Source organism: Marmota marmota, unplaced genomic scaffold (genome assembly GCF_001458135.2).
Source record: "Marmota marmota marmota unplaced genomic scaffold, marMar, whole genome shotgun sequence".
Classification (NCBI taxonomy): domain Eukaryota; kingdom Metazoa; phylum Chordata; class Mammalia; order Rodentia; family Sciuridae; genus Marmota; species Marmota marmota.
The window spans coordinates 15,913,544-16,057,246 of NW_025999869.1; the positions used below are offsets into that span (position 1 = coordinate 15,913,544).

General features: G+C 43.8%; 2 protein-coding genes, 1 long non-coding RNA gene and 1 pseudogene across 5 annotated transcripts; 1 reads left to right on the forward strand and 3 right to left on the reverse strand.

The window, feature by feature from the left end:
- Window positions 1-16,797: 16,797 nt before the first annotated feature.
- Adam19 (ADAM metallopeptidase domain 19) lies at window positions 16,798-102,130 on the forward strand. 3 transcript variants are annotated; one of them, XM_015492670.2, is made up of 23 exons: window positions 16,798-17,056; window positions 21,145-21,230; window positions 25,816-25,886; window positions 53,389-53,467; window positions 60,109-60,185; window positions 68,905-69,097; window positions 69,767-69,832; window positions 74,608-74,679; window positions 78,484-78,650; window positions 80,506-80,590; window positions 81,900-82,039; window positions 84,059-84,236; window positions 85,538-85,627; window positions 87,242-87,437; window positions 88,748-88,856; window positions 90,593-90,797; window positions 91,798-91,875; window positions 91,971-92,079; window positions 93,077-93,221; window positions 94,047-94,131; window positions 94,438-94,662; window positions 97,837-97,989; window positions 98,599-102,130. In XM_015492670.2, exons 1-23 carry the CDS (start codon window positions 16,960-16,962, stop codon window positions 98,650-98,652), a joined length of 2,760 nt encoding a protein of 919 aa, XP_015348156.1. In that variant the 5' UTR covers window positions 16,798-16,959; the 3' UTR covers window positions 98,653-102,130. The 3 variants fall into 3 exon arrangements, with proteins under 3 accessions (XP_015348156.1, XP_048638670.1, XP_048638675.1); XM_048782713.1 differs by lacking the exon at window positions 16,798-17,056 and adding an exon at window positions 17,157-18,243; XM_048782718.1 differs by lacking the exons at window positions 16,798-17,056; window positions 21,145-21,230; window positions 25,816-25,886; ... (1 more) ...; window positions 60,109-60,185; window positions 68,905-69,097 and having other exon boundaries at window positions 74,608-74,689.
- Window positions 33,582-34,433, reverse strand: LOC107147933 (annotated as a pseudogene).
- On the reverse strand, window positions 95,212-98,500 carry LOC125610393. Its single transcript, XR_007340418.1, has 3 exons — window positions 98,335-98,500; window positions 95,867-95,917; window positions 95,212-95,429 (listed from the first exon to the last, which is right to left on the reverse strand). It is a non-coding gene; the product is annotated as an uncharacterized LOC125610393 (long non-coding RNA).
- A 3,700-nt stretch (window positions 102,131-105,830) lies between the features above and the next one.
- Window positions 105,831-117,904, reverse strand: Nipal4 (NIPA like domain containing 4). Its single transcript, XM_015492671.2, has 6 exons — window positions 117,579-117,904; window positions 114,007-114,246; window positions 110,768-110,824; window positions 109,504-109,594; window positions 106,990-107,150; window positions 105,831-106,541 (listed from the first exon to the last, which is right to left on the reverse strand). Exons 1-6 carry the CDS (start codon window positions 117,613-117,615, stop codon window positions 105,913-105,915), a joined length of 1,215 nt encoding a protein of 404 aa, XP_015348157.1. The 5' UTR covers window positions 117,616-117,904; the 3' UTR covers window positions 105,831-105,912.
- Window positions 117,905-143,703: the final 25,799 nt, after the last annotated feature.

Consider the following 143,703-nt stretch of genomic DNA (forward strand, 5'->3'; position numbering starts at 1 on the left):
GAGAGAGAGAGGGGGGGGGAGGGGCAAGAAGCCAAGGATAAGATATAATCCCAACTTGCCTACAGTTACCATCCATTCGAATTATTAACCCATCAAATGGATTAATTCACCTATGTGGTCTCTCACTATTGCCTAAAAAAGCCATAACTCTGAACCTTTCTACATCTGGGATGGTGCTTCCAAAACATAAGCTTTTCAGGACACATTTCTAGACCCAAGTCGTGACAACAATTACTAGGCTGGGGAGTTTAATGGAAAAAAGTAGGCAACATGCAAATACAGATAAAAATGTAAGCAGAGAGATGGAAATCCAGAGAAAGAATCAAAAAGAAATGCTAGACGTGAGAAACCTAACAGAAGTGAAAAATATCACCAGGTACAGTAGTGCACACCTGTAACTCAGCAACTTAACGAGGCCCTCAGCAACTTAGCAAGACCCTGTCTTAAAAAAAAAAAAAAAAAAAAAGACCTTTAGTAAACTGAACCCAGATGAGGAAGAATCACTGAGCTTGAGAGTATAACTATAGAAACTTCCAAGCCTGAAGAAAAAAAAAAGAGTGTGTGGGGGAAACCTCCCCCCCCAAAAAAACTAAGCAACAGAACAGAATACCCCCAAACTATGGGACAACTATAAAATATATAAATACATGAAATAAGAATACCAGAAGGAGAAGAGAAGAATAGAAGAAGAAATATTTGAAGCAATTGCCGGGTTTCTGTTCTCGCAACTAAAAGGCTCAGGGGTCACTCCAGTTAAACTGGGCTAACTGGGCTGCACGAAATTACCCCACAAGAGACACAAATACCTTTTTCTTTGGGATCACTGTGACAGCTCCTCTGACCTTAAGTGTCCGCAGAAAGAGAGAGAGAGCTCCAGAGCATGCACTGACCCCTTTTATTGAGGAGAAGCTATTCAAGTGAGGCAAGGGGTCAGGTTTCAGGGGGCTGAGTCTATCTTCATGATGTCCACTGTCAGCAGGTTGACTGACACCTGGGTAAGCCACACCCAAGGGCACAGTAAGAGGAGGGGACACACACAAGGCACTTCCATGGAAGATTCTATCCTAAACAGGGAAAGGGGTTATATTACAAAGGAACAGGTGAGCATAGCTTCACCCATGGGGCTGTAGCAAGACACACCCATGCCCGAGACACCGACCCTCGAACCCAAGAAGCGGGGGAAAGCTCTGCCACATTTCTATGACTGAGTGCCTCAGCACCCAGCCGGGGAGTGTGACTCAGTCACGTGTAAGGTTGGTCTCCCACAAGCAATAATGATGGATAGTTGCCCTAAATTCATATCAGACATAAACCACAGGTCCAGGGAGCTTAGACAACACCAAGCAGAATAAATGCAGAAAAAAACCAAAACCCCACAGAACAACAAAACAAAAACTCACACACACAAAAATGCCTAGGCTTATAGTATGCAAATTTGTGAAAATCAAACATAAAGAAAAAATTTTGAAAGAATACAGAGGGAAAAAAAATATCACCTTACCAAAGGAAAAGCAAAGAATTAGAGCCACTTCTTTCCAGAAGCCATACAGAGTTAAAGATGGGAATATAATATTTAAAGTGTTAAGAGAAAAGTTCACCCATCCAAAATTCTGTGCTCTGTAAAATTTTGCTTCAAGAGAGTTGAAGAAATAAAAGTTTTCTCAGGCAGACAAAAACTGAGTAAACTTGTTGCCAGTAGACCTATCTTGCAGGAAACGTTAAAAAAAAAAAAAGAAAAAAGATTTTGTACAGAAGAAGAATGATAGAGGTCAGAAATTTTGATCTACATAATGAGGAACATCAGAGAATGAGTCAGTAAAAGTAAAATAAAACTTATTTTCTTATTCTTAATTGGTCTAGGTAACAGTTTGTTCAAAATAATAATAATGGCCAGGCCAGTGGTTCATGCCTGTAATCCCAGTGGCTTGGGAGGCTGATCATGAGTTCAAAGCAAGGCTCAGCAATTTAGTGAGGCCCTAGGCAACTAAATGAGACCTTTTCTCTAAATTAAAAAAAAAAAAAAAGAGCTGAGGATGTGACTCAGGAAGCGACCCTGGATTCAATCCACTGGTACTAAGTAAATAAATAAAATAGGGGCTGAGGTTGTAGCTCAGTGGTAGAGTGCTCACCTTGCATGTGGAGGGCACAGGGTTTGATCCTCAGCACCACATAAAAAAATAAAATAAAGGCATTGTGTCATCTACAACTAAAAAATAATTTAAAAAAATAAAATAATAATAACAACAGTGTATCTAAATATGCAAGCTTGTAAGCACACCCATATATTGTGCTATGCACACATTCTCCTCCAGTTCACATGGAACATTCAGCAAGATAGAGCACATTCAGAGCCATAAAACACATCATAACACATCTATGTGGCCCCACAGTATGGCCCCGCCCTCACATGGCTGGCCGAAACTGACAAGTTCCTCACCCATGAAAGGGGCACCACATCCAGAGGTTCCAGCCCTTGTGCCTTGCCCAAGGGAGTGGCATCTCAGTTGGTAGGAAAATTCAAAAACTCCTGTGGTCTAGGCCACCTGGATGCTTGCAGGTATCACCAACATTGATTACCGCTGAAGAGCTACACTGACACACCACACAAAAGACACACAACATATCCAATCTACACCCCAGGACCCATCATCCCAGAACACCTTTTACTACAGAAGCCACACTTGCAAATTGGTAGATGCAACTGACCTACAGATGCACAAACACCTATGTAGGGATACCAGTAGCATGACACAAGGTAACACGGCGCCTCTGAAGTAACACCATAACTCTGTAGCAACAGACCCAAACGAAAGGAAATCGATGAATTGCCTGAATTGAATGAATTTAAGAAAACTTAATAACATACAAAGCATACAGATAGACATTCAATAAAATTAGGAAGAATTGAAGATATGAATCAGAAGTTCATCAAAGGGAGAAAGATCCTTTTTGAAGGCTGGGTGCTGGGTGGTACAGCCCTTTACTAGCACACAAGGCCCTAGGTTTGATCCCCACCACTAGGGGAGAGAGAAAAAGAACAGGAAGAAATCTTGGCGCTAAAGAAGTCAATAAATAAAAATGAAATACATAGTTGAGAGTGTCAACAGCAGAATTATTAGGGAGGAAAAAAAAGAATTTTGAGCTTGAAAATAGGTCTTGAAATAACCTAGTCAGGTTTTTGTTTGTTTGTTTGTTTTTGTTTCTTTTAATGTTTTTAAGACCAAAGAAAGCCATTGAGACTTATGGGACATCCTTAAACAAGCAAATTTTCACATTATGGGTATTCCAGAAAGAGAAGAGAAGGGAAAAGACATTTAAAAAAAAAAGCTTAATGAATTAATTGCTAAAATCTTTCTAAATTTTGGAAAGATAGGGATACCCAGGTCCAAGAACCTCAAAGGACCTCCCTATGAGGCATGCTGTAGGCAAACTCTCAAGAATTCAAGACAAAGTATTTTAAAAACAGTAAGAGAGAAGTATCAAATCATTTATAAGGGAATTCCCATTTAGTAGCAGAAGACTTCTCAGCAGAAAGCTTACAGGCAAGGAGAGAATGGGGTGATACATTCAAAGTCCAGAAAGAAAAATATTTCCAAGCAAGAGTACTATATCAAGCAAAGCTATCCTTTGGAAAGGAAAGGGAAATAAAGACTTTTCAAGATAAAAACAAGCAAACAGGGGCCAGGGCTGCGGCTCAGCGGTAGGGCATTTGCCTGGGATGTGTGAGGCACTGGGTTTGATTCTTGGCACTGCATATAAATAAATACAGTAAAAGTCTATCAACAACTAAGAAAATATTTAAGAAACAAACAAACAAAACAACAATAACAACAACAAAAAACCCAAGCAAACAAAAAATAAAACAAACAAAAACCCTTAGGGAATTCCTTCAAGAATGGCCTGCTGAAACTGACAGGTGCCTCACCCATGCAGGGTGTACCACATCCAGAGGTGCCAGATTGGCCTTCCAACACATGTTTAAGAAAGTCCTATGCTAGAAGCAAAAGGATGGTGACTACCACCACAAAAACCCACAAAAGCATAAAACCCAATAGCAGAGCAGATACCCAGAAGAGAAAGACAGGCGAATCAAGCCCTATTGGTACAGAAAACCACAAAACCATGAAGACGAACAACAATACAGGAGGAAATTAACTAAGGTTATACACAACAACTAGAAAAACATTGACAGGATGAGGGTGTCTTGTCAATAATAATTTTGAGTATAAATGGATTAAACTTCTCAATTAAAAAATATAGATTGACTGAATGTTTTAAAAAAAGACAACTGCAACAACAAGAAACCAAAAACCAACAAAACACTGCTTACAAGAAACAGTTTTCACCCACGAAGACGTACAGATGGAAAGTGAAGGAATGGAAAAAGATATCCCATACCAAAGAAATGAAAATTGACTTTAAACAAAAAATTGTAAGAGAGACAAAGTCACTATAAAATGACAAAGGGATCAATTCAACAAGAGGGAATAACAGTTTATATGACTGGCATATATACATTATATACACTATGTGTACCTATATACCCAGTGCTCCCATTACATAAACATTATTGAATCTAAAGGGAAAGATAGACTCTAATATAACAGTAGTTAAGGACTTAAATTCCCTACTTTCATCAATAAGCAGATCATTCATAGCAAAAATCAACAAGGATACATTGGAATTAAACTGTGCTATGGATCAAATGGACCTAGTAGAACTTATAAAATATTTCATTCTATAGATTCAGAATATACACACTCTTCTAATCAGCATGTGAAGCCTCGTCCAGGATCAACCACATGTTAAGGCACAAAATAAGTCCCCAATTAAAAAAAAATGGAGTCATAGTATGTGTCTTTTTTGTCAAAAATGGAATTAAACTACAAATCAAGAAGACAAACTAGAAATTGTAGAAATACATGAAAAATTAAACAACATGCTTTTGAATGATCAGTGGGTCAGTGAAAAAAGAAATGAAAAGGGCTATTTAAAAATTTCCTGAAATAAATGAAAACACAGCATTTAAAAAGTTATGGGTTACAGCCAAAGTAATAGTAGTTTATAGAGGTAAGTGGTAAGTGCCTATGTGAAAAAGGCAGAAAGATTTTAAGTAAATGACTTAAAAGAACAACTTAAGGAACTAGAAAATCAAGAACAAATCAAACCCAAGATGAGTAAAAGGAAAGAAATAGGAAAGGACAGAGCCAAAATAAACAACACAGAGACAAAAAACAAACAGAAAAGGCTAGTAAAAAAAAAGTAGATTCTTTTTTTTTTAAGAGAAACAAAATTGGCAATCCTTTCCCTAGAGGTTTGCAGTAACATGGATGGAACTGGATGATGTTTTGTTAAGTGAAATAAGTCAGGCACAGAAAGATAGATAATGTATGTTCTCACATGTGAAGCTAAAATGTGTGTCAAAGAAGTAGAAAATAGAATAATGGTTACCAGAGCCTGGGAAGGAGGTGGGGAAGGGCAGATGGAGAGAGGATGGTTGATGGGTACAGAGATATAGTTGGACAGGAAGAATAACTTCTAATGCTCTATAGTGCAGTAGTTATTCTACTATGGCTGACAACCATTAGTTAGATATTTCAAAAGAGCTAGTACAGAGAGTTTTGTATGTTCCCAACACACAAATATATATATATATATATATATATATATATATATATATATANTATATATATATATATATATATATATATATATATGGTGATAGATATGCCAATTGCTCTGGTCTGACCACTGTGCATTGTCACATGTATTCAAATATCACACTGTACTCTATTGTTATAGTTTGGGCCTCAAATATCCTCTAATGGCCCATGTATTAAAGGCATGGTTGTGGAACTTTTAAGAGGTAGGAAGTTAGGTCATTCAGGACACGCCCTTGAAGGGGATTGTGGGAACCTGCTCTTGGCCTCTCTGTTTGCATCCTGGCCATGAGAGGAATGAGTTAAAGGCCCTTTAGCAGGAAATATATGGTTTTAAACTTTACTCAAATTGAATTTATAATCCCTGTGACTTCCCTACATATACATTACAAAAGAGTGTAGAAAAATGAGCAAATGCTAAACTATGTTGATAACTTATTCTTCAGAGTTTGAGGCTTTAGAAATCGTCCACACACTTGGTGTATTAATGCAGGTTCATCCACATAGCAAATGCAGCTCTGTATTATAGGATATAGATCAAGGGTGTACGGGTGCAAAGGTGGGGGTGGGGGTTTAGGTACTTTTGCTTGATTTTGATGTGACCCTGAAACTGCTCTGAAAGTAAACTTTATTAGTTTAAAACATTTGGCGGGGGGAAGGTCACATGGGAACAAATAAGTATTATCTATTTGCTTGGCTGTTCTGCCATCGAAGGGGGGCAATGCTGGAGTTTAAGCTCATCTGAGGACAGGCTGAATTCAAATTTCTAGAGTCATAGGAAAACAAAGAAAAAGAAAAAAAGGAGGGAGGCTGAGGCAAGATGATCGCAAGTTCAAAGGCAATCTTAGCAACTTAGTGAGACTCTCAAGTTTAAAAAAAAGAAAAAGAAAAGAAAAGAAAGAAAGAGAGAAAGAAAGAAAAACGTTAATTTGAGCAGGAATTTGAAGCACCTGCAAACCTGGGGCATGATAGAACTCACAGCCACAAACAAACACCTGCACCTCTTCAAGCTCATCTGTGGCTCTGTGGTAATAACAGAGTAGCACTGTGGGTGTTGACAGTGGCTTTGGTGTTATTAACATTTTGGTTTCAATCTAGGCTTGTCTCCAACCTAGTAGCTACATAAACACTCTCTAGTTACTCTTCAGCTGCCACCTCTGGCCTCAGTTGCCTCAACCCTGGAGTAGAAATAGCAATAGTATCTACTACAGAAGGTTTTCCCATGGAGAAAACAGAAGAATAAATGGACTAGCACATCATAAACTCTGTATGATCCACAGTAACTACACTACTAGTTGAACCATATGGCATTGCCAATGTTTGTTTGTAACTATATTAGATCATTTCTTTTTCGTGACTAAAATGACATTCCTGTGACTAGATAACGTTATAAAGAAAAGAGATCCATGTATTTCACAGTTCCAGAGGGTCATGTGCATCATCTTGGCTCCGATGGCCTGGTACGTGGCACACAGTGGTGGGAGTGCATTAGGAACAAGAGATCATATCCCCAGATGGGAAATCAGAGAATGGGACTAGGGCCCCTCAATCCCTTCTGAGGTTATGCCCCCACTTGACCTAAGGGTGTACCCCTAGGATTAAGCCCCCAACAAGTGAGCATTTGAGGATAATTCACATCCAAACCATGGTACTGTCCTACTAAATCACACATCCGTGAGATTTGACCTGATATCTCCTCATAGGATTGTTATGGGCATTAAATTAGATGATAAAGGTGCTCTGCTTAGCACCAGCCAAACTGCTCACTAGTCAATAGTATTGATTGTTATTATGTGGCACTTTGGGAACTGTGCCCCATGTTGAAAAAAATCAAAAGACCCAAGGTACACATCAGGAAACCTGATCATGCGCTGTAATTGGTCATTTGATTTACTTGTCAATTACTACCCCTTCCTTCTTTTATCCCACCATGATCATTATAGTGGAGTTGTCTTGGACTTCTGTGTAGATTCTAGCAGATGCCAAGTACATAATAGAGGCTCAATAAATACCTCTTGAATGAATGATTTGAAGGAAGAGCTTTATGGCTGTCAAGGGGCTGAGGAGATTTGCTTCTCCTGTGGATTATTGAAAAAACAAACAAACAGAAAACTAAAGTCTTTAACATAAGCAAGAAACTTGAGTAAAAGGCCCTATTTATTTATTTATTAAATTTTAATTTGTTATCTATGACAGCAAGATGCATTACAATTCATATTATACATATAAAGCACAATTTTTCATATCTCTGGTTGTACACAAAGTAGTCACACCATTAATGTCTTCATACATGTATGCAGAAGAGGAATGTCCATCTCATTCTACCATCTTTCCTACCCGCATGCCTCCACCCTTCCCCTCCCTCTCTTTGCCCTATCTACAGTTCATCTAATCTTCTCGTGCCTCCCACCTCCAACTCCATTATGAATCAGCCTCCTTATATCATAGAAAACACTCAGCATTTGGGTTTTTGGGACTGGCTAACTTCACTTAGCATTATATTTTCCAATTCCATCCATTTACCTGCAAATGCCATGATTTTATTCTCTTTAATTGCTGAGTATTGTTCCATTGTGTATATATACCACATTTTCTTTATCCATTTATCTACTAGGTTGGTTCCACAGTTTAACTATCATGAATTGTGCTGCTATAAACATTGATGTGGCTGTGTCCCTGTAGTATGCTGTTTTTAAATCCTTAAAAATGGTGTGGAATGAGATGAACATTACTAACCTAAGTACATGTATGAAGACACGAATGGTGTGACTCTACTTTGTGTACAACCAGAGATATGAAAAATTGTGCTCTATATGTATAATATGAATTGTAATGTATCTTGCTGTCATATATAACAAATTAAAATTTAAAAAATAAAATAAATAGTATAGGCTGAGGAGTGGGATAGCTGGGTCAAATGGTGGCTCCATTCCAAGTTTTCCAAGGATTCTCCATACTGATTTCCATATTGGCTGCACCAGTTTGCAATCCTACCAGCAATGTACCAGTGTGCCTTTTCCCCCACATCCTGGCCAACAGTTGTTGTTGTTTGTATTCTTGATAGCTGGCATTCTGACTGGAGTGAGATAAAATCCTAGAGTAGTTTCGACTTGTATTTCTCTAATTGCTAGGGATGTTGAATATTTTTTCATATATTTGTTGATTGATTGTATCTCCTCTTCTAAGAAGTGTCTGTTCAGTTCCTTGGCCCACTTATTGATTGGGTTATTTGTTTTTTTGGTATTAAGATTTTTAAGTTCTTTGTATACCCTAGAGATTAGTGCTCTATCTGATGTGCTTGTGGTAAAGATTTGCTCCCGTTTTGTTGGCTCTCTGTTCACCTCATTTATTGTTTCTTTTGCTGAGAAGAAGCTTTTTAGTTTGAATCCATCCCATTTATTGATTCTTGGTTTTAATTCTTGTGCTATAGGAATTTTATTAAGGAAGTCTGGTCTAATCCAACATGATGGAGATTTGGGCCAACTTTTTCTTCTAATAGACACAGTATCTCTGGTTTAATTCCTAGGTCCTTAATTCACTTTGAGTTTTGTGCATAGTGAGAGATAGGGGTTCAGTTTCATTTTGTTGCATATGGATTTCCAGTTTTCCCAGCACCATTTGTTGAAGAGGCAGGCTAAAAGGCCCTATTTTTGTTTTAATTCCTTCCATCAAAATGAATTCTATTGGATCCATACTATTCTAACATGGCTCCCTCACAGAATATTTGTAAAGCAAGAGAGTTCTTAGGTGATTATGCATCTATTCCTATGGCTCAAATCAAGAGAACTGGGAATACCAAGTCCTTCAAGGATGCAGAGTGACAGGAGCTCTCACACATTGCTGATGGGAATGCCAAATTGCACAGCCATTTTGGAAACTAATTTTTTGCAGTTTCTTATAAAGTTCAACATATGCTTAACTATGATATGCAGCAGTTCCACTCCTATTTACCCCAGAGAAATGAAAACTTGTGTTCATTTAATATTTGAATATTTATGGTCACAATATTCCTGATTACAAAACCAGACACACCCAGGTGGCCTTCATCTGGAGAGTGGATGACTAACTATGGAACTTCCATACAATGAAACACCACTGAGCCATCTAAAGGAAGGAAGCATCTGTGCTCTCTATGAAAAAGGAGAGATGAAAATGTCTACATCCTGCATGGTTCCATTTACAGGACATCTTGAAAAGGGCCACACCAAGAGATATGAAACAGAACAGTGATGGCTAGAGCCTAGGCAGAGGGGTGTAATGCAAGAGGGAGGTGGAAAACTTTGGGGGTGGTCTTGATTGTGAAAGTGGTTCTTCAAATGTATGTTGTTTGTTAAAACTCATAGAACTGTAGACTAAAAATTGGAGACTGTTCATGTGCATAAGTTATATCTAAATAAATAGGAATTAAAAAAAAAAAAACGAGCTTGTTCCTGGAAAAATGAATCACAAAGTCAGTTATCACAGGGCAACGTTATTTCCATAACAGGGGCCAATGAAGACCGTTATCTTGTGGTGGCTTGGAAGTTGGTGCTGAGTCAGAATGAGTTGACTGTTATTAATTATATAATTAATCTTATTAAAATTTTGTTGCACTTTGTAAATGTAGGGTAGGCGGGGGATGAGAGAAGAACAAAGTCCCATTTCTTGTTGTAATGGACTCACATTCTAGTAAAAGGGAGTAAGCAAAAGACAGGGACAGTATGCCATGATCAATATCTGATAATAATTGAAGACTGAGTACATGGTTGGGGAATGTAGCTCAGTGGAAGAGCACATGCTTAGTGTGTTTCATTTCCAGCAAAACACTCTCTCTCTCTCTCTCTCTCTCTCTCTCTCTCTCTCTCACACACACACACACACACACACACAAAGAAGTATGGCCATAAGTCATCTAATGATGGGGACATGTTCTAAGAAGGGTGGCATTAGGTGATTTTGTCATTGTGTGAACATCATAGAGTGTACTTACATAACCTAGATGGTACAGGTCAGTGACGACATGGCCTCTTGATGTAATGGAGAGATGTAAACAGATGTTTGAGGTTGTGGCTGGATTAACAGTGCACACTATTTTGCAGAAAACTTTTTTTTTATAGAGTGATCTAAAATAATGATAAAAAAATATAGAGTGATAAATACATAACCCAGTGACATAATTGTTTATTATCAAGAACTGTGTCCTGGACATCATCATGTGTGCTATACTTTTATACAGCTGGCTGCGCAGTAGGTGTGTTTACAACAGTATCACCATGAACTCATGAGCGGCGTGTCCTGCTCTGGCTTTTCTATGGCTATGATGTCACAACTTTCCTAGCTCCCTGCTAACCTCATGGGACCTTCTCCTGTATGCAGGCTGCCGTTGACAGAAATGTCTCCATGCAGTATTCTACTGTACATAATTAGACTTGTCATGCATTACATAACTGAGTGCATGAACCAGGCGCCGTGAATAACACCCACCCCTCTGCAGCAACTGGCAGGAGAAGGAGGGGATGATTAACTGACATTTGCTGACTGTTTACTGTGGAAGACCGCTGTTCTAAACACAGAGCCTGAAGGAGCTAGGAACTGTCGTTACCATCATCCTGTATAGATGAGGCAACAGAGTCACAGAAAAGTTGATTCCTTTGCCCATGGTCACAGAGCTAATAAAGAACAGAAAAGGAATGTGACCCCTGGCAGGACGACTGTCTCTTTACCATAATAGAACACTATAGCTAGGAAGAGGCAGTGATTCAGCCACCTCAAATCCTGAATTTTAGCATTACATGGTATAACCCTGGCTCAGTTTCCTCAACATCAGAGTGAGAAATTCAGTATATATAAAGAGGTCAATTATGCAAAATGCTCTGCTTAATTCAGCTAAGACTTCTCTTTTTCTGTTTTTTTAAAAAATATGTTTATCATTTACCTACTCCACTTACTAAAACAATCACTTACTTATGGTAGAAAATTAGAGAGAGATTTGAAAAATCCAAATAAAACAAAACAAAAAATTCCTCCATAGTCTTACCATGCAGAGGTTACCCCCACTAACATTTTGGCACATTTCTTTCTAGTCTTTTTAAAAAAAAGTCCTTTATTTACATAGCTGAGATCATACTTCAATGTAATTTTGGATCCTGCTTTTTTCCCACTTAACATCAGAGCCTAAACTCTCATCATTTTAAGTGGCTGCACAATAATCCATCATATGGATATTATATAATTTATGAACTGTTCCTTCACAGTTGCATATTTAGGTTGCTTCCAATATTTTCACTATTATAAATAACCCACTATGAACATTCTAGTCCATAAATCTGTGTGTGCGCTGCAGATTATTTTTTTAGGATGGTTTCCCAGAAATGCAATTACTAGGTTAAATGTCAGAAATATTTTAAAGGTTATGTAGAGATGTAGTATTCTTTATAAAAAGTACACACATTCTTTACAAATAAATGGAAAGACTTCCAGGAGTCAAGAGCCATGTACGTACTTGTTCCCGAGTTTTAGGAGTGGAGCAGGGTGACTGTGAGACAACTAGGGACGCTCTGACTTCTCCATAGTGTGTTGATCACTGGGCTTTTTCTCCAGCTACCTTCAGCTTGAGCTCCTCAAGTGTTAGGGGCACATGCTGATTCAAAGATCATCTGACTGTCAGCTAATGGAAATAAATTTCACGTATGAAGTTTGGATGTCTGTGGGAATTGCTCACAGCATCAGTTAAGCATGGCACTTGAGCATGTTTTACTTCACACAGTTGGTCGCTGTCATTATTGTAACAGCTCCTCACAGCTCCTGGGTGAAACAGATCGGAGGGGAATATTCCCATTCCCAGGTCATTCATTAGAAGCCCAGACCCACAAAGGAGAAGTGACTTACTCAAGGTCACAGAGCTGGTTGGAGAGAGCACCAAAACTAGTCTCAGAGGTCTAGGACTGTGGCCTCGCATACAGATTGAATTCGTCTCCCACTCCAAATTCCTATGCGGAAACTCTAAACCCAATATGATTGCATTTGGAGATAGTCTATAAAAAGTCAATAAAGGTTAAAAAAAGTCATAAGGGTGAGGTCCTGCTCTGATAGAACAGAAGTTATTGTTACTACTGTTCTTTCTTTCTTTCTTTCTTTCTGCACTGGGGATCACACCCAACGGGGTGTTTTACCATTGAGATGCATCCCTAGTCCCTTTAAAGATATATTTTTAAATTTTGAAACAAGGTCCCAGTAAGTTGCTGAGCGTCTTGCTGAGTTGGGGAGGCTGGCCTTGAGTTAGCAATCCTCCTACCTCAGCTTCCTGAGACACTGGAATTACAAGCCTGTGACACTGCTCTGGTGAACTGCTGTTCTTATAAGAAACACCAGAACTTGCTTGCTCTCTTTCTGCATGTGGAGAGAAGATGTTTGAGGACCTGCAACGTGACCATCTATAAGGCAGAGAGACCTCACCAGAAACCAACCCTGATGGCATCTTGATCTTGGACTTTTAGTCTTCAAAATTAAGAGAAGGTAAGTTTCTGTTGTGTAGGCCATTTGGACTGTGGTGTTTTGTTAGCCTTAGCAGACTAATACTAATACTAATGGTGCTTCCATAACAATATGGAATTGGCTTTGGAAATGAGTAATGGGTAGAGGCTGGATAAACTTGGAGGTCCATGCTAGAAAAAGCCTGGATTACCTCGAAGGACTGTTGGTAGAAAAGTGGATGTTAAAGATGATTCTGGCAAAGGTTCAGGAAGAAGTGTTATAGAGAAAGCTTCTATAGTCTTGGGAAACACATCTATCACCATGAACGTAATGTAATAGAAATGTACATGTTAAAGGTGATTCTAGCGACATCTCAGGTGGCAACGAGACATGTTATTAGAATAGAGGAAAGGTGGGCTGGGGCTGGGGCTCAGAGGAAGCATACTTGCCTGTCATGTGTGAGGCACTGGGTTCGATTCTCATCACTGCATATAAATAAATAAAATAAAGGTCTATCAACAACTAAAATTAAAAAAAATAGAGGAAAGGTGACCCTTGTTATAAAGTGGCAAAGGACTTGACTGAATTGTGTTCTAGTGTTTTGTGCAAAGTAGAAATTGTGAGTGACAAATTTAGACACGTATTTAGTTGCAGAGATTCCTAAACAAAGTGTTGAAGGTGTAGCCTGGTTTCTCCTGGATGCTTGTGTAAAATGTGGGAGAGGGGATATACAGTGAAGGAATTGTCAAGCCCATAAGAACCAGAACTTGAAAATTTCAGCCCATTCATATTGTAAAAGATGAGAAAGCATATTGTGGAGTGAACACCAAGATTGTGGCTGAAAAATTGCTCTGTAAGATTAACCCCATTTTTAGCAGAAGTCAGGTATTGCGATAGGATTGTACAAGTAAAGATACTACCAGTTTGGATCAAAGGGAACAGAATCAGGATGAAATAAAGGAAAGCTCTCGGATTTCTGGAATTCTACAGGACAGGGCAATAGAGCTTTTAGGCTTAGAATTTGCTTTATCTTTCAAGAATGGCACCTGCCAATAATCCCAGTGACTCAGAAGGCTGAGATAGGAGGATTGCAAGTTCAAGGCCAGCCTCAGCAACTTAGTGATATCCTATACCAAAATAAAAAATAAAAACGGGTTGGAGATATAGCTCAGAGGTGAAGTGCCCTGGGTTCAATCCCCAGTACCCCCACCCCCCAAAAAAAGAAAAGGGAAGAATGACCCTTAAGGCATTTCAGAGATCAACTGTGCTGCCACTTCCTCCATGGGTACAAAGAGCAAGGCTGTTCTATAAGTTGGACCCTCTCTTCTTTGGGTCCAGTACTTCAAGGGCAGGGCCGTGGCAAAGAGCTATGGGAGGGAGTCCACTGCTTAGGACTGTGCGGATGACACTGTTGTGCCAGTGGACCTGAGGGCAGACCATCGAGCCAAAGAGATTGCAGAGCTTTAAGAAATAGTGGACTTTTGCCAGGAGTGGTGGTGTACTACTCAGGAGGCTGAGGCAGGTGTTTTTCAAGTTTGAGACCAGCCAAGGAAACTTAGTAAGACCCTAACCCCTAAATGTGACTATATTTGGAGATAAAATCTATAAGGTTACATAAGTTCAGAAGAGTGAGGTCCTGCTAGGCTAGCACTGGTGTCCTTAAAAGAAGAGGAAGAGACACCAAACCGTGCTTTCTCTGCACATATAGAGAGTCCATGTGAGGACACAGTGAGAAGTCAGCCATCTACAAGGCAGGAAGAGAAGCCTCACCAGAAACCAACTCTGACTACACTTGGAACTTGAGAATTCAAGCCTCCAGAACTGTGAGATAATAATTTCTGCTGTTTAAGCCACTGTCTGTGGTATTTTATTATGGCAGCTGGATGAGACTTATACAGAGACTTACACACCAATGACCAGAACTACATGTTTTATTTTCCTCCTGGGGAACCATAGGCAGGCTTTGACACACCTATCATGGTTTTCAGGAGTTCTTTGGTCTTCCTAACACATAACATTTTGTTCAACTGTACAAATCTGGGCTTGATCAATGAGGCTCAGTGGAAGGAACAGATTCATAGGATGTCTGGGGCCTCATTTTTAGAACTGAGCTTTGCTAAAGGATCTTAGACAAATCACTTTTCTCTGGTTATCAGTTTCTCCATGGCAAAATAAGGTGGGTTACTTTGGATCCTGAAGTTGTAAAGATCTGGGTTTGAATCCAGACCCTGACTTATTTAGCCTCTCAGGTTTGATTTTCTCATTTCTAAACAAGGATAATACTCTTAATTAATTCATTAATCCTACTCTATAGGATTAGTGAATTAATTAAGAGATAAAGTATGCAGTATCCCTAGTACATATAAAGGCCAATAACAAACTTTTACATGGAACCACCATTTGAACAACTATACCCCTCCTTGGTATTCATCCTAAAGAATTAAAGTCACTATACCACAGTGATGCATGCACACCCATGTTTGTAGCAGCACAATTCACAATAGCTAAACTATGGAAGCATTAGCAGATGAATGGATAAAGAAAATGTGTTATATACACACAATGGAGTCTTATTCAACCATAAAGAAAAGTCAAATTATGTCATATGCAGGAAAATGGATGGAACTTGAGACCATTATGTTAAGGAAAATAAACCAAACTCAGAAGGTCAAGGGTCACATGTTTTCTCTCATAAGTGGAAGCTAAAGAGGAAAAGGGAAAAGAAGTGGGGGGTAGGGAATCTAATGAAAAATCAAAGGCAGGTCAGTAGAGGCAAGGAGGGAATGGGAGGAGGAGAGGGAGGGGGGAAGTATTGGGGAGTGATGTTGGCCAAACTATATTGTTATATTGTGTGCATGTATGAATATGTAACAATAAATCCCATCATTGTGTACAACTACAATAAACATATGGAAAGAAAAAATAACAGGCCTTTATTATGTTAAATTAGTACATATAAGGTGCTGAGGGTAGGGTCTCATACTCCTAGCTGTGATTTTCTCATTCTAGAGATAAGTAGTCAGTAAGTGATGGTCGCTATTTTAGGTCTCATCTTCTATTTCATCCCAAATCCTTTACCCTCACCATCGGGAATTCTGCCCCCTGCCCCTCCAAGGTCCTTGGGCTTTCTGGCCTCAGCAGTTCGTCCAGTCTGGTGCTTCCGCCTAGTGTTCCATTTCTCCTCCTCCGGAGCTCAGATGTCTTCCCCTTGGGATTCCTGATCTTTACCCCCCTCCCCCAGCCAGAAGAAATGGCTGGCTTCTTGATTTGTGTCCTGCTAAGAAAACAACTCCATATAGTACTTAGTTCTCCGTGCCTAGTGGTTGGGTTAACTCTTTAGGAGCCTGCCTCCAAGAGTGGCGGCCTGGAGGGGGGGGGGGGTGGTGGCACAGCGCTGGGTCCGTTGCCTCTGTCACCCACAGCGACTAGCACAGTGCAGGACTGACTCAACCGACCGCGATGCAACGAGGGGTCTAGTTTTACTCTTAACAAACCCAAGCCCCCCGACTCTCCCCGGGCCGCATCCACCGTGAATCCATCTCCTCCGTGGGCTCGGGTGACCCTAGCGGAAGTCCCCTTCACCTGAGTCAGCCTGGCTCCCCAGGGGTTTCGTCGGCTCCTCCCCTGGCCAGTCCCAAAGCCCCCTCCCGGCCGCGCCTCCCCTCCTCCATCCCCTTGGCCGAGCCCCGCGGGGCTGGGGGCGGAGCGTCTCGGCAGAGGGCTGGGAGCCGGGAGCCGAGGCTTTTACGGCGAGCGGTCGGCTGCAGACTCGCCGCCACTGCCGCTGGGCCGGGGGCAGGCATGGCAGAGGGCGTGTGAGCACGGAGAGCGAGGGGCCGCCGTCACCATGCCCGGGGGCGCGGGCGCCGCCCGGCTCTGCTTGCTGGCTCTGGCTCTGCAGCTGCTCCGGCCGCGGGCGGCTCGGGAGCTGGGATGGACGAGAAGTAAGTGGCGGGGCGTTGGGGGTGATGGAGGAGGGTGGGCTGCGTGGCTCAGGGACCTGGGAGTCTCCCCCGTCCCCGGAGCGTCGGGACCCCGATTTCTGCTCCCCCTTGCAACTCCCCGGGGCCTGCGCCTCGGCCGCCCCAAGCCTAGGATTCCAGGCTTTGTTTCCACTTGGTGCCCCCCGGGAGGTAGTGGAGATGGGGAGACCTGGAGCTAGCAGAAAACAGCCGGTCCTCTCGCTGGCTTGCCTTCCCCCTCTCTTTCTCCTTCCTCTGTTTTTCTGCTTTTGGCTTCTCTTTCCGCTGCTCTCCTGATCTCTCCTCTTTTCTCATGGTCCCTCATCCTCGCTCCGCCTGTCTCTAGTGTCCAGCGCCCTGGCCGTGCTCCAGCATCCCAACCGTCTGCCCACACGGCCTGGAGAGCAGCCCCCTGGCACCATGCTCTGTGCCACGCGCAGGCGGGTGGGAGAAAATAAAATGCCCCCGGGACTTGCTGGTAAGGTGTCTCGCTGGGTATCGCCTGTTGTGATGTGCAGACCCTGGAACTGGCGATAACCATTGAACCACCCCACCACCCTACTGAATAAAGGTCAAGTCCAGCGCACCCCTTACACAGATGAGAAACTGAGGCCCACAAAAGGGAAAGGACTTGCCCATAGCTCCGCCACAGATTGAGGTTGTGCAGGCTGGAAACCAGGGCTCTCTTTCCATCCTATCCGACCTCATCCGGCCTCAGTTTCCCCTTCTGTATAAAGTAAAGGGATTGGACTCAATGCGTAAAGCTTTGATGTTCGGTGAACTCTGCTGTTCTCACAACTAGTTTCCCAGACATCACTCTTTCTCTGGGTCGATCTCAGAGGCGCTCCCCGGGGGCGGTGACCGTGTTCTTTTTATGACCCCAGAAACCTTAGCCCTCACTCTGCCGCCGCCACAGACTGGCTGGGCAGACTCCAGACCGACGCTTGCAGGACCAACTGTCAGCGTTTTTAAATCAAGAGAGAGCGAGCCGGGTGGGGCCTGGACAGGCTGCATTCTCAGCCGAGGTAGAGCGAGGAGGCTGTGCTGGCGGGGACCGTGCGGAGCTTGCAGTGCGAGATCCCAAGGTCCTCCCGCGCGTCCGCGGGCGGATGGAACCGCCTTTTAAAGCTCTTGTGCCAAAAGGGAAATCATGGCCCTGGGGCTTCACGGTAAGTCCAAGAAATGAGAAATTCCATAATTTCTCCATGGTTAGGGGCTTCTTGAGAAAGAGGGAACTAGGTTCTATTCGTCTCTGATTTTGAAGTCCAGTGGGAGGCATGAGTCTGTGCTTCTTGCAGGAGAAAAGCAGGCAGAAAGGACAGGAAAGCCAGTGCTCTGAGTCTGAGTCCTCACAGACCTTAGCTGTACAATAACCTGGGAAGTAATAAAAAGTGGAAAAGAAATGAAATGACATGCAATCCCCAATTCACAGTTGCTATTAATATTTTTGTTTTCCCCTATCGTCTTCTTGTGTGCCTAATATATATATATTGATAACATGGGAATCATACCATAAAGTTTTGTGTCTTGCAGTTTTCACTTCACATTACAAGCATTTCCCAAATCATTACATTCTCCAAAACTACAACTGTTTTTTTCTTTACTTTTTTGGTACTGGGTATTAAACCCATGCTTTACCACAGAACTACATTCCTACACCTTTTCATTTTTATTTAAATTTTGACACAGGGTCTCACTAAGATGCTGAGGGTCTTGCAAACTTGCTGAGGCTGGCCTCAAACTTTCGGTCTTCCTGCCTCAGCTTCTACATTTGCTGGGATTACAGGCATGCTCCATCATGCTGAAAAACAACAACAACAACAACAACATACTTTTTATGACTACAAATTCCATCAAGAGACTGCAGAAATATAATTTTCAAAAAGTTAGAAACTGGACTCATACAAATGTGGCACAGATGTACTCATTTCATTAATAAGGCAATGAATAGGAGGGTAAAGTTGGTGGAAAGGAGAATTACAGTAACAGGGTCATAAAGGTATTGGAGAAAGAGTGTTGAAATCTTGTGGCTAAGACAGATACAGAAGTGGTGGATGCGCCAAGCATAAAATAACCGTAATTCTTGGTCATCTTTCTACCATGGCAAAATCATTTGTATCTTCCCAAGAGAAAACTGTAGTTCATATGTATCTTTATAGAGTATAGGCTTTTAGTCAATAGTGAATAAAAAGTCAAAGGTACATTCTTTTAGATAAGTCAGTAATCCATGGGAGGGCTCCAATCTGACACTAGAGAGAGTTCTGCTTTCTCCTTGCCTTGTTTCCAAGTTTGTACCAACTTTTTGATTGTTAGAAAAAGATGTGATAAATATCATTTAGTGCCTTTAAATATTCCATTAAATATCATATAATTCTTTTTTGTTTAAATAATCTAGATTTAGGATAGGGATTGTGCCTGTCTTTTCCCCCCATGAGTATTAAGCACCTAGCATAGTACCCAGCACATAGTCAAGAACTCAAAAAATATTTGGTAATGTGTTGCTTCTGATTTTTTTTAACTTGTGTTAGAAAGCTAATGCTTGTTGAATAAATTATTTTTTATGATTTTTAAAATTTTTCATTCTAATTTCTTATACATGACAGCAGAATGCATTTCAGTTCATAATACACAAATGGAGCACAATTTTTTCATTTCTCTGATTGTACACAATGTAGAGTCATACCCTTCGTGTCTTCATACATGTACCTAGGGTAATGATATTCATCTCATTCCACCATTATGATATATTTTGATTGCAAGTATATCACCTCAGTAATCTGAAAGGAAAGATAATAATCAATCATAATCCATCCTACAACTCTAATGGAACTACAGCCATCTTTTATATCACTCATTACATTCTATGTAATTGATAGGGTTGGTTTAGAATGAATAGTTTCGGAGCCTTTACCCCCATCCCCAGAAGTCCTTTGGGCTTAGCTTCTTCTTGAGACTAATTTGCTTAGGTCTTAGGAAATTCTCATTTCATTAAGATAATCTGGAACCCGTGTTTAACATCTGCTCTTCCCCTTGAATATATCTACCCCGTAATTTCAATTCCCCTTCTTGCAATCTAGAAATACTGCTGCCTACTTCTCAGGGTTGGCGTGAGAATGATTTGTTGAGTAGGAAGTAAAATACATATGCAAACTTGCCATTAGCTCAAGTTACATGTGATTTCTCTCCAGTGGGAAAGGAATTTCACATTGACTTTCCCCCCCAAACATTGTGAGATGGGCAGGTGGGTATCACTATCCTCAACGAGAAAACCAAAGCTCAGTGGGAACAATACCCTTGAGTTTAACCTCTAGCTTATACCGAGAATCCCACCACTTCATTCCTCTCCACTGATGTCATTCAAGTCTGAGCCACTGCCATCCCTCACCAGGGCTCCTGCTAGTCTCCAGCCTCCTTCCTGCTTCTACTCCCAGCCCCTCCATGCTTCCCCATCCCCCCACTCCCATTCTCCACTCAGCAGACAGAGTGATCTTTTTAAACCTAATACAGATCAGATTGCACTGTGTTTAAAACATCCATTGCCTTCCAAGTCTATTTATAATAAGATCCAGGCACTTTCCATGGCTTTACATTTATCAGACCCGCAGCTGTCTTGCTGACCACTCTCTCACTGACTTCCTTTCACTCTACCTTCTCATTCCTTAGGCCAAGTCCATTTCTGCCCAGGCATTGCACTAGCTGGGGGGATTGCTCTCCTGGGGACACTTCTCCCTCTGTCTCAAGTACGCACCGGGTGTCTCTATTCCATGACCCTATTTTATTTTCTTCAGGGCACTTAGCACCACAGTGTTTGTTCCTTTTCTGTCTCTCACCTCTGTAAGGTAGATTTGGTGAGTACAAAGACCTTGTTTGTCCTGTTCACCACTTTATAACCAACACCTGGAAGAGTCCACAGCCCCGGAGGAGTATCAAGAACCTGCAACCAGCGGGTCTTCTGAAGACCCCCTGCAGAGTTCTCTCCAGGTGGCAGTAGTTGTCACAGAAAGTACATATATGGCTTGGCTAAGGTATGGAGGGTCGGCTTCCCATGGTTCTGCATCTTGTATTGGCAGGAGGAAGTGAGGAAGGCAGCCCCCAGCTACAGCATGAACTCATAATACCTCAGTGGAAGACTTCAGAAAGCCCCATGAAAGAAAAGGTAAGAGTCTAAAGCTCTCATCTTCAGGGGCAGGAGTTGACAACTCTGTGAGGCTTGGGGCCACTTACTAAGCGCTCTTGGAAGCTCAGTCATTACCACTGGTTCTGCTTTTCTCACTTGATCCTCTCTGGGTTGGTTTTGGATATCTTCAGTGGGACTTTCCTTCATTGTATGACAAACTTCTAGAAAATTCCAAATGCTATTAGTTGAGAAAAATGAAAATTCACACTAATGCTGACACAAAAAAAGTGCAAATGTAATAGTGTCATGGAAATCACTTTTGATTGGAATATATTAAATATTGTCATTTTATTTTTTGCTTTGCATAATAGGTGCTTCGTTTTGTTAACAGGATTATGGGCTTGGATAGAAAAGGGCTAATCTAAACTCCTAATCTTTCTTTTTTTTTTGTGGTACTGGTGATTGAACCAGCGTCTCACACATGCTAGACAAGTGCTCTATCACTGAGCTCTATTTGCAGCCCTTTGAAAAAAATGATTTTGAGAAAGGGCCTTGGTAAGTTGCCCAGGTCAGCCTCAAATTTGTGATCCTCCTGGTTCAGCCTCCTGAGTAGCTGAGATTACAGGTTTTTGCTACTATCCTGGATCTAAACTATTTTTAATAAGAAGCAGGGCTGGACCTAGGCCTGAGAAATGTATGTTAAAATCCTATAGTCTCCTTGGGCCAGAACACCAGCAAAATGTGGAGGCTTTATCAAGGTGATTGGGAACAAAACTGAAAATATTGGGACCTGTGTGTCTAGGACACTGTTTCTGGTTCTGGGGTTCACTGCTGAAAGTGAGACATGAAAAGCAGAAAGGAAGATGTTCTTGTTATATGGCAGTAGGCTGCTATGTGATCTTCTAAAGAACTTGAGCTTCCTCATTTATAAAATGCATCTTAGAGGGAATAAGCAGGAGGAAAACTGGAGACAGGGACTGGCTTCTAGGAGCCCTGGGTTCAAACGGTGTGTGATTTATCAGCACTTAGAAGCAAGATGATAGCAGGAGAGAGATGCATCAGGAAAGACTTCAGACATTGTGGCTTTTGAGTCTGGAAACTGAGTGGAGAAGAGAAATGCCTAGCATTCTCTAAGTTATAGTGAGAGTGGTACACACATGTCCCCAAATGCTCCACTTGGGTTTATTAGGGGGAACTCACAATGAAAAACTTAGGGCAGATAAAAGCAAGGACATTTTGGCCTAAAAGCAGCAAATCATTTTGTCAAAAAGTAGGAAAGGCTGAAAATAATTTCAGGAACAAATCTAGACAAATTAATGAATGGCCATCCTAGAGCAGATTATTTTTAAGAATTCAGATCTTGGATATTTCAACCCACCATTATTGCCTGAGGAATGGATCTGATACTTTTTATAGAGGCTTCTTTGTTCCTTCCAGATGTGAGATGCCAGGCATCCTCAGGAAGGGCTGAGGAACAAAGCAGAGGACCAAATCCTGTCTTTGTTCCCAACCATTGTCTGCCCAGAACGTGGGCTATTGTGTTCTGAGGGAACAGTGAGCACAGTGCCCGGCATTTGTTGAATGAATGTCAGAGAGAAGGAGGGATGGATGGAGGGAGGGAGGGAGAAAGAGAGAGGGAGAGAGAGAGAGAGGAAATCAAAGCTGGATTTCATTCAGATCTCTTATTCTATTACGTATTTCATTCATTTGCTAAACATCAGTTAGACTCTGAGATACTAAATGCTCTGCTGGATTTTAAGGTGCATATAAATGTATAGGTCAGGTTTCCAATAACTTATAGAGCTGAAGATCTATTTAGTCTAGCCCTAAACACAAAGGACTTTTGACCCTTCCCTTGGGCAATTTTGACAGAGGTTCAGCTCCCTAGGGTTCTTGGGAGAGCTGACGCTGCCCCCTCCCCAGCATAGAGCTGGTCAGGAGGGCTGGACAGGGAAGCTTCATAGATCCTCAAAATGTAGTTTCATTGTTTTGTTTCAAATGTCCCCTGGAAACAAGCAACATCTTATTTTAAGTATCAGTGTCTAAACACCTTCCAGAGCAGAGAGAATTGTTTTTGGATTCCCCATATAAAAATAAGTTTTAGTACTCATGGGGCAGCTCGTGTCTCTTTGGGGGAGAGGTGATAGTGCTGCGAGTGTGCCAACAGTCTTTTTTTACGTGGGCCTCACGTGGTTGTCTGCCTCTTGGATAATTGCCACAGCTCTGTCGCTGTGTGCTCTTTCTCAAATGCTCACGTGGGGCTGCGTCCCTGGTGCTCAGTGTGATTGGGCAGGGCACTTGCTGTGGGGTTCCCTGGAGTAAAAGTGGCAAAGGACCTTGCTACCAGAATAGGTGCTGGCAAAGCTGAATCAAGGTGGCAGAAATGGAGAGGTGAATCTTTTAGTGAAAGTGATTGGGCAAACATATCCCCCAGCTTCCTGCCCCAGGGTTTGCAATGTCCCTTCTTAAAATGAGGTAATAGGATTAATTAGGCAATAGGTAGGTTGCCCAAGAGTCCGTGTTGGAACATTCAGAGTTCATCAGGGATGCTGGACCCTAATGGGGGGAGTGGGCTTTGCTACAAGGAAGAAAGAATGTGCTAGAAAAACGCAGGTGCCTAACCAGAGGTGACAGAACAGGTGACCCACTTTCTCAGAGATGCCAGAACTAAGTTAGAGTCACCCTTAAAAGGGGTAGAAGCTCCATAAGGACGTTTGTGGATTGAAGGGACTTTAAGAATCTATCAGTTCCTTGGTTCCAAGTTAGAAAACTCTAACATGTGACACCTGGTGACACTCCCAGCAACTCAGGAGGTTGAAGCAGGGGGATCACAAATTGTAGGCCAGCCTCAGCAACTTAGTGAGACCCTGTCTCAAAATGAAAATATAAAAGAGCTGGGGATGGAGCTCAGTGGTAAAGGACCCCTGTATAAATAAATAAATATACCCCAAAGAATATTTACTATTATTAATACATGAATGTTTTTTTAAACTTTTTAAAAGATTATTTCTTCAAGGAAAGTTCAATAGCCTTGACTTGAAATGTTTAAGCACTTCAAGGTTTATTATGATGTAGGTTTATTATGATTTAACTTTCGGATTTATTTGAAATTTTCTATTCTTAAATGATATAAGCAATTATAAACATATGGAAAGAAGTGCAAAAGAAAATAAAAGTTAACTCATAATTCCACTGCTTAGAGTAACTATGGTCACCTTTAGGTTTATTTCTCTCTACCTTTTCTCTTTACAAAAGTGTGTGTGTGTGTGTGTGTGTGTGTGTGTGTGTGTATTATTTTTTTGCTTATTTTGTTTTTAACTAATTTTTGATTGGGGCATTGTAATTATATATAAAAGTAGGACACATTGTGACATATTTGAACATGCACAAAACTTGGCCAATTTCATTTGCCACTACCTCCCTTTTTCCTCCCTCATCCTTTCCCTTGGTCCCCTTCCTCTACTCCACTGGCCTTCCTTCTATTTTCATGACCCCTCCTTTTTTTATAAAACATATTTATTTATTTTTGGTATTGGCAGTTGAACCCAGAGGTGCTTTGCCACTGAGCCACATTTTGAGACAGGCTCTTGATAAGTTGCTAAGGTTCTCACCAAGGTGCCTGGGGCTGGCCTCTAGCTTGTGATCCTCCTGCCTCAGCCTTCTAAGTTGCTGGGATTACAGGCGTGCACACCTTACATACCCATCTTACAAAAATGTATTTAAATAAAATATACAGTGTTAAATTTGAAGCCTTTTGCCTAATGCTTATTGTGTAAACTTTCTTAGTAATTTAAAAATTACTTAAAATCCCTGTTTTCAATGACTTTCTAGTGTTCTATCCTATGAATGAGTTATTGTTTATTTGAACATTCTATTTTGGGACATTTAGGTTATATTTCATTATTTATTATTCTACATGCTAAGCATCTTTGTGGACAAATCTTTGCCTGTGCTTGTCTTCTTCAGCCAGTCTTACATTATTGAATCAAATGGTTTAACCATTTTTAAAACTCTTGGTCCATATAGTCAAATTATTTCCCAGAGGGTTGGTGTCAATTTGAATTCCCTGTCCTAGGGTACGAAATGCTTATTTTATTGCATTACGATTTGTGGTTTAAGATAATCTTTGTCACTTTGACTTCATGTCAGGTATGACATATATTTTAGAGCGTGCGTGGGGGTATGATTCACCCATAATGTTGAGCAGATTTTCATGTGCATGGGCCCTTTGTGAATCTCAAATGATCTGTTGTAGGGAGGGTTGGTGACACATCCAGGTTTGCACAGGTGCAGGTGTCAGAGCCAGGACTTGACTCCAAGGCTGACTCCCCAGGAAATTTACTGTTGAGGATCTTGCTTTCCTGTGTTTCCTTTGGCCAGGCCGCACGCATGCACCTCCACAGAATCTTGGCTTGTAGATTCTTTCCTTTGCTTCTCAGGAGAAAGCGGATGGGGGAAGGATTTGGGTCATTCTGGGACTGAAGTCAGTTCGTGTTTGGGCTGGAAATGCAATTGACCTTTTCCTGCTCGCTTCCTGTGGATCCATGTGTGAGCACTGTGCTGACCCTGGGAGCCAGGGTCCCTGCTTTAGGAACTAACATTTTGTTGTTGTTGTTCCTTTTAGCATCCACTCAAAGCTGAGCTCAGGGTAATGGCCGAGGGGCGAGAACTGATCCTGGACCTGGAGAAGAATGAGTAAGTGGACTCCTTCTTTGTCTGAAATAAAACAATTAACTTCTCTGTCAACAAGGACACAGGTGTCACTGGGAAGGAAGCATTTAGTGGAGTGACACCAAGCTATCAATCCTTGGTCCCTGTAGGGAAGCATCTTGCCAAGACAGGGCTTTTGCATAGTCTCTTGACTTGCTGTGAAAGATGAAATCACTGGACTCCTAACGTCTTGCCTAAACTTTCTTAGGCTATATTTCTGGTGCCTCTTGGAGCTCTTTGCAGGCCCTGGTTGGTGTATATGTGAGGTTAATGGAGGGGATGAGCAGGAGGTGGCTGCCTTATTAGCTCAGGCCTAGCACTTGGCAGGAAGCGAAGGCAATCAGCAGAGAGAGGCCAGGCAGAGCATGCTGCCACTGGGCGCCTCTGGTCCATCTATCCTGGGTCAGTTACATCTGAGATTTGGCCAATAAGGGCACTGTCTGCAGTCTCCTGGCTTCACTAGGCCCCAGCTCCTCCAGGTCCCTAACCTCATCCACCTTGGGTAGTGCCTGGCTCAGAACTGTTTCCACATTGATTTGCCACCAGGCGTAGTTGTGTCTTGATTTTATCATTGAGGGGTGAGTAGACATAACCCAGAACTTCCTTGGCTAGTCACGGTCTGCCTGGCCACTGAGCGGCTCTCCTTACTTGCCTGAGGGATTCTGAAGGCCTCTGTACTCTCCTCACCAACAGTCCCACTTTCACCCACCACGTGGACATTGAAGATAAGGATGCATGCCTTGGAGAGCTGCCCGTCTCCTCTTGGCAGCCTCCAACCCCCACTGGAAGCTGATGAGTAATCAAATACATCACTGCCAAGAAAGGGATGGAGAAGGGCCTTGCATGTCCCAGAGGATGGGAATGGTGCTTGGCTTGGGTGCAAAGGGACAATATAATTTATTCCAAATTTGGCCTCTCTGGACGCTTGCAGAGGAGGATGAGTGGTGTCCCAAGTGTGGTGCGAGTACAGCTTAGCAGTTGGGGTGATAAGGAGGCTTCCTTCACATCTCTCCTCTGCCCTGGGATGTGGCGGCCTTCGGGAAGACAGAGGGCTGGGCATTGCCATTACTTTTGCAACTCTCCTCCAGAGTGTAACTAGGCTTTTACTGGCTTAGTGGAATGTTTCTTTTCTCCCATTTTCCTGGAACCTATCTGGCTGGCTGCATCCCCAGAGGGTGCAGGACCTCCTTGCCCAGGGCTTCTCTTTGGTTGTCTCCCGGGGTCCTATAGGAAAAAGACCCTTACAGGGATTGTTCTGGAGAGCTCTCAGGGGCCTGCTTTAGTCCTTCAGTGCTTTGGTTCTGGTCTAAATGTTTCCTATTGTCACCTGAGTTTAATCTGTCCTGTTCTGCCCCCCGTACAGCCCTTAGGCTTCCTCTGGTGTTGGTGTTATGGGCAAAGACTTAAGAGTTGGATCAACCAAGCAGAGACCTCAGGACTTGAGACCTTGTTCTTCCCTCCCGTTTTGAATTTTTTTTGCAAGATCTAATAGGAAGTTAGAACAGGAAGACACCTTAGAAAGCATTGAATACAGTAGTCTATATGCAGCTATTGAAACTGTGACTCAGACAGGGATAGGCACTTGTGTAAGGTCACACAGCAAGAAAACAAGAGAGATAAGACTTGGGTAGCTTATTTGTATTCTTGGCTTCATTCTAGATTCACAGAATGTGACCTGGGGTAAACCATTACATCCTTCAGATTCCTTTCTTTCTTTTCTCTCTCTCTTTTTTTTTTTGAGCCACATCCCCAGCCTTTTTATTTTTCATTTTAAGGTAGGGTCTCTCTAAGTTGCTTAGGACCTAGAGATAAATTGCTGGGGCTGGCTTTGAATTTGCAGTTCTCCTGCCTCAGCCTCCGGAGTCACCGGGATTACAGGCATGCAATGGCACACCTGGCAAATTCTTTGGAACTTCTGTGTTCTGATCTACAAAATGAGGATAGTAGAGCCAGCCTCACAGGATGGTTGTGAGGATGGGATGAGGTGGTCTCAGGAAGGGCTTAGAGGGCGGGAGGAGAATGGTCACCCACCGCTGCCGTGATTTATGTTGCCCACGGTGAGGTTCTCTTGCCTGCTGCCCAGCTGTGTCTCAGTGAGCGCCTGGGGCTGGATGGGGTTGGTTCCGCCTCCTTAATTTGGCAGAAGCAGGAGAGTTGACAAAAATGGAAGCAGCAGAGCCAAGCAGCATGACCTCACCAGGTGTCCCTGGGGGATGGCTTCCTGCTATTTTCATCTAAATGGGGATTTTTGTTTTTGAACATGTGTTAGTGAGCGGAACTCCAACTGCACACGACTTCCTCGTGTGTTTATTTCCCAAAGCCCTCTCATTCATGGAGCATGTGAGTCTGGATTCAAAACAGCTTTGGAACAGGGGAGAGGCTTTTTCTGATTTTTCAAGCTGGCATGTTAAAGTTTCTCTAAGATGGTGACATCTGGTGACAACGAGGCCCTGTGAGTGATTTGTCAGGCTCTGGTTTGCACCCTCCTCCACCCATTCATTCATTCTTTTCATTACTATGCCTCTGTAAGTTCCAGGCCCCAGCACAGGCACTCTGGGTAAAGCTGTGGATACAACCGTTCTGTCTTTAAGGCGCTTACACCCTAACTAGGGAAGACAGTGAGCAAGCCGGTGACTGGACAGGCTCCCTGGAGAGTCTATAAGGACAGGTGCTGTGACTGGGGGCGGGTATTGGTTATGATTGGTGGTCAGGGAAGTCCTTGTTGAACTGATATTTGAGCAGAGACCTGGAGGACCCCTGGGTCCAAGCCATGTGGACAGTGGGAGGGACAATTCAGGGAGAGGCCCTATAGATTATGAAGCTTTCTATCCTCCCCTTCCTCAGGATCCATATAGTATTTCTCCATATACTGGATTTTCAGGCATCTCAAGAGCAATGGGCAGGGGTTTCTGGGTCTCTGGGGTAAGGGAGAGGACAAATGTCTTTTTTATCATCCCAAGGTGTCTGGCTTTCTCCCATCAAATCAAGGCCTATGTGCTAATGCATGGCCCAAAATAGCAGTGAGAGAGCCTTTAATGGAATTCACACATGGAGAGATCATTGCCAAGAATGGTGAGGATGGAGGAGCAGGATGGGCCAGGAGAGGGGGACGCGGCAGACGGAGCAGACCCGCAGAGCTCCCATGGCCAGGCAGCTGCAGCCTGTTCTCTGCTTTGAAGCAACTGGGGACAAGTGGCTGACATTCCTGAGAGAGATGCACTCCTTGTCTACTGAGTGCAGGCGAAAAGGAAGGAACTCTTAGGGAAAATGTGTGTGCGGCTTCATGGTGGACAGTGCTCCATTCAGATCCTGGCTCTGCCACATCACAACTGCGTGTCCTCTTTCAAAGCCTCAGTTCCCACTCCTGGAGTATAAGCATAGTCCAGTCCTAGAGCCATGGGGAGGATGAAACAAGGTGGTGCAGATGAAGGGCCTGATGTCGTGCCTCGCTTATAAGTACATGGCAGCTGTTATTTCTCACTCCTTATTTCTAAATTGCAAAATTCATGCATGCTCATGTAAACCATGTAGCCATGCTACATGAATAAAAGGAAGAAAATTTCCCACCCATAAGACTCACTGTTAACTAGTGGGCTACCCTGGGATGCATTGAAAACACAGACATGGATACTCGTAGACACAGTTGCACAAAAACACAAGGCAGAAGCACACACGGAGACTGTTGATGTGGTTGGGGCAGGGGAAGCAGAAATGAAATTATGGTGCATGCTTAATTCTACTACTTGGTTTTTAGACCCAGCTGGAGGTTGTGAAGGCAGTACTCTACTCTAATGAATATATATGACATGGTTTATTACATGAATATTTATACACATGGAAACATGTGCTTTGCAAACCTTGGTGCCTAGCTGTGTTTAGGGGAACTGACTTGAGATTGGGACATCCTGGTTCAGTGGACACAGCACTGAGCTCAAAGGCAGACAATTTGGAATTGGTCCACATGCCAGTCAGGCCCTTCTTATCCTCACTTTCTGATCTGTCAGATGGGGCTTTTGTCCTAGTTGGGTTTTAAGAGCTCTTTCTACACTACCTATTTAAAGGACACTGTGGAAGTGCAAAAATAGAAAAAGTCTCTGCCTCAGGAAGTTTGTTCTAGCTGTGGTGACCTCCCTGGTGATAGCGGGCAGTGGGTTGAAGGGAAATCGCACCCGAAAGCCATAGGACCTTGAGGTTGGGGATGAACTACTAGCTCAGGACTCTTCGGGTCAGGAGGGAAATTACAGGGCAGAAATGATAGGTTGCTCTTTCCACAGCCCACAGTTTTGAGGCAGAAATCCATAATATTTTTTCTCCGTGCCATTTCCCACGTTCTGAAGACTGCTCTATCAGCCCAGGGACCATATCAGACAAAATCTTGTTTGCTGAAACGGATGGAGTCTTCCTTCCTTGGCGTTGGCATCCCGGGAGATGGATGGATGGATGGCCCTGGCCTTCTCCTCTCGTTTCTTGGCTTTTTCCCAAGGAGAGGGCATGCTGAACTGTTACCCTGCTTCCAGGATACTCGCTGGGTACACTGTGCATGGCAGGAGCACTCTATGACAAGGTCACTTTCGAAGGCTAATGACAGTTCAAAGGGTGGGGACTTTGCCAGAGGACCTGTGGCCATGTATCTCTGATAGTCTCTTAAGCACACTCTAGGACCCTCATCTCTTCAGTGTACTGCCTGCCTTTGGGTCCAGAAGAGGATACTTCGGTTTTGGCTTAAGGAAGGAAGAGGCGTCCTTTGGTCTCATCCAGTCCAGTTAGCTAAAGAGAGGTCCTGTTTACAAAAGTCTAGCTGGTATGAATGGATATTTGTTTTCCTTTGTGTTTTTTTTTCTTCGCTGAACCCCACAGGGAACAGTCATTGTCAAGGTAGAATTTGAGCAGTCAGAGGTTTATGGGTTTTGATACCCACCATGACTTCTGATTTAATCTTTCTTCATATCTCAGAGACACAATGGGAAAGGAGATTGCTTTTCTTGTGCTGGAAATCAAGCTACAGCCTGGAAAAATAACAGTCCTTCACTGTTACCTGGGTGATCTAGTTCTCTATTTTCTTCTTTTTGCCTCAACTCTATTTGGATTGTATAAATGCTAGAGAAAGCGAGAAGGGGGGGATAAGCAGATGGAAAGTTTCTCAATAATAGACAGGATGGATTAGTTACACTTCTTATTCCTGCCCTTTTCTTCCAAGGGGTTCTGTAGAAATATGGGGCTGACATGGAGCAGAACCCTGAACACCAGCTAGGAATGGAGCTCCTTCTTAGGTTCCCAGCTTCTTTTGGGGTCAGGAGACTCTAACATCTTATCTAGGATAAAGGGCAGCTCTATTTCACCCCTTTCTTCTCAGGAGCTTCATTTGTTGTTGGCAAAATTCAATTTCCTGAATCAAAGAGAAGCTTAGAAGGGTTTAGATGGAGTCCCAATGCTCTTAGTGAGACCAGCTTCACCGACTTGCCCTTAAATGACTCACAGATGTATGGATTACATTCCACTTAAAACACACATGGCTTAAGAAATTAAAGGATATCATTCTTTAACCAAGTATTTGGCAGATCCAAAGTATTCAAAATGTTTTTCCAAACTCTACTCACAGCTGGGCTCCCCATTCCCTCCAGCCAAAATTGTATGAGCCAAGGCGACCAGTGCAGAGGAAACACTTGGATGGATGGGAGGGGACACCAGAATTTGATGGGAGTTGCCTGTGGAAGTCTAAAATTTCCTTCTAACTTTTTTTTTTTTTTGCTGGGGGGAGTATCAGGAGTGGAATTAATCCTGCTGCATTAAAGGCAGTGAATGCATGAGTGAATTTAAATTCTAAGTGCAGTGCTAGGTACTTTGCCCTAGAGAGACCTAGTGGTCCTCTTGGAGGTGAAGTTTCCACCTGTGGCTTTGGAGATTGAGATTGGTTTCATTTATAATTCCCATCTTGTATGAAGCCCCTAGAGTTTCAGAACAAATGGATTGTTAGACAGTCTGAGGTGATGTCTATCCAAGCCAAGTTCTCAAGCACATCTCTGCATCCACAGGGTTTCTAGTTGCAATAGACTAAGTGATCACATTGCTTGCAAATCCATCTGTTGGAATCCTAACCCCCAGTGTGATACTATTAGGATGTGGTGCCTTTAGAAAGTGAGTAGTTCATGTAGGAGGCCCAAGTGTCCTTATAGGATTTAGAGTCCTTGAAAAAGAGACCCCAGGGAGATGGCTCACTCTTTTACCATAGGAAAAGACAACTAGAAGTACCATGTGTGAAGCAGAAAGTGAGCTCTGATCAGACATCAAATCGGCCAAGGCCTTGACCTTGGACTTCTCAGTCACTGGAACTGTGAGAAAAATAACCATGGCTTATAAGCCATCTGGTTTATAGCATTCTGTAGTAGCAGCCTGAATGAACTAAGACAGCATTATTTTTAAATCATGGGAAACACAATATACCTTCTTAGGGCCCATTGTTGAAACTCAGTCTCAGTAGGGGTAGTGGTGATCTGAAGAGGTGCCGCTATACTGTTGCCTAAGCAAGTGTCAGGAAGCATCCCAGATGGAAATAACACAGGTGTGTTGACTCTGAAGGCCATGAGCACATTAGCCCCAAACTAATGTGCATTGAAAACACAGACATGGATACTCGTAGACACAGTTGCACAAAAACACAAGGCGGAAGCATACACAGAGACCGTTGATATGGTTAGGGCAGGGGAAGCAGAAATGAAATTATGGTGCATATTTAATTCTACTACTTGGTTTTTAGACCCAGCTGGAGGTTGTGAATGCAGTACTCTACTCTAATGAATATATATGACATGGTTTATTACATGAATATTTATACACATGGAAACATGTGCTTTGCAAACCTTGGTGCCTAGCTGTGTTTAGGGGAACTGACTTGAGATTGGGACATCCTGGTTCAGTGGACACAGCACTGAGCTCAAAGGCAGACAATTTGGAATTGGTCCACATGCCAGTCAGGCCCTCCTTAGCCTCACTTTCTGATCTGTCAGATGGGGCTTTTGTCCCAGTTGGGTTTTAAGAGCTCTTTCTACACTACCTATTTAAAGGACACTGTGGAAGTGGTAAAATAGAAAAAGTCTCTGCCTCAGGAAGAGATTGTCTGTGGGGTGGAATAGGCTCCAAGTTAGGCACGGGAGACCCATATTTAATTTTAGGCTCTGATGCCTCCTGGCTAGGTGGTCTTTAGCAAGTCACTTGCCTTCTATGTTTTACTTCTTTATCTGATTCCTAATAATATACTTGCTCTTTGGTAAGCATTTACTGAGAGCTGGCCCCTGTGCAAAGCCTCTGGACACAATGTCCTATTTAATTCTCATGGCACCCTTTGAAAGAGGAATTATTATTATTATCTACACTTTATAAATAAGGAAACTTAAGCATGAGGAGTTTAATTAAATTAGACAAAGCCAGGAGTCAAACACAGGTCTGCCTGCCCCTCAATTCATTCTATCCCTGCATGGAAACTGCCATTAATACCTTCATGACAGGATGTTATAGGTTAAGAAATGCACTTCCTCCCCCCAAAGTATCCACATTCTAATGCTTGGAACATGTGATGGCATTGCCTTAAAAAAAAAAAAAAGTTTTTTGTAAGTATGATTAGAGTTTTTTTTTTTTTTTTTAAATATAGCCTCAAGATTTTATTGTCTTCATAGTAAAACAACTTTATGAGGAGACTTGGAACTGGATCATGTGGCGCTTTCTCTTATTGTCTCTTGCTGGTTCAAAAGCCTGCATCTCTTGGTAACCAGCATTCTCTTTGAGCTGCAGTTGGGTTGGACACACTCGAGCCCCAACACCGTCTTCTATGGAGTTTCAGCATTGTTTGGAGCATCAGCTTAGTTTGCCCCCCATAGCCACTTTGCTTCCTATCAGAATGCCACTTTCCCTGGACATGCAGAGAATCCTTACCCTTCTTGGAGTGCGTCACTTGGTGGGATTGGTGCTAGCCACGCTTCTTACAGAAATTGTGCTATGTTTTAGGAGCGTTCACCATGTTTGCAGGAGTGCTCTTGACAAGGAAAGAAAGGGATGGCATGGAAACGGCTAAGTCAAAGATCTGGACATAGGAAGATTGTCCTAGATATCTGGGTGGGCCCTAAATACAATCACAAATGTGTTTATGAGGGAAGCACATAAATGTGTTTAAGAGTGAGAGTTGGTCACTGACAGAAGAGATGATGGTGGCAGAGAATGGAGTGGTGCAGCCACAAGCCAAGGAATGCTGGCAGCCACCAGATGCAGGAAGAGGTAGGAACAGATTCTCCCAGAGGGAGCACAGCCCTGCTGACACCTTGATTTTTTGCCGAGGGATACTGATTTTATTCTTCTGCCTCCAAAGCTGTGAAAAAACCCCATCTTTCTATTGTTTTAATCCACCAACTTCCTGGTACTTTATTACACAGCAAACCTAGGAAACAAGACACACTAGGAAACAAAACACACAGGGTTTGTGGTTAAGAGAAAATATATTATGATGTGCTTAGTCTACTATCCGGCACTAGCACGTAGTATTTTAGTATATGCCAACTTTTATTAATACTGAGTCAAGGACAAATGTTTTCTGAAGTCTCTTGGTGATGCAAGGAATTACATGTGACCCTTGCTACTTTCTTCAGGCGTGCAAGTAACAAGAGAAAACAGATTGAGAAACAATCTGTGTGGTTATTGCTCATCCACATTTCCTCAGTTCGGGTCATGTTCCTTGATGCCCAGTCCCCATAGGGAACTTCTGGTTGAGAGTAACTAGAATTGATAGTCAGATACCAGTAATGATGACAATGGTGGCAATAGTCAAGATGTAGCCATGCCTGTGTGACAGGCACTGTCATGCAATCTTTATGCGGTTCCTCTAATCATGACGACCACCCAGTGAGGCGTAGTTACCACTATTTGGCAGATGGGCACCCCGAAGTGTAGAACAGTGTGACTTGCTCAAGGTCACCTGGGTATAAAGGGCAGAGCCAGGAGGTGAAGCCAGGTCTGGTTGACTCTAAAGTACAAGGGCCTTAACCAGGTAATGATGTTATTCGCAGATGTCCCACCCTGGCTCAGTGTGCTTTGAGCCCTGTCTTGGTTAGAATCAGCATTGCTTCTCCTTGTTCAACCATCTCACTTTCCTTTCTTTTCACCTGTCCTGGTGAGAGTTTGAAGGTTTGTGTAAAGTAGTGGCATAATCCACATGTGGATCCGAACCTGGCTCTTTACAGTCTCTGGAGGTGTGAAAGTTAAGTAACTTTTTGGGAGTCTCGTTTCTTCACCCCCATGCTAGGGATATCAGTGGCTACTTCACAGGATGTTCTGTGACTTCAATGATGTAATGCTTTTAAAGGACTTACACTGTGCCTGCTGCATCATGAGAGCACAGTCTATAGCCACCATTATTTATATTTTGCAGGGTCTGAAAAACATTTCAGGATGATGTAAGAGGGAATTCCCCTGAGTTGATTTCCAGATGTAATTAAGAAGAGTGACTTTAGAACCCATTGCCCCTGGGAGGAAACTCACTTCTGCTCTCCAGCAAGGCCTAGTTTGACCTACCTGTATCTCAAGAATGCAGCTTAGCAGTGTTCTCCAGTTGGCCAAACTGTACCTCTTTTGAGCGCTTGGCAGAGTCAGCACCTGGCCCCTCCCTGGGCAAGGCCCTGAACTGTCTGATAAGGAGGTTGGGATTTGTTCTCCAGTTCCGCCTCTATCTCCTTCCAGGGACCAGCAGCTTGGGCTGCCTGTGCAGCCAGGAAGGATGTGCATGGATTTCTTTTGTCTCTAGCTCATTTCTTTGGCTGCCCTTCAGCGGGAGCCCAGGGTAAAATGAATGGGAGGAAGCTGTCAACTGCCCTGTTGGCCTCAGATGGACCCTGGTCAGAGCGAAGGGAAGCTGGGGAGTTGGAAGAGGCCAGCGGTTCTTGAGTTTGAGAATCCCTTCATCATCAGCTGTTTACCTTAGAATAACAATAGCTAACATCCAGTGACTGGGCATTGGCCTTGAACTTCAGGTTTTACCTAGATTTTTTTTTAACCCTATCTATATTTAACCAAGTGGAGTCATACTCAGTTTTTAAACCAATATTTTTTTTTTCACTTGGAAATATAGCATGGATATTACTAAACCACTTTAAAAGATTGACCTAAGAACTTTTTGGAATTTTTGATATTTTTTAGAATAAAACTCTAGAATTCTAAAGAAAGTTACAGTTTTGAAGTAAACGAGATCATACTTTATATGCTATTTTATACTTTACCTTTTTATTATTTGTCTTCGATGTCTTTGCATGTTGGCACATTGGTGGTCCCATTTCATTCTCTTTAATGGTGATGTAGGTTTGCTGTGAATTGATGGATCAAAATTTATTGATTTTTCTATGGACCGTTAGGTTTCAGGTTTCTTATTATTACAGATAATGCAGCAATAATAGGCTTGTGTAGCGTCTTTCAACACATTTGCAATATTTCTCTAGGATTGGCATTTCAAAGTAGAGTTGCAAGATCATCTGGTACATAGGTTAAAAATGTTTTTAAATTATGAGGAAGGCACCTCTCATTTCACAGATATCTCCTTAAAGGCTGTAACATTTTACATTTATATGACTGAGTGTATATTATGGATATATTTCCATGTATATTTATCATACTTTTTTTTTCTTTGAGTTAGAACCCAAGACCTGCATGCTAGGAAATTGCTCTGCTACTGAGCTACATGCAGGCTCATTTATTTTTTTTTAAACATTTTGCAACAAGGTCTCACTAAGTTGTCCAGGCTGGCCTAGATCTTGCAATCCTTCTGCCTCAGCCTCCTGAGTAGCTGAAATTATAGGTGTGTACTACCATGCCCAGTTTATCATATCATTTTAAATGGCTGTATGGTATTACATTGCATGTGTATGCCATGATTAACTTTCAAAAATTCTTACAACAAAAAATTATCAAAGTTTTGATAATTATAAAAAATTATCAAATTATTAAACACAGAGTAGAGAGAATAACAGTGAATCCCTGTATATGCATCATCTAGTTTAGCAGTAACCAAGATGCTATGATAAATTTAATCACTCCTTATCAATGGATATTCAGGATTTTCGATTTTTTTAAAAAAAACTTTACAAACAGTGCTGGGCTGAATGCACTTTTACTCTTTGGATGTTACTTTTAGAGGGTTACCTTATAGAATAAATCACTAGGTCAAGGAGGATTTACTAGTGTTTTACTAGATAAAGGAAAATTGTCTTTGGTGTCTCTACATGTTCATATCCCACCATTCTTGTTGAAAGATCATGTTTTCATAAACTCCCACCAATAGTTTAATTGTTGAGCTTGGGCATACTTTTTTAAAAAAAATTGTTCTTTTTAGTTATTCATGCCAGTAAAATATATTTTAATGTATTATGCATACATGAAGTATAACTTCCCATTTTTGTGGTTGTACAGGCTGGCCTAGATGTACATGATGTGGAGTTACACTGATTGTATATTCATATAGGAACATAGAAAAGTTATGTCTGATTCATTCTACTGTCTTTCCCATTCCCATCCCTCTCCCTTCCCCCGCTTCCCTCCTGTCCAATCTGGTGAACCTCCTCTCCTCCCTCACCCTGGCTATTGTGAGTCGGCATCTGCATATCAGAGAGAATATTCAACCTTTGGTTTTTGGGGATGGCTTATTTAATTTAGTATGATAGTCTCAGTTCCATCCATTTATTGGCAGATTCTATGATTACATTGTGTATATGTACCAGAGTTTCTTTATCTATTTATCTGTTGAAGGACACCTAGGTTGATTCCATAGCTTAACTATTATAAACTGAGCTGCTATAAACATTGATGTGGCTGCATCACTATAGTATGCTGATTTTAAATCCTTTGGCTATATGCCCAGGAGTGGGATAACTAGGTCAAATGGTGGTTCCATTCCAGGTTTTCTAAGGAATCTCCATACTGCTTTCATGAGTGGTTGTATCAATTTGAAGGCCCCTCCGCAATGTATGAGTGAACCTTTCTCCCCATATCCTCACTAACATTTACTGTTTACTTGTATTCTTGGTAATTGGCATTCTGACCAAAGTGAGATGAAATCTCAGTGTAGTTTTAATATACAATCCTCTAATTGCTAGGATGTTGAACATTTTTTCATATATTTGTTGACCAATTGTATTTCTTCTGTGAAGTGTCTGGTTAGTTCCTTAGCCCATTTATTGATTGGGTTATTTGTTTTTTTGGTGTGTTTTGAGTTCCTTATATATATCCTAGAGATTTATGCTCTATCTGAGGTGCAGGTGGCAAAGATTCTATAGGCTCTCTCTTCACTTTCTGGATTGTTTCCTTTGCTATGAAGAAACTTTTTAGTTGTATATCACCCTGTTTACTGATTCTCTTTTTTAAGGAGAAAAGGTTTATTTAGCGGCTCATGATTTCAGAAGTCTTAGTCCATAGAAGGCAGGCTCCATTCCTCAGGGCTCAAGGTGAGGCAGAACATCATGGCAGAAGAGTGTGGCGGAAGGAAGCAGCTTACATCATCATCCGGAAGCAGATAGAGAGACTCCATTCTCTAGCTACAAATATATACCACAAAGCCACGCTCCCAATTCCCACCTCCTCCAGCCACACCCTACCATTTCAGTTACCACTCAGTTAATCCCTGTCAGGGGATTAAGTCACTGATGGGGTTAAGACCTCACAACCCAATCCTTTCTCCTTTGAACCTTCTTGCATTGTCTCACATGTGAGCTTTTGGAGGACACCACATCTAAACCATAACACTTCACTATGTATATGTATATCAAAACACGATTCTTGATTTTATTTCTTGTGCTTTAGGAGTCTTGTTGAGGAATTCAGTTCTCAAGCTGACATGGTGAAGGTTTAGGCCTACTTTTTCTTCTAGTAGGTACATGGTCTCTGTTTTAGTGCCTAAGTCCTTGATCCACTTTGAGCTGAGTTTGTGCAGGATGAGAGAGAGGGGTTTAATTTCATTGTGTTACATGTGGATTTCCAGTTTTTTTCAGCACCATTTGTTGAAGAGACCATCTTTTCTCCAATGAATGTTTTTGGAACCTATTTCTAGTATGGGATAACTGTATTTATGTGGGTTTGTCTCTGTCTTCTTCTATTCTCTACCATTGTTTTCATGTCTGTTTTGGTTGCCAATACCATGTCATTTTTGTTACTATCGCTCTGTAGTATAATTTAAGGCTTGGTATTGTGATGCCTCCTGCTTCACTTTTCTCACTGAGGATTTTGGGCAGACTCTTTAAATTGAAACCCTCCTGCCCTTTTTTCCCAAACAGTTTTAATGAGAAACAACTTACACATCATATACTTCACTTATTTAACGTATACAATTCAATGTTTTTTAGTATATTTGTAGAGTTGCACAAATGTCACCATAAACTAATTTTAGAATATTTTCTTCACTTCCCAAAGAAACAGCAATACCGTGGTTAGAATTGTGTCCCCAAAATTCATATGTTGGTGTCTTAACACCCAATACTTCAGAGCAGCCTTATTTGGGGACTAAGTTGTGGATGTATTCAGCTAAGGTGAAGTCATGCTGTAGTGTGGTGGGACCCTGATCCAAGATGATCAGAGTCCTTACAGGAAGAGGAAATTCACACTCATTTTGCACATGGGGAGAATGCCCCGTGAAGAATTGAATTTCACTGCCATTAGCCAAGGAACTCAGAATCTAGGAGAGAAGCCTGGAATAGATCCTTCCCTTACACCTTGCAGAAGGAGCATGGGCTGCTCACACCTTGATGTTGGACTAAGCCTCCAAAACCATGTGATAATTAACTTCTGTTTTTTAGGTCATATAGTCTGTGGCACTTTGTTAAGGCAGCCCTAGCAAATTAATACAGTCATTCCCCATTCTCCAGCCCCCTCCTCCATACCAGTCCTACTGAAGCACTAATCTGCTATCTCTAAGTCTGCTTATTCTGGATATTTCTTATAAATAGGGTTATTCAATATGGACCTTTTACTTAGGGTGATGTTTTTGAGGTTTTTACATATTGCAGGATTTTTTTTTTTCTTTTTCTTTTTTGGTATTGGGAATCGAACCCAGGTGTGCCTTACCACTGAGATACATCCCCAACCCTCTTTATTTATTTATTTTTTTATTTTGAGATAGTATCTCCCTATATTGCTGAGGCTGGCCTGGAACTTGGGATCCTCCTGCCTCAACTGAGATTACAGTCACTGAGATTACAGATGTGCACCACTGCTCGGGTCTTCATGTTGTAATATGTTGCAGTCTTTTCTTTTTTCGGTGCCAGGAATTAAACCCAGTGGTGGTTAACCAGTAAGCCACATCCCCAGCCATTTTTTATATTTTATTTAGATCCTGTCTCAATGAGTTGCTTTAGGATGTCATTATGTTGCTGAGTCTGGCTTTGAACTCAAGATCTTCCTGCTTCAGCCTCCTGAGCCACTGGGATTATAGGTGTGCACCACCACACCCAGCTGCAGTATTTCTTTTTGTTGCTCTTTAGTATTCCAGTATGTGGATGTACCATGTTTTGTTAATTTTAAGCCTGAGCCAACTTTTCTCTGTGCTACCAGGTTGATTTCAGGGCTATCCATTGAGCACCTCTGTATAGAGTCCTGTGCTTGGTGCTGTAGGAGGTAAGGATGAAAACACAGCTACCTTTGTCCCTGTAGCAGAGGAAACAATGTACAAAAAGCATGGTCCGAGGCAGATAACAGATTTACACAGTAGAACTGAAAGTCAAATGCTGCAGAGGCAACAGGGAAGAGAAAATTTGTGACAAAATTTGAGCAAGCTTCCTCAAAGAGGGTCATTTGGAGTTAGCTCTGTTCTTCAGAGTGGGGGCAGCTTTAAAGAGGGAGAAAGAAGAGATGAGAGGGAGAATGAGAAAGGAATTCAGACTGAGAAAATAATATATAAATATTCGGTGTGGATCAAGAGAAACTCAAAGCTCTGGTGCTCGTAATGTCTTAGGAATTCAGTATTCCTAACTAGCCAAATCATCTGAGTTCAGAAGGTGATATGTCAAGGTGGGGAAGGAGTTGCTTTTCCTTCCACAGCTGGCTACCAGAGGATTTGAGTGATGGAGAGCTCAATTTTTTGTTCTTCTATTTTGGACTTTGAGTTGGGTTCTCTCTTGCCTTAGGTAAAACCATGTGGTCCACAAAGTAGGTGGACTACTTCTAGGAAAGACACTCTAAGACTACTTTAAATCTAGGCTGTATTTTCTTTTCTTTTATAGGCAGTTGCAATATCTTTATTTCGTTTTCATGTGGTGCTGAGGATCAAACCCAGTGCCTCGCGCATGCTAGGTGAGCACTCTGCCTCTGAGCCACAACCCCGCCCTAGGTTGTCTTTTCTATACTTTGATAGATTTTCTATACTTTTTCTATATTTTGATAGTAGGTATCTTTCTATATCCACTAAAGAGAAACTTGGGCTGAGCCGATGTTGGAGGTGTACCTGGCAGAGGGAGCTCATGACTTCAGGGGCTGAGCACAGGGTGAAGATGGCTTTTTCTTTGGAGTCTGGTGGTACACACTTATAATCCCAGAGACTTGGGAGGCTGAGGCAGCAGGATCAAAAGTTTGAGGCTAGCCTCAGCCACTTAGCAGGGCCTTAGGCAACTTAGGGAGATCCTGTCTCAAAATAAAAATGAAAAAGAACTGGGATGTAGATCAGTGGTAGAGCACCCTGAGTTCAATCCCATTACCTAAAAATAATAAATAAATAAATAAATAAATAAATAAAATAAAAATGGGGGCCTCTTCACAACTTGGCTAGATGGGAAATCTCATGAGAAGCAGGGTGGTGGGGAGGATGGAGGATGACTGCTTGGATGGATGGATGGACATTTTGAATTGGAAGATGCACTGGAAGTGACCACCTTCTACCTCCCATTTCTCCAAGCTCCAAGGATGTGACTGAACTCTTTACCTTAACTCCCTGGAAATCAGGATGTTTCCTATCCACTAACATTTCTGCTTGGACAATAATGCCCAACTCTCCTAGGGAAGAATCTGAGAGGTGAGACCAGTACTGGGTTTCTGGACTGGTTCTGTCCTGAAAATGAAACCACATGTACATCTCATCCGGGAGATACTTTGACTTTTAGAAAGTTAGTTTTATCACTATTTAGAACTCAGTGACATACACAGACCTTTGGCTGACCCTCAAGTGCTCAATGAATAGACTTCTGGGCAAGTTGGGGGCAGGTCTTGCTCTCACTCAGTTGGGGACGGCTGTGGGTGATAGAATCTCTGGCGTTTTTGATGAGAATCTCTAATGTTTGAACTTGAGCTCTGGACTGCTCACTGAGAATACTTCACTTCTGTTTTTACTTCCTTCATTTGACAGATGTCGTGAGAGCTGACCATGTAGCAGGCACGGGGGTAGCTGTGGGTGTTTCTGGGAGAAGCAAGGAGGGGACATACACAACCTCTGTCATCATGGGGCTTAGAGATTAGTGGTGGAGATGGTTGCACAATTACTGAACAACGTGGGGCACTCCAGAATGGAGGAGTATGGGGAAAAAGAACTGGCTCTGGATTGGAGTCAGGGATGGCTTCTAGGAGGAAGGAAGAACTGAAAACTTGTGGTGGTCATAGAGGGTGGGCGGAGTTGGCTCGTTCCATGGGGGGGGGGTGTGCATGCCAAGCAGCACAGGCAGCTTGAACACAGGCCCTAAGGCCAGAGTGACATGTGAAGGCAAATTGGCTTCTCCAAGGTTAGAACCGAACAAGAGGAAGGAAATGAGAGGTTGCGGAGGCTGCTAGAGTGAGTTCTTGAAGGTCCTTATAGGCTCCTTAAAGAGTTTTCTTGCAGCTGAGTGTAATGGTGCATCCCTGTAATCCCAGCAGCTCAGGAGGCGGAGACAGGAAGATTCCAGGTTTGAGGCTGGCCTCAGCAACTTAGCAAAGACCTGTGCAGCTTAGTGAGATCCTGTCTCAAAATAAAAAATAAAAAGAAAGGCTGGAGATGTGGCTCGCTGTTTAAGCACCCCTGGCTTTAATCCTCAGTACCCACCCCGCCCCCTCTAAAAAGTTTCCTCTCAAGGGCAATGGGAAGTGATGATGGGTGTTTTAAGAGCCAGATAGTTGCCTAGCATGAGTAAAGTCATGGGTTCCGTCCCCAACACCATGGGGAAAACATCGCAGCCAGATAGTGACAGCATCCAAATGCATTTTAAGAGGACTAATTTGGGGATGAGGCAGCTGATATGGGGAGAAGAACATGAATTCCAGAGATATTTATATGATGGACTCATAGATACTGGGAAGTGGGGGAATATGAGCAGAGGGAGAGGGTTATTCTGAGGTCCCCAGGTTGAACAAGTAGCAGGGCAATGGTGCCAGTCTCAAGCCTGTCCTTAGCTTGTGGTTGAGACCTCAGGCCACTTCTTTTGTTGGATCTTTAGTTTTCTCACTAGGTGAAGGTAATAATCCTAGTCATCACCCTTATAGAATCATGGTGAGGATCCCCTGTCCACTGATGAGATCCACAGGAGAAATAGGGTCTTGTACTCTCCATAACACTAAAGGGCCTAGCAGAAGCATAAATCTGTCATTCCCTTTGTTATCTCTGTCTTTCCTCCTTATCTAAAATTCTAAGTACTTGTTCTCCCAGGAACTCAGCTCTTGGAGCAGCTGGGGCTTCACCGGGGGCCTCTCTGGGGCTCTCAAACCCACTTTTGTTGAAAACAATGATATCATTGAGTGGGTGGAGCTGGGCCAGGCTCTCCTCAGCCATTTGCAAAAGCAGGGTCTTTATGACTTCTGTACTATGGCTCTTTTCCAGCCTCTTCCATGGCTCCCATGTGACCCATGGCTCCCCTTCCTCCTCCTTTTCCCCACTGAGATTGTGGGTTTGGCAGCTCCAGTGTTCTCCTCTTGCATCAGTCTCCCTGGAGAGAGGTCCAGATGGGCCAAGGAGCTATAATGACTGTATTATATCAAGCACGGTTTCTTTTTCCAAGGCCCCACCTCCTGGGGAAGGGCAGGGCAAATCATGAAAAAGGATTCCTTCAGAGAGAGACTCAAGCGCTGGAGAAAGGGTGATCTAACATGGGAGGGATGTCTTTGGGTTCCTTGTATTCCAGAAGCTCTTTATCTCTTGATGTACTCATCCTAGATGTGGGACTTCCAGAAGAAAGCAAAGGTCAGGTTGGCCACTCAAGTATGGGCTGATAGAAATATGGCTGGGGAAAAGGAGATCCCCAATGTGGAATGAGCATCCTTAGCTCCGGATGCTGAGGCCAGCCTTGTTCTCTCCCCTCAATGCACTCCATTGCACACTTGCACGCACGAACTCACTCCTCCATAACCATCCATGTAGGCAGCTTGTTAGGGGAGACTGGCAGATGGTCACCACACCAGTTTTCAACTATTCTAGGAAGGAAGGAGGAAAGAAGGACTGTGAAACTTGCCTTTTGGGGATCAATCAGACATCTGCCCCCTCTGCATGGCCTATGAATGTTTGCAAGTGCTCTCATGAATGGGAGATGCAGGTGCCAGGCGGAGGGCAGGAAAACCAGGCCTGCCTCTTGCCTGTTATCTTCCCATCTGTCACATGATCGGCCTCCATAAATATTTGTGCAGTGAGTGGGCTTGCAGATGTAGGGCTTGTGGTTCAGTCAGGGTACCACAGCTTGGCCAAGCACAAGAGCAAACACATGGTGGAAGCCAGCCATGGGGAACTGGGGCTTCCCAATGCCACGTGCCCTGAAATTTGTACTATTTTACACCCCCACCCCCACCAATAAGCGATTATTGATGAGATTGCATGAACATTCTTCCTCTCTGTCTTCTGGGGCTGTCTGGATGGATGACTTAACTTTTGCATTATCTACTACAAACATTTAGATTATTCTAGTTTATTGAGACTGATTGGTCTAGAAACAAAATACAGCTGTGTGATGTTGGGCAAGTTGCTTTTATTTTTTCCAATTTTTTATCTGTAAAAGGGAGGGTGGGCAGGGCGGGTAGTACATCAAGATTGTTTTGTTACAGTAAACCCCATAACTTACACACTACTTGGGCCCCTAAGGGGCAAAAAATATTTTGGGAAGAGACAACGAATGGGCCACACATAGAATGAAGGAAAAGCTGAAGAAGGAGGGTTTGGAAGGGATGAGATGAAGGAATTAACAGTCCCTTCTAATGAGATCTGACTGACTGTCCAGGCTTGTTATGTCCCGTGCACATGGCCAGGCAAAGGCAGGAACCTTGGCTAATTTCAGGTGCCTCAGTCAGCAGTGCAGTGAGTGGCGAGTGTTTCTCTAACTACAGACCAGGCCACTGTCGTCCCTCGAAGGTGGGATGGATGCTGAGCAGACCAGAACAGTGGATGTCCCCTATGATCTGGGAGGACCTTTCAAGTCCTGATGTTCTTGACTTGTGCTGTGGTTGTGGTTTGTGCTTTAAGTTGTTTGGAAACATTGGGCACATTTATAAAAGTCACTGTGAGATTTAATCAGAAGCTAAGAGGGACTAAGCACCGACATTTACGGCAGGTTAGTTTGGGGTCTTCAGTTACCTTTTTAATGTTTCCTTGCTTGCTTTTTTTTAAGGATGTGGTTTACCTGTTTCCTTCTTAAGTATATTTTCAAAGGTTCAGTGATCGAAGAGGGTCCTTTTGTTCACTTCCCCTTGTGCCTTAACCACGGTTTATCTTTACAAATGCCAGTTTCTCACACCTTGTGCCCTAGCACTTCCCTTCCAGGTTATCAGTGCTATCAGCTAATCTGATGTAGGAACACAGTGGTTATTTGCCAAATGGTTGCTTGAGAAGCTGCTTTCAGGCAATACTTCTGCCTTCAATTTTTTTGTATTTCTGAGAAAATTTGTCATTTCTCTGAACTGGTTTTACCCACTTCCGGGAAGTACCCATAATGGGTCGTTTAGGATACTTTTAAACAAAATTGCAAACCCTTCTTGGTGAGGCATTTTGAGGGCCACTCAGGCCCCTGTCAGTTAAGCAACCAGATGCCAAGAAGTCGACCTATTTGTACAGACAGGTTACTCATCTTCACTGAGGCAGCCAAGAGAGAGAGAAGAGATTAAATAAAGATCCCGCTGGCCCAAGGAGTAAGCAGTACTCATCCAAACATCCTTTGGTGTATAATGTAGAAGCAAAACATGGGACCAGGAGCTGGTCGGAAGGGTGCCAGGTCTTGTGAGGACTGGGAGAAGATATAATTGGAAGCAGTGAAAAAGAAGTGTTGATTTAATGCATTGTTTGGAAACTTCCTTAATAGGAGGCTAAAGACAACATACAGAGTAGCTCTGGCTTTTTGCCGGATTTGCGGGTGGCGCCATCTTGCCTCTGTAGTGTTGCTTACAAAACTGATCCTTTGGCAGTGAGGCTCCTTGTGCATGTGAGTCCTTGGATTAGGAGGAGGTCCCAGCTCTTTACTATAGGAACAATTTTTAAGGTTGCCCCTTCCGTGGCCTTTCTGCTCCCTCAAAAAAGAATATCTCTGCAACTAGGTCCCCGGACTTATCCATGCCTTATTTGGATTTGGGGCCATGCCTTTGGCATCTCTGTTTCCATTCCTTTGGAGTCAGAGGTGAGATGAGCGCTGGCCTGGAAGTCTTGGTTCTGAAATAGCTCCAGTTCACGTCTCCCTCTTTCTTTCACTTTCCAAAACCCAAAATAAGGCTAGGTACAGTCATGCTCACCTGCTAGACCCAGTTACTTGGGATACTGAGGCAGGAGAATCACAAGTTTGAGACCAGCCTGGGCAACTTAATGAGACTCTGTCTCAAAATAAAATAATGAAAATTAGAAAAGCTAGGGATGTAGCACAGATGTAGCTCCTAGTACCACAAGATAAATAAACATAAAAATAGAATAATACCGAATTTGTTATCTTTGTCTCAAATATGGACCAGCATAGACCATCACATTAAAATAATACTCTCTGCTTTTCAGAAAGGATTCCCAGTGCCTGTCTGTCCTGAACCTTTGCCTTTTGATAGAAAGGGACAGGGAAGCTGAGTAGCCTATGACTTGCCCAGTATCTCCTAGCTAATTTGAAACATTAGTATCAGAATTTACAATCAAACGTACCCAAAAAAGAGAGAGACTTAGGAATAGACAAATGCCTGTTGTCTGGAGTCAACAATTATCTAGATTTTGCCACATCTGTTCATAGCTAATCTTGGAGAAAATGGTAACAGTTGATTTCTGTAGATTGCAAATACTTTATACTGCATAAAGAATTATTTTTAACATTTAAAAAATTTTATTTAACAAGTAGTCGTATAGCCTCTCTATATGCCAGGCACAGACTTTACAGCAACCCTGTTGAAGGAGATGCTGTCATTCTCCCCATTGTATAGATGAGAAAACCGAGATACAGACAGGATACTGTCTTGCTCAAAGTCACACAACCTTTAAGTGTCAGAGCTAGGATTTGAATGCGTTTTCTCATTTGAGCTTCCTTCATTGCTATAAGATAGTAATTATCACCCAGTTTATTGTTGCAGTCTAGGAAATGGAAGGTGTTTAGGTAGCCCAAGTGAAAATAATTCTTGTACAAATACACAGTCAGCACTTATCAAAATTTTATTTATTGAGTTAATGGAGTAATCAGCAAGATGCTACAACTGGTATAAAGCTAGGCATGGTAGCACATATCACAATCCCAGGAAGTTGGATGAGGCAGGAGGATAGCAAGATTGAGGACAGCCTGAGTAACTCAGCAAGACCCTGCCTGCCCCCCCAATTAATAAATAAAAAGGGCTGGATACAGCTTAGTAGTAGAGTGCTCCTGAGTTCAGTCTCTAGTACTGCAAAAAAAAAATAATAATAATAATAAAATAAAATATAATAAAAATAAAAAAAAATAAGGAAAGCTCTGATTTCCCACTGGAGCCCCCAAGAACCTTAGCCAGGCCCTGATTTCTTTGAGAATTAAGACGTGACAATGTTTTGGTGTGGCCCTAAGAGGAAGCATCATCTTTTGCCTCATTTCAGAACTTAAAAGGACAGTCAGAAAGTGACACTGAAAGCAAAGCAGTCTTAGCCTACATTTTCCCTCAATGCTGTGCCTATATCCTCCTTAGATTTTTAAAAAATAAGTTGACACATAAAAATGGTACATATGTATAAATCAGTTTTAGGTTTTTAGAAGGTGACTAGGAGTCTGGGAATGGGAAAGAGAACTTGGAGTTGATTAAAAAAAAAAATCACCTGGAAAAACGAAGCATGCATATTTCTTGGTCCTTAATTAGAGAAAGTCATTCTCAGTAGGGCTGGGAGAGAGCCTTTCTGGATGGTTATCAGGCTGAGTGTCACCATAATGGAATTTAGAATGTGTGCCTAGGCTGTCACTAACCCTTATTGGCTGAGGCCCTTTCAGGCCAAATGAGAGGGAGCAGCAAGGCTGTACCTCCCCAGGCATTACCAGGGTACAAGACTTGGAACTCCACAGAGCCAAGATCCTGGTGGAGGAGGCAGCGGTCAGGGTCAACCCTGGAATGATCAGAGCAACGCTTGCTAACGCTGAGCATGTGCATTCGAGAGAGCTCTTTCTCTAGGTGGTTTGGAAATTGTTATCATTTTATCTCCCCCAGTTTGCTTATTTGATGAGGGAGGAAGGCGGGTTGAGCTCCCAGAAGATGTTTTGCTGATTTATTTTAGTCTCTCTGCTCCTCCCTCCCAAGAGGGAGTTTTAGCTTAGAGAGGCTTTTGAAATTTGTCTGACAGTAAATCCTACTTAAAGAGATAGTCCTGGGTTTGAAGACTCCGAGCCTTAGGTTCCTGGCTGCTGGAACAGGAAGGTGTCAGATTCCCAGGGACAATTCTGTTCTTCCCTGGAGCGTGATCTTAACGTTTTATTTGGTATCTGGGGGGACAGCTTCTTTTCTTAGGTGGGATTCCGAGGTGGTAGCTTTGCCCCAGGACTCTGGTATCTAGCAATCTTGGTTTTACCCAAAGTCCAGTGCCACCTGTGGTTATTGAGAGGATACTGTGACAGGATGGAGAATCTTCTGCTGATCTCTGCCTGCCCCTGAGCTTCTGAGCACAGAACAGCTATATAGGGCTGGAGGTAATAGGATACAAAAGAATGGCTTTTCTATCAAAGCCAGCAGCCAAAGGAGGGGGTGGGGTGGGAAATCTTGGACAGTCTTCCTCTCTTCCTGGAGACACATCACTCACTACTCGTTTCCTGAAAATCCTAATGTAATCCAGCGGTGAAAGACAGCTTCCTGCCGATGTGCTGAGCCAGCCCCTTGTCAGGGAGGAGATGAGAACAAGATGTAGTCAGAGAAAGGACAGCTGGGCCAGGCTGGGCCACTCAGTGTCCATGCTGTCTCCTCTCTGTGTGGATAACAGTATCCTTTGTCTTAAAAGCACCAGGGACCCACCTGGGTACATGGGCATGGAGACATGGACAGCTCTACCTAGGGCAGTGGGGAGCATTTGAAAGCAATATTCTATCCCCTCTTGGTAAAATCATGCAGAGAGGGATAAACCTTGACCTTTCCTTTTGCTTCTAGAAGGAAGGACCTGGCTGAGTCTGCAGACCCATTTGGGGAAAGGGTTATTTCAATATAATTAGCCCTGAAGTTCTTGTTTATCTACTTTTTCTTCTCAGCAGACTTTCACATCCAAGAGTTAATGGTCTCCTTTTTTTTTGTGATCTCACACATGACCTCAAGGTCACTTGTCATCACCATCAAATTACAGTTTGGTCTACAGGTTCTGGGCAATGTTTGAGTTTTATGCTTCCACCTACAAGAGTCAGAAAGTATTTAAAGATTGGGGCCCACAGACATGAGATGGAATCTGGCTCTGGTACCATGTTGTGGGCACGGGGAGCTTCCATGTCCTCAAGTACAAAACAGGGAAGGTATGAGGACCTACCTGGTGGGTGTGCCATGATGGAAAAATGAAACAAGCCAGGACCTAGGACTTGGGACACATGCAGACAGTTCCGATTGCGAACTCTCTGGGTTTCCCAAATTCAGAACAATCCAGGATGTGGTGGAGGCAGGAAGGTAAGGGGGGTCTTGGACAGTGAGACATGTTTAGGCATTTCTGAAGTTGGTTAGAGAACTTATGGTCTGGGGCGGTGATTCTAAACTTGATCCTGCATCAGAATCATCTGGAAAGTTGCTAGAACAGAAGGTGTGGCCCCAGCCACAGTTTCTGTCTGATTCTCTAAGTCTGAGGTGGGACTGGACAATTTGCACTTTCAAATAAATGTTGATTTGAAAGGAGGTTAGGTGGAAGAGAAAGCAGATTGTTCTCTGTAGGTTCAAAAGGCAGGATAAAAGCTGGAGAGTGCCTAAAGAGAGGAGGTTTTCAATTTGGTACTTAACTAGCTGGGCGAGGTGGCACACAGCTGTCATCCCAGCAGCTCAGGAAGCTGAGACAGGAAGATCGCAAGTTCAAAGACAGCCTCACCAATTTAGCAAGGCCCTATGCAACTCAGTGAGACCCTGTCTCTAAATAAAAATACAAAAAAGGGCTGGGGATGTGGCTCAATGGTTGAGTGCCCCTGAGTTCAACCCTGGTACCAAAACAAACAAACAAACCAACAACAACAACAAAACAAACACGCATAACTACTACATGTGGTCAGAACTGGAGAGGGTAGTCTAATGAGCTCCTGCCCCTGGAAGTTCCAATGCTGAATGGATACCTTGCAGATTCCTATACTAGCTGGAAGTTTCATTCATTCATTTATTCATTTTTCCACTTATGAAATTCATAATAAACTTGGGACTGCCTGGTCAGAGCTGGGACCTGGGGGAGGGACCTTAAAAGAGCAGAGGCGCTTGCCTTCAGGGAGCCACGGTGGAATGGATTTCACCATAGAATAGCTAAGGTCCCTTTCAATGCTGTGGCTCTAAGAGTCCTATGAGGGTGGGAACAGATCCTCAGAATAAGAAGCTGCAGAAAGAGTCATATCTTCTGAGGACGTGTGTCTGACAGCTGACAAGAATGCGGACATTGCCAAGACTCACTTTGGATCACATCTAAATGTCACTGGATCCATGATTTCTCTCTCTGCTGATACTCAAAAGAGGCTGAGAATGTATGTACTATGAGTGCTTTTCCTGTGGGAAAATTGACATCTCCCCACTGGCACCCAGGATGGGCCACTAAACCCTGAACCCCTTACCAGCCATCCATCATGCAGCCTGTGAGGGAAGCCCAGGAAATGGGGCTGCACTGTGAACTCACTGTTTTTTATCACCTCCTCAAGTGGGGAGTGAAGGGCTGAGGAGAGTAAGGGAAACAGCTTAAATTTCATCAGCTTTTCTGGTTTGTTCCATCATAATCCCTGTTGAAAGCAATAACGATAATCATTAAATTTTACCACACTTGGCTCTGTGCCAGGCATTGGGTCAGCCCGCTTCATGGATTATTGGGTTGCTTGATTCTTAAGACACCCTTATCAACTAGTGTATTATCCTCTTTGTGTGTGTGTGTGTGTGTGTGTGTGTGTAAGAAGAAACAAAAGTCTGGAGAGGTCAAGAAGCCAGCTTATGACCCAAGAGATAGTAGAAGTCAGAGCTAGATCAGAACATGAGTCTTCTAGAATCCAGACCGTGCTCCAGGCTCTGGGTCTCCTGAACCTGTCACTCATTCCTTCAGTCACTAGATACTAGTTCTTTCCTTACACAAAATTATGTGAAGCACTGATTCATACCAGTGAGCAAAACTAGTTGGCCTCTGCCCTCATGGAGTTTGTTTCCTGTAGACCAAGGAGTGATTCTTCCCCTAGCTCCTGGGCTGCTTAGAAGCCAAGGAGGAAGAGGGAAGGGCTGGGAGACAGATTTTGGCATGTTCTTTGCTGACCCAGTATTTCCATGTGAATGAATTTCTCTGCACCAGCTGGGTTTTGTGTTTTGCTCCTTTTACATATCCCTGTTGGGTTTCTTTTCTTCTTGTGGAGTTTGGATGTTAGTATTTGCCTTCCAATTGCACCCTGGGGGGGTGAGGGAACCTGAGTCAGGAGTCAGAGAACTTGGAGCTGGAAGTAGCACTAGTGACTCTACTGATGACCTTCTCTCACTAGGGAATGTCACCTCTTCCCCCACCCAGGTTAGCCCTTCAGATTCTTTTGGCTGTCTGGGTTGGCCTCAGCCTACATTTTCTTCTTTTCAAAAGCAGTTTTGAATTATGTTTTCAGTTCAGATGATTTTAAAAATAGACTTCAGAAGCTTGTAACTTACGCTGTGAATATCTTCTGCAATCCTGAGATAATCACCATTAACAAGAGGCATTTGTTTTTCCAGTTGTTTTCAATGCATGCACAAGTGTGTACGATTGTTAGTTTTTCAATAAAATGACTTCTAAAATTCAAACTTTTCTGGCTGGGAGCGGTGGCGCACACCTGTAATCCCAGTGGCTTGGGAGGCTGAGATGAGAGGATCGCGAGTTCAAAGCCAGCCTCAGCAATGGTGAGGTGCTAAGCAACTCAGTGAGACTCTGTCTCTAAGTCAAATACAAAATAGGGCTGTAGATGTGGCTCAGTGGTTGAGTACCCCTGAGTTTGATCCTTGGTACCAAAAAAATGAAAACTCAAACTTTTTTGAAATTTACTGTTTCTATCTAGCTTCATTTTGGATATCTGTCCATATTTGTGGATAGAGATCTGTATCACTTTTTTTGTTGTTTGGGGGTCAGACTCCAATTCTAGTAGTGTCTTTCATGAGAATCCTTTTTTTTTAATGCCTAACCTTGACTCTCTATAGAATAATTGTGCCTTTAATGTTGCTGGGCTAATTGAAACATCCACTTGACTCTTTTACTTTTCTTTTGACTCCTGGAGAAATTCTAGGAACCTTGTTCAGTGTCTTCTGGCCTTTGGTGAGGATTTCTCATTCTCAGCTTCAGAGGTCTGTGACAAAAGAAAAACCAATGTCCCAGTTTAGAAAGAGAAAGAAAAAAAAAATCATTGGATGGGGGACGTACAGAATTACCAAGACTCAGGAAATCTGAAGCTCTAGTTCTCAAAAAATTCAGGCATAAGCAACAAGAGTCTGTTTAGACCTTGCAACACCACTCTATGGCTTTGCCTAAAACATGGGCCAAGCCCTTGGCCAGAGCCAGGTGGGACCCCTTGATTGATAATCTCACTACAGCATGCCTCAGAGAGAAAAGTTGAAGTGCTGATGCTTAAAATTGGTGCATGCAAAGTCGGAAAATCAATCAAGGGTTACAAAACCTAGAAAATGCTGCCTGTGTGTTCCTCTTTGTATTTTCTCATGAACTAGAAAGGAAAAAAGAAAAAGAAAAGATTATTGCTTTAGTTCTATCAACTTTATCTGGTTGGAGTTCTCAATGTATATAAAATTAGTGAAACATTCCCTCATTTTCTTTTTATTCTATAACTCCTATGGCTGCCCAGTGTCTTCTGCATGGAGGTGCTTGGAATGACACTTCTGCTTCCATTAAAATGACCAAATGCTGTTACCAGGAGGTTGGAGTCTATTAACTATAGGTTGAAATGTTTGTTTTTCTTCTTTGCAGGCAACTTTTTGCTCCGGCCTACACAGAAACCCACTACACTCCAGATGGAAACCCTCAAACCTCCATGCTGAAACCTGAGGTAAATTCAGGTCAACAAATATCTTTTCCTGCAGTTGCCCTATCTGGGCACCACCCCTAGGGACTGAGGAGAGGTGTGATGGACATGGTGCCTTCTCTAAAGGAATTTCTTCCCCTGACTAAAGACCAAAGGAGCAAACAGGAGAAGCAAAACATGTGCTCACTGTACATTGCTGGCTAAAGTTGCTAAACAAATAGAATGTTTTAGGGTAATCACACCAATTAAAATTGGTGTAAAGCATCATGAAGATGTTGGGTGTTGTGTCAATTATCCACATATTAACAAAAATTTAAGTAAAATAATTTGCTCATACTTCTGTTATCTCACCCAATTACATTTTGATCAGTCCCCTCCCCCTTTTTAAGTAGATATTTAGGGTTTACAGAGTTGTAATCACTGTACATTCAAATTTTATAGTCTGCCTTTTTAAAAATATTTATTTATTCTAATTAGGGATATATGACAGCAGAATGAATTTTGATTCATTGTACCCAATTGCAGCACAACTTTTCATTTCTCTGGATGTACACAATGTAGTGTCACACCTCATGTGCAGTCACACATGTACCTAGGGTAATGATGTCCATCTCATTCTATAGTCTGCCTTTTTGATGTGCTTTTATGTTATGAAGGTTTTCTTATTTTGTGTCTGTCTTTATATCGGACATTTCTCCCTCCAAGTTGTTTTTGAGCCAGGATATATGCACAAAGCCGAAGGTTTATCAGTGACAGAATGGTCTTTTAGGTGGTCACATTGGTTTGCTTCATCACATCCCAATCGTGGACACTTAGGGGAGTGAATCATATGTATTTCATATGTATTTCATATCATATCTCATAGATGCCTATGAGATTTGTAGGCTCAGAACAGTGGTTCTCCACTAGGAGCTATTTTCCCCTTCTAGAGACACTTGGCAATATTTAGAGATGGTTTCGATTGTTCCCATGACCGAGGGGTGGGAGACACTCTAGCACGTAGTGGTCAGGGGCCAGTAACGCTGCCAGACATCCTACAAGGCACAGGACAAGTCCTCCATAACTGAGAATTGTCCATCCTCAAATGTCAACAGTGCCCAAGTTGAGAAACCCTGGGATAGAGTGGCCCTTCTATACTGACGGGGTGAAGTAAGGAAAGGCAGAGCAGGAGAGGCCATGGTCTTCTGCCTTTGGGGCAGAGTGAAATGGACTCCTGGGGCGTGTGGATCTGAGATGTGGTATAGAGAAGGGCAAGGACATCCTTCTGCCTCAGTGCTATTCCAGCAGCTTCTCACGGAACCTGAGATTCCCACATGGCCCATTCTTTGAGATTTCCCTGCTAGAGGGTAAATGTCTAACAAGACTACAACTACTATCAGTCAAGAATAGCTCAGATAAGTTTAAGAGATTACTCATGAATGGGGTAAGGGGTATAGAACAGTTAAGTTTTGGAAGATCTAAGGGCTGTAGAGTGTAGTGTCTTGGTAGGAGGGGCTGTGTGGTATTTCAGGGCATGAAAGTTAGTACTCAATGCACCTTTTCCACCAAGACCTTCTACCAAGAGTTGAAAGAGTGGCCAGTGTCCACAGCAGGCATGTTGGACTGTGTCTTCCTATCTTCCGGGAGGCTGTCCAGCTGTGACTCCACACCTCTTCAGTGCCCCTTGGTCAGAATTTCTCGTCCCTTCTTCAGACCTCAGTTCTGTGCCTCTGGGGCAGCATTAGGGGCTGAGTAACAGCCTGGCATAGAAAGCCCCTAGTTATTACACCCTCACAAAAGCACCCTCCTCTGAGTTCCTCCCATTTCTGTGCCCACAGCTCAAGAATGGGTCTCAGTCCACAAGTTCCCCATGAGCTCATGCTTCCTGCTGTGAAAGACCCCCGGGGGTAACCCCATCAGACAGAGAAGCTGCATAATGCAATGACTTCATGGCTGATCCTTGACTTGTTCTTTGTGCTCTCTGCTTGTGCATTAGGCAGAGATGTTGTAAAGGCCTTTCAGAAACAAAGGAGTGGAAGAGAACTCCCCCTCAGCCCCAGAACCCTCCTCCTTCCTGAAGGTCGTATTGACGGAGGCACATCCTAGCTGAATCCTGGCACAGCTCACTATTTTCTTACATCCTCTGCTACCCTACTGCTGGCCCCTACCCAGACCCACAGGGCTGCCAGTCAGCTCATCTGGAAACAGAAATCCAGGAGCAATGGCAACGGGAGAAACCACTTAGGGGCTCTTGACCCAAATGGTGAGGTCTACACTCTGTGTCCACCGTTGGCCTTGAGTTCTGGGACCTTATCAAGGCTGTAGCCCTGATCTAGGTCAGGTCACTGGGGGAATGGGTGTGTGAATGTGTTCCAACAAAAGGAGTTACAGGGCTTCAGGTCCCAAGCCAGTGTTGTAGTCTTGGCTTTAACTAGCTATGTGGCCTTAATCAACCCTTTGGACCATACCATTGTTGTTTTTTCATCTCAAAAATTGGATATGCTGATATCTGACTCTTGGGACTATTGGAAGGGTAAGATGAATCACTGATTTTTATGGGAACTTATAAACATCTCTTGCAGCTCCATAGTTTACAGATGAGAGAGTTGAGAGGAGAAGAGGAAGAGTAACTTGCCCACGCTCAGAAGTGGCAAGGCTTAGACTGGAACTTCTCTGTTTTGTTGCTTGAGATGCTGGAGGGTGACAAAGCTTTGGCAAGTCAGGTCCTATGTCATTATGATGCTGGGAGAAGCAGAGGTTGGAGTTGAGGGCTAGGCTGCTGGGATTCAAATCTCTACTTTGCTCTGTCACTTTGTGAGTGACTTAAGACCACTCTGACCTTTAGTTGTCTCCTTTTAAAATACGGGAATAATACTATCTTCCTCATAAGGCTGTGCTCAAAATTAAAGGAAAAAAAAAAAACCTACCAAAGTTGTTTGTTAGGTAGTAAGAGCCGGAGAGCCGGCAGCGCTTACTATTACTAACAGTAAGTGGCAGGTGTGATGATCACGTGTGACAATGCGTGTGAAAGCCCTCTGTCAATTGTAGAGCCTGTTGTAAGAATCGGTTGTTTTGCTACTTTAGAGAGCATCTGGGCTGTGTACTGTTAGCATCAGTCCAAAAACAGGAAGCAGTACAGAGCTTCTTCAGAGCTGCCTCTGGATTTGAGTTCTCTTTGCCGTGTGAGGGTACCAGCATTTTGCAGCTTGTGGCTGACCTACATTTCTGAACTCCTTGACTCTCCAGTGTTGCAACTTTTATGAACCCCATTTACCCCTTACAGACCCGGCCCCCTCTCTCCCTGGGAGTACTCGGCCCCTTTTCCTCTGGTGAATGCACCTGTGCTGTGGAGTCTGTGGCCTCACTCTTGAGTTCTAAGGACCAGGTTCAGAACTGGATCATCTGATGATCCACCTCCAGGTCCCAGAGCCCAGGGGAAGGTAGAGATGCTGTGTGACAGGCTGACATTTGAAGATAGATGGACTCCTGGCCAGAAGGAGGGTTTTGTGTCTGCCTTATCTTCTTTCACAGGTGCTGTGGGACGTCCCCTGAGCTCAGTGAATTTCCTTTGCATTCCTCTGAAGGTCAGAATCTGACTTGTTAAAAGTCCAGGAGAGTTTGATGCAAAGAGGGGGCCGATGCCTGTTCCTCCTCCCAACTGTGTGGATGTTCATGGACAGAGGAGCCACATGGCTGCTCGGCGGATTATCAGCAGATGAAAGGGCACCTGTGGTCCAGAGAACTGGCCCGAGCTTAGTGTCAGCTTGGCCTGCATCCTCTGATCTGGCTGCACAGCTCAGCTGGACAGGATAGAATTGGCACAGCGAGAACCATGGATTCAGCCCCTTGGTGGGTTTCCACATCCCTCATTGTGCCTTGAATGAAGGAGGAGTTAATGATACCATGGTCACAGATGTGGAATGGCTGCCACTCTGGGCCAGGTATGGTGAAATCTCTCTGTCAATCCTAAAGCTTTCTCTTTGTATACAGTCCTCTGTGAGCAAGGCTGTGGACGCTGAAGGCCAGAGAGAGCCTGTGGAACTGCTTACACAGCTGGCGCCTGCAGGAGGCTGCGTTGAACCTGGCCTGGCTGTGCTGAAATGCTTGAATTTTGTTGTTTGGCTGTACTCATGCTGGTGCTGGGAGGGAGGTGGAGGCAGAAAATACAGATAAGCACATCTCTGCCTGGGATGGACAAGGAAACAGCAGGCAGCATGGTCCTAGAGACAGGTCCCCTGGACTGTCACGTAGGTGAAAGCCCGAGCATTTATGATGTGCCTTGCTCAGGCTCAGGTGTTAGAAGAAGAGACGTTCCCACGTCTGCAGCTGTGTGGTTTACAGCTCCTTCAGATGTTTTCCGAACCTTCTTTCTATTCTTGGCAGCTCATCTCTGTGGACCTACTTGGGAACAAGCTCATAGGGAACATTTCCCCTGTTATTGTCCCTCCATCTTCACCAGGTGTCTGCTTTAGCACTCTCAACAGTGCCTTAATTGCCTCATAAATACTATAGCTACCCTGTTTATCAAATGCCATGGCTATTCTGCTAGCACCTCGGACTTTTATTTGTAATTATGTTTTTAAAGCTTCTTCATAAATGAGTGGCTATAATAAGACCACAAACCCCTTGAAGACTGGAGCTGTGTGTCTCCGTTTGCTTATTATTGTATCTCTGAAGCCTAGCCAGGGCCTGGCACGTGCTATTTGTAGTGATGGAGGAATCCAGCTGGGGTGGGGAGACCAGATGGCTGTGAAGCATAATGAGTAGTGAAGAGTACCAGGCCTCATGGACCCGAGTGCCCAGCCAGGAGGGATCCAGGTGTGGAGGGATTCAGGTGTGGAGGGATCCAGGTGTGGAGGGATTCAGGGGAGCAAGAGCATCCTGAGCTCTGGAGGGCATGGAGTGTGTTCATTTCCTAGGGCTGCTCTAACAAGGCACCATGAACTTGAAGATTAAAACAACAGAAATCTTCTCAAAGTTTTAGAGGCTCAAAGTCTAAAATTGAGGTATTGCAGGACCATGCTCCCCCCAAAACCTCTAGGGAAAAATCATCCTCCTTTGACTCTAGTGGCTTCTAGTGGCTCCTTGGTGTTCCCAGGAGCTTCCTCACTCCAGTGTGCCTCCATCATTTTTTTTTTTGTTTAATTTGTTTCGTATTCTAATTTGTTATGTATGACAGCAGAATACATTATAATTCATATTACACATATAAAGCACAATTTTTTCATTTCTCTGGGTGTACACAAAGTATATTCATACCATTCATATCTTCATACATGTACTTAGGGTAATTATGTCCATCTCATTCCACCATCTTTTCTATTCCCCTCCCATCCCTTTGCCCTATCCAGAATTTATCTGTTCCTCCCATACTCCCCCTCCCAGCCCCATTATGAATCAGCCTCCTTATATCAGAAAAAACATTCAACATTTGGTTTTTGGGGATTGGCTAACTACACTCAGCATTATATCCTCCAACTCCACCTATTTACCTGAAAATGCCGTGAGTTTATTCTCCTTTATTGCTGAGTAATATTCCATTGTGTGTGTGTGTGTGTGTGTGTGTATATATATATATATATCAATATATCACATTTTCTTTATCCATTCATCCACTGAAGGGCATCTAGGTTGGCTCCACAGTTTAGCTATTGTGTATTGTGCTGCTATAAACATTGATGTGGCTGTGTCCTTGTAGTATGCTGTTTTTAAGTCCTTTGGGTACAGACTGAGGAGTAGGATAGCTGGGTCAAATGGTGGTTCCGTTCCCAGTTTTCCAAGGATTCTCCATACTGCTTTCCAACTTGGCTGCACCAATTTGCAGTCCCACCATCCGTGTATGAGTGTACCTTTTTCCATCTTCACACAACTTCTTTTCTTTTTGTGTATGTCTCTTTGTGTCCTCTCCTCTCCTCCTCTCTCTTTTTTTTGTTGTAATCTTTTCCCCCTCATTTTTTATTGGTGCATTATAATTGTACATATTGTTGGAATTTGAAATTACATATTCATGCGTGCACACAATATAACAACATAATTTAGCCAATATCGCTCCCCAGCATTTCCCCTTCCCTCCCTGCCTCCTCCCCCTTGGTCTCTTTCCTCTACCGACCTCCCTTTGATTTTCCCCTTCTTCTTATAAGGACATAAGTTGTTAGATTTAGGACCCACACTAATCCAGTATGACCTCATGCCAACTTAATTACATGAGCAAAGATCTTATTTCCAAATATAGTCCTATTCTGAGGTTCCAAGTGGACATGAATTTTAGGAGGATGCAGTTGAACCCATTGCAAGGGATTACAAAGGTGATGTTGGGGGGGGAAGTGGGATCCTTCAGAAGCCAGTGTTCTGTGGCTGACATCACACCATGGAAATCTCTCTGAACCAGATCTCCAGAACCTCTGTTCTCCAGCTGGCAGGGAGACCTTTGGGAAATCTCTGCTTCTGTGAGTTCAGCTTTTCCATCTGTTCAGAGGGCATGATGACATTTGCTCTGCCCCACCTCTCAGGATTATTTTGAGAACCAAAGAAAAGGGTGGCTTAGAGAGCTCTTTGCATGTTGTAAAGGTACTATAAGGTTAGAGTAAACATAGTATAAGCTGTCAATCGTCTATCACCTTCATGAGACATTAACATTGCTATCCTTACCAGTGTTACTGCCTGACCAGTCCCTTTCTCTTTGCTAGGATCACTGCTTTTACCATGGCATGGTGAGGAAGGCGCAAGAATCCAGCGTCACACTCAGCTCCTGCAGGGGATTTAGGTAAGAGATCCTGAAGCTGCAGAGGGCACCTGACATTCTCCCCAGGAGTGGGATTTTTAAGACAAGCAGGACTAACTCACAGCAAGGACCCTGGGAAAGAGCCCACTGAGAGTGTGTGTGGATAACTCTAAGAAGGGCCCAGTTTGGGAGGTACCAGGGAAATCTAGATCATTCACATGTTAACTGGTCTTTGGGTTTACCCTTACTAAGGAACTTGATGTTTAAAAATAAAGGTTTTATGTTTACTTAAGAATCATAATGCCAACAAATTGGGAGATTTGACCAGAAGAAGAAGGGACACACTATGCCACGAGGGCCACATGGGGATGTGCTGGGGTGCTGGAGAGACAGAGGAGCGAGGAGAAATGCGGGCAGGTGTCTTTATCGTGGTTTCTACAGGGAGGATCTGGGAGGCAGGGCAAGCAGGTTTAGGATTCTCTCTTTTGCACAGTTTCAGGGGCTGTCTGTCCTTAGTTGTCTGGTGCCTGGTCCTGGGGTGATGGGGCAGGTGGGCAGTTACCCAGAAGGTGTGAGCTCAAGAAAGTAGATGGTGGGTTATGGGCTTTGGCTAGCCGGCCTGCATGAGAAAGTCTTTGTAGCTGGCAAGTTGTTTATTGTCTCTGGGAGTTGGCTAACTGTGGGAAGGCCAGTCCCTCCAGGGTCAGCGAGTCCTAGCTGTCAAAGCAACAGAAGACAGGAAATAAGTGACATGGTTAATAAACTTGAAACTGAGTTTGAGCATTCCTTCCCACTTCTAGTTCTTCTGTGGTAGAAGGATAGTGAAAATGTAGTCAGTGAAATAGAATAATAAGCAATTAGGGCAAAGAGAAGATGGGAGGAGAAGGGGGAGGCCAGGGTAATTTTCAAGACAGAGAATCAACTGAAAAGTTCTATCTAGATGGTGTTGTATGAGGGCAACTCTTCCGTCTCCAATCTGGACTTCCTGCTGGTAGGAGTTTACCAGCTGGGTGACCTTGGGTCTCCATGGTCTCATTTGTAGAAGGTGGATCAAGAGACTATATACATGATGTGAGGTTAAATGTGTTAGTAGACCTCTGACGTAGCACTCAATCTCCTCCAGGGCCTGGCTTCTCCGGGTGTGGTCTGTAGATGGACAGCATCAGCTTTCCCTGGGATCTTGCTCAAAATGCAGTATCTCGGGTCCTACCCATTCCTACTGGTTTACAGTCTGCATTTTACCCCAGGTGATCTGTGTGCACATTACAGTTTGTACCTCAGACTGTGTTCCTTCAGCATGTGAATTATATTTCACATATTCATTTGTCTCCATCAGCCTTAAATATAGCAGGATCTATCCACGTAGAAGTGATAAATATCACTTTTTTAGGCTCCCCCTACTCTCCCTTCTCTATTTTTTGAAAAGGAGTGATGATCCAAAAACCTGGATTCTGGTTGCCTATGCTGGTGCCTGTATCCAGTATGCTAGAAACTGGCTCTATTTAAAAAAAGAAAGAAAAAGGGGGGGAAAAATCTATGATTTGTAGCAACCATCTGTATGCTGGTAGAGTTGTTTCTTATCACAGCCAATTTCAACCTACCAATGTGACGTTATTGAAGGCAGAATTGGAAATACATGCCCACCACTGGCTTTTAGGAGCCAGTAGAAGGTGGCCCTCTTTTTTTTTTTTTTTTTGGTACCAGGGATTGAACTTAGGGGCACTTTACCACTGAGCCACATCCCCAGCCTTTTTTTTTTTTTTAAATTTTATTTAGAGATAAGGTCTCACTGAATTGCTTAGGTCCTTGCCAAGTTGCTGAGGCTGGCTTTGAACTCGCCATCCCCTTATCTCAGCCTCCCAAGCCACTGGGATCACAGGCCAGCGCCAATGTGCCCTGCTCACCCTTCTCCTCATATCAATTGATTCATTCAATGACAACTTCTTTCATTCAACAAATTAGTATTGGATGTCTGTGGTATGCCCATGTCCTGAACAAGTGGAAGACAGTCAGCCACTGTAATTTTTGAAGTCCTCTGTTTCCTCATCTGCAAGATGACCATCAGTGACGGCTATGCTGGAGATTAAGTTTAAGTGCTTAGTTAAGTCTACAGAACTTTATAGGCATATGGCAGACATATCATCCCATGACAGTGAAACCATGCTAAGACAGCCACATTCCCATAAAAATCGAAGGCCCCTCTCCCTGCAGGCCCCACAAGTCTGTTTATGAATTGGGCCATGTCTCCTCTGGAAGGCCATGTGGTGAGTCACCAGAGGGAATCAGGCAGGAAATAGGTTTTGGCCGGGAGGTGATTAACAGAGTGGCCTCAAATCCCCCACTCAAGCAACTTGGTTGAGCCAAGCCAACTGGCCCCAGTGGTATTTACAGGCCCAGCCACCACCACCTGCAGTCTGCAAGTAAACAAAGTCCTTCCCAAGAAAGAGGAAAGGGAGCATGCAGGTGTGACCTGCTTCTCTCTGCCTCATCCTCTGTCCCCTCCGTCTGGAGCAGTGGGAACTTGGCATGGCCTCTTGGAAATCATTCCAGCAGCCGCGCTGACGGGGGAAATGGGGTGAGCTGCCCAAGTGTTTCTGCTTAGTGTGCTTCCGTCTGGTGGGGCCCGCCAGCGTTTTTTTCTCAGCCTTGTCACTGCACACCTTAAGGAACCAAGGTTGTAGGCAGCCCGACTTAAGAGCTGGAGACTCATGCCAGATGGCTCCATCTGGACCCTGGAGGGGGAGCAGCTGCCACAGCAGCAGCACTCAAACCCAAGATGCTCAGACTCAAGTTGTTCCCTAAGGCTCATAGAACCAGGCTGCAGTGCAGAATCTCCATTGTGATCCTGTCTCTCCTGGAAACCTGCTCCTGTGATGGGGAAAAAGGGGCAGGATTTATACCAAGTGGGATCATCAGGCTGATGATACAAAGCTAGAGGAATTCAGTGGAGCTTCCAGATGGTTCCTGGGTTCCCTCCTCTCTCCAAAGCAGCTCTGTGGGTGGTTTTATGACTGAAGAAGTAATTCCTGGTCATAGAAAAAATAAATTCAAATAGTATTTAAAAAATGTGCAATGGAAGATGAGTCTCTTTCTCACCCCAGATTTCTAGATTTAAGTCCCCACCTCCAGCATTGTTATTGGCTTCTTGTGTGTCCTTTATGGAAATATTCCTTGCAGAAAAGAACCTGGATGTGTAAGATAGTGCTTTATAATCTTACATGAGGCTTTGACCCCTTTGAGAATTGGGTGGAAGCCATGGATACTTACACACTACACACATAAAAAGATGTGACATACCATTTTATTAGGAATGCCAAGTGTCCCCATCCCCAAGCTTGTCTCAGATGAAGTAAGGACGAGCCTCTAGATGTTACCACAACTTCTTGCATGTACAACAGCTATGCAACTGACACCTGGTCTGCATGTCAGGAGTGATTAGTATTTGTGAAGAAATCTAGCGAGGTCAGGGATGAAGTGTCTTTGAGCCTGTGCATCCTGGGAAATTGTGCATATGAGTGTGTGTGTCTCTAGCTCGTGGTCTGTCAGCAGGAGGGGTGCCTGATTGTTGAGCTGTTGATTTTTGAAGGCAATACTTATTGAAAATTGTCATTCTATAAGTAATACAGGTTTAATGTTAAACATTGAAATGGCACAGGAACATATAAACTAAAAACAGTGAAAGCTCTCTATCCTGCCTACCTTTAGTCCTACAGATAGATGGCTTAGTTCTGGAGGTGGGTTTGGACAGTAAGTGTGTGGACTCCATCCTCTCAGAATGAGTGAGCCTGGGCATTAGGAGACCTGGGATCTGCCCCAGCTCTGCAGTAACTCACTGGCTGACCTTGGGCAAGTTCCTTTTTTTCCAGATTTTCTTCTCATCTATCAAAGCAGGGAAGACCAGACCATCAAAAATACCCTTTATTGTGGAATCTCTGGGCTGCAGAGAGAAGGGGCAGAATCTCAGGGAGGTGGGGGCTGGAGTGGAAGGAGGTGGCTTGGGTCTACGCAGCTAGCCCTTAAGAAGTGGCATGGTCCTTTCCACTTTGAAAATCTTACTTCCTCCTGCAGAATAGATAATAAATGTTCCCTTTGTGTCAGTCACTGTGTGAGTTAAGCCCCCAGAAGGCAACACCATTACCATGTGCAACCTTAGAATCTGGAGTCAGGCAATGTTCCTGCTTTAAAACCTGACAAGCCACTACAGTTCTCCAGTCCCCATCTTCTCACCTGTCAAGTAGGAACATCAATATTGATGTCACTGGTGGATTTCTATTAGGTGATGGGCACCAGCTCCTTGGGACTTTGTTTTGATTATGCTGTATCCCAGAGGTTGGAGCTCTTCCTGACCCATAGCAGATGACCAGTGTGAATGTGTCAAAAGGCTACAGAAGAAACCATTGACCTTGCCTGGCGTACAGTAGTGTGCCCAATGACTATCAGCTATTCTTTTAAAATGGTACCTTTGATATTGGTAACATTGCCCATTGCTTCAGTTCTTTATCATAATGATCCCAGGAGATAGACAGTGTTATCAAATAACTGACCACAGAGCTTGAGGGCAGTAGATCTAGAATTTGAATCCAGGTGTGTCTCAGTCCAGAGCCAATGCTCTCTGTCTGTGCCCTGTCACCCTGTCCCAAGGGAGCACAACACCTGTACACCTTCTCTGCTCCCTCTGTACTGACTTTGAAGTTCTCTGTATTCCCTTTTACATGGATGCAGATTGGGGGAGAGGGGAGACAGGGAAGAAAGGGAGCAGGGTGGTTGCATCTTAGGATAGGTCTAGATGCAGGGATGTTAGACATGTCCCTCTGGGTTTAGTTGAAAATGGGCATATTTTCAGGAATGGTAAGTGGGCAACTTTTCTGGCTCAATTCCTTGATGGATGGGATGCATTTGGTTGAGCCTTTCAGTCATTTGTGGGTTAAACACGAACTGCCTACTGCCCAGCTTCTTCTATATAATTTCATATTTATCATGCTCTTAACGATGAGGAATAGGACAGACAGAATGGAGAATAGCGTGTGAGGTCCTGGCCCTCAGCCTCCTGGGCCCCGCCCCTGCCTCCTGGCTGACCTCTAACTCTGCCAGTTTTAGCATTTAGCAAATTAGATCAACTCAGGCTCTTAGAAGGATAAATGACTGGTAGGTGCTCAGGGGAGGGTGGCTAGAGGACTTGGGGGTGATGGCAGCGAAGGGCCCCAGAACCCATTCTCAGAAACTCCACCATCCACCCCCAGGCTGTCTGGGAGGATTGTAACTGAGACACAGGGCGAATCACCAGGGGCTGCAGTGGGGGAAGGAGGGGAGTGATCACAATATCCTATTGCCAGGTGGACCTTCAGTGACCTTCCAAGCTGATGTTTCTCAAACTAATCTGCATACTCCCTGAGACAGAATAGGTGCCTACTGCAGAGTGTGGGCTCCTGGCCAGAGTTTCCGAGAATGGTTGTGCAGGGAATCATCTGGGGACCTGACAACAGGTCCCCAGATGCATAAGCCTGCAGAGTCCTAGGGTGGCTGGGCATCTGTGTTAGCAACACTGTAGAATATGCTTATAATTCCGGAAGCTCTGGTCCTAGGGATCTCCAACCCACAGGTTTGGAACTCACCAATGGAGGCAGATAGCATAGAGGTTAAGGGTATAGGATCCAGAGCCTATGGCCCTTAATCTTTAGCCCCATAGTACCTGTGAGAGCTCATTATTTAATCTCTCTGAGCCTCAGTTTTCTCATCTGTAGAATGAGACTCATGGTGATGCACGCCTTGTAATGTGATGTGGGAATAAAAGAAGAGTGATGTTTGTCAACACGGCGTGTGGGACGCCATGAGCTCTCAGTACACCATGTCTGAGGACAGAATGTAGACTAAATGCTCCTGTCTTCTCACCTTCTCACGTCTTCAGACAGGCCAGTTGGGTAGTGGCCAATCAAACTTCAGAAGAGAGTTGCTGGCACCTTCTTTTGCAGCTGACTATAAACTGGGGATGCTTTTCTGATCCATGCTACAGAGCTATTGTGACAGAGGCAGTGTCAGGTCATGGTTAAAGCTGTTGAATTCAGAAGCAGAAGGCTGAGGTACCAGCCCCTACTTTTTACTCTTACTACCTTTGTGACTTTCAGTTAGTTAATTGACCTTACTGAGCCTTAGTTTTCCCATTTATGCCATAAGGGTAACATTCTTAAGGATCATAAAAGTTGGTGTGAATAATAAAATGCCTGGTCTGTAGCAAAGGCTTAATAACTTATTGCTACTACAACAGTGGTTATTTACCATGCTCCAGACTTTTGCTTGGTCTCTTCTCTGTTTGGCCCAGAGGCTTGTTCATGGGACGCTGGGTCAACTGTACCTTGTGGCCCTATACTGGAACTCACCCATTCTCACATGGAAACTTCCACTTTCTGCTGTAATTCCAGCAGCCACACCCTGGCACACACACGGGAGCATCAGTTGGCTTGTGATCCAGCCTTCTGTGTTTGTAGCCTTTGAGGGAAACCAAGATGGCAGGAGATGTCCTGGTCAGCTGAGGTGAGAAGATAGCTTGGGAACAGGATGCCCTTAGCCACTCTTGCTTCTGCCCTTTCCTGTCTGAATCGGGGAGTGGATGTGACCCTTGCTCTCTCCACTTCACCCCCAGCTGTTGTGGGAGCACCTTAGGTGACCTGCCAAGGGGCTGGGCAGGCACTGCTGCATCCGCCTGGGTGAGGCAGCTGGGAAGTGGGCAGGCCACTGGCACAGGAATGAGCTGTCTGGGATGGGACCTGGGCAGGGCTACTGCAGACCAGGGGCTGGCATTGTTTTTCCTGAGAGCGTCACAGACTTTTCCCAAAGGACAAAACCTGGGCAGGCATCCCAATGGGGTGGGGGTGGGGTGGGTGGGGCCAAGATGACCTGAGAGAGAAGTCCTTCTAGATCATAGTGACGGACTCGGAGCTGGAGACACTTTAGGTTTGGCGCTATCTGGATGGACAGGAGTCTGAGGAAGGGTTTTGAAGTACCTGAAGCACTGCCAGGCCCTTGGGACTTCCTCCTGGGTTTCCTTCTGCCCAGAGCCTTGGGTACATTCTCTTGCTGTGGTGTTCATCTCACTGCATGGAGGACGCAGATACCTGCTGCCTGGGCCTCTCCTCATCCCGACATTGATGATGTGGGAGAGCAGCAGATAAGAAGGGGGAGCTCTTCCTCATGGAGTCTGGATTAGCCCTCAGAGACCTCATCGGTAGCATCTGAGCATTCAGTCCGTCAGTGTGAGGGCTGATGAGTCCTCTTTACCATCTCCATTTCCATTGCAGTCACTGTCCCCAGGTTTAGACTCTGCTTCATGAGGGCAGGGGCTTTGCCCATCTTGTTCACCATTCCATTCTCAGCCCCTAGCAGGAGCCTGGCCAATGTTTGTGGGGTGAGTGGCTTTCCTCCTATGGGCCTTGAGTGATGGATGGTCTTCACATCCATCCGCATTTTCAATCAATCAGGGATGAGAATTTTTGAAAAAAACATTTGCATCTCTATTGAACACATAAACTTTTTTCTCTTTTCATCATTTCCTAAATAATACAGCATAACAACTATTTGCATATTATTGGCATTGTTTTGGTTTTATATAAGTAATCTAGCGTTGATTTAAATGGAGTGTTAGTAGGTTATATGAAAATTCTACACCATTTTGTACAGCGGACTGTGATTTTGAAATCTTTGGGGAATCTGGACCCAATCTCCCATGGCTTCTTAAGGACAAGGATTATGTCTAGATTTCAACTGGAACACGGTCAAAGCTTAGTGAGAGGAAGAATAAAATAAATGAGCACACATCTTTATTCTAATTCTAGGCTAAAATCTATGATCAAGGGGAAAAAAAATTGCCACCCATGCCTGGTTGTGGGTGTCACTTCACCAAACAGCTGCCATGCTGGCAGGAGCCTTGGGGACTAGCAGGAACGTCTCCAGTCCTGCATTTCCAGCTTTGCTTCCAAGTACCAGGACAGCTGCCTTTTATTTTTATTAGGAGTCCTCATAAGTTAGTGAGTTACCGTTTTCATTTTAGGGTTGAGGAAATTGAGGCTCAGGGTGATTTAGGACATTTTCTGAGAAGCAAAGAGTCCCAGGTCTCCTAACTGCAGGCCATTGGGCTTTCTCCAGCCACTGCCTTTTCGGAAGAGTCTATAAAGTTCTGACCTGTGATTATCATAGGCCATGTTTGGTTTGGGAGACCTTTTGGGATCTTGATCCTACAGTCCTTCATCAGTTTTAACCGTCCTGGATACAAGTTTTTAAACTTTTTTTTTTTTTTTTCTGTGCTGGGGATGGAACCAAGGAGTGCTCAACCACTGAGCTACATGCCCAGCCCTTTATTTATTTGTGAACAGGGTCTTGCTAAGTTGCCCAGGCTGGCCTCGAACTTGCAATGCTATTGCCTCAGCTTCCCAAGTCCCTGGGATTATAGGCGTGTGCCACCGCACCCAGCGTTTTAAACACCTTCTGACTTTACTAGTTCAGAGATTCTTAACCGGAAGCCCTGTGATGAATTTAGGGGGCCCCAGAGCCCTGAAATTGTGTGCCACATCTCAGGTTACAAGTGCATTTCTCTAGAGAGGAGGTCTGAGCCTGCATCGGGTCCTCACAAAGGGGTGCGTGGCCCCACAATAAGGTGAAGAACCAATGATCAAAACCAACTGTGCCCACATGCCTATGGGCCTGTACAAGGGACTTACTCAGGATCCTGGAAAAAATCTTTGACCAGATATTCTATTTCTTCTATCAACAGAGGACTGATCATGGTGAGCAGTAACCTCAGCTACATCATTGAGCCCCTCCCTGACAGCGAGAGCCAACACCTTATTTACAGATCCGAACATCTCAAGCTGCCCCCGGGGAACTGTGGGTTTGAGCACTCCAAGCTCACCACCAGGGACTGGGCCCTTCAGTTTACACGCCAGACCAAGAAAGGACCTCGCAGGGTGAGTTCCAAGACTCTCTGTGCACTAGTCAACCTGGGGCTAGGCTTGTCCCCTCTGAGCACCCTTACTTTGAACCCAAGAGTATTTATCAATTGAAAGAGAATGGCGGAGAAGAAGGGAAGAACTTCTTTTTTATTTGAAGTCATGATCAAGTGTGAGACACCCTCATAAGAGAATAACTACTTTGGGGGGAAATGCTACTAGTTTTACAATGCTCTAATATGTTGATTGCAGAAACTATAAGCAAAAAGAAAAAAGAGTATGTTTCCCCTTCTGAAATAACCACTTCACCTTGTACACCAAATGTTATTTATGCTGAAAATCGTCTGTGGTCTTAAAGGTTATTGGGAAACTCGGTCGTCAGCAGGCTCCCTCACAGTGTGTCGACCTCTCCTCTACCTGTGCTAGTCAGGTCAGCTCATTAGTTTTTGAGAATAAAGGCCTGGATTCCATGTCCCAGAGCGGCCTCCAGCAATAACCAAATGGCAGGTGGACAGCGTCGTGCAGTGAGGCTGATGGCAGCCACAGCCCAAGCCGTTTCTAGTGCCCAAGTACAACGTAAGCAAGAAGGCTCACCGCCAGCTCACCAGCTCGTTTTCTCAGCAGATTTTAAAATGAGGCCAAGTTCACGGTTTCTATAGCTCTGATCTGCTTATATCTCTTCCTTAGATGAAAAGGGAAGACATACACTCCATGAAGTACGTGGAGCTTTACCTTGTGGCTGATTATGCAGAGGTAAGGGGGCCATGGGTTTGAGCATAGAATCTACTCTCTTGATGGCTTTGACACTCCAGGCTTCGGGCTGCTTTGGGGAAATGCTGGCACATTCATCTCTCTCTGATTTATCATATGATTTTTGACCTTAAATCTAACCATCCTTTTTTTGGCCATTTTTAATATAGTTGGGGAAAAAAGAGAAAATAAAACAAGAAAAGTCTCTTCTAGCTCCACACACTCATCAGAAGGAAAAGAGTAGGGCCATTATCTGGAGTGACATTTCTCAGACTGGGTCTGAAGTCCTAATTTAGGTCCTGATGCTTATTCTTACTGGGCCCATGAATTCTCTAAAAATTTTATTTTGTATAGAGATAATAAATATACTCTCTGTCATCTAGCTGAATACCAATTTCTTGCCCATGTGTGGGTCCATTTTTATAACCATGTGGCTATCAAATGAGAACATAAAGCCATGATTCCCAAAATATGGTTCCCAGGTTGGCAGCATCTGTAGCACTTAGGGACTTGTAAGAAATTCAGATCTTGGGGCCCTACTGAATTCTAAACTGCCAGGTCCAACAGTCTGTGTTTAAATAATTCAGTGATTTCTGTGCCCAGTAGAGTTTTGGAAACCCACTTATCTAAAGAAGTAGCAGGTGTCTTGGTCAGGTTTTTGCATTGTTGTGACCAAAATCCCCAACAAGAACAACTTAGAGGAGGTGAAGTTTATTTGGGGCTCAGTTTCAAAAGGTCTCGGTCCATAGGTGGTTAACATCATTGTTCTGAGCCCACGGTGAGGCAGCACATCATGGAGGAAGGGCCCAGTGGAGGAAAGCTGCTCAGCTTATGGTGGGGTCAGGAAGCAGAGAGAGAGGGGTGGCAGGGAGGGGTCTCTGGGAAGATGTATCTTTCCAGGACATGCCCCCAGTGACCCACCTCCTTTAGCCATGTCCCACCTGCCTATAGTTACCACCCAGTCCATTCAACCTAAGATGAGCTGATTCCATTACAGCTGTCATGATGTGATTTTTTTTTTGGGGGGGGGGTGGATATGAAGGATTGAACCCAGGGGCACTTAACCACTAAGCCGCATCCCCCAGACCTTTTAAAAAAGTATTTTGTTTAGAGTCAGGGTCTCGCTAAGTTACTTAGGGCCTTGCTAAGTTGTTGAGCTGGCTTTGAACTCATGATCCTCCAGCCTCAGCCTCCTGAGCTGCTGATCTTTTTTTCCCTAAATATTTCTACATTAACAGGAGCTTTTGGGGGAACATCTCATATCCAAACTATAACAACAGGGAGACTTTAATTTATATTCCTTTCATCTGGAATTTGATGAAAACTACCTGGCTCACTCATTCATTTTCTTCATTCATCAATGATTCCCTGATTTTCTGTGATGGGCCAAATGCTCAGGATACAGTTCGCAAGAAGTCAGACCCATCTCTGGCATCATAGAGTTTGCAGCAACAGCCACAAAAGCTTTGTAGTTCTCAAGTGTGCAACCACCAAGGTTATCCCTTAGGGAGGATTCGAGTCCGTGGAGTGGAGAATCCCACATGGTTCAAGGACTTGGGGAAGCTTCTCTGAGGTGGCAATATTGAAGAGAACACCTGCAGACTGGATTCAGCCCCATTGGCCTAAATTAGCCAGATGCTACTTCCAGGTCTCACCTCTGTAGACTCAACCAACCACACAACCCAGCCCCGCCTCTGCACGCTGGGCCTCCGTGACCAGGTGCCTGTTCTCACGTGGTGTGCTTGCCTGGGCTGCCCTTCAGGCAAGGCTCATTACAACTCCCTCTGTGTTGTACCCCATGCAGACAGGGTTACCAGCTCCCCAAAAGGCCTCATTCTAAGGTGGCTGTACTCAGGGCACAATCTCAAAGCGCAGATCCTGGAGCAGTGTCAGTTGGTAGGAAGAGCGCTGACCTTCAGGCCTGAAGAGTTGCCTCCCAGTGTGAGTGGCAGGAAGAGGTGGCCCTGGGTTAAAGGACAAGGAAGAGTTAACTGGGCAGAGGAGTGGAAGTGAAGGGCATTCCAGCGAAGGAACATTGTATTCCACTTTGAGAAGAGTTTAGTTTTTTAGTAACGTGTTTTTTCCAGCAAAGTGTGTGTGTGTGTGTGTGTGTGTGTGTGTGTGTTTTCTAGGACTTTTGCTTCTTCCTAAAGGCAAGTGTGTGCAGAGGATGGGGAGCAATGTGGGGAACAAAATCAAAAGCCAGTTTCAAAGCCAGCCAAGGCGCCATGCTCCATCCCCTGCCCTGCAGGAGGGTTGCTGGGAGAGAGCTGAATTCTTTGGACTCCAGGACACATTTCCATTTAAACCTTGTGTCTAAGATCATCTAATAAAGAGGTCGTGAGCCTTTTCTTCTCCTTCTCCTTCTCCTTCTTCTTCTCCTTCTTCTTTTCCAATCCTTTGTCAGGTAGAAGCCCCATAGTGAAAAAAACCCAGCTGTGCCAGTTGGAAGGAGGGGTGTTTCTCCTTTGCTGCCTTTCAGTCTCCCTAGGGGAACCTTGGAGAAGGGTTTTGAATATATTTATTTATTCACTGGTGCTGGGGATGGAACTGAGGGCCTCATGCATGCTCGGCAAGCACTCTGCCACTGAGATACACCCCCAGGAAGGTGTAGGAATGTCCAGCAGCCACAGAAGCAGGGGTGCTGAGACAGGGCAACCTTCTCTGGGCTCTGCATTAGGGCATTGAGTGCAGAATGGGTAGGAACAGGGAGGCCTGGCACTGCTGCCTTGAGAGACAGTTGTCACTAGTGGAAATGATCCAGCAGCTTCCTGCTCCCTGGGCTCAGGTGGGAGCTCCTGGGGTGGATCTCAGCATGTTCCCTCCTTAGGTGAGGCAGAAGTCCAGGGGAGCAACTGAGAGTATAGTGTCATAGGAGGGGACAGAGCACCTGAAACACAGGGCTGCAAAAGCCTTTCATGATACCTCAGAATGTGGGGTAGCTGAGAAAGGATGGATATACCATGCAGTATTTTCAGTGTCACCCTAGAAAATGGAAAGTTGAAAAAAAATTTTTAAGCCAAAGGGATTGCAAATCTAGTCTATGGCCACCCACCACATGTTTTTGTAAACAGTTTTGCTGAACAGAGCGACGCCCATTGGTTTACCTATTATTTGTGGCTACTTCCGGTCACCAAGGCAGAGCTGAGTAGTTGTGACTGAGACAGTATGGCCCAAAAAGACTAAAATATTTACTATCTGGCCCTTTATAGGAAGTTTACTGACTCTTGCTTCAGACTGTGCTGGACAACATGATGCACTCCAACTATGGTGGCCTTATTGGGCCTTATTGTTTGAAGATAGGATAATATATTTGAAAGACAGCAAAACCTGACCCTAATGTTCTAATAAATGTTTACTAAATGAATGGAAATGATGCAATACTTTCTGTGCCACGAGGCCAGTTTAGAAATCAGGAAGGCTTCAAGATGGAAACTTCTGGGTTAACATGGAAAGGTCTATGTCACAGGGTCTCAGGATTTAACTCTATAGGAAGCAAAGAGGATAGTGAGATTCCCTTCTGATGAGTGACAGTTCCAAGGAAGCCCATAATCAGTGGAAGAAAATAAATGGTTGATTTCTTCCATGCATCAGGGCTGAGAACACGATCCTGGCCATACAAATATCCGACAATGTTTTATTTGGTTGTTCATTTATTTATTTTTTATTTTTTTGTTTTTGGCTTGGATATTCTTGTGGGGTGGGGTAGAGGAAGAATGTGAAGGTTTATATTTGAAGTGACATTTATGTTGCATACCTGTGGTAAATCATATAGGTACCTAAATTCTTTGTAACGATGGCAGCATACAGGAGTTGCCCATCATTTGCAAATTCAAGTTGCAATTTTAGAAAAATCTTATCTTTACATTGTTAAGCTTTTCTCCATTATTGCAGCTGAAACAAATCTATCCTTTTGAGGCAGTAATGGTCCATTTATACTGATACATCATCTTCCTGGTACCCATGGCAGACATTTCTAATCAAGTAGAGGAAATTGATTAGAAATGTCTGGTTTTAGTCTTACGCAGTCCAAGTTCTCTGTAGAAGGCACTGCTGGTTGATCTCAATGGTGCAGTCTGAAGTCTCTTTGCTTATATCTATGGTCCTGTTGTCAGCACCCATTGTGTGTCATTCAAATGCTCTCCATTGCAGTAATTTCTGTGAAGATTTTCTCAGCAAGTTTTCTTAACCCATTTTAATTGTGTAATCCTTAAATACAGGATCTATTATACTAGCTATTTCTGGTCTTTTCACCATTTTAATTGAAACTCCAGGACCGTACCTCACACTTCTTTGTGTCCTGCCTAATGCTAACCAGTGTCTTGCCCATAGCTGTTATTCAGCAGTGGTTTGACCAGTGTTGATTGAACACATGTAGGGGAGCCTCATGAGATCTATGTGGCGGTGGATTCATATTGGGGTGATGACCAAGGCAAGAATCAGGTCAGTCCCTCTTCTAAGCCTCAATGGGAGTTTGCCAGAAGCTTTGTAATTTGAAGGGCAGGAAAATAAGATTTACTGCAAGGGTTAGAAGGTAATTCAATTCACTCCACAATTACTGCTTGCCTGCTATGTGCCCTGCATTTAGCTGGTAGGTACACATACCAAGATGGATATAACCCAAGTCCTGTACATCATGAGCTGTTGCTGTGGTGGAGAAGAGAGTTAGATGAGAAATGGCTGCTTACAGAAGACAGGAGAAAATAAGAAATTCAAAGACAAGTCATGGGCACAGGAAGGGCTCTGGGGTCTCACCTGGTTCTGTTTGTTTTATGTAGTTTCAGAAGAATCGACGAGACCAGGATGCCACCAAACACAAGCTCATCGAGGTTGCCAACTACGTTGATAAGGTGAGACCAGGTGTGTACTTGGTGGGACAGGTGCCAACACGACAGTGGCACCTCAGGACCGGAGATCACATGCACCTGAGTGCCATCTGCTGCATTGGCCTCCCCAGCCGGTTTCTGAAAAGAGCCAAGTGGTGCCATCAAGGCTTAGGGTGGTCATAAGGAAGCCCTTAAGGCTCCTTTCAGGTATAAAGCCCAATGATTCTTTGAATTAGGAGGGAATTAAGGTAGGTCAGGATGGGAAAGGTACACCACCGGGAAAGTTGAGGAATGGTTTATTTGGGGCCAATCTGCAAAGTTTCCCTCTGTAAAAACTGCCCTAAAATGATTTCTTATCTCTTAGGGAGACTGCAAATGGTTAAGTTTCCCAGCTTTTGACCTTTTACAACATACTTTTAAGAAATACTCAAATTTTAAAATTTCACTAAAACACGCTGTCCTGGGATTTGGAATTACTTTGTAAATGTGAAAGAGGGTACTTGCTGGAGTACAGATTGCAGAAAAGGTATGACAGCAGCCTCTTGTCAGGCTAACAGTATATCATTTAAAAAGTAGGTTTGGGTATGTTTGGGGTCCCACATCTCTTTGAGGATCTCATAGCAATTTTATGTACAATTTCTAGACACTCATAAAACTGAATTCTGGGCCTGCTAGGGATTCATGGATCCCAAGTCTGAAGGGGAATTTTTAAAAAAATTGTTTACCTAAACATTGGAGGATAAAAAAGAGAATCTAAAATATATTTTTTAAAGGGACTAACAAGCAAATTTGGTGGTGTTCTAAGGTCATCAGATGGGATGACCTCAAAGGCTTTGGAAACACAGGCAGGTGCAAGTCAAACACTGGCATTTCCTGGAAGGAAGGACTCAGACACGGCAGAGTCCTCTGTCCAGCTCCCAGTTCACTGAAGAGCACCGTTTAAATAATCCTGCAACCCAAGCACTCAACATCTGGGAAAATGAGGAAAGCTTGTTTCCCTGGGGAATATACAGGAGCCAACCCTGATGTCATCCACGTGACATCTGTTGTCCTGGGGACGTGGCAGGTGGGGGACTTGACTTGGCTGGGTCTCCCCTTTGTGACCACTCCAGCTGGTCTAGGTGATGGAATCGGGGGGCAGTGATTGGAAAAAAAAATGAGAGTAAAAGAGAAACAGCCACAAAACCCCAGCCATAGTTGAAACCCATGCTTTGCTGACTGGTCCACTGTGCGGGCACCACTTGTTTCTCTCCCTGGCAGCTGAGGTTAGACACTTTCTGGGTGTGTGTGTGTGTGTGTGTGTAGACACACCCACTTCTCTGAAGTTCGCTGACCCAGCTACTTGAACTAAAGGATTGTTCAATGAAAGCTGAGATGAACTGCACTCGTTTGCTGAATCATGAGCCCTGTCGAAATATTTTCCCCTGTGAGAAGGCCAAGTCTCTTTCCTTTCAAAGCTCCCTAGTGAAGCAAAGTTAAATGAGAATCTAAGCCCTTTATTTTCTGGAGTGAGTGATGTGGTATAAAACAGAAAGATCAAAATTCCCATAGATACTTTGTGGAGCTACAATTTCTCTGGGGCAAGAAGAAGATCTGTATCTACCCCTGCCCTTTATCCATCTAGGGTCTTGAGTGGGCTCCGAGGTGATGAGGTGGGCCCTCATCCTGGCTTCCTTGTTTATCTGCACCTTGGGGCTTAGAACACAAAATGCTTTTCAAACATTGGCGCCTGGGTTATTATTTTTAGGTGGGGCAGTATCTGCCAATTTTCGATTAAAATGGTCTTACCGGTTCACATGACTCATGCGGCCTCTGCATACATGATTTTCTAAATAAGTATTATAATCATCAGTGATATTAATTGTACAGATTATGGGGTTTGACTAACGTATCATGCTTTGGTCATGCCCCCCCACACCTCTCTTGCCTTTCCTTGTTGCCCCACCCCGATCCTTGTCCCTTACCTAACAGTCCCTCTTCTACTTTCAGGTCATTTTTCCCTCACATATGAGAAAAAACACGCTGTACTTGTCTTTTTATGTTTGACTTATTTCACTTAACATGGTGATGTCCAGTTTCCTGGAAATGACATGATTTCATTCTTCTTTATGGTTGAATAATAATCCATTGTGTATATATAACACATTTTCTTTATCCTTTCACGGGCACCTAGACTGATTGCATCCTTAGCTGTTGTGAATAGTGCATGGTGCTTTTCTTTTCTTTTCTTTCTTTCTCAGTAGCTCAGTAGCCTCTAAGACAGATGCATCAAGGAACCCCTTGAACCCACACCTTCCAGTGCCTTCACTATAAAGAAAACCCTCCTCCTGCTTCTGTGCACAGGAGAGAGGCTGTGGCATAGAGGTTAGGTGCAGCTCTAACAGTAAGGAGGCTGAGAGGTCTCATTTGTTGAAGTTCAGGGTCTCTGGGTTTGGACAGAATCCTGAAGATCACCTGGGAGCTTTGCAGTCTTATGCTTACTATCTGTTTGTGGAACCCTTGGAAAAAAAAAACCCAAGCTTCTAAGGAAACCTGTTAGAGTAAGCATGTCTGTCCTCTTATGTATTATTCATTTATTTTTGATGATAAAAAATTTATTCCCATCTATTTGTATATAATTTTACTTATTCACTTCCAAAAATCAGGCAGTCTTCTTTTAATTAAAAAAATCCATATATAATTTCATATATCCATATAGGAATATTATTCAGTGATAAGAAGGAAGGACAAAATGATACAGGTTATAACATGAATGAATCCCCAAAACATTATGCTACGTGAAAGAAGCCAGGGACAAAAACCTGTATGGTATGATTCTGTTTATTAAAAAAAAAAAAGTTTCAGAAAAGGCCAATCTGTGGAGACAGAAAGAAGATTAATGGTTATCTGGAACTGAGGATTAGAATGGGGCATGACTATAAATGGACATGAGGGACCTTACTGGCATGATGAAAACATTCTAAAACTGGAGTATGATGATAGCTCTGTAACTTGGTAGAGCTTAATAAAAACTACTGAGTTGTATTCTTGAAATAGGTGTGTTTTATGGCATGTAAATTATACCTCAGTAAAGGTGGGGGAAGGGTTGCAGGTTTTGGGGTTGTTGTTGTTTTGGGTTTTTTTGGTTTTTTTTGTATAGAGGATTGAACCCAGGGGCACTTCACCACTGAGCCATATCCCCAGCCCTTTTTATTTTTTATTTAGAGACAGGGTCTCACTAAGTTGCTTAGGGCCTTGCCAAGTTGCTGAAACAGTCTTCTGCCTTGGCCCCAAGTCACTGGGATTATAGGCAGGTGCTGCTGCACCCAGCCAGTAAAATTTTTTTTGTTGTTAAAAGGTTCATATACAAAAAAATTTTAGATACATATAAAAAAGATAAAGGAAGAGAAAATTGTGCAGAAAGCCAGGATAAGGGTGGATCCTACAGAAGTGAGCAGAGCTCAGCTCTGAGCTTACTCATGACCAGCTTTGTTTGAAAGCTTTCATCCTGTTTTAGTATGAAATTTGTCATCCTGCCTGTTTTGCCCAGAGACCCCAGCCCTTCTGGAAGACCAGGCCCAGCCACACTGATTCTTTTCACACATGATAGCCCTGGACATGTTTGAAGTAACATTATGTCTCCTCTACACAAACACTCACTAGTTCTGCACCAGAATATTAGGCATTTCTCTCAGAACTCCTTTCCCCTTCTGAACAGTGTGGAGAATTCCTGTCCCTGCTGCCCTTGGAGACACAGGCGAAGAGAGATCTGTGCTCTGAACTCTTAGGCCACACAGAGGCTGATAAATCCCACATGGCATTTACGGTATCTTTTCTGTGTCTTTTCAGTTTTACCGATCCTTGAACATTCGAATCGCTCTCGTGGGCTTGGAAGTGTGGACTCATGGGAACTTGTGTGAAGTTTCAGAGAATCCGTACTCTACCCTCTGGTCCTTTCTTAGTTGGAGGCGCAAGCTGCTCACCCACAAGAAGCATGACAATGCTCAGTTGATCACGTAAGTAGCTTTTCCCACGTGTGTGGCCTCGGCCTTGGCTGCGATGCCTCTGCCCACAGTGCGTGTACTCAGAGCTTGCCCTTTCTTTCCCCAGTGCTGAGTGTTGGTTGGACAAGGAACCTGCAGGCTCCCAGGTCCACATCATCAGGCATTTCTCAGACATGTACTCTGTGCCCAGCACACCTCAGAAAATATTAAAAAGCCTAAGAGGCATAATGGTTCTATGAAGCGGTTACTGTCTCCCTAAGAAAATTAGCCTCACGTACAACCAGTTGAGCAGCTGAACCGACTGGCTGTTGGGAGTGACTGACAGTTGGTCATGGCTACCTTGAGACACACTTTGATCTAGGAGATGAGCTCATCTCTCACCACAGATGCAGGAGAGGGGCTTCCTAGGTCATCCTTCACTTGGTTCCCCAGAGGCTCAGAGCTGAGTGCCTGAGATGGTCAAAGTGACACAGAGTGTGGACACTGTGTACTTTGGTGGGAGCAAGACACTGGGTAGGGATTCTTTTGGGTTGCATCAGTCCTGCAGAAAGGACAGACACTTCTGGGGTTGTGGAGGTACCTGACTGTCTCCTGAGGGTGATCATTTACTAGTCTTGGCTTCCAAAGGTATTTTTGAAGCAGTTATGATAAAGGACATATAGCCCTTTTTCTTCAGTTCCCTAGATGTAGCTCTGAATCAATAATCATTTAAACCTTGGTTTACCTTTTTTTTTTTTTTTTTAAAAAAAAGGAAAGTAATAGTCTCAAAGACCTGGGCTATGGGAGGTGACTTACAACAGAACATACATCTAGGAAGAGTCTTTGGTTACCAAAACTTTTGCCTGAGCTTTGGAATCACAGTACTATTTTGGGGAAGACTTTAAATCTAGGTCTCCAGTTGGACTTCCTCAGAGCCATGTTCAAGTTTATAAAATACCAAGTAGGGCTTCCTTCATATAGATTGCATCTCTTTTGCATAATCCTTTGCATATTGTCTCTCTGAGTATAAGTCTGCCTTGAATTCAGCAAACGTTTGTTTGTTAAGTACCCACCCACCATGTGTGAGATTCTGTGCTTGGCCCTAGTGGTCCCAAAATAAACCAGATAGTCTCATTCTCAGAGATTCCAAGGTCTAGATAAGAAGACAAACGTTGAGATAAGTACCATAATGCATTTCCATAGAGATTTCAAATAGACTACATTTTTGTGGCATGCACAAAAACACTGGTATTTCTTTTATTCCTTCTTGCTGACCCTGGATATATACAGCTAAGAGAGGGAGGTATTAAACTGGGGCAAATCGGGATGGCTATGGGCAGATTAGGATCATAATTGCAAAACAAAGGCAGAAACAGCTCATCCTTGCACCCAGCTGTGCTTTGCAGGTTCCTGATGGGACACAGCTGTTTCCTTGGCCCCAGAACCTGTGAGAATTAAGTGGCACCCAATCTCCCCACCCGTCGACCCCATAAGGCGTGTGCCACAGAGCTGGGGCAAGCCCTGGGGCCCTGGCAGCTGGTGGAAGCGGGCATGATTCACTTCAGCATCAGACCCTGCGCCACCTTCCCATCCACTCCTCCCTGTGACCTTTTCCTGTGCAGAGGGAATGGGATGGAGCTCTATGGGCCCTGCCTGTTTCCTTCCTGGGAATTGACTATGGGCACATTGTGGGGAAAGTGACCTTTCATTCAATCTGATTCTCTGGAGGTGAGAGGAAGTGAGAGGTGGGGTGACCTAAAGTTGCCCAGATGGCCAGGACACCAGAGCCCCTCCCCTTGGGAATGAGCTGGGAATGTCACCCACTCCTGCACACATAGGAGCAGCCCTTCCAGCCCCCACCTGAGTCACCTCTCTTTCCTTCCTACAGGGGCATGTCCTTCCACGGTACCACCATTGGTCTGGCCCCCCTCATGGCCATGTGCTCCGTATACCAATCCGGAGGGGTCAACATGGTAAGTCTCAGTCAATACGTTGGTGCCACAGAATTTAGTAAAACTTTCTCCCAAGACAGGAAGTCATCTTTTAAAAACTAATCTGATATTTACGGTTGCAAAAGTGAAAAGCTTTCACATCAAGAAGGGCAATTGTTTAAAATGAAGTCATTTAATTCTCACAGGTGGAGGTACTCAGGGGTGAATTTTCATTTATTGTAGTTTATTTTTGATTTTCAAACGCAGGAGAGGCCTGAGAGATTGCATGAGTCCATCATCAGGGGCTGGAGGATAGTAGGAAGATAGTTTTTTTTTTTTTTTTATTCGAGAGCTTGCAGTTTTGTCATTATGAAACAAGAGCCCATCTCAAAATCACAGTTAGGAAACTTCTGTTGAAATTCCCTCTGACTTTAGGAGAGTGTTTTGACTATTAATTTCTAACCTGCGAGTAGATATCAGGAAGGCTGCTATCCATCTGTTTGTCCATCCCTCCACCCATCCTGTATTTATTTATTGACATAAAGGTTAAAAATCCAGGATCTGGAGTCCAAAGGGATTAGTTTCAAAGAGCATCCATGTGACTTTGGATGAGTTAACAGGTGTCCTCAGTTGTAAAAATAAAGATAACTTTATGGTTTATAATATTTGGGTAAGAATGGAAATTAAATGAAATTATATAACAAACATGTGTTTAATAAATCATTTTGCTGCTTCTGTTTTGCTGTTCATTTTTTGTTTGTTTTGAGATGGGGCTCACTATGTCGCCCAGGCTGGCCTCTAACTCCTGGGCTCAAGCCATTCTCCTGCCTCAGCCTCCTGAGTAGCTGAGGCTATAGGTGCCAATCACTGTGCCAGCTCTGCTTGTTTTCTTCCTATTTCTGTAGCTTTTGCTTTTGAGCATTAAGTGGCACATGCTGCACCAGGGGCTCTCAGAAGACACCGAGTCAAGTGTACCCTATGATTGATCCAAGGTGGGGTTTCCCTGTCAATTGCCCTACATCCTGAAGAGGTACATAGGTTAAGAGGAAAAATGGAGGAAATCCTTGTCTTTCATTTATTCAGAAAACACTGGGAATATTGGTCTGGGAATTCATCAATGGTCAGACATGGTCTACAACCTTCAGGAACTCAAGAAACAGGAACTTTTAAGCATTTGATTTCCTAATAATAACAGGCTCTAAACTTGCTGTTGAAAGCAGGTATAGAGAGCCTTTTGCTCAGTTGTTGGGGAATCCATAGGGAGTCGCAAGGCTTTGACAAGGAAAAGACAAGAGATAGGGTGAGGAGGAGCTGTCCCCTTGACCTTGACCTAAACTCTCTCCCTGAACAGGACCACTCTGAAAATGCCATTGGTGTGGCTGCCACCATGGCCCACGAGATGGGCCACAATTTTGGTATGAGCCACGATTCTGCAGATTGCTGCTCAGCCAGTGCAGCTGATGGTGGGTGCATCATGGCAGCCGCCACTGGGTGAGTCAACAGGAAGGGTGAGGATGGGGAGGAGGGTGAGGCATGCACATCCAGGGTGACCTAAATTTTCCTCCCAGCTGGTCCCAGAGAGCCTCTGTTAAACCTCTAGTAGGGCCTTAGCAGAGAATGTGGTTTTTACCACAAAGAAATTGGAAGAGGACCAAGAAGACAAGTGTTTAGAAGAAGTACTAGATTCCTAGTAGGAATTCCGGTGTTGGTGGAACCCTAGATATACTTAATTTCTGTTTTAGGGTCTTCAGCTGCAAAATTGGCCTGACCACACATGTTGTTTATCCATTCTGAGGACCCACTGTGATCACAGCCTTAGCCATTGGTCCTTCCATTCCAAAGAGTTCAGTTAGTGCTATTTACATCCCAGACTTTGCATCAAAGCTCTGATGTAGCTTCCAGAACAAGTAGAAGGAAGGGGACCATCCACATACCCTACAGTGACTCTTCAGGGAATTTGCAGGTTGTTATCCACAAGGAAAAAAAGACAAAGCAGCTGTATCTCCTTGAAGTTGGGAGGGATTTTCTAAACCAGAACCTTTGAAAGAAGACTTCTCTTCAAGTTGTCTGGATATGGAGTTATCTGGTTGGGTTCTTCCAGGACCAAAGTGTCTCAGTGGAAGGCATCATGGTGGACCTTATGTTCCTCGCCATAAACCATTAGTCTGCTATGCTTCTTAGAGAATGGTGTTTCAGTGTCTCCAGGATGAAATGCTGCTTTCTGGGAGCTCTGGTGTCTAGTGTTTGTTCTTCCCTTCTCAGCTGTGACACCGAATGGATGGTATTGAATGGAGGATACAACTCCACAGATCATGCTCAGAGCCCAAGTGCTCAAGGGGAAATTCACCCCTTTCTCTTCTAATCTCAAAGGAGTATCTGTAGACAAATATTTGAGAGTTATATTCATTACTACTCCAATTTGTTTTTACCTGATCTGTTGATATTCATTACTACTTTAATTTGTTTCTACCCAATTTACTAATTTTGCTAATTTAACAATTATTAACATTCATTATAGCATACCTTATCACTGAAGGAAACCCTTCTGTATTTCACCTTTAATTGGCTAAGAGAATTGGGAGCAGGTAACCCTCCCTTTATAGATCTAAATTGTGGCACAGTAGCTTTGCCTTGTCTGCAGGGGACACATTCTAAGACATTCCAGACGCCTGGAATCACATATCACAGAGAACCTCATGTATCCTGTGTTTTTTTCCTGCATATATATCCCTATGATAAAGTTTAATTTCTAAAGTAGGTACAGAAAGAGATTAAAAACAATAACTAATAATAAAGTAGTATAATTATAACAATAATTAACTATATAATTATGTAACTATAATAAAATTTATTTAAAACTTATAAATTATTTATTTCTGGAATTTTCCATTTAATATTTTCAGATCACAATTGGCTTTAGGTAACTGAAACCATGAAAAGCAAAATTGTGGATGAGGGAGAACTGCTGTACTTTCATTTCTTTTTCCTAATAGCAGAGGACCCAGGAACTTTCATGCTCTTGTAAGATAAAGAGCACAAGTTTGTGAGTTTGATAGTTTAGTACAAAGTGTGCTCTGCATACATATTACTTAGCTCGTGAAAAAAATTAACCTATGATCTTGACCTTTTTTGACTGTTCTTCCATCACAGAGAATATCCATCTGATATCAGCTTCAGTAAAATTTTGGGTTGGGTGATATTTTGTTCAGTTCTAAAGCTGGAGGCCTTGTTGTAAGGTGTGCGTTACCCTTTGCTTATTGCACCTCCCTCATACAAAGGCAGATACTGCTGTAATAATTCTCAAATATGTTTTCCATACAGAGTAAGAAAAATTAAACATTATGGCATGGTTAGTATTTCATGATTAACCATGAAAGATTTCAAAATTAGTGTGTCTGAAAGTTCTAAGTGGGAAAATGTATGTGTGAGGAACTAGGGGGTCTGTGACCAGGTGGAGTCAGCCTCACGGGTAGCAGACCCCCAGCCAATTCCAGCCTTGTTGTCCACCAGGCACCCCTTCCCCCGAGTGTTCAATGGATGCAATAGGAGGGAGCTGGACAGGTATCTGCAATCAGGCGGTGGGATGTGTCTTTCCAACATGCCAGACACGAAGACACTGTATGGAGGCCGGAGGTGTGGGAATGGGTACCTGGAAGATGGGGAAGAGTGCGACTGTGGGGAGGAAGAGGTAAGACGGTGCTAGAAGGAGGGAAGAATTTGCCCTGGCTTCAAAGCTCCAGATCCAAAGAGAATGCAGTAAAGAATTACTTCTTCATAGGCCTTTCCTACACGTGACCATCAAAGACCCCACCGCGTGTCAGGTGTGGGCAGAAGCCTTCCAGGTGCACTGCTTCTGCAGCCTCTCTCTGGTTGAACTATTTGTGTCCAAGATCAGGGTGGCATTGCCTTTGTGAGCATCTGGTCAAACCAGAAACCACGACCCTGTGGCATGTTGTCTCTCTCTTCCCCAGTGGCCTCCTTGGCCCTCCAGCTGCACTGAATTTATTCTGGAGGCTGCACAGCTGGGTCTATGAACTTGAACATGAGCCTTAGGAGGCTGCTTAAAATAACAAGCTCATGCTGTTTAGCCTGGAGAAGGGATGATTGAAAGTGGATGTAGGAAGTGCAGCGAGGCTGGGAAGGGCTGCTAAGAGGAAGAAGGGGCAGAACGCTCCTTCTTTACTTCTCATCTTCAAAGTGAGGGCGGAGGGCGTTGCAGCCCAGCTCTGTAGTTTTTAACAGAAGCATGTTGTTCTGCAAAAAGCAGAACTGGGTTGTTTCATCTCTATTTTTTGAAGGATGAAAATATGTCAGTTAATGCATAATAATTGGGGAAGAATACATAAGTAACAGTACATGATAGGGGTGAAAGTGAGGGTCTGTGTACGTGGAAAAATCTGATTTTATAACTTCCTCTATGGTGGGCTATTTTTTTTTGTTGTTGTTAAATATGAGCATGTAACGTTCAGAAGTTAAAGATGATATCTCCCCCACTACCATCAGCTCAGAGATGAGCCCAGACCCTTCAGAAAGGAGGGAGTTGTATTAAAAGCAGTGTGAATACTATGATTTTGTAAAATAACTATAATCACATACACATATGTATTGGGAAATTTGTACCATGAGAGAAGGGGCCGAGTGTGCTCATAGCTCCTGCTGCCACCATTGCAAGGTAAGTGGACCTGTTCCCTGGGAAAATTGTCACACTCAAAATATTGTGCTTCTCCGTGGTGCCCCTGGGGATTGTGCATATGTGTACAGTCTGTGATACGTGCACATGACCTTGATGATAAAGCTGTTGAATGATGTTCTGGTAAGGAATTCTAGGGAGCAGGGGCTGCAGGGGCACATGGGGCAGGGCTGGGGCTGGGGAGGTGGCAAAAGCCCTCCCCCTGCAGGGCTCTCATTCTTGCCGCCTGCCAGGAGGACTCTCATTCTTGATGCCTGCCTGGCTGTCCAGAGACTCACGCCCACTCATTGCCTCCTCAGGAATGTAACAACCCTTGCTGCAATGCCTCCAACTGCACCCTAAGAGAAGGGGCCGAGTGTGCTCATGGCTCCTGCTGCCACCAGTGCAAGGTAAGTGGACCTGTTCCCTGCGGACCTGACCTGACAGGTGACTGCTGTGCTAGGGTGTGAGAGGCAGGTGTGGCCAGGCTTCAGCTGCCATGCTGGGGGAGTGATGGGATCGTTAAGGAGCTGGGATTTGGACCCGGCAAACTGGCTTCAGGATGGCTCCTCTTTGCTTCCAACCTGCTCCAGGTTGGTAGAGATATGTGCGCCTTGCAGCTTCTCCTCCACACACTGCCCCTGCTCACCACTGCAACTGGGGTCTCTGTCTTTCAGCAAGTAACTTGGCCTGAGCATGGCCTGCAGAAGGGCCCGACTGCCTTCTCTCTTGGGAGGACCTTGTGGTTGGTGTGTAGTCACCCAGGAGCAAAGGAGGGCTTTGTCCTCAGTCCTGAGTTTTCTTGCCTCGGTCAGGGGGAATTTGCAGACCTTCTGGTATGACTTTGTGTCCCCCAGGGAGGCTGTGCTGGGCCAAGTCCTTGCAGCCTTGGACCCAAGCCTAAGAATAAGCATGGAGTGTGATCATTTCATTTAGTGCCAGGATTTCAGTCTGAGACTCACAAAGCATTCCTGGTGTCTGAGACCTTGACTTCAAGCCCGGGATGTGTGACTTTGGGGGACTTATTAACTGAGTCTAGGTTCTTTATCAGTATTAATAACATGGATCACCCAGGGGGGGGGCTGTTAAGACTCAAATAGGACCAGGCATGATGGTGCATGCCTATAATCCCAGCAAGTAAGGAGGCTGAGGCAGGAAGATCACAAGTTTGAGGCTAGCCTCAACAGCTTAGCAAGGCCCTAAGCAACTTAGTGAGGCCTTGTCTCAAAATAGAAAATAAAAAGGGCTAGGGATGTGGTTCAGTGTTTAAGCACCCCTGAATTTAATTCCCAGAACCAAAAAAAAACACAAAAAAACAAAAACCAAAAATAACTACTTAAGTGGAAGCTCAGGTTTTACTATTTTCCTGATGTGTGTTATTACTAATCAGGTTATTTGATCTGCAATGTGGGGTAAATAGCAGCACATAGCTCATGGGTAGCATAAGTGTATATAACATACTTAGCCCAGTACCTGGCTCAGTTCTGGGAATGCATTATTGCTGAAATGCTTTATAAATCCAGAGGTGCTGTATGAATGCTGTGTGTGTATATTTGAATGTGTTAGTAGGCCTGGATCCTCTGCCATGACTAACTGTGAGACTCTGGATAATTACTTTACCTTTAAACCTCAGGTTTTATCATCTGTAAAACAGGGACAATTATATTACATAGGACTATCAGGAAAACTAAATGCACTATTATTGGCACTGGGCAGCTTGAGTGGGAGCTGCATGAAGTTTGTTGTTGTTACTAAATCACATAGTAAGCCCTAAAACTGTTGCATAAATGTTATTTCTGACCTATTTCTACTTAAGATGGCTGCAAAGAGGAAGTGAGTTAGCACCTTGAAAACTCTGGAGTCACTGTTTGCATTAGAAGGCTCATGGGGTAAAAACTGCTATGATATAACCCTGGTGGCTAGAACATTCTGTTCTGCAAGAGTGATGCTCACAAGCCCTTGGCTAATGGGGTTAAGGGCAAGCAAGAAAATGACTGTTTTTCCTCCATCTCGTTCAAATTCAGCTCCTGGCTCCTGGCACACTGTGCCGTGAGCAGGCACGGCAGTGTGACCTCCCAGAGTACTGCACGGGCAAGTCTCCCCACTGCCCCACCAACTTCTACCAGATGGACGGCACCCCCTGCGAGGGCGGCCAGGCCTACTGCTACAATGGCATGTGCCTCACCTACCAGGAGCAGTGCCAGCAGCTGTGGGGTCCTGGTAAGGGTTCTTCTGGGGAACACAGCCCCCCTCCCCCCAGAACTTTAGAGCCAGCCTCCCCTCCAGTCCCTCGGGTGGCTTACCATCTTGGCTTCAGAACACCCCTGGATACCACCTCTTTCACGGCCTGGACTCTGGGTGGATATTCAGGGAAGATGAATGGACAGCATTCTTCCCAAGACCCTAGATGCTTTTAGTTCTCAGATGGGACAAACAGATGACAAGAATCCAAAAGACAAATGAACAGATGATAGAGACAGAAAAGCAAATGAAAATGGCCCCTAAGCTATGGAAAGTTGTTTAACCTCGTCATATTAAAGGAAAACAAATTATAACCAGGTGGAATTGCTCATGTATCAGATTTTAAAGACTGAAAGTTAGTTTAAGAGTATTGATGATAAAATAATAATATAACAAGAGTGATCATATAGAGTGTTGTGGAGGATGTGAAAGTAAGAGATAGGTACAATCCCTATGGAAAGTAATTCGGAGATATCAAAATTTTAAATGCACTTATTGAGTCCATCAGTTCCACTGCTGGGAAACAGCCTAGGGCCTACACTTGTACTTGCTTATCTATGTGAAGATAAATTTACAAAAATGTTTTTATAGTGCTATTGTTAGTTACAGCATTATAACCTCTATGTCCTTTAAGAGGAGCCCATTAAACTAATTCTGAAAAATTCATACAATGGAAAGCTATACAGCTAAAGAAATAGAAAGAAGGCTGCTCTGCATGGTGAATAAAATCCTCCCCCACAAAAAATTAACTAAAAATGCCAGACACAGAACATTGGATATAATAAGCTTCCGTTCTTTATTAGATAGATTTTCTCTAGAAGGTACACATGGAATTTTGTACCTGGGAGACACACAAGAGAGAGAGAAAATTCTCTCTGAAAATAAACTGTTAATAATTATTGCCTTTCCAGGATAAAGGGGAATAGAGATTGAATGGCTGAGGAAAAATTCCAAAGCCATGCCATATGTTTATACTTTTGTGTATGTATTATCATTTTTTTTAAATCCTAAAATATGGCAATTCTTCTTCATTAGAGATAGTCCTAGCATGCAAACCCCCAGAGATATAAATCCTCAGTGGGGCATGAAAATGGATATCAGACATTTTCTACGAATTGGTCTTGATGAGAAATGGGAATGAAATAGCCTGATAAGAGAACAGAAAGAGACTGAGTTTTTCCTCCCCCCAAAAAACATTCTTAACCTCTTGATTTTGCCAAAGGCTAGCTTTGCCCTGGGGGCTTTCGGCAGGCTAGTGTACTGACAAAAGTTGTTTCTTGCACACCCAGGAGCCCGGCCTGCCCCTGACCTGTGCTTTGAGAAGGTGAATGTGGCAGGAGACACCTTTGGAAACTGTGGGAAGGACATGAACGGCGAACACAAGAAGTGCAACATGAGGTGATGAGTAGTGTAGACCCCATGAGAAGAAGAATGACAGAGTAAATCCTGCTCTGTCTGCCTTTCTCCATCCCAGCTCAGCAGAGCACTGGTCCTAGAGCTGGGCCTCTACCCAAGTCAGCTGAAGTCTCTATTCTTGGCCTGCTGTTCAACAATATACCAATCAGCCCTATGGAATCAGAGGGAGGGTTGGCAAAGCTTGATGGAAAGCTGATCAGGCTTCCTTTTGAGCCTGTTTTTTTTTTTTTTTTAATATTTATTTATTTTTTAGTTCTTGGCGGACACAACATCTTTGTATGTGGTGCTGAGGATCGAACCCGGGCCGCACGCATGCCAGGCGAGCGCGCTACCGATTGAGCCACATCTCCAGCCCCATGAGCCTGTTTTTCAATAGGAGGGAGGGAATTGGCTTTCTGAGATCATTTGTACTGAATGCACTTATGTCCTTATTCGAGTGACTCATTGTCATTCATTCATTCCAACTGACCATGCACTCACCTATCTACCTATTCATCTACCTATGTACCTATCCATCCATCCATCCATCTCCATCCACCTATCCATCCATTCATCCACTCACCCACCTATCTATCCATTCATCCACCCACCCACCTATCCATCCATTCATCCAACCACTTGGATCCATTCACCTATCTACCCATTCATCTACCCAGTACCCATCCATATATCCATTTATCCATGTACCTATCCACTTATTCATCCACTCACCTGTCCATCCATTCATCTACCTATCCACCTATCCATTCATCCATCCAACCACCTGGATCCATCCATCTCTCCATCCATCCATCTACCCATCCATATATCCAACCATTATCTATTGAAGGTTTACCATGCACAAGATACTGTGCTGAGTGTGTAGAGCTTTTAATTAGCAATACAATGTGATACTGAGAATGTGGAGAGAGAGACACCCAACCCGATTTAGTGGCCTGGTGTGGTTTCCCAAAGAACTTATACCTAGGCACAGTTATGATGCAATTATCTAAACCAGCAGGGTCAGGGATGGTGCTGGTGTGTAGAAGAGTGTTCTAGGCAGAGAGATGGTTGGGAAAAAAAAACAAAAAAAACCTGACACTTGGAAGAACTAACGGTAGTTTGGTATACTTAATTTAGAGGTGCAAAAAAGAGGGGATGATGAGAAATGAGCTTGTGCTGTTAAGCAGGAAGTAGGTCATGAAAAGTTCAGACTTTGGCCTGAAAGCAATGAGAGGTTAAACTCCTATGAGGTGAGACTGGAGGCAGGGAAATCAGTTTCCTACAGTACAGGGAAGAAAGGTTGGTGATGTGTGCTAGGGTGGATATGTAGGAGGGAGGATTGTTAGGGCTCGAAATCTGCTTGAATCCAAGAGCAGGGAAGAAGGGGGAGTCAGAAATGTCCCCAGGCTTCTGGCTGGAGCACTAGGTGGATGGTGGCCTAAAGAACATAAGGGAACAGATTGCTTAGGTCAGGCAGTTGTCCTTGAAGTCAGGACTTTCCAAGGCATCTTCTCTGGCTGAGATCGGCTCAGAGACAAAGAGCCTGCTCCCTTGCCTTGGTCTGGGTCTACACAGGGTCTCCCCTGGTGGCTCCCTTAAAGCACCCTCACCGCCTGTGTCTTTGCCCCACCCCACCCAAGCCTGCTCTCTTGGCCAAGAAAGACTGAAGCTCTGCCTTACCCTCGCTCTTTCCCAGCCTGATTCCATCTCCTCTCCTCCCTCTCTCTGGGGCTCAGGGATGCCAAGTGTGGGAAGATCCAGTGTCAGAGCTCTGAGGCCCGGCCCCTGGAGTCCAACGCAGTCCCCATCGACACCACCATCATCATGAATGGAAGGCAGATCCGGTGCCGGGGCACCCATGTCTACAGAGGTCCCGAAGAAGAGGGTGACATGCTGGACCCAGGCCTGGTGATGACCGGGACCAAGTGTGGCTACAATCACGTGAGTCCCTCTCCCCAGTCCCACTCAGGACCCAGGCTGCAGAGAGGAGAGGTTGAGAAGGGTGAGCTCTGAAAGGAGAGGCCTCCCCAGCTTCTCATTCTCAGTGGCTTCTAAAAGCTTATTTAGGGCTGGGGTTGTAGCTCAGTGGTAGAACACCTGCCTCGCATGCGTGAAGGACTGTGTTCAATCCTCAGTACCACATAAAAACAAATAAATAAATGAAAATAAAATATTGTGTCCATCTCTAGTTTAAAAAAAAAAGAAAAGAAAACTTATATAGCAATAGCAATAGACTGTCACTTGTAGTCTAAGGATTAAGTGAGAATGTTTCTGACACACTTAGGTGGGCCAGCTATTATTGATTTTTGTCTATATCATTAGTTATCATGTGAATTAAAAATGGACTAAGTCAGGGAAGCCTTGGGGAATTCATGTCAACTACCTCAGAGTTATGGATGAAGAATTCATAAAGAACTTTGAAGCCCAGGGTATAGTTACTAGCACAGAGAAGGCTGCTGTCAAAATTGTTATTGTTAAACATAATATTAAAACTAGCACCTATTGATAGATATATATTATAATATAACATACATATCCGGATTGGGGCTATAGCTCAGTGGCAGAGTGCTCGCCTAGCATGTGTGAGGCACTGGGTTCGATCGTCAGCATTCTGTCCACTTAAAAGTACAAAAAAATTTTTAAAAACCCATATATATCAATATAGTAGTAATATGGAATAAATATTTCATTATAATTGTTAAATTAGGATTTTAACAATATAATATGTGTTTTCCTCCCTAATCACAAAGGTAATAGCAGAATTTTGTTAATTCCTGTTCTATCTTTGGCTTTTTAAGCTCTTTGCATTTCCCACAGTAGTAACCTGAAGTGGGCTGCCTTTTCAGGTTCCTGTATGTTCTAAGTGCAAAACCCACATCCCATCTGCTAATTCCTGACCAGTGTCTGCTGTGCTGACAACTGTGCTTCCTCCTCCCTGCAGATCTGCTTCGAGGGGCAGTGCAGGAACACCTCCTTCTTTGAAACCGAAGGCTGTGGGAAGAAGTGCAATGGTCATGGGGTGCGTGCTCCCCTGGGCTGGTTTTGGGAGGACAGGCCTTGTGGGAGGCTGGGGCTCTCTGGCAAGCTAACACCCCTGCCTTTCCCTCACCCCAGGTCTGCAACAACAATCAGAACTGCCACTGCTTCCGGGGCTGGGCACCACCCTTCTGCAACACTCCGGGCCAAGGAGGCAGCATCGACAGTGGGCCCATGCCCCCCGAGAGTGAGTCCCCTGCCTGCTGTAAGAGGGGTGGCACCATGGGGACAGGTAGCATGTTGCAGAGTGTCTGCACTGAGACTGATGCATACTCCTGATTTTGTAGATGAGGGAACCAAGATAAAGGGGTGGGGGGAGGAGGGATCTGAGACCAGCAACTGGTTTGGGGACTGGGCTCAGTCTCTGTCTGTCCTTTTACTGAGGAGGTGATCCTGCTTAGTGGAATGAGAGATAAAGAGAGACTATAGGTCATTGAATAGTCACATCCTTTTTTGGTGGGACGGGGTGGTGACTAGTCCTATTTTGGGTACTTAAAAGTAAACATTACTGTGGGGTACATTCTGGTAGTTTAGACTTCTTTGCATAAACAAAGGTTAAAGTGGGAAACCGAACACTCAGAACACTTATAGTTGTTTCAGTAGGAAATCTCAGATACTCTAGCCCTGTGGTTTCTGAACCTTTTCCTTTAATAGTAGCAAGGTACTGTTTTCAAGAATAAAATCTTTCAAGGAAGAAGCTTCAATATATAAAACTGATAAAAGCAGTGTTTCATTGGTATAAAGGTACTTTGTGCATTTAAATTTATAATTCATGAGAAGATTGAGTCAGTTTTGGTGAAATCGTGGATGAAGGGTAGGCGTCTGTCAGTATTTTGTGTTGGTTGCCTGGTATCCAGGAAAAATCACGATTCAGTCCAGAAACTAGTGACACATGATAATAGGGCTTGATCTGCTTGCCTTAAAACAGACTATCTTCAATTAAACCAAAGTGCCCGTGGCAGATTTATATTATAAGGTCCCCTTGAAGCAAGTTAACTAGCTATTTAAGCTAATATTAGTGGTGTCCTAGTAGTACATAATATGTGATTTTCATCATAATTTATAAGCTAAAATAAGCAATGCAAATTAAATGCAAATCAAGTCTGAAGAAGAATCAGGAATATATTGTTTTGCTGGAGCTCAACCAGCTCCTCAGTCTCTCACTTGAGCTCTCTTTCTGGAAGGTGTTGGTCCTGTGATAGCGGGAGTGTTTTCAGCCCTCTTCGTGCTGGCGGTCCTCACGCTGATGTACTATTGCTGCAAACAGAACAATAAGCTGGGCCAGCTCAAGCCCTCGGCCCTCCCTTTCAAGCTGAGGCAGCAGTTCAGGTAGGACAGGGTGCCATCAATGACTTGGGGTTCCCTTCTGGATCACAAAGTTCTCCGCAAGCAATATGTGTTGGAAGGGTGGTGGTGGTGGGTCTGATTCAGGGAAGATGAATGTAGAGTTCGTGCCGCTGTCTCCTTTGTGTCATGTTCTGTGACCATGCCAGACATTTACTAAGATGATCTCAGTGTAATAGTCTCTACTGAGCCTGGTCATCACTTCCAAATCCTCTGCAGAATGCCCCCAACCAACTAAAGTTGGAATATGAGATAAAATCATTTGTCATCCTTTATCTAATTGATTTGCCCCCATTTTAAAGAGCAGGAAACTGTGGCAACAGAGAAGAAATGACTTGCCCAAGCCCAGTCATTACAGAGGTGGCTGGACATCAGCCCAATGTAGACTAATTTTTTTGCAGAGTGATGCCATCCTTAGGATATCGTAATGTACGTTCTGAGTCCCCTATTAAGTTACATTTGTCCTGGAGGGAATTTTTAATCTCTGGTCTTTCTGAACCCCTGCCTGAGGGGAATTGGTTGACAATTCTTGTATCTCTGTAGGGAGGAAAGATCTACAGAAGGTGAAGATAAGGTGCTTAGAAAGCTCTGTTTTGTGTCAGGCCAACTTTCGTTGCTTAGCAGCTCTCCATTGACCATGCCAAATGTCCTTACATAGGGAGACGGAATTTGAGAGCAGACCAGTCCCACTTCCTCTGGAGTACATTAAGGAAGATTTAGCAGTGGGTTGGCCGTGTTTGGGTCAGAGGGACTCAGCCTCTGCTCCTTGCTGAACATCCCCTCTTCTCTTCCTCTATTCCTTGTTTCCAGTTGTCCCTTCAGGGTGTCTCAAAACAATGGATCTGGTCATGCCAACCCAACTTTCAAGTTGCAGACACCCCAGGGAAAGCGAAAGGTAAGGGCTTGGAGGTTGAGTTTTGCTACTTCTCCTTTATTCCTCAGGACCCTGTTAAATTTCCCAGGGGTCTCTGTAGGCCCAAGGGACTGGTAATAAAAGCCATCTTAATGACTTGAGAGACATAGCAATTGGTTTTGGTGTCCACCAATGGCTTTAAGGTCTGACTTCTAGGATCCCAGGGGTTGTAACAGGTCAGTGTATCTGTCTGTCCCTGGGCTCTGATCATCTCCATTCGATGCCCACCCAGGGCACCCCTGAGTTTTTAAATCCTTATCTCAGGTGATCCTTGTCTTGTGCCTACAGGTGACCAACACCCCTGAAACCCTGAGAAAGCCCTCCCAGCCTCCTCCCCGGCCCCCTCCAGACTATCTGCATGGTGGATCCCCACCTGTACCATTGCCAATACATCTGAACAGGGCTACCAGAAACTCCCCAGGGACTGAGTTTCAAGTAGAGAGAAAAGAATCAACCAGGAGGCCTCCCCCAAGCCGGCCTATACCCCCTGCACCAAATTGCATTATTTCCCAGGTAAGTGGATTCTCAGTAGTTCTGGTCGGTGGGGGGTCATCACCCTTAAAAGGCCACCTGCAATTTGCAATGTCAGATCTGGGAAGATGGACTTGGAATTGACTGCCCTTCCAGCAATCTGGTGAATCCAGGGGACTCAGAGAGGATTAAAACAGTTTGAGCATGGGGAAATATAGTCCCTAGACAGCCTTTCAACCAAGGGCACTTTCTCCCTGCTTGGCCTATTTTATGACCAACCACTACCTACCTTCCACCCCAAATTAACTCCTATTGGTCCCTGGTGCTCGTCTCCTATCTACATAGCTGCAAATGCTGCTCTGCCGGATCCTCTCCTGCCCTCTGTCTGGCCAGCTCCCTTTGGCCCTTTGACGTGGTCTTATATGCCACTCCTCCCTGTGGCTTCCCCTGACCCCCAGGTCTGAGCTTGGTGCTCTTGTACTCTCTTCATAGTATTGTCCCTCCAAATTGTATCTGTCACTATCACCCCCTTATTGGAGAGTCTGTGTACCCCAATGCCTTGTTCCTGGCACAAGAAGGGGGAGTGTATTCAGCTGCTAGGGCTGCCATAACAAAATACCATCTAATGGGTGGATAGAACTGTGGACGTTTATTTTCTCATAGTTCCAGAGGCTGGAAGCCTAAGATGAAGGTTCTGGCAGGGTTGTCTTCTCCTGAGGCCTCTCTCCTTGCCCTGCAGGCAGCTGCCCACTCACAATGTCCACATGTGGCCTTTCCTCTGCATCCCTGGTATCTCTGTATCTGCATTTCTTCTTATAAGAACACCAGATTGGATGAGAGCCCACCCTAACGGCCTCATTTTAATTTAATCACCTCTTTAAAGACCTCAGCTCCAAATATGGTCACATTCTGAGGTACTGGGAGTTAGGAATTCAACATTTGAATTTTTTTTTTTTTTTTTGAGGGAGTGTACACAATTCAACACGCAGTGGAAAGAGAGAGGAGCAAGGGAGAGAAAGCAACCCTGTAGAGACAGGGCGAAGGGGAGAGGGAGGCAGTGGCAGGTGTCCCAACATCCAGATCCCAAGCATGGCTCCCCCAGGACCTGGGGTTCAGATGGGGGTTCTCAAGGGAAGGCAGTGCAGGCAGCTACTCTGAGGGGAAGTTGCAGGGATGAAATGGGGCCAGCCACCTCCCCCTTCAGAGCCTTTCCAAGAAGTGAGTTATTTCTACCCTCTTGTCTCACCTGGGTTGCTGAGTCTCACAGGGTCGAGGAGCTTGCCCAAGATCACAGGGTCTGTGGGTGGAGGAGCCAGGACTTAAACCCAAGTGTCCCCCAGCTAAGTGAGATTCCCACCTCCCAGCCCTAAGGCACTTATCCTGTCTAGTCTCAGGCCAGACCTGAGGTCCACCCTCCTAGCTGGGTGATGTGGGCCTCCTAGAGAGGGGGGACTGAGCATTCAGGACGTCTTCTGTGCTTCCCACCCACGTGCTTCTGCCTGATAACAGCCATAACGAGCAAGCAGTTGCCATTCGGCTGGGGAAGAGGCTCTGGGATGCATGTAGCTGTGACAGTGGTCAGTTTTGTGAAGAAGGGGTACAGGGTGCTCAGAAGGGCCACCCTGGGCTAGACATGGTGGCATATACCTGTAACCCCAGTGGCTCTGGAAGTTGAGGCAGGAGGATCACAAGTTCAAAGCCAGCCTCAGCGACTTGAGGCCCTAAGTAACTCAGTGAGACCCTGTCTCTAATAAAATACAAAAAAAGGGCTAGGGATGTGGCTCAGTGGTTAAGCGCCCTTGGGCTCAATTTCCAGTACCAAAAAAAAAAAAAAAAGCCTCCTTGGGAGATTTGAGCTCTGGTATTTGAGCATTTGATTTGAGCTCTGGTGTGAAAGAAGAGAAGGAGGTAGCTGGACTGTGAAGCAGGGGAGGAAAGGGCCTTCTTGGTCCAGGACCCACTAGTAGGGAAACTCTGATGGCAGATGGCCCTGATGTAGGTATTACACTTCAGTTAAATAAATGTTTTTTAGGGGCTGGGGTAGTGGCGCAGTGGTAGAGTGCTCGCCTAGCATGTGTGGAGCATAGGGTTCAATTCTCAGCATCACATTCAAATAAATTAATTAGATAAAGGTCCATTAACAACTAAAAAAAAATTTTTAAATAGTTTTAGAGGGGCTGGGGTCGTGGCTCAGTGGTAGAGCGCTTGCCTAGCATGTGTGAGGCACTGGGTTTGATCTCAGCACCACATATGAATAGAAAAAAATAAAGGTCCATTGACAACTAAAAAAATTTTTAAAAAACAGTTTTAGAAAACAAAAAGGCCGCTGTGATGGCAAATGAGCATACTAGTCAGCAGATTTAAACACTGTCCTCAGAAAGATGGTGGGAGCTTGCACTGAGGTAGGAATGGAAGCGTGGAGAGGATGAGTGACTGAGAAAAAGAGTAAACAGGACTTGAGGATCACCTGCAGATGGGCGTTGGCCCGGGATGACACCCAGTGTCTGCCTTGTGCAGCCTGACTGATGGAGATGCCGCCCCTTAAGGAAGGGGACCCTGAGCCTGGGGCTGCTTTGGCTTCCAGGAAACAGTGCTCTGAGGCCCATGGCAGAGCTGAGCTGGGTCCTATCAGATGTGGCCTGAGGCAGATCACTGCTCTGCAAGGCCTGGTGCTGACATTCTGATAAGGCCCAGATAGCAACCCCCTAGTGGCTCATTTTGCATTTCCTCAACTGCAGGCAACATCTGCACCCGCATCACTTTCCCTAGAAGGTCTCTCCTGGCCTCCAGCAGCTACTGCAGTTTGGGAAGGGAGGGTGATCACGTTGGGAGTGGGAGAACATGACTTTTCCTGCTGTCTGAGTTTGTTTCTGCTCTCAGTTCTCTTACAGTTTCTTAGAGAACACGCTGGCCCTCAGCATTCTTCCTGGTCTCTCTGCATGCTTGCCTTTAGCCCATTTTTCTACCCATTAGTGACCTTCTCAGGGAAGGAACTGGCTTCTCTTAAATCCTACCAACTTTGGGGCGTCCATTCTTTGCCCCTCTAAACTTTTTTTCCCAGCTACATAAGAAATACATTCCTGTTTCACGAAACTTAACTAGTGTAGAGAAATGCATATTGATTTTAAGAAATCTAGTGCACTTATTCATCTAATTTGTGTTGAGTGCTTCCTGTATACTAGGCACCATCTGGAAGCTTGACTTGTTTCTCTCCAGGATTTCTCCAGGCCTCGGCCACCCCAGAAGGCGCTCCCTGCAAACCCTGTGCCAGGCCGCAGGACCCTCCCCAGGCCAAGTGGTGCCTCAGAGCTTAGGCCCTCTGCTGCTGGCCCTCAGCAGTCCCAGCCTCTGGTAGTTCCTGCCTCAAAGGTGAGTCCACGAAAGTCCCAGAGGTCACCTGTGTGGCTGAGAAAACAAACCAGTGCATGCTTTTTGTCTGAATGGAACTTCCAAAGCAAAAACCAGGAACAAAAGCTTAGCATTTTTTGGTGCCTGCTTGACTGTCCCTGAAATCAGTGATGGGGGTTTTGGTTTCATGTGAAAAGTAGCAGTTCGGTGCCTGAGCTGTGGTGGCTTCTACCTGCATCTGCACCGGACCTGCTGGGTGGCCCTGAACGAGTCCCTTTCTGGAGTGCCCCTTTGCTCATCTATAAAAGGGCAGTAATAGGCAGAAGTGGCTGTGATAAGCCAGGTATCCCTGGCCTCTCTCCTTACCTCTTCTGTGGGGCTGACGTTCTCAGCTTGCCAGTCCTGGGAGTGTGAAAGGGCCAAGGTGAGGAAGTGGACTCCTCAGCTTGCCAGGGGAGCCCCACCATACCTCTGCACAGGCTGATGGTCTAGGTCTTCTGCTGGAAGCCTTTCTTCTTAGTGCATGATGTATCTGCCCTCCATCTGTAAAAAGCAAGAGCACAGCTCCCATGAATCCCCCCAGTGGACATCAAGTTGATTTCTTTCTCCCTGCCTTTGTGTTCCTTCCAGTTTCCTGAATACCGATCACAGAGAGCTTTTGGGATGACCAGCTCCAAAATCTAGACCCACCTAGAGGGTTCTTGCTTTCCTGGGGACTCTGGACACCACAGTTTCCAGGAGCACGGGATCTGGAAGAAGCATGTCTAGACACCTCTGAGCAGCTCCTGGCCTCCTCCTGGAACTACCACATCTCGGAAATTCTCCTTCTTGACTCATGCCTCCTCAGCTTCTTCAGAGGCCCAGAGGACCACTATCGAATGGCTTCTAAATGTTGTTTTGTGCAATATACAACCCTGGGTAGGGAGGGGAGAGCGTGGCGGAGGGTGAATGGCAGCTTTGCCCTCTGTCCTCCCCGTTCAGAGGTGCTGATGGAGGTGGGCAAGGCCCTCTGAGCTGGTGAGCCAGCTGGGGCAAGTCCTGCTCAGCCCCTCTGCCTGGAGTTTAGCTTGGAGAAGTCATCCATCCAGGGCCTGTGATGGAGGGTACGTGTGAGAGCTTTTCATTGCTCTGTCTCCCTTGGAGATCCCAAGCTGAACAGAGGCTGGGCCCTTTCCCATCTCTTTTAGCTGTTAGGGATTAAGAAAGGGTCCAAGCAGCCATTGCTCTGGTCCTGCCCAGGGCTTGGTCAAAATGACAGCCCCTGGCTATATGGCTGCATGTGACAAGCCAAGTCCCCTTCCCCCTATCTCCCAAGCCTGAGTCCCTTTATTCACACGGTCACACTGACTCAGACAGGTACTATTTGTAGGCAATGTAGACAGCAGGGGGAGCACCAGACCTGGGCCTCCTCTGAGCCGTGATGCCAAAGGTTGCCACTGGACTCTTGGTAATTCTTGGTTGCCCTTAGGTTCTCTTCTGCATTCCACGCTTCTACCTTCTCCTCCCCCTCAGACCCACTCTATCACGTGGTGCTTTGGTGAGTGGAGCCCCAGCAGTCCTGACTTTTCTAGCAATCAGGTGCTTGCGACTTACGAGTCAGGGTCCTGCCTCATGGGGTGGCCACTGGATTTTCTGCACTGGATCTCAAGAGTGTTGACCCAAGTGGACTTGGGGTATAGCCATGGGGGCCTAGCTTCATTTTTCCTTGTGTTTGTGACCTCAACAGGGCGAGCTTCTTCCTCTGTACTCCCTCACCTACATCTAGGTGAGGTCCCCCAGGGATGGCTGTGGTAGTAGTGAAGGAGGAGCATCAGAGATCCTTGGAGAAGGCAGCTGTCAATCACTGCAGTGAAACAGTCTGAGCTGGGGCAGCGTCTTCTCCCTCCAACCAGGCTTTTGATGTCTACTTCCTTCGTTCTCTCCTCTGGTCACTGCTCTGAGCAGAAGAGGGACTGGACTCCAAGGACCTTATTCTGCCTGGAGCTCAGGAGGAAGTCTGTGGGGTGCTCTGCTAGTCGGACAATTTTTATAGCATAGCTGGGGGTGAGCTCTTAGAGACTTGTCTCCTACCCCCAGAAAGGTGCTGAGCAGCTCTCCAGAGGGGAGCTAGCCTAATGTTCACTCCTTTGAGGGTTTTCCAGGGACCTCCCACCTTCTTGCTCTTGAAGACCTCAGTGCAAAGAGGGGGCTGATCCTTTGATTCCCTGCTCACCATCCAAGGGCCTCCTCATAGTTCTCTGCAGATAGTAGGTGCTGAACTAATGTTCTTGGGTTTGTAGATAGGTAGGGGATGTGGAATGCACACCTGGGGACAAACATGGGGTGGGTTTAGAAAGATCTCAGGAAAATGCATTTCTCTTCCCTCAGGGTGGCTACGATACTCGGGCCCTCCTTCCCCCATGTCCATTCCCCACCTTCTTACTGCAAGATTCAGACAGGACACAGCCTTCTATTTAAGCATGCTGCACCCAATGCCCCGTGCCTCCAGACTGGGTCCCAGAAAAGGTGACCCCCTCATCCCTTGCAAATGAACCAACCAACCCCGTGTCGCCTGGATGCTCCTGTGGCTGGTGCAGCCCTTCTCCCTCACATCAGGAGGTAGGCCACTCTGAAGTGACCATGTGGCGGCCATGATGATGTCATGAGCCTTTTGAACCCCAAATCCACTATCCCTGGAACCATATTGGAAAGAGCCCTGGTTTTTGTTCCCTTTCCTTTTGTTTTCTTTTGGGTTTTCTTCTTAATACCATCTCCATCCCATAAAATTATACTGTGAACTGGAAGATGGTGGAATCTTTTTAATTTGATGGAAACTTTGGGCAGCCAGTTCTATTTGCCATTTCACTCCTAGTTCAGTTCAGGGAGCTAGGAGTCATTTTCCAGCAGGTCAGAGAGGCTTCCAGGGAGAAGAGTGCCAAGAGTTACCATCCCTTGGTCATGCCTCTGCCTAGAGCGCTGCTGGGAGGGTTCAAGTACAAACATCTGGATTTAGGGAAGGCGGGCTTTATTCCAAAGGATTATCACAAGAGATGAGAACTTTGCCATACGGAGAGGAGAGTACCATGGCCACAGGGAGGATGCTCGGACCAACTGACTCCAAATGAACAAGCATCCCATGGCCCAGGCAGAGAAGGCCTTTTCTTTTATTAGAAGGAGTGGACATGGCTAGAAAGAACAGTGTTCATGGGAGTCTCTGTCCCCGTCTTTTTGGGGAAGGGCTGTTACAAACAGCCTGTGTTCTGGCTTGGGCTGAGGGTAAGTGAAGGTCCAGGGTCTGGTGGGGAGGAGGGAGGCTTCACTCCAGTTTGGTCTGTCCATCAACGGCATGCTGTTTATTCAGATAAAGAAGGATGTAAATCTTTTTAGAAGTTAAACTAGGCTCCCGCCAGTTTTACAGCCTGGGAATGTTTTTCTCAGGGGCCTTGGAGCTATCTCTGAATGCAAACCTCAGGAAGACAGCCCCCTAGCCCCCTGGCTCCCTGGCTCTGTGGGACATTAGCCAAGTGGCACTACCTGCTTGCTGTAGGTTCCTTTCCTCCATGTTGACTTCTACCTATAAGAGAAAAGCCCTTTCCTGCCCCAACTCTAAGCTTCTTGCAGATCTCAAAGTCTGAGTATTCTCTGCATTGCAATTTCCCCCTCCCTGATTGTAGTAACTCCTCCTCATCCTTCAATAATCCTTTTTAATAAAGCCTCCCCTTAGGTCTGACCTAATTTCTTCTTAGTTGACAAAGGGTATGGAAGACTTGCATTTTAAAAATTGGGGACAAGTTCTAAAGCCAGTAATTGTGTTAAATATGTGTATAACAGCTCTGCGGGGCACCCACATAAGCCAAAGGAGTGCCAACTGGAAAGGGGTCCCATCCCTAGGGAAGCCTGCTAAGGAGAAGTTCTGCAGAATCCAAGCCCAACTCCCCCAAAGCCACCCTCTGAACGTCCCCTCGCACCACCCACTGTGTGTACGTACGCGTTAGGGATCCAGGGCAATGTGAATTTTCTTTTTATTTGGGAGATGCTTAATGGAAAAACAGATCCTCTTCTCTCTTATCCACCTATTAATTGTTTACAATATTTGTACATCTATGCAAAATACTTGAATGGGCCGTGGTGCCTTTTTTTTTCCTTGTTTGTATTTAATTAAAACAAACTTTTTCATTTGGAATGTTCTGGTTTGGCATCTCTTTTGTGTGTTTGTTTCAATGTCTCACTGCTTGGACCAGATAGAATCCATGACATGAGCTCTCCTCAGAAAGACAAAGACCATCAGTCCAGCCTACAAAGCCATTATGGTTGACTTTGAGCCCCAGCAAAGCCTGGGTTTCCCATGGCCAGGAGAGGGGACTATTTTCCTTTGCACCCAGACAGGAGCTGGTTTAGTTGAACTGGGTCTTGGGTCATTAAAGGCCAGAGTGATCTTGGGTTCTCTGGTTTACTTTTCCTATACTATGCTTTAGAAGATGACTCATCTCATTGCTAAGGATGAAACTTTAGAGAGACACTTGCCCAAGGTCTCCTGGCTGGGTAGACAGGTGCAGCCAGGGCCATGCTTCGTGGGCTAATTCCAGAGCCCTATGTGATAATCCAGCTCACATCCAGTGCTTTCCAGTTCACAAAGGGGTCTGCCCTCATGCTCTCATTTGATCCCTACACGATCTTGAGTTTCTGTAACAGATGGAACAATGGTGTGCCGAGGCTTGGGACTTAACACATGCAAGATGCTGCTCATTTTACATTTCTTTATCTCATTTAATCTTCGCAGAAATCCTGAGAGAGGGTCCTTGATATCCGACTGTACTTTTCTAAGCTCTCATGGTTGTGAGGTCACCTAAGGACACTAAAGGCATCTAAACACAAATGCTTTCATGACTGTAACACTCAGGCTTGTGAAATGAGTCCCTACCCAGACACCTCTGCCTGTTTTATAGGACACTGTCCACTCTTTTGGCCAGTCCTCTGGGTTGATATCATCTGTTGGTTCTGACCTGAGTTCAAATCCTGGCTCTGCCACTTACAGGAAGTGTGAGTCAAGATTAAGTGTCAGAATTCTGAGTCTCCTTTTGTATGCAACTAAGAAGAATATTGCTGTAATTTGGATCTCAAATGTCCCCCAATTGGAGGTTTATTCCCCAGGAAGATGTTGTTGGGAGGTGGTTAACTTTTAAGAGACGGGGCCTAGTAGGAAGGTCCTCAAGGATGTCCCAAAGCAAAATAGGGACTCCAGACTCTTCTTAGTTCTCTCTTTGGCTTCCAGCCATGAGTGCCCTGCTATATGCGCTCTTGCTGTTATAGTGCTGTCTTGCCACAAGCCCGAAGCCACAGGCCCAGCCAGTCATGGACTGGAACCTCCAAAACCCTTGTACGTTTCTCCTTATAAGGGATTGTCTCAGATACTTGTTAAAGTGACAGAAAGCAGACTAACCTACCTACCTGAAAATCACTCTGTGTGAAAGCACCCAACAGTGCCCACCACAGGCCATGTGCTCAGAAGGTCCTCACTATGTTGGTTTTAGAGTCACTCTGCTTACCATGCTAGGTTTCTCATAGGATTGCCATGAATTGGAAACTGGCCCCCAATCAAATTCAGTTGTTGTTGTTGTTGTTGTTGTTTTTAATTCTAACTATATGTTAGGAACAAGGGATAAACAGTAAGCCCAGACTAACTCTCATGCAGTTCATATCTGGATAGGAAGACATCACAGATCTCAAGAAAGTAAAGTAGTATCAGACTCTGCAGGAGGGTGTAAGGTTAGTCTATTGGGAAAACACACCACCTGGTGGTTAAGACCGTGGGCTTAGAATCAGATGTCAACTTCCAAATCTCCCTGGCTGTGTGACCTTGGGCAATTATCTTCTCCAAGTTCCTTTTCTCATATATACATTGGGGATAAAAAAATATACCCACTGTAGGGCTCTGTGAGGAGATAAAATGAGGATTCACATGGAATGCCTACTTTGCCTGGTGCCCGGTAAGGGCCCAGGCATGAACTCGGGAAGCATTGCCTTCAATGGACTCTATTCCAAAAACGACCTCTCCAGCTCCAGTGAGGGCGTCACGGCAGACTCTGGAGGGCTTTTCTTAGGAGTCATGCTCTTCTACAGATGGGGACTGACCTCCCAAAAGTAGAGGAACTAGTTGAACTCCTCCATGATCAAGGAAGGTCAAGATGCAAATATCAAACACTCCAAAGCCTTTATTTTTTACCCTGTCAGCCCTACTCCCAGGACCCTCAGCTCACTCCTATTTTCAAGATTCAATATGTTGCATTGATTTTAATTACAGACAGAAATCCACATTCATTAAAACCTGGAGGTGCAGGGCTACAGGTGCGGGGAGCCAGTCTGTCAGTCCACTGAGCCTTTGGAGTGCCAAGGCCAGCAAGAGTTCAGCCTGGGCTTGGCTTCACTAAAGCACAAGATGTAAACATAGCACACAGGTCGGGGGTTCATAGGGAAGCTCTGCACCCACCTGGAGGCTGAGGCTCAAATCTTCCCTCTTTCTAGTAAACTGGCTCCTAACTTTCCTTTGTAATGGTTCTTGCAACAACTCCCATATTCTTGAAGCTAGAAGAAAAGGAGGAGTATCTCCAGCTGCTCCGATTTAGCAGATGCCCCTGGCTAAATGTAAGAGGACTGAAGGCAGCGCCCTTAGCTGGTGGTGTGGAGCAGCCCCCAGCACGGTGCTTCCTGGGGTAAACAGCTAACTCATTAGTGGAACCAGGGACTCCATGGCAAACTGGTCATTGGCCAAAATGCACCCATGCCAAGTCTGTGCTCCGACTCTGTCACTGAGATTCAGAGCTAATCCCACTGGCCAAGTCTCCAAGTTTGCAGCCCAGAAATTACCCAGAAGAGCCCTTTATACCTGGTTGGGCATAAGAGTAAACCCCAAAATGAGCCCCTGGTTTCCAGACAGCTTGTAACTATCTTCTGCCAACTCCCGACTTTTCTCCTCATGCTTCTTTCCACCTCTCCAAATCATATTTTGGTTGACTCCTTGAAAAAAATAAAAAGGTATTCTGTGGGAGACCAACCTTGCACATGACTGAGTTAACTCCCCTGCTGGGCGATGTGACATCAAGCACCCATGCACTCTGCTGGATTCCGGCTTGGTTCTAGTCAGATCACTTTTAAGAGAGAGTGCCTTTGCTGTCTCTGTCCAGAGTAGAGCCAAACAGGACATCAGATTTGGTCAGCAGAGCTTGGCTGTGGCACATCTTTGGTTGTTATTTTGAATTCTAAAATTATTGCCTGTCTGTCTTAGTGACCGGCTCCTTGGGACAGTCATAGTGAGGGAAGAGGTGACAATGGAGGGGACTGGATGGACACCGATACACTGACCACCAGGCTGGAGTACTCGGAGAACAGGCTGGTTGAAATTTTTTCCTGAGACATCAGGTGTCTTTCACAGTAAGGTCAGCTGAGGTCCTGCTTCTGTCTCCGAGAGGAAATGGCAGAAGCAACACTGGTTGGATAGTTGTCAGCTCTGGATGGGGTGGCTGACAAACTGGTCTTGGGAAGCTAGCTCTATCTCATTCTTGGGCTAAGGAATGGCGATTCAGTCTCAGAAGGAGAACTGGTACAAAGGATTTCCTGAGGGCTAAAATCTCAGGAAAGTTCTTAGATTGTGACATTCAACGCGTCAAATTCTCTCTTCTTCCTAACACAGAGATGGCACCAAAGGAACCCGTGGAAAGGGAGGCCCAGGGGACCTGCTGGCTCCAATGTAAACTAAGATATTTGGTCACTGAGGCTGTTTCTAGGAATTTCTGCCACCACCTCTCCTTGGGTGGAAAATTTTCTCCTAGAAACAGTGATGAGGTATAAGTTAACATCTTAAGGAAAAACAGTCCATTGGCAACAGCTGCACCAAAAATAAGCATGTTTTGAATTCAAGAGGTCAGGTTGCACCATTGGGCTCATCCTCTCACTCATGTATTCTGAGCTTTAAGAATGGATTATAAATACTTTGGGCTTCTCCACTGGTGACGGAGTGCTGGCAAGCTCTATATTGTCCACAAGGACGTTCTTATCTTCCAGTCTAATAACCGTGGGCTCTGGGGCGGGCGATGGCGGAGGGTTTCTGTGCGTGCGGGGCAAATTGGCCCAGCTGACTTCCAAGTCTTTGAAAGCATGGAGCATGAATACACCCAAGATGATGGTGGCAAAGCCAGAGAGGGTGCCCACGATGTCCACGGCAGACATGCTGTACCACTCCTTGAAGAGGATGACAGAGGAGGTCACCACCACCGTGGTGAAGAACACGTAGTAGATGGGGAACACCAGGGAGGTGTTGAAGATGTCCAGGGCCCTGTTGAGGAAGTTGACCTGAGTGCTGAGGGAGAGAGCCAGGACGAGGGACAGGATGTAGGGGAGGGGGTGCCGTACGACTGGCAACCCCTGGAAGAAGTTCTTAACGGTGATGCCCAGACCCTTGACTGCAGTCACTGAGAAGGCTCCGATCACGGAGCAGATGGTGATGTAGATGAGGATGTTCCTTTGCCCATAACGCGGGGCGACGATGAAGATGAGGATGAGGCAGGACACCAGCAGAAGCACAGCAAACACGATGAACCCTGTGGGAAGGAGGGACTAGTGAAGGACCTGTGAAGGATGTGGACAGCAACTAGGGCCCCAGGGGAGGTGGCTCTTGAGTCAGACAAACATGGGTTCCAGTCCCAGCTTCAAACCTTTCAATGACTTGGGTTAGTTATTAAACCCCCAAGACCCCAGTTTCCTCATGTATAGAAACAGACCAACAATAGGATCTTCCTTGTAGGGTTTTGTGAGATTCAGTGTGACAATGCATATGAAGCATTCAGGACAGTGTCTAGCACATAAGAAACGGTAAGTGGTGTCCACACACATCAGGCTAGGAAGCCACAAGCTTGCCTTGCTAACATGCACCAGCCTGCTTTAGCTTGCCTTCTCCTGCAGGGGTGGACCTGAGACGGTCAGCAGTCAATGGGAACTTCCTCAGGGCTCAGCCCTGGTGTTTGCTGCTCTCTCGTGCTGGAAGCCTACCTGTGTCTTTCAGCTTGGAAGCCATCTCCACCACGGTATTGACCTTCTCTTCCTCAGGGGCGTGTATCACCATCACTGTGCTGCCAGCCACACAGATCACACAGCCCAGCTTCCCCAGCAGGTTCAGACGCTCTCCCAGGAAATACGAGGAGAGGATGGCACTGCACACCGAGATGGGAGAAAGGGGTTAGTACAGCCCAAACCCAAAGAGACAGTGGGGCTGAGTTCATGGAGAGCAATAGATTAGAGCTCTAATCTATTGCTCTGACAAAGTGAAAGCTTTGCTAGACCTTCCCAAAATGATCAAAACAGAAACTCATTTCTGGGAGGAGGAAAAGAAGGGAAAGTGGATTTCTTTCATTTTTGAGACAGAAATCATTTGCAAACTGAAGGATTGGAAAAGCTTTTGTTTTTCTATCCAGTGGACATATCCCTTGTAGGATTGCTGTGAAAAGCCTTTCAGTCTTGTCTTGTGTACCTCTGGTAGCAGGGAGAACATCCCTTTTACAAGCAAAATGAGCTCATTGTAGGTTTATCCTAGTTATCCATCACAAATAGACCTTCTGGAAACTTCTACTCCTTGTTTCATTTCTGTTCCTTGGGTCATGGAGAACAAATCATTTGTATATGTCGATATGAATGACCACAATGACAATTCTAGACATAATGTCTTGATCATATTTTCCCTACTAAGTTCTGTTCTAGGAAATTTACATTTATTATCTCTAAATATCACTAACATCTCACAATTCTTTGTGAAGTAAAAATATACTGTCCCCATTTTATAGACGAGAAAAAAAATGAGCCTCATAGAAGTAAAATTGGTAAGTCAGTGGAGTCAGGATTTGAGCTCAAGTTCTGTCTCATAACCTCTACACCTCAGTGAAGAGGATCCCTGAGTCTTCACTTTCCTGGATAAAATACTTCCAGTTCCTTGCTCTTCCTTGGTGACATAATTCTATTCTCCTCTCATCCTCTAGATGAGACAGCAGAGGTGAAGGAAAAGGGAATCAGTCAAGCTGGGTCTGATCATTGGAGCTTTTTTTAAAAAAATGAAGGTGGCATTAGTGTAGGTCCAATCTGTTCGCTGTCCTGGGACCCCATTAAGTCTCAAAAAATTTTGGTGCAAAGTATCAGGAGAATGGATAATACTGATGTTTAAGTTCCTTTGTCTGTCTCCTATCTCTTCTCTAAAAATGCCCCAAACACTTAATTAAAATGTCTTGTTCAAAAAAGTCTGGTGGCATTTGCATTGGCAAAGGTCACACAATGCAGGATTACATGCTTCTCCCAACTTCCTGGGAGTGGGGATTTGTAAACCTATCAGATATGCAACAGAGAGGTATCAGCGCTTCATCAGCTAAAATCAGCTGGGCTAGTCCTACAGTGTGAGTCATGGTCATATTTGTCTTCCGACTGTGTAAATGTTGCAAAATTGTTATCAAGATGGTGAAACAAAACAGAGGAAACTATGGGAACTGGGTGTGGAAGGCTGGGATTTACCAGGTTTCGAAGGTTAGCCCCCACATCAAGAACTCCTTCAAATGAAGTGTTGGCACTGTCGCAGAGGAACTGGCTCTGTACGTAGCTCAGGAGGAGTGGGGGTGGTGGAAACACACCCTTTTAGTATCAGTTATTTTATTTTAGTAATTAGTTTATTCTCATGGTGGTGGGGACCAAACCTAGGGCCCTGGGCATGCTGGGCAAGCGCTCTGTCACTGAGCTCATCTCCAGATTAGCCTCAGTTATTTCCGAAATGATCAATCATTTGTGGAGTGTTTATTGAGAGGCAACATAGCATAGCAGCTAAGCACCCAGTCTCTGGTATAAGACAGCCTGGGTTGGAATCCTGGGCCGGCCACTTGGAACCTGGTTACCTCTGCCAAGTTGCTTCACCTCTCTTAGCTTCAGGTTGTGAGGAGTGAATAAGTTAGTCTAAGGAACACATGGAGAACACAGAGCACATAGTGAGTCCTCAGTGTAAGATGGCTGTGGTTATTCTTTGGTGCCAGTTCTGTTCTAAACACTTCCTGTGCAGCGTCACATGTAGTCCTCAGAACGGGGTCTCCAGGTAGGTACTACTAGCATTATCGTTTTGCAGGAGGGAAACTGAGGCTGAGAGGGATGGAGTGACTTGCCCAGGATAACAGAACTACTAAGTGTTCAAGTGAGGATTAAAACTCAGATAGTGTTAATCTGGGGTTTGTGCTCTTAATTTGCATGCTTCTCTTGGAGCGCCAGATATTCACATGAGACATCAGCCTACTGGCTGTGGGAGCCCCTACAACTGATTTGGGCTTGGCCTGCCCTTTAACCACCCATTAGTCAAGGAGATGCCAAGGCCAGTGGCCGCAAACAACTCAAGGGTTTGGAGCTTCAAACAGCACACTGCCTCTTTCTAGGGGCTGGGACCAAGCCAGGTCCCTGAATGCAGTTGATCTCACCAGGTAATTCCAGGTCTCAAGAAACTGAACCCATGAAAGAGCTGAAGATGGCTAGAGAGATGACAATAACCTTATGAGGACGCTCAGGGCTCCCAGGGGTGTGACAACTGTTGTAGGTGCAAATGCATAGGCCCCAAAGTTGGCAACTTCTCCAGCAGCCACTAGGAAATGAAGGGAAGAAAAAGACAAGGGTGACTTCAAGGAATCATCTCCATTCCAGATGAATCTGGGTGGAGATGGCTTCTTTCAGGCTCCAATCATCCCTAGAAACCCAAACCAGCATTCCTTAACAAGACCATGCATGCTCAGGAGATCCTTATGCTCTTTCCCTGACTATCCTGACCAAATCCTTCCATTTTAAAGATGGCGAGGCTGAGGTCTAGCTACATGCAGTACTTGTGAATAGAAACCTCCTCCTTTTCTTCTTCTCCTCCTCTTCCTCCCTCTTGGTTTCTATCCAGACACAGTTTAGTCTGTTTCAGGGACTGTCCATGTTTTGGACTATATCTTTAAGGTAAGTTCTAGACAATGTTAATTATCAAAGCAATGGTTAAATTTATTGATTCTCTGGTTACCAGTGGTCCTTGGAGCCCTCTTTCCCAGGAGAACTGTAGACAGTCTAAACCAACAGGCAGGTTTTTAGAAAAGCTTGACATCCCAAAGAGCTTAAATTCTCCCCTTCTGAGTTCTCAAATTGCAAATGCCCGTGTTTTTTCCATCTCTTTGCTGGGCAGATAGCTGCCTGGCTCTCCTCTTTGGAATCAGATGGTCACTGCAATAGCTCTGGCTAGGACAAAGATCAAAACTGACTTAGGGGATTATTAAAAAAAAGGTGTTAGTGGAAACTCAAAGGAATTAGGGTTTAAGAGCCAGAGAGGGTGATGGAAAATGGGGGAAATGTGCGAGTGTGCACACCGCAAGTGTCAGACACAGTCATGGTCTAAATGGGCCAACAGATGAATTGTCCAGGGAGAGGAGAAGTTCTCCTGGGAGCCCAGCTTCTACCATGGAGAAGTCTAAGAGTCCACTATCAAGAGGCAGTGAGCCTATCTCCTTTTATTTCAAGGAAAGTTGAGAAAATACATCTTTATCCTTATCACCTCTACAAACCTCTCTGGGGGGTAGATGCTTCATGGATTAAAACTGATGTTAAGCTGAGAAAACCATCAGAGATTAGAGAGTAAGATATCAAAGTTTTCATGACTCACTTTAGGAATCTGGCCTTAGGTTCATACTTTCTATAATAGAAACAGAAATGCCCTTTCAACCCTCCCTTCATCTCCATCCCTTCTATCAATAGACTACTCTTATGAGTAGCAAGAGAATCCACTTACTGGTGAGAAATCCAGCCCACCACATCAAGTCCTTCAGGTAGCCATAGCCCCCGTCCACTGTAGAAGGAAATGGACACCAAGTTAAACGTGGCCAAACTTTCTCAGTCTCTTTTCCTGATGGGGCCTTCACTCTGTGTGCCCCAGGGCTTAGTTCTAGGACCTCTCTTGGGTGGTTCCATCTAATCCCAAAGTGGTAAATACCATCTATCTATGGTGCCCACTTCATATTTGTGGCTTAGAACTTTCTTCTGGGCCCAGATCCATATCCAACTGTTTCCCTGACATCTCACAGGTATCTCAATCTCCGTCCTAAAAGGTTGATTTTTAAATGCCCTGCCTACCTGCCAAATGAAACCCCTGGGGTAAATGGCACCTTCACGTACTTGGTTGCTTAATCCAGAAGCCAGGGAATTGCTCTTGACCCTTCTCTCTCCTCCTCCTCTGACTTTGTCTCACACATGTCCACTTAATTCCCTCCATTCGACTCAAAGGCACCATTACCTCATGTCTAGGCTGAGACAATGACAGGTGACAACTCTGATTCTACACTTGTCCTTTTAATAATCTATTCCTTTCGTGGCAGCCAGTGGTCTTTTATAATTAAATCTCTGTTTATAGCTGGCCAATGGCTTCCAAATACTCTTAGGATAAAGACCAGAATTCTTAACAAGACCGTGCATAGTCTTGGCCCTGCTCACCTCGCCAAGCACACCTCCTGCCACTTTTCTCCTTTCTTTTAGTTCTTCAAAAACCATCAGCTCTTTCCTCCCTCAAGACCTTTGCATATACTTTTCCCTGTATCTAGAGTTCACTTCCTGCCAGTGTTTGCCTAAAACCACATGTATCCTGCAGATCTCTGAATGTTAATACCCCCGATCCCCTCAAAACTTCCCCTTTGGATTCTCTTTTATAACACCACCTCTTCTCCCTCATGGCATGTGTCATGTAAAAATTTGGTTGCTCTGTGAATTTTCTGGCATTTCCCCCACTGAAATGGAAGCTCTACAAAGTTAGGAATTGAGTCTACTTTGTTAAGGACCCAACACATGGTCAGTCTCAAAAATATCAGTGATGGTGATGATGATGAAGGATGGATGGGCCTGAACCAGTTCTGTGAAAACCCAAAAATCATGTTTCTTTTTTGGAATGCTTCTATTCTTGAATAAGGAGAATATCTTTTGCTTTCATCCATTTCCAGAAGTGGTCAGGATGTTGTCTAAATGCTAAAAACTCTGAGAACATTTTATTCTAAGAGTTAACATTTCAGAAGACACTGGAATAGCACATTGGAGGGAACAAGGGATTCTGGGGAAGTTGTCTTTCTGAGTGGTTGGTGATACTTTCCCTGCTCTGCCCTGAGCATAAGCAGACATTTCCCTGGCACTTGCACTTGGGAAGTAACTGTCTTCAAAACACTTGACCAGAAGTGAAAAACAGAGTACCAATGGCCACTGCTTCCAATGTCCACCTGCACGTCACAGCTCTTTGTTTTTGAGCACACGCAGGCTCTGCCAGGCCCTCCTTAGATAACAGCAATACCAATACCACTGTGTCAAGCATCTTTCTAAACAAGTTACAGGTGAAGCATCCCTAATCCTAAAATCCAAAATCCCAAATGCTCCCCAAATCCAAAACTTTTTTTTGAGGGGGGGGGGCTGACATGATGCCACAAGTGGGAAATATCACACAATAAAACTGTTTCATGCACAAAATTATTAAACACAATGTATACAATTACCTTCTGACTATGCATATAAGGTCTGAATTTTGTGTTTGCACTTGAATCTCATCCCTAAGGTATTTTATTATGCCAATGCAAGTATTCCAAATCTGAAAAAAGCCTGAAATTCCTAGCACTTCTGGTCCCAAGCATTCTAGATAAGAGAGAGTCAACCTGTACATGTCTTCTGAGTAGCCCTTTAGGCTGGCAATTATTCTTATGCCTCTTTTATAGATGATGAAATTGAGGCATAGAAAAAAAAAAAAAAAACGTTCCTTGCCCAGGATTCCATCACCAGAAATCCAGGAGCCAGAACTGGAACCCTGGTAGTGCACTTCCCCAGTGCAGTGTCCTGCAGAAACCTTCACTGAACATGTCCAAACTTGAACACATTCTCCATCTTCACTCCTCATGTTAGAAAAGGGCACCATTGGCTCCCCCCACTGCTCAAGTCACAAGCCTGAGTTGTCTTTGACTTTTTCTGTACCTGCTCCTGTAGCCAGTAAACATCAAAGCTAGTGAGTTCTGCCTCCTAAAACAAACTCCAGAATCCACTGCTTGTCTTCATCCCCAGTACCATTTCCAGACTCAAGTTCTGTCCTCTTGCTTATCTAACTGGACTCTCCACTTCCAGTCTTGTGCCCTAATCTATTCTCTACCCAGCAGCCAGGGATCTTTTCAACATAAATCAGACTCAGTCACTTCTCTGCCTAAAGCCTCTCAGTCACATAGCAATTGCATTCATACTCTGCAGCCCAGCTTACAAGACCATTCATGAGCTAGCCCTAACCTCCTCTTTCCCCTTACCTGAACTACTCTCATTTTCTAGGATCACTCATATTCTCTCACCTCTGAGCTTTTGCACACGCTGTTCCTTCTACCTGAAATATCATGTCTTCCTCTTCTTTTCCCCTGCTGACTCCTTATGACTTGGGTTTCAGCTGGAAGATTGACTTTTCTAGAAAACCTTCCCAATGCCTACCCTCCAGGTCTGAACTTCACTGATGATTTAACACAGGACTTCTTGGGAGGAGCAGTAGAGATTTTCTCAATAATAATTTAATGGATACACATTCTATTTTCCAAATAAGCAAGTCCCTTGTGAAAAAGAGACTCAATAATTGTGTTGTAGCCCATAGAAAGCTCAACTGGACAGTAAGTGAGGGCACACCAGAGTCTGACCTTGTGGTGGGCAGGGGCATTTGTACTACCATTTGATGGAAGATGTGGCTTGTCACAGCTACTAAGAAGCAAAGACAGGACTAACGAAGCCTGGAGTATCTGAATCTTGATCCTGAGAATTTTCCCTATCTTTACATCAATGCACAAGGTTCTCAGGAAATGCTGGATTATAAAGGGGGGTCTCCTGTTGGTGGCTGAGACTCTCAATAGGGTTGAGAATTTAGTGCCCACCTTCACCATATTCTCAGACTTAAGCCCTGATCTCTGTGAGGGGAAGTCAGCCATGGGCTCAGCTGCCCTGTGCCCCACCTATCCTCTCCTGCCCCAAGGACCTTACCAGCCCGAGTGGCCCCTGTGGCCACAAGTCGCAGGAGGCCTTTCTTCTTGAGGATGACACTGCTGCCGATGAGGAAGCTGGACACAAAGGTCAGGCCCAGGCCAATGTAGAAGCCATAGTTCTTTCTGATCCTCTCCTGCCAGCTGTCAAAGGTGGCATTGTTGGGCACCTCATGGCTGAGGCCACCAACGATCTGACACAGGACTTCTTGGGAGGAGCAGTAGAGACTGATCAGGGAACCTGGATGGGAAGACTACAGTGAAAGTCATGTTGGGGACATGTGTGCACTTAAAAAATCATGGAATTGACCACTGTTTCAGAACTTGTGCTTCCACCATGTCAGGCCTCTACTCACACAATGGGCCCCAACCAAAAATAATAGCGATGGTGAGTTAAAAGGTCACTCTGGCTAAGGGCTTTATTTGCATGAACATATCATAGTTTTATAGCTACCTGTCAAATGAATGATGTCTTCAGTTCCCATTTCACAGAGATAAAAATAGAGGCAATGAGAGTTCAGGTCACTTGCTTAAGGACACACAGAGGGTAGACTGCAGAACTCCAAAATATGGTACTGATGCCCCAAACTCCAGGCATTGTCGCCCAAGTTCACAGGCATCATTAAGTTCAAACCCCTGCCCTCCAGCAGAATCCTCTCTCAGCCCTTTGTACATGTGGGCCTCCAATAGCTTATGATCCTACACAGGAGTCTCTTTACTTTCATGCCCCTAAGCTCCAGCTGCAATGGGGGACTGGTCATAGATAGCATGAGGGAGTGGGGCTAGACAAGCCCCTTTTATCCTACAAGGATGAGCTTCCTGTTTGACCATTCTCGGGCCTTGCTTCTGTCACTTCTGTGGGTGGGACCTTCTTTGGTCCACTCAAGGACCCGTGTCCTTGCCACCCTTTCTTTCTTTAGTTTGTTCTCCAAGTCCCAGAGTCCCTGAGTGTCTGAATTTGCCCTTGTGGCCCAGAGCCTTTACTCCCATCGGGCACAGACACCAATGACAGCAAGGACAGGCCTTGTTGTCATTGGGAACAAGGGTCAGACCTTAGTGAAAAACTAAGCTACAGAAGTTCAGTAAAACAGAACAAAGAACATTCAATACTCCTACATGGTACCATCCATATGGTACCATCCATATGGTCCTCAGTTCTAGAGTTTTCCATGAGGATTCCTAACAACCAATAAACAGGCATGGTGATGATTTCCAGGTTTGGTCAAAGAGACTGATTTTGGTATTCTTCCTAAAGCTATTTACAGGTAGTAAATGGTGAACCTAAAATTAAAATCCAAGCGCATTTGATGCCAAAGCCCATGATCACAATCACACACCACAGCCACCCAGGTAAAGCAGATTGCAAGTGGGGAAGTAGATCCCAATTGGTATTGCTTATTTATTTTAAAATATGAATCTATAAACTGGCATGGTGGTGCATGCCTATAATCCCAGCTACTCTGGAGGTTGAGGCAGGAGGATAGGAAGTTCAAGGCCAGCCTGGGCAACTTAGTAAGACCTCAGCAACTTAATGAGACCCTGCCTCAAAACAACAAAATGGGCTGGTGATGTATCTCAGTGGTAAAGCAATCCTGGGTTCAATATCCAAAAAAAAAAAAAAAAAAAAAAAATTGGGAGCTCTCCCCTTAAGATTCATATTTGGGCTTCATTTGAAAGTCAGAAGAGCTACCTCACTGGGCATAACATCCCATGAGGCAACAACTATCTGTCCCTAAGCAGCGTTGACATCTTAGGACATGCTCTGTGCAACTCCTCAGAGTCTACCTGGCTCCCTTCAGCCACTTTTGTTATGGGCTTAGCTTCTTAGGCATTTGAGTTGGTGATCTCTAGAGGTAGAAGGGCCTTTTCAGGCTGTATAACAGAAGCCCAGGTTCCAATGCCAAGGATGTAAGCCTGGACCAGGCACTTCTCCCACCATACTAGAACTCCCAGCCAGTGCCTAGAAGAGCCCCAAAGTCCAAAGCCAGGAAGCTCCAGCTTTGGCACATCTGCAGCAGAGTGGCACCTTTTGGAATAAAACAAAGGTAACATTGACCTTTCCTCCACGGCACAGAACCACTGACAACAGGACCATAAGAATTCTCCAAAAACAGTCAGTCTCACCCTGTTACTTTCAGCTGGGGAAACTGAGTCCCACCAAGGTAGGAGACTTACTTGAGTCATGCAAGTAAGTCTGGTAGTAGAGTTGGGTTTGGAACCTATTAGAAGAGACCTGTCTTTCCAACACCTGTGTCACAATCTAGGGAAGATGAGACAGGAAGCCATCATCGCAGTCCCTGATCAGACTGGTTCTGCATTGCTCACGCCTGTTCCTCCAGTTCAGTCCTTCTTGCCCAAGAGCCAAATCTGGGGAGTTCTCTGAGTCCCCGGAAATGAGCCAGAGCTTGGGAGGAGGTGGGCCAAGGAAGGCAACTCCTTGTGAGCAAGGCCAAGCCCATTCCCCTCCCTTCCCCAGCTCCCTGAAGGTGCATCTCTAGTGGTGGAGCCAAAGGACTCTATGGACCTGACTGTCACTGCAAGGCCTGCAGCACCTACAGGCTCAAGACCCTCTGTTGAGGGTCAAATTCTCCCACTATGGTGAATCAAGAGAAGGCTGATAGCCAAAGGAAATTCAATTCTGTAAGAAGTGCTTATCTGAAAAATGGGTGTTGGGATAAATGATTCTAGTCTATTCTTCCAGAATATTCTTGGACTGGGGAACACATTATCCCCTAGGATAAGGGGTGAGGCTGAAAATAGCTGCCTGATCACTCAGGAAACCAAAGTCAGCCAACACTCAACAGGCTGGCTTTGAAAACTTCAGGTAAGAAGGGCAGAAGTGAGAGAAATGGGGGTACCCCACCACCTGTAATTCCAAGATGAGGTGGGAAAGTGGAGTCTGAACAAGAAAGGAGCTTAGCACAGTCATACAGGTATAAGTTTTAGGATCCAAGAGCCCTATTTCATAGTCCATTTCCCCATTGTACTACCTTGAGCAAACACCTTTTTAGGGCCTCAGTTTCTATATTTCCAAAATAGGGACAGTAAAAGAGTAACACTACCTACCTGCTGGAGTTATTTCAAGGATTAAATGAGAGAGTTCAGGGAAGGGCCTAGTCCACTACCTGATTCCTGCTAAGAACTTGACATGAAGCCAAGCATCTTTCCTTAGTCCGGCCTGAGGATCTCCCCCACTGAAGAAAGGTGTATGTGGGTTTGGGGCTGGAGAGTCTTTGTGGTCCTCTCCCCTGTCTTGGGTCACAGACAGATCATGGCAATTACTAAAATCTGCATTAACCACACACTAACCCTGAGCCGCGCTGCACCCCCCACCAGTAGCCCCAATATGTTCAGTTTCCTTCCTTCCCTCCCTTTCTTGCTTGGCTACCTCAGCTGCGAAGGTGGACATCTCGTCTTAGTCACCAAGGCGAGTCTGAGAATTGGTGCGGGTCAGCTCGTACTGACCCTCCCCTTTCCTTCCTTTGGTTCCCGTGGCAGGGGATGAGATCGGGGCGACTGGAGCTAGGGTGCAAAGCGCGGAGCCCACCCCGTCCCCAGCCCTGCAGCACGCACCGTTCTCACAGCTGGCGTTGCCGGCCCGCAGCTCCATGGGGCCCTGGGCTTATGGACCCATGCGCCGGCGACGGCGCCCCAGGCTCCTCCGCTCCGGAGCAGGTGGCTGCGACTCGTCCCAGCGTCCCAGCGTAGCTCCGGAGAAGCCCGCGGGGTCGGTACCCAGGGGTAGGGAGAATGACGTGCCCCAGAAGGGAGGGTCCCCGAGGAGGAGTCACTCAAACCCTTGGGCAACTCCGGGCGCTGGGGGCCCAGCACTCCCGCCGCCCGAAGAGGGGCGCATGCCCTCCTGGGGTGCGGACCGGGCCGGGCTCCCAGACGCAAAGTCACCGCCCAGTGTCAGTGGCAGGAGGCGAGGGGGGCGTGTCCGCGGGATCCGCCCCTCCCGACAACTGCGCTGGCATCCACCTCCCCCCGTGACAGAGTGGATGCGCTCCAGGATGGCCAGAGAGGTGGCACATTTCCCGCAGAGGGGAAGTGACAACGTGAGAGTTGGAAGGACCAAAGGATTCTGAGAACCTGGTTCCTTTCCTCCTTCTCCCTTCTTCCCTTGACATTCATTCAACATAGAGATCTGGTCTGTGTTGGGTGCTAGTAGGTAGCAGGAACACAATAAGTGCCCAATAAATGTACTAATTTGTTTGTCGAGTGAATGAAGGAGAGGAGGTTGGTAAATTGAATCAAAGGAGGAAATGAAGTGATTGGAGACTAAAATTAGCCCTTGTCCCCAGAAACCTTATATATTGATGGGAGAACAAAATGGGATCAGTTATTTAGAAACCAATACATAAAAATTTACCATTTAAAAATTGTATACGTGTGTGTGTGTGTGTGTGTGTGTGTGAGAGAGAGAGAGAGAGAGAGAGAGAGAGAGAGAGAGAGAGAGGGAGAGAGAGTATTTCTGTGGGTAATAGTAAAAATTTTAAAACTCTCTACTGGTAAAACTGCTTGCTATAGGTCAGGCAGAGTTTTAAGTGCTAAAAAATACAAGTCCATTTAATCCTTATGACAACCCTACAAGGGACATGCCTTTGTCATTTGCAGAAAGTAAAGTAGAGCATGGGAGACTTGTCCTGGGTCCCAGCTGGGAAATGGAAGTGCCAGGATCAAAGGCTACACTTAGCTGCCTGGCATTTCAACTGTAATAAACTCCTGCTCCAGGGCAGTGAAGGTGTGGGGCCGCTAAGAAAGCAGGGGTCAGTTCTGGAAGTGTTGGTCTCCAGCTTCCTGGAGGAGGTGGCCTTTATGAAAAATCGTTCTGTGAATGGATAATTATGAATGTAATGCATTCCACTATTGTCATGTATGTAAGAAATAAAAAAAAAAGAAAGAAAAGAAAAGAAAAGTATCTATTGAACCATTGCTGCAGGCAGAGCCTCCTTCTGGGTATTATCTCATTTAAGTCTCCTGTGAGGCACCATTATCTCCATGTGAGGAGCCAGGCGAGGACAAAGCTACTTGGCCCCCAGTCTATGTCTCCACTGTCATTGTCCTCCTCTCTCCTGCGAGTCCTTCTAGCTGGGCCTTCAGGGATGGGTTCTCCGAACATGTGACTTCTAACTTTCTGGATGACTTTAACTCACTTTTCATGAGAATCAATTTCCTTATCTGTCAAATAACACATCTCTTTTTGGCCCTTCCCCGGGTGTAGAAAGGGTATAGTAGTCCCAGGCACTGCCATCAGAACACATCCTGCACCGTGGGTCATTTATGTAAGCACACCCCAAGGGGTGTGGAACTAGAATTCAAATGGAGGTAAATACCTTTAAGACTAGTATGAACTGAACACAGAGCTGCAAAAAGCCTGGATAATTGGCTTCAGTGGGAAAAGTCACTTTATTATGGAAGAACTCGAGCACTGTGCAACCTGAGAGGGAGGATTTGACAAGAGAATTTATCTTTTCTCTTACCTAAGCATTCCTGCAGCACAAATCCTCCTGTGCTATGAATCGGTGTCCATTCTGATACAGAAACGGTACAGCCTTCAAACTGTCACTGCACCCAGACTCGATTGCGATTGTTTTTGTTCCAAGGACATAGAACAATACACTGAGAGTGTTTCCCTCTGGCTGTGTTTTCCCCAGCTTTGTTGAGGTATTGTTGATGATTACTAATTATATATTTTTAAGATATGATGCAATAATTTGATATAGGCATACATTTTGATATGATTACCATAATCAAGCTAATTGATACATTTACCTGCCTTACATAGTTACCCATGTATGTGTGTTTGGCAGGGGGGATGTTTGAATGATGAGAACACTTAGGCTCTAGCAGCCTCTCTTAATAGCCGGGCCTTTTTAAATCACAAGAAAGGATTCTTAGGATTGTAGTTGCCAGAGATGTACTCAGAACCCGAGATACAGGTACACTTAAGTATTCTTTGACACTTTTGTTTTGGTATGTGTTTGAGATTTGAAGAGACACTAAATTTAGGGTTCTGGCTAGGACTCCTTTTGCCTGGGGTTAAGGGCTACATGGAACTCATCCTATGCTTTGAGAAAGGTTTTTTAGTCTCAGATGAATTTCATATTTTGGGCAGTGGTATAAGGTAGAGGACATTGGGATCAAGTGCAGGGCCTTCCACACCCTTTCTGGACTTCAGGCTTCCCATCTTCTCCAGGAGGGGGCTGGGCCTGCCCAGGCTGGCATTGGGGCTCTGACCAGAGCAGACATAAAGGGCCCCATTGAACCGCAATCTCCTCGGCTGCTGTCCTGACAAAGCCCTTTTCTCCTTGAACCACAATTGGCCCTGTCAGGCAGGTAGCAGGGCTGCAGCATTGTCTCTAAGAAAGGAACAACAGGGCTTACTGTCTGTCCCAGGCTCAGTCTCCTTGGGGAGGACCAATGGCTTTGGAAGGGTCTGACCAGTCAGGGACAGATGGGTTCGTCCTTAGCCTGCCCACAGGTCTATTGGATAACTCTTTAGGATGAGCAGGAAAACAAATTTACCAAAACCCAAGTTCCAAATTGTTCTGGGTTACAGAGCTGCACCATCTGATAGGGTAGCCACCAGTCGTATATGGCTACTGAGGACTTGATAAGTGACTAATCCAAATGGGGATGTGCCTTAAGTGAAGCAGGTTCTCATAACATTTTGGAGCATTTAATTGTTCGATGTAGGGGTTTGGCCTGGGCATTGTAGGCTGTTCACATCATTCCTACGTGGTTCTCACCCTCTCGTTGCCAGGAACACACACACATACCTCTACTGTCTCCCCCCAGGTTTTCAAGATCAAAATCACCCCAGATAACTGCCAAAATTGCCCTGGGTTGAAAAAACACCCAGGTTTCAAAGATTTAGTAAGAAAAAAAATAATTTAAAGTATCTCAGTGACTTTTAAATATTAATTACATGTTGAAATGAGACTATTTTTGATACACTGAGTCAGGTAAAATAGATTATTAATTTACTTACTAATTTTTTTTAACTTTTTATACAATGGTTACTATTGAAAAATGCCTATATGTCCTGCATTATGTTTCCATGGAATAATATCATTATAGAGGAAGAAACTGAGAGCCAGAGATAGAAAGTGACCAGTAGAAAGTCACAGACACTTAGAATCAGGGTCCCAGTCTGGTTTCCAGACCAGCACCCCAGACCAGTCCAGACCAATTCCATTACTCCACACAGCTTCAGAGCTGAAATGACACCCCAAAATGAGTGTGTTGGGTGTTTCCATTATGGCATAGTCAAAACATAATGAAGTAGGAGTCATGACATGAGGAATGTAGGTGGGTATTTATTGAGGGCCTGCCTTCCATCATGTACATGCTCGTGCAATCTTTGCAACAACTCAGGGAAGCAGATTCTGTTATTATCTCCATTCTCCAGATGAGGAAGTAGAAGTCCATTCAGGATCCTCAGTCTGTAGGCCAAGAAGCCAAGAATCAAACCCAGACACTGTTCCATCCTAAACACTCTAGTAACTCTCTGTGGAGCTTGGGGAGGTCACTTCTCCTTTCTCCCTTGGCTGAGAGGACTGGGCAAGAAAGAGTCGCCAGTCTTTTCCTGCTCTGCAGAACTGGTCTTCTGGACAGGGTGGGGAAAGACAGATGGTGTCACCTTCTTCAGGCTGTTGGGGAATCCTGGGAATCTAGATCATTGGTATGCAGAGCCTGCCCACACTTTTCCAGGTGTGTCCTCAGAATGGCTGCTGTCCTCATAAAGAGCTCTATTGTCATCAGAAAGGATGGTTGGAATGAGCACGTGTGCATTTGGCCTAGCTCTGAGAACCATGCCCAGTGGTGGGCTCCATGTGAAACTGGTATCAGTAATGATGATTAACATAGTGCTCTATTGCTGAGATCTTCCTCTGTGGGCTAAACACTTTGCATACATTAACTCTTGGGCTCATTACAATCTTGGTACTATTTGAAGTTGCACTTTACAGAAGAAGGAATTGGAGCTCAGAGAGATGAAGTGACTTTCCCAAGGTCACATACAGTGACAGACACAGATCTTCAGTTGGGCTGGTGCATCCCTACAGCAGTTCTCTTAGCTACAATATTGGTTTGGTAAGACCAGAGCTTTGTTTCTGAGACCCTTCCTAGTCTTCCTCTGTGTGGGGTAACTGGGAAGATTGCGGCCATCCAGAAACCACTGGGGGTGCCTTACAGTCTTCTCAGCCACCCTCATTCAAAGTCCTACAAGGGCTCACCTAATCCAACCCTCTTGGTTTGCAGATGGAGAAACTGAGGCACAGAGCAGGACCAGGTCATGCCCAAATCTCTCAGTATCCATCTCAGAATTGATCACAGAAGTGTCACTTCATTCAGAGTTACTTGAAACCTGACCCAGTATTTTCTTCTCCATACTTTCAGGGCAGAAAGGACTGATATGAGGCCAAATCATAAATATTTTTTAGCTCATGTTTTAAAGAATGAGCCAGTGCACTAAAATTTCATATGCATCATCCCATTTAATTCTCATAAGCTTGTGAATTGGGTGCCGCTATTATTCTCATTTTAGAGACGAGAAAACTGAGGCTCAGGGAGGTGAAGTAACTTGACTGCAATTAAAGAGTGGAACTATGATGAAACCCAGCAGATTAATTCTAGAGCCAATTTCTTGGCCACTCTTCTCAAGCTAATCACTTTACACTTATGGTAACATCTTCCTGCAGGACAGTTTCAAATTACTGCAGAAGGCAGAGCTTACTCTGAGGCATGCATGTGGAAGTGTAGCATTGGTTGGCCTTGAAGTGGGTGTGCAGAGAGCCTACTGCACTTAAATCATGAATAAGAACTTCAGATCTTATCAAAATCCAACTGCAGTGAATATAATAATACTAACGTGAACTATTACTGGTTGCAAAACTTCTAGGTTGCAGGGTTTTTGTTTGTTTGTTTTATGTGTATTACCTCTAATCTTTATAGTAATCCCATGTTAGGATAACCTCACTGTAGGTGAACTTCACAGTGTCTTCATGAAGTTACCCTAATTCTACAGCTGATAACAATGAGACTTGTAAGGTCAAGTGCCTGTCTCCAGATCACACAGATGATAAGTAGCTAAGTAAGGATGTAGAAGGTTCTCAAAGTGCCTGCTGCTCCATCATCCTGGTTCCCTACTGTTTGCTTCTTTGAGTCACCAGCAACCTCAGGGTAGGGATCAAGGGAGATCAGTGACGCAGCTCCCCTGAGCCTGTGTGGACCTGCAGCCCTTGGCATGTGGGAACAGGGAGGGTAGGGACGCGCTGAGTTCTGAGCATGGCCAGAGGGAAGACTGATTGAAAACTGGGAAGTCAACCTGAAAACCAATGACAAACTGGGGCTCTGCCACTCCCCGCCCCATTTAATGAACCTATCTCAGATGCTGATCTTTGAGAGGCTAGTCTAAAAGTCAGGAGATGTGAGTTTTAGTTCACATTCTGCTACTAACATGTAGGAACTGGAGGCATTTCCTTTCTACCTGGGTCTCAGTTTCCGCAATATGTGCAAGGAAAACCAAGATCACTGGGTTTTCTTCTCCCCATTATCTATTGAATCATTAGACTTATACATAATGATGGGTTTTTATGCATTCATACTATATCACTGGTTTTTAAAACCTTCTTCTTTTTTCTTCTTCTTTTTGGTGGGATCAGAGTAGACAGCCAACTTTTTCCCCAAACAGAAAGTTACATGGAAGAACAATGTACAAACCTCTAAAAAGAGCAACACCTGTTGTTTATTCAGATAGGGAGTTCCTCTTTTCCCAGGTGTCATCTGAATTCAAAGGGGAAATTTCCACTCCCTCCTGAGTAGATATGATGTGAGCCATGGTTTGGGACAGGTGTCTTGTTTGCAGGCCTCCATGGTGTCTCCCTGCTGCCCCTCCTTCATAGTAGCTCCTAAGACCTTTCCTACCCATGTTCAGACTGGGAAGATCCTAGGTTAAAGAGGGGGATTGTGTGGTCTCCTGGGCCTCCATCCTATGCACTGCCCATTGCTCTTACAGGATGGTTCATCAGAGCTGGCCTAAGCTCCAGAATAATGGTCAGAGACCTCCTATAGGCTTAAACCTTCTCAGTTCCCCAGGCCCATTTGTCAGGGTCCTGGAACCCAGCCACAATGTTGCCAAATAGGTCTGAACACTCCTGCATGGGTGCTGTGGTCTGAGTCCCAAAGGAAAAATTTTACTCATTTCTGAGTACCATGTGATGTGAGGCATGGCTTGAGAGTGGTGTTTTATTTGCAAGTTCAAATAAAATTGTGCCAGCCTCCCTCAGGGATTCTGAGTGGCAGGAACAAGTTGGCAGTTGTGTATGGGTCTCACCTTGGCCACTCATAATAACTCTGTGACCTTAGGCAAGTTACTCACCCTTTCTGGTCTTCAGCTGTTTTATCTGTAAAATGGGGATAATGATGATAATAATGATAATAATAATAGTAACCTCTTACTGAATACTTGCTGTGTGCAGATTCTATATATTTCCCCTGCATTATATCAGCAAATCCTCATGATAACCTTATAAAGTAGGTGTCATGTTACCCATTCAAAAAATGAGGAAACTAAGACCCAGAGGTTAGGTGGCTTGTTTAAATTCCCAAAGTTATAGCTCTCAAATACCAAGCTAAAATTCAAATCCACATTTATTTGATTCCAAAGAACATTTTCATCTGTATCATTATACCACCTGCTTACAATAAAACCTGCTAGAAAGGGCTATTTTGAAAATCATGAAAGGCAATTTACATTAGAATCACAGACCTGACATATTGTAGATGCTTAGCAAATGAGTTGTCTTTCCTCCTCTCCATGTTCAATATACCAAAGGCCCCTACAAGTTCCTTTCTTCCCAGAGGGTAAAAGTAGAGAAAGGGAAGAAAATTCTGTCTGAGCTCTGGAAAAATAAAAATTTCCCTGGAAATAATCTTTTTTAATGAGTGTTTTGCAGTCTGTGTTCCATGAGACACTATTCCAAATGTGGAATGTTCTGTGTTTTAAAAAGCTTGGGAAACACTACCTCCTCCACCCCTGTCTTGGAGATGCTCATTGCATATTAGCATATTAAAGGCACTGAGACAGCCTGCTGTAAAGTCTTCCACATTTAGCTTGACCCAGATTGTTCCAAATCTAATTTGTCATGGAATCAACCCTGCCAATATACATACCATCTGATAACAGCCTGTACTACAGAAACATATTTGGGAAGGAAGATGATTCTTGTCCACTTATGCACATAAGACAATCAGAGGCCAGAGAGCCTACCTGGGTTGTCCAAGTTCTTCCAGCTACCCCAGTGGTGGATCTTTTTGTAAAGAAAGCCTTATTCTCAAGTTCATTGCTGAGATATAAGGTAGAGTAGTGGTTAAAAGAAGAAAAGTGGAGTCAGAAAGCCTGAGTTTATATGCTGTCTTTACCATTCTCCAGCTGTATGTCCTTGAGCAGTTTGTTTAGCCTCCCTGGGTCTCATTTTTCTTATAGATGGGGATAATATGGGGCAGGTCTCACAAGGCTAATTTGGGGGTTCATTGTGTTAATAAATGATGTGTTTAGAATAGCATCTGGTGCGAAGTAAGAAGTTAATTATCACTGTGCCTGGTGGAGTTTTGCATAAAATGAAGTTCACTTGAGTGTCCATGGCCCTGGAGGTGAGGCTGCTGTTAGAGAGCCTGCATTCAGCTCTTGTTGCTGGAGGGAGGCCAGGGATTAGCTGGCAGCTCTGGAGAGGCCTGTTCTCCAGCCTCAGCACTGGGAGGGAAATGCTCTTACCCACCATCCCCTGGCACCAGATCAGACAATTTCCATACATCTGACTCCTCTCCCTGTCTCTTGTCTAAGCTCAGATGAATCCTTGCTGGAATTGTCAATTTGAGAGACTAGACAGGTCTGGGAGCAGGAGCTGGGGTAAGCAGTACAGCATTACACAAGGGCACTGGCTTTTGAGCTGGATGATCCTGGTTGCCAACTCAGGCTATGGCACTTCCCACTGGCATGATTTTTGACAAGTCACTCAATTCCTCCTCCTCTCATTTTCTTCATTTGTAACACGGAGATAATAAAGGTACCTGCTTCCCAAGTTTGCTGTGATACACAAAGTGATGGTAATTCATGTTTAATAAGTATGTTTTATTTGACTACATGTCAGGCCTTGTTCTGCAATTCATGACAGTGTTATGACAGCAAATGTCACAACAGAAGGGCCCTGCTGTCATGGACCTTACATTCTAAAAGGAGTATATATGCCACAAATAAGCAAAGAAAAAATATGAACATAAAGAAAATAAAATAGGGTAAGAGCAGGAGAGGGCCTGATAAGATTGTCCAGGAAGGCTTTACTGAGGGGCTGATATGGTGCTTAGATTTCAGTTTCTGGATTCCCTCCCCTTGATTCTCCCACTCCCTGTCGTGCACCCTTCCCTCCTGCTTCATTCCTAGGAGAGATACTGAGGACTAGGCATCTTGTCCTTCCCCTTGGGCAGATTCACAGCGCCTAGTCTCCTGAGCTGGCTGCTCATTAACTTTCTGCCAACACAGACACACTGAAAATTCTGGTTTGCAAGCAGGACCTGAATGAGAGACCCAAAGGAATCCGGAGTGTGCGTTAAGGTTTATTCTGAGATTGTCAGGTGAGGCAGTGGGGTGCCTCACCCTCTCCCACTCCCCAACTTTCAAAGACTCCGCCTGGCAGTAGGCAAGGTGTCCGGCGGCCCAGCCCTAGGAGCCTGGGGATGCGGAGGAGGGACGAAGTCCCGCCCACAAGGGCGTGGCATACCCGCCTGCCTTTGGATTGGCTGCAGGCCCAGGCGCTGAGCCAATAAAAAGCCTCACCTTTTTTTTTTTTTTTTTTAGTTGGGCCAAAGAGCAACAGATGATAATTATCTTAAGAACTTAAGCGTTTGTGTCTCTTGTAACCCATTTTCAGAAAGCCTGGTCTGTAGAGTGGGCTGAGCTTTAGTCAAACCCCAGCAGAACCAGAGCTAGGGAAGGGTCTCACAGATAATTTTTTTTTTTAAATCTTTTTAGGGGCTCCAAATCTCTTTTAAGAATCTGGCAAAAAGTACTAACTTGCTCCAGAAACATACACACAAACACTTTGCACTGAATTTCAAGGGAACATGGGTTGATGACCCTTGGTTTTTTGGCTAAAGGGGAAACTATTCCATGTCTGTATGTTTTTGTGGAGGCAGAGCTTCATAGAGAATATTGACCTATGTTAAGTGTGAAGTTCAATGGATTTTTACAGATGTTCATACCCTTGTAACTATTGTTTATATTTTCTTTGCCAGCCCTCAGAATGGCCCAAAGAATTTTTGATAATACTTTTTGGGGGCTTTTCCAACACCTATCGGTAATAGAGATAAAAATCCCCACCAGCCGTACAAGAGGGATCCATATTTTATATAGTCACATCCTTTTACCTAAAATTCCACTTCTAGAATATATCCTAGAGGTGTAACTGCAAACATATATAAAGAAGTATGTTCAGGAATGTTCATTACAGCAGAATTTATAATCCTTAAGCTTGAAAACAGCTTGTCCTACTGAAAAAAAAAAAAAAAAAAACAGAAACATTTAAGTTAGAGATGTGCATACATTTCAACATTCTAAAAAATGTTCAGTATTCTAAGAAATAATGATGTATATCCATCTGTGCTAACATGAGAAAGTACCCAAGAGAAAAGCTTGAGACCTGTATAATATGATTTCATTTTTTTTAAAGAATATAAATCTTTGTGGGTATATGTATGCAATTTCATGTATGGACACCAAGGAATTTGTGAATGATGGTGACTGTTTCTTAGACATAGGGTAGTCAGGGGAACTCATAGCCTTCATTTTGTACCATTCTGAATTGTAATTTATGTGTTTATTTTTTACCCCAAATCGGAGTGACTTTTATAATTTAATATTTACTGTGTTCTGATATTCATCATTTTAAGCAAGAAAGGGATGGGGTGGAGTCACAGTTCTGAGGTCATCTTTAGGATGCTAGATTAGTATGCATGAAGAAGAGGACCATGTCTTTCTGCAGCTGCAGCCTTACATCCTCCTGCCTCCAGAACCCTTCTGCTAGAGGAGCTAAGAGGAAGGTTGGTTTCAGTGGTATAGCTTTGGTATCAGACAGGCTTGGGTTTGTGTCCCAGGACTAGCATGGACTAGCTTTGTGGGTTTGGGCAAGACTCTTAACCTCAATCAACCTCACTGAGAAATGGTGATAGTGCTGCTTAGCTCATAAAGTTTATGTGAGGATAAAAATTATGCAATTAAGTATCAACCAGTAGTTAGCACTCAATGACTTGTAGTTGTTCTTATTAATAATATCAACCTAAAGAAGAAATAGGATCCTGAGGTCCCTCCTGCTGCTGCTGGTGGTAGGTTGAATATTAGCATTCCCCTGCAGCAGGTCTGATTCTTAATCCCTGAAGTCATTTTACATTATAAAAGGGACTTTTGTAAGTGTGATTAAGTTAAGTATCATGAGCTGGGGAGAGTCTGCTGGATTTCCCAGGTGACTCCAATGTAACCGCAAGGTCCTTATAAACGGAAGGCCGAAGGGTCAGAGTCTTAGGATGGGGCCGTGTGAAGTGATGTGGTGGTGAGCCAGCAGCCTCCAGAAACGAGGAACAAAGATTGATCCCTGGAGCCTCCAGAGGGAACCACCCTTGTGGACACCTTGGTTTTAGCCCAGTGAGTAAGCCAGATTGCTTGGATGTTTCAATGGCCGAAAGAGTAAGATTTAAGTTTGTGTTGCTTTCCAACACCAAGTAGTTTGTTAAAACAGCATCAGGAAACTAGCACAAGGCTGCATCCTCTCATTCCCACCCAAAGAGTAGTATTCCAAGGTCTTTCCAAACACTGCAACTATACTCTAAAAAATCCCAGTTGACAGCAGTTGTTGTTAATCTGTTTGGATCCTTTTGCAGTTCTGAGGCTAAAGACCATTTTCTAAAGTAGAAATGTGCTTACTGTTTCAAGTTCATGGATGCTTAAGGCATGTTCCTGGCTCCCCTAAGTTAAGGCCTTTCTTTTAAGGACCTCGTTCTTTCCCTTTTCCCCTGCCATCTCCCCCAGAGCAGGTGTGGGTTCACATCCACAGTCTCAGCTTGGAAATCTCAGCCTGCCAGGACTGGAACTCCTCAGAGTAGCTGGAGTATTTGCTTACTTGAAAGATGGAGAAAATGAGGTCCAAAGAAGAAAACCTAGGTCTAGCTCCGGGTCTCGTCTCTCCCAGCTCTGTGTAGTCTTTTTGCCTATACATTTCCCTCTCTGAGAGGGAGTCTAGGGAAGAATTTGGGCCAGGGCTGAGCTGTTTTGTTTTTTATTTCCCCCCACCCACTACAGGGGTTTGAAACCAGGGGTGCATCCCCAGCTCTTTCTATCTTCTGTTTTGAGACAGGGTCTAAGTTTCCCAGATTGGTCTTGAACTGGTGATTTTTTTTTTTTTTCCCGTCTCAAACTCCCAGGTATCTGGGATTCCAGGTGTGTGCCCAGCTGAGCTGAGGTTTTAGAGATGCTTCAAATAACAGGTGAGTCCAGTTTTGTTAAGCAGTCAATTTCAGGTAGTAAAGGACTCTGTGGACTCACCTTCACCTCTTGGGGTGGGGAATTTGCACATAGGAGGCCCATCCAAGGACTCCTGATCCCAGGCTTCAGATCCAGAGAATAAATTCTGGGTTCTTGGAGGCTAAGCAGCATGCCAAAGAGGGGCTGAGACAGGGAAATTGTTTTCAGGAACATATCTTTCTGAACTTCTGGTTTCCTGGATTCTGCCATAGTCCTATCCAACTGGTTTCTTCCACATCAGGGCTTTTGGTTCCCAATCTCTTGGAACATAGCTTTGGACTGATTGGAGACAAGGGGAGAGTGAGATCTTCCAAGGTGGACTGTGACCACCTTTAGGCAGTCCTGAGTGAAAACCAGGTTGGAAAGAAGGAAATGGGGCACTGAGGCCTGGCTAAAGCAGGAAGAGTATCTTCAGCTGGTGGAACCCTGTCCTCAGGTCCAATGCTAGTAATTGACAACTGACACCTTGTCAAAGTGATTGGTACATTCCAGCATCTAATCCTTGCAACAGCCCAGGAGGTAGGTATTATTATTATTATACCATTATTTTTATTTTGTAGATAAAGAAACTGATACTTTCTAGTTTTCAGCCACTCACTCTCTCCTGCCTATATTGTTGGTTGAGGGGTGATCCAAGAGAAAGAACATCTGCACCAGCAAACCTTATACTCAGCTTTAATTCTGTTCCATTATCATTTGTCCCTGTCCCTCCCGCCTCCTCCCTCCTCCTCAGTCCTGTTACCCACAGTACAACTATAATACTTCCAGCCAGTACCAATTAGCCCTTTCTTTCATTACAGCTGCTATATTATGGCAGTTAACTTGTTAATACCAATTACAAAGCAAGCTGTTTTTTGGTGGTGAGGGTGTAATAGGCTTGGGAAAAACAAATTAAGAAATGGAACATTTATGATGTGCCACCCACCATGCAAGGCCTGGGCATTACGATGATATGCAGGACAGAGGCAATCCTGTATTCATGGACTGGATTAATTACATGGTCAGTTAACTTTGCATTAAAATTTGATGAAAACCAAGAAGGTCAAGGATGGAATGGTTGGAGAACATCTCTCAGAGCATCTGCAATCTAAGCTTCTAGGAGGAAGGAGTGTCATAAGTGAGACTTGAACAATGATGAAAAACATTAATCTGGAAAGACTAGGGATGGGGGTGAGGGAACATTTCTGGTAGACATTTCTGGAAAGTATGAGGGTCCTGGGGATAGGGAGGAGCGATAAGGCTTGAGGAGAACTGAAAAAGGCAAGAGGTGCAGTTGTGTAACCTCTTTGTTTTTGACTTTGCATCTTCACATACAAAAGGTGGAATATATTTGCACTGTGGGGACAAGAGGAATAAATTGAGAAGGTGTAGTAGCAGTCAGTGAGTGGAACCCGGGCTGTCTTGTCCCGTCAGCCTGGGTTCACCATGAACCCTGTTTGCTTTCTCTGGCTCACTGGCAGGCTTAGCTTCTTATCTGAAAATGTTTTAGAAAAACTCCAACCAGGGTCTCTTTGTTATTCCCCCTTTCTTGTTGGTCTGAAACTCCAGAAGGCAGAAATCCCTGGGTTTTATTCTGACTAATGAAGGTGGAGTCCAGGGGCTGGGTTTCTGGCTCTGATAACATCTCATAGCATATCTTCCCAGGGAAGCCCCTCCTTCCCCTGTTGAGAGGTCTAGCCAGACAGGGAAGCATCTGGGAGCCAGCAGGGAATCTGCCCAAAGGAAGCCCAGGCAGGAAAAACAGTAAATCAAACCATATGGGGAAGTGGGGACTGACTCTGGGAGTTGGTAATTCTCCCCTCCACATGGAGGGATGTTAATGTCCTGGTCCCTTTTCCACTATGGGCTTCATTCCCTTTAGTAGTGCTGAGGACAGAGCCAGTCCCAGCCCCTCCCAGAGTTAGCAGTATCTAGGGCAAAGGTACCACACACCATGTGCCTCTAAATGACTAAAAGTTCTGTATCACCTTAAATGTGATAAAATATCTGTCTTTCTGACTTGACATAATATACCTTTATTACACTGAATATAAAACAATTGTAAAGTAATGTTTTTTATGACTGAAAGTTAGTGAAAATCCAACATAATTGAATTGAATTTACCATTCTATTACTTCTAAGTGTTCCACTGTTGGACCAGTGATGTTGGATGGATAAAATAAGGACATTGTAATTCACTTGCTCTTATGCATGTTGTCTATTTCAGTTTTCTTGCCTTCATTTAGCAATATTCTTATCAGTATTTTTTACAGAGTTTGTGTTCTTTTCTCTCTGATGGAAAATTAGACCACCTGTCTTGAGTCATTATTCTTGGACATTTTTTATTCATTCGGAGAAACGTTGAGGAGGAAAGACACCTAAATTGCCATTAAATTCTTAAAGCAATACTTACATTTAGCAAAAAAAAACCATGTATTTCAATGTCACATTCAACCACTTTAATGGGGTCATGATTAATTATTTTTATTGATTTTTTAAAAAGAAAATGAATGACAGCGGAATGCATTACAATTCTTATTACACAGATACAGCACAAGTTTTCATCTCTCTGGTTGTATATAAAGTATGTTGATACCAATTCATGTCTTCATACCATGTCTTCATACATGTACTTTGGATAATGATGTCTATCACATTCCACCATCCTTGCTAATCCCCTGCCCCCTCTTTTTCCCTCCCACCCCTCTACCCTATCTAAAGTTCATCTATTCTTCCCATGCTCTCCCTCTCTACCCCACTATGAGTCAGCTTCCTTATATCAGAGAAAACATTCGGCATTTGTTTTTTGGGGATTGGCTAACTTCACTTAGCATTATCTTCTCCAACGCCATCCATTTACCTGCAAATGCCATGATTTTATTCTTTTTTATTGCTGAGTAAAATTCCATTGTGTATATATGCCACACTTTTTTATCCATTCATCCACTGAAGGGCATCTAGGTTGGCTCCACAGTTTAGCTATTGTGAATTGTGCTGCTATAAACATTGATGTGGCTGTGTTCCTGTAGTATGCTGTTAAGTCTTTTGGGTATAGACCGAGCAAAGGGATAGCTGGGGTGATTAATTATTATTGCAGAAAGTATTACAAAATATTTTCATCTTTTCATATAAATATCCCTTATAATTTTCACTGTCTCTTTAAACAGTATTTGAATTGGAGTATTTCTTGAAGAGCTCTCAAATTTTCAGTCCTGGGGCATTGTTAGGAATTCTTCCTAGAAGCAGTAGCTCAATTTTTTCTTACCTTTAGTCAAGAGTATACTTTGAGCAATAAGAGCCAAAAAAAAAAACTTGCAAAACAGGTTAGTTTAGGATTATTTGTATGTGAATTTTAATAATGTATAACTTTTTTTAGCTTATATTTCATTGGAATGTCCCTTTGCAAATTCCACATGCATTTTCATTTAGGAAAACAAGGTGTCTAAAATTCATGAAAATGTTTTCGAACTCCTTTAAAACGGAAGATGCCTCTTTTTTGTAATGTTGATAGTAATCAGTAGTTCATACCAAATAATTTTAATTAGGGCAAATTAAAATTTCATTTTCTTCAAAGACCATAATTCACTATTTAGTTGAAGGTATTCCATTAGTTAACTCTTTTAGTGCATTTTTTTACCCTGTCTAAATTTACTTACTTCAACAGCATTCGTCAGCAATTTCATCAAGCATCTGAAAGTTGTTATCGTGTGAAATCTGATGTTTCACCAAATGTTTTGTCTTTGAGCAAAGCCATGAAATATTTTCAATGTTCCTATTCTAATAACATGACAGAATTAGAGGAATAGTTGTAACCATGTATCCTGGAAACAGATTCAAACTATGTGCTATTCATATATACAGAAAATGTTCCTGGATTTTCAACTACAAGTTAGTGCCATGAACATTGGCTTTCCCCATGACCTTTTAAATAAATGCATAAGGTTGAAAGTTGAGTTTTCATGTTTTCCTTTATGATTGATGTGCCTTTTCTCTGACCTACAGGCCTCTGTAGCTCAATTTTCTATGCAGTTCCAGGGAATCTTCATCCTGCTAATGCGTCCACCAGCCTTGGCTGAACTTGGATGCAGTAGCCTTTCCTTCCAAGGATGTGCATAAGATGAAGGAAATTGCCACACTGGGGCCTGAATGATGTGTCAGAGCAGATGTTTGGGGTTGCACATTGCTCATAAGCTACACTGTGCATCGGATATTAAAGGTGACCAGTGCTTGTAATGCACTTATCGCTTAGAACAGTTGTGATATTCCTGGCCTACAGAAGTGTGGCTGTGGTAGAAGCACATTTAACTTGGTCTAACCTGGCAATGGCCAGGCCATCTCCTGGTCATTCTTTGTTGTTGGTAGATTACTTTTCACTTCTAGAGTGTGTCAGTGCTTCTCCTTCAGTGTCCCCAAGTGCAGATTCTCGTCTTTCAAGTTTAGACTCGAGTGGAACCCCTTCCCTTTAGTCCTCCTGATCTTTCCCTCACCCTGTCTTAACCCAGCTGGAAGAGCTTTCTCCTTCCTTTGCTCTCTAAGTCACTTGCTGAGGCCCACTCTTGGGACCCCATGGGATTGAGGCACTGCACAGTGTATTGTCACATGCTTAGTGATTACAAGCTCAGATCAGGATCCAAACTTACCAGCCTGTGAATCCTAGCCCCATACCCTACCAGCTGTGAGACCTGTGCCTCTACCTTCATCTGTAAAATGGGCAAATAATCCTACCTTCCTCCAAGTTGTGAAGTTTATATGAAGAAAGCACTTGAAGCTCCTTTCCTGATGCCTGTGTGGAGAAAGCTCACTAAGTGCTGGTAATTATCAGACTCGACATGTTCTCACAGGTCCCTGTGTGCATGTTTTATTCCTCTAACTCTATGAGCTCCCTTAGGTCTGTGGCCCTGGTGGATTGTTTCAATTTTTTATTGTGGCAAGATATGTCAAACCTAAAAATTACCATTGTAAAATATACAGTTCAATCATAGAAGTTCATTACTGTTGTATAGCCACCATCTATCTCCAGAACATTCTTCTTCATTTTTTACAGAAATGAAACCTTGTATTCACTAAATAACATTCTATTCCTCCTTCCCCCAGCCCTGGAAACCACCATATATGCTGTCTCAATGAATCTGCTTCAGGTAGGTGAAATCATAACATGTGTCTCGTGATTGGACAACTGCACTTGGCGTAACGCCCACAGACTTCATCCATGCCACAACTTTCAGAATTTCCTTCCTTTTTCAGACGGAAAAATGTTCCATTGTGTCTACCATATTTTGTTCATCCGTTCATTCACCGGTGGACACTTGTTTGCTTTAACTTGTGGGCTATAGTGAATGAACACAGGTGTATGGATATATGTTCAAGTCCCTGCTCTCAGTTCTTTTGAGAATAAACCCCTCAAGTGGAATGGCTGAGTCATATGGCAGTCCCCCACTTAATTGTTTGAGGAATTGCCACTTGCTGTTAGCTGTAGCAGCTGCTCTGCTTTACATTGCCACCAACAGTGCACAAGGGTTCCAATTTCTCTACACTCTTGCCAACATTTGTTATTTGAATTTGTTTTTTGATATGAGACATCCTAATGAGTATTATTGTGGTTTTGATCTGTGTTTTCCTAATGATTAGTGATGTTAGCATCTTTTTTTCAGTTCTTTATTGGCCATTTGTATGTTTTCTTTGGAGAAATGTCTATTAAAGTCCTTTTCCCATTTTCAAATTGTATTTTTTATTCTCTATATATTCTGGATATTAATCTCTTATCAGATGTGACTTGCAAGTATTTTCTTTCATGCATAGCCTTTCCAAAGGCCTTTGAGACACAGAAGTTACTTTTCATAAAATCCAGTTTTTTAAAATATATTTTTATTTTCAACATACTGATCATATTTATGGGGTAGAGTGTGATGTATTAATATGCATATAGAATGTATAATGATCAAATCACAGTAATTGGCTGGTCTGTCAGATACATATCATTCCTTTGTGTTAGGAGCATTCAAAATCCTCTGTACTAGTAATTTTGAAATAACAATTTAGGTTGGCAACCATGGTTATCCTCCTGTGCTATAGAACACTAAAAGCTACTCTTCTCATCCAACTGTACCTATTAACTACTACCTCTTCCTTCTCCCTCCCCTACATCCTTCCCAGAATCTGATAACCAATATTCTGTTCTATGCTTCTTTGTGATTAAAAACTAGCTTTTACAAAAATGTAAGACTGTGTGGTCTCGATTCCTATACTTTTCTCCCATGTCCCATGCAGGCTGTGAATTTTGGGTTTCCCTTGTGTGAAATGTGCTGGCTGAGAAATAGGGTGAAAAATCACACGACACAAATAATTTTGAAAAACGAGAGTGGGACGGCTCAGCGACCATAGGAGTCCTGCTTTCACACTGGAAGGAGAGAGAGGAGCCCACGTTTGCTTTATTTATACAAGGGAGATTCAAAGGATTTCAATGGAATGTTCTTTTGTCAAATAAGTTAGGAGGAGGGCTGTCCACATCCAGTGGGTAATGCCCAAGTCTGGAGCTACAGAGCAGCCTCTCTGGCCCAGTGAAGACTAAGGTTACCATGTGCTTTGCATAATTAGCCACAAAGGGACTGGCAATGCCAGACCAAAATCTCCTTGGCTCCAAGGCCAAGTAGAGACTATTCAAATAGCTCAGGCATGGCCCCACTCAGTGTGGTATTTATTTCTGTGCCTGACTTATTTCACTTACCATAATGACCCCCATCTCCATCCAGGTTGTTGAAAATGACAGAACTTCATTCTTTATTATGGCTGAATACTATTCCATTGTGCACATATACTGCATTTTTTTTTTAAGCAAGTTACCTGCTGATGGATCCATAGGTTGATTCCACACCTAGGCTATTGTGAACAGTGCTGCCATAAGTATGTGAGTTCAGATATCTCTTTGTACAGATTTCAATTACTGATTTTTGGATATACACCCAGGAGTGGGATTGTTGAATCACACAGTAGTTCTATTTTTAATTGAGGAATTTCTATACTGTTTTCCATAATGACTGTACAATTCACATTCCCATCAGCAGTGTGCAAGAGTTTCCTGTTGTCCACTTTCTTCCACCACTTGTCATTTTCTGTCTTTGATAATAGCCATTCTTATTGGAGTTAGGTAGTATCTCATTGTTTCGTTCTTTTGTCATAGTTTTGGGGATGGAGTCCAGGGGCTCATGCATGCAAAGTAAGAACTTGACCATCACTGTGGTTTGGATTAGCGTGTCCCTGATTAGCAGTGTTGAACTCTCTCTCTCTTTTTTAATACCCTTATCTACCATTTGCACATCTTTTGGGAGATGTCTATTCATGTTGTTCACCCATATTTTAATCGGATTGTGTCTTTTTGCTGTTTTGTTTCCAGATATGTAAGGAACTCGTCTCTTGTCAGATGAATAGTTTGCAAATATTTCTTCCCACTAGATTGGTTGTCTTTATTCTGTTGATGGTTTCCTTTTTTTTAGTTTTTATATAATTCCATTTGTCAGTTTTTACTTTTGCATCCTTTGTTATTTGGATCCTATTCAAAAATAACTGTTCCCTTGTTCCCTTACCAATACCTTAAGCATTTTACACACACACACACACACACACACACACACACACACTCTTACACTCTTGTTTTGGTACTGGGGATTAAAACCAAGGGTGCATAACCACTGAGATATATCCCCAGGCCTTTTATTTTTGTTTTTGAGATGAGGTCTTGCTATGTTGCTTAGTCTTTCTAAATTGCCGAGGCTGGCTTTGAACTTGCAATCCTCCTGCCTTAGCTTCCCAAGTCTCTGGGATTACAGGCGTGTGCCACCACACCCAGCTTCCCTATATTTTCTTGTAGCAATTTCATAGTTTTGGGTCTTATATTTTAAGTCTTTGATCTATTTTGAGTTTTTTTTTTCTTATTGTATATGGTGAGAGAGAGGGATCTAGTCTCTTCTGCATGTGGATATACAGTTCTCCCCACACCATATACTGGAGACTTTACTTTCTCCAGACTTGACTTTTTTCCTGCTTGCTTCCTTGAAAATTAGTTGGATGTAAATATATAGACTTCTTAGTTTGCTATTCTGTTCCCTTGGTCTGTGTGTCTGTCTCTATGTCCTTACCAGGGCATCTTGTCACTAGTGCTTTGTTGTTTGTTTTGAAGTTAGGTATTATAATTCCTCCAGTTTTGTCGTTTGTGTTCAGGGTTGCTTCAGCTGCTTGTGGTCTTTATGGCTCCGTATCAATTTGAAGAATGTTTTATCGATTTCTGGGAAAAATGTCATTGGTATTTTCATAGGAATTGGATTGAAACTGTATATCACTCTGAGTGAGTAAGGACAGTTTAGCAATATTAATTCTTGTAACCTAAGAACAGGGGATGTCTTTCCTGTGTGTGTGTCCCCTCTTGGGTTTCATCAGGGATTTGTAATTTTTATTGTAGAGCCCATTCACTTCCCATTCACTTACCTGGTTAGATGTATTCCTAGGTGTATGTTTCTTATTTTAGTTATTGTGAATAGTATTGCTTTATTGTTTCTCAGCAATTTTGTTATACTGGTGTATTAAAAAGCTACTGACTTATTTATATTGTTTTTTTGTATACTGCAGTCTTACTGAATTTGTTAATAAATTCTAAAAGATTTTTTTAATCTTATGATGTTTCTGGATATAAAATAATGTCATTTGCAAGCAGGGATAATTTGGCCTTCTTCTTTCCTATTTGGGTATTCTTTATTTCTTTCCATGTCACGTTGTTCTAAGACTTCCAAAACTACATTAAATAAGAGTGGTAAAGTGGACATCTCTCTCTTGTTCTTATCTAAGAGAAAATGATTTCAGGTTTTCTTTTTTCAGTATGATGTAGGATAGTCTGTACTTTTGACATATGTAGCCCTTATTCTATTGAGGTACATTCCTTCTTTTTATTCTTTGTAAATATAGTTTATTTAAAAAACATTTTACTAATACAATTGTACAAATTTTATTTTATACTTAATGTTTTTTTATTTTTTATCATGAAGGAATATTGAATTCTTTAAATGTTTTTTTTTCCTATTGAAATGGCCATATGGTTTTTATCCCTCACTCTGTGTTCTATTTATTGGTTTGCATATGGTGAACCATCTTGCATCCCTGGATAAATGCTATTTGGTCATGATATAAAAATCTTATGTGCTTTTGGATTTGATTTGTTAGTATTTTTCAGAGATTTTTGCATCTATATTCATCAATAATATTCTGTAGTTTTTTTCTTTTGCATATATGTATATCCTTGTTTGATCATTTTGGTATCAAGTTAATTCTGGCCTCTTTGAATGAATTTGGAAGAGTTCCCTCCCTTTCAGTACTTTAGAATACTTTGAGAAGAATTGGCATTAATTCTTCTAAATTTTGGTAAAATTCAGCAGTGAAATCGTCCAGTCCTGGGCTTTACTTTGTTCAAGACTTCTTTTAAATCATTAGTTCTTAATTATTGGTTTTCTATATCCTACTGGTTCAATTTTAATAGCTTACATGTATCCAAAAATTTCTTTTAGGTTTTCCAGTTAATTGATATGTAATTGTTCATAGCAGTCAATATATTTCTTTTTGTTGTTTGTTTCTTTGGTGTCAGTTGTAATGCTTTTTTTAACCTCTGATTTTATTAATTTTGATTTTCTCTTTATCTCGGCTAGTCTAGCTAGAAGCTTGTTCATATTTTTATCTTTTCAAAAACATTCTTCATGTTAATCTTTTGTATATTTTTAAAAGTCTCTTTTATTTCTGCTCTGATCATCATTACTTTCCCTCTATTTATTTCTGGTTTGGTTCTTACTGTTCTATTGCTTGGTTGTTTGAAAAACACACACACACACACACACACACACATATATATACTTACTGCTATAACCTTATCTCTTAGTATGTTTTTTGCTGTATCCAGTAGATTTTTGGTATGCTGTTTTCATTTTCATTGTTCAATAATTTTTAAAATTTCCTTTTCAATTCATTGAACTATGGTAGTTTGAGAGGATGATGTTTAATTTCCATGTTTTGCTACAATTTCTAAAGTTCTTAGTGAATGTTACTTACTGAACTTACTGAAGTTCTTACTGAGTTTTAGATTTATTCCTCTGTGGTCAAAGATATATGCTATGGTTTTGGTTTTTAACAAAAAATTTTAAGACTTGTGGCTAACATACATTCTATCCTGGAGAATGTTCCACGCACGTGTTGAGGAGAATGTGTATTTAGCAACTGTTCAATGAAATGTTTTGTGAATGTCTTTAGATCCATCAGGTCTATAATATAGTTTAATGTAAATGTTTCCTATTTGGTATGGGTGATCAGCCCATTGATGGAAGTAGGATGTCAAAGTCCCTCATCATTATTCTATTAGAGTCTCTTTTTTTGATTTAAAAATACTTGCTTTGTCATTACCTAGTAACATTCTTTGTCTCTTTAGTTTTTTATTTAGTGTCAATTTTATCTAATATAAGAACAGCTACTTCTGCTTTTTTTTTTTTTTTTGGTATGGTATTTTTTCCACCCATTCAGTAGTAAGCACACACAGACTTAAAGTGAATTGGTTTCTTACAGGCAGAAGAAAAATGGTCTAGGTTTTGTTTTTTTTAATCCATTCAGTCAGTCTATCTTTTAATGGGGAATTTAATCCATTTACATTCTATGTTATTACTGATAAGACTTGTTCCTGTCTTTTTTTTTTTTTTTTGTCCCCCCTCCCGGGGAATGTTCTTCCATTTTTCCTCTAGTTCATCTTTGTGGTTTGGTGGTTTTCTTTTTCAGTGAGGTGTGATTCTCTTCTCTCTCTGTTGTGTGCCTGCTCTATTGAGTTTTGTCCTTTTTGGGTTCTCATGATGGGGTAAGTATGCCATACTTTCATTTCTGATGTAGGACACCCTTGAGCACTTCTGTAGGGCCCATCTGGTGATGAATTCCCTGTGTTGTATGTGTTGGAAAGTCTTTTTCTGTTGCATTTCTGAAGGATAGCTTTGCTGGATTATAGTATTCGTCATTGGCAGGGATTTTTTTCCCCCCCTTTTTTTTTTCCTTGCAAGGGTTTGAATATGTTTTCACTTTCTTTCCTAGCCTATAATGTTCCTACAGGAAAGCCTGCTGTCAATCTAATGGGGACTCTCCTATATGTGGCCGGATGCTTTTCTCTTGCCAATTTATACATAGCTTAAGTATAGTATGTCTTGGGGAGGATTTTTGTTGTTGTTGAATCTATTAGGGGTCATGAGAGCTTCCTGGACCTGGGAATCCATTTCTTTCCATTATTTGGAAAGTTTTCAGCAATTATTTTGTTGAATAAGTTTTCTGTGCATTTCCTCCTCTTCTGAAATATCTGAGAAAGTTTGTTGGCTTAAGGTATCCCTTAAGTTTTCTTCCTTCTTTTAAATTATTTTCTTTTGAAATCTGACTAGGTTATTTTTAAAGGCCTGTTTTCAAGCTCAAAAATTGTATCTTCTATCTGATCAATTTGCTCTCAACTACTTATTCCATTTGAGTTTTTTATAAATAGGATTTCTGATTGGATTTTTTTAGTTTCAAATAAATAATTAAAAAAAATTTATTGTGATTTGTTATACATGACAGCAGAATGCATTTCAATTCATAGTACACAAATGGAGCACAATTTTTCATTTCTCTGGTTGTAAACAAAGTAGAGTAACACCATTTGTGTTTTTCTATGTGTATTTACGGTAATGATATTCATTTCATTCCATACCGTCTTTCCTACCCCCATGCTTCAGCCTCCTTATATCAGAGAAAACATTCAGCATTTGTTTTTGGGGGACTGGCTAACTTCACTTAGCATTATATTCTCCAACTCCATCCATTTACCTGCAAATGCCATGACTTTATTTTATTTTAATGCTGAGTAAAATTCCATTGTGTATATGTGCCACATTTTTTTATCCATTCATCTACTGAAGGGCATCTAGGTTGATTCCACAGTTTAGCTATTGTGAATTGTGCTGCTATAAACATTGATGGGGCTGTGTCCCTGTAGTATGCTGGTTTTAAGTCCTTTGGGTATAGACTGAGGAGTGGGATAACTGGGTCAAATGGTGGTTCTATTCCCAGTTTTCCAAGGAATCTCCATTCTGCTTTCCATATTGGCTGCACCAATTTGCAGTTCCTTTTTTTATGATCTCTTTGCTGAATTTCTCATATCATGAATTAGCCTCAACATTATTGAATTGTTTGTATTCTCTTGTACTTTATTATAAAGTTTCCTTAAAATTATTCTTTTGAGTTATTTATCTGGCAATCTGTCAATTCCCTTTTCTTTTTAATCCTAATGTTCCAATTCCATTTTCACTGGATCTCTTGCTAGAGAGCTATCCTGTTCCTTTGGAAGCATCAGATTATCTTGTTTTTCTATGCCTCTTGTGTCCCTACAAGGGTATTTGTGCACCTGGTGGGTCAGTTGCCTCTATTAAATATTGAGGGCTTTGGCAGTTGGTTTCTACTGGTGGAGTTTCCTAGGGTATTGGTTGGATGTGCTGCATGGTTTTGGTTCCAGGTGTTCTTTAGTGTCTGTGTAGCTGCTTCATATGTAATCAGAGTTGGTGATTCTGTGGATGTCTCAATGCCTAGGCTGCAGTGGCTATAGGATTATACTACCGGTAAAGATGCATCTCCCTTAGATGGAGCAGATTCACTATAGCTCTGAGAGTCTGGGGACTGGCCTATAGGTATGGAGCACCCATCAGCTCACTTGCTTTGTGTGAGAACAGGACCACCTTAAAGGTCCAGAAAGGCAGGATGTTTGCCAGGCTATACTGAAGGACATCTGTCTGTCTCTGGGCTTCACTGATGATTTTTGTGGGCTTTCTAGTGGCTGACCTGCTCAGGCAGGTCTGCTCAGCTGTTCCTCAGAGCTGAGCTTCTATTTCTCTGGACTTGGTGGATCAAGCTTCTGAGAATGAGCTGTTGTGTGCTTTGTGGAACCACAGGAGGATGGGAAGGGCTGCCTACTCGCTTCCCAGGGGCCACAATTTGCTATGCACTTCAGGAAGGACTGTTGGGCTGTTTTCTGAGGTTATAAGTGTGTGGGCAATGCTGCTTATTTGCTTCCTTTGGCTTCTGTGACTGATCTGCTCAGGGCTGGTTGCTCAGCTGCTTAGTGAAGTCCATTTTGTTTGAGGGTGTTTTTTGTTGTTGTTGCTTAAGCCTTTGGTATCTAATCCATTATCTAGTCATTGAAAAAATCCAATGTAATAAAAAGACATATCTGTTTTCTTTTAAGATTTCAATAATTTTTTTCTCTTACAGCTAGATATTTGATCAATAAAATTTTTCTTTGTATATGATATCTGGATATCTAGTTTTCCCAGTGCCACTTGTGAAGAGACTATTCTTTTCCAATTGAATAAACTTGGCATCCTTGTTTAAAAAAAAATCATTTGACCATATATATATATATAAGGGTGTTTTGCCCCAGACCTTCTATTTTTTTTTTTTTTTTTACCTCCAATACTGAGATTGAACCCGGGCCATTGCATATATTAGGCAAGTGTTCTATCACCGAGCTATGGTCCTGAACAATTTATTTTTTGACACAGGTACTTATTAGGTTATTAAGGCTAGGTTTGAACTTGTGATCCTCCTGCCTCAGCCTTCTGAGTCTCTGGGATTACAGGTGTACACCACCATACCCATATTTCTACTGTTTGTGTTTCCATCTTTTATAGGAGTACAAGGCTGTTTTGGTTACTGTAGCTCTGTAGTAAATGTTGATATCAGGAAGCTTGAGCCTGCCAAATTTATTCTTCTCTTACAAGTTTGTCTTGATTACTAGGGGCCTTCTGAGATTCCACATGAATTTTATTTATAGGTCTATTTATAAATCTTTTTATTTCTTTAAAAAACTTCATTTGATTTTTGTTATGATTGCATTGAATGTGCAGATAAAGTTGAGTAATATTAACATCTTAACATTATACAGCTTTCCAATCCATGTACTTGGGATTTCTTTTTATTTATGGTTTCAATTTCTGCCAGGAGTGTTTTGCAGCTTTTATCATACAAGTATTTCACTTCCTTGGTTAATTGATTCCTGCATATTCTTTTTAATGATGAGGTCATTCATTCTTGGTGTATAGAAATAAAACTGTTCTTTGT

What these genes read in the sequence shown, in the direction of transcription:
- Nipal4 (XM_015492671.2), bottom strand. Translation starts at nt 117,615, where the DNA reads ATGGAGCTGCGGGCCGGCAACGCCAGCTGTGAGAACG. An exon ending in GCCCTGAGCGTCCTCATAAG is followed by an intron (nt 107,151 to 109,503) that starts GTTATTGTCATC and finishes CTCGGTGTGCAG; the next exon opens with TGCCATCCTCTCCTCGTATT. An exon ending in TTCCAAGCTGAAAGACACAG is followed by an intron (nt 106,542 to 106,989) that starts GTAGGCTTCCAG and finishes TCCTTCCCACAG; the next exon opens with GGTTCATCGTGTTTGCTGTG.
- Adam19 (XM_015492670.2), top strand. Translation starts at nt 16,960, where the DNA reads ATGCCCGGGGGCGCGGGCGCCGCCCGGCTCTGCTTGCTGGCTCTGGCT. An exon ending in AGAAGTGCAATGGTCATGGG is followed by an intron (nt 91,876 to 91,970) that starts GTGCGTGCTCCC and finishes CCCTCACCCCAG; the next exon opens with GTCTGCAACAACAATCAGAA. An exon ending in CAAATTGCATTATTTCCCAG is followed by an intron (nt 94,663 to 97,836) that starts GTAAGTGGATTC and finishes GTTTCTCTCCAG; the next exon opens with GATTTCTCCAGGCCTCGGCC.